Raw genomic sequence first — 102,742 nt, 5'->3', positions numbered from 1 at the left:
CTCATTTCCACCACCCCCTCCATCCCCCCCCTCTCCCTCGCCTCCCTCCTACCCCCCATAGCAACAACCCCTGAAGAACTAATTTAGTCAGTGACGCAGTGCTTTTCTCCCAGCATGAGCAGCGCGTCCAATTATGAATTCATTTATTAGCGATTTATTTTATGTCAAACATGCGAGCCACCTCTGAAATGTAATGGCGTACAACAGTATTGTGTGGTGAGCTTCTCGCCGGGTGATTTAACAGGGGGAGAACTATTATGGGATTGGGCTAGTCTTCTAATGAGGGATGGATAGGCATTGGTGGGTGAGTTATCTATGGTAACATGTCCCAGGAAAAATGGGGGAAAAAACATACACAATCACACACACACACACACACACACACACACACACACACACACACTTATACTTATTCGGTGAACCAACCATGGAAAATCGTTCCACATTTCCTGCCTGATGCGATTTCATTTCAATGCACAAACCCAAGCGTAGCGTATGTAACCCTAGCTAATAAGACGCTTGGTTAATGTAATGTATAATCTTTTAAATTAATATGTCTGACACAATTGGCTGGTAATTAATTCCAGTGAGCACAACCAAATGAGAAGATTTATTCCAAACTGTCAATCACCGCCTGTAAAATTTGCAAGCTGGTGGGATTACCCCTACGCGACGATAATTATTATTATATGGTTATGTCGAATATATGGCTACATTGGCCATATATAGCATGTATATACAGTATAAACACCCATTACCTGGGCTGTAAAAGGGGCTGCCTGCTGACAAGGGCTGATTATGAAAAGGAAGGTCAATCTAATGGATGAACAGTCTGGCCATAGCCTTTCTCTTTATGACTTCATAAAGAAGGTGTCTCAACGGGGTCGTCAACCAACCAGCAAGCCTCTTTCTGTCACTCAGTATGTCCCCACTTGTTATACCACAATGCCTTAGTATGTCCTCCTCCTCTGTCTCTTGATCTCTCTTTCTGTATGTTGCCTTCTCCTTCCTTCCTTCCTTCCTTCCTTCCTTCCTTCCTTCCTTCCTTCCTTCCTTCCTTCCTTCCTTCCTTCCTTCCTTCCTTCCTTCCTTCCTTCCTTCCTTCCCTCCCTCCCTCCCTGTCTCTCTCTCTTTCTCTCTACCTCCCTCTCTCTGCCAGTCTGTCCTGTGATAGTAGCCTGGCGTCCGATCCGCCGTGTGCCAGCCCAGCCAGACGAGGGGGGCAGGAGTCAAGGTTGGAGGGACAGAGGGAGATAGAGGAGGGAGAGAGGGAGAGGGGGGAATGAAAAGGAGGGTAGGGGGTGAGCCAGGCGGGCCACAGGGGGGAGGTGGTAGAGGCTTTGATCAGAGGGCAGATGTAAGTGGGAGTGACAGTCCACCAGCACACAGCTTAGCTCTGGCCCAGGCTCAAACAACAGCATGCTGCAGGCAGGGGACACCACTGCAGGGTGTGTGTCACAGAGACCAGCACACTGTGACTGACCTGGCTGCCCACACACACATACACACGTGCATGCACTCACAGAAAGACACATATGTGCACACCCACACACAAGTTTCAAGTTGTATTAGTCGAATGTACGGGATACACATCAGAGGAGGCTGGTGGGAGTAGCTATAGGAGGACGTGCTCATTGTAATGGCTGGAATGGAATCAATTGAATGGTACCAAACACATGGAAACAACCTGTTTGACTTCCATTGATTCCATTTTGGCCATTACAATGAGCCCGTCCTCCTATGGCTCCTCCCACCAGCCTCCTCTGATACGCAGGTTCCTTCTCGACAATGCAACAACAATAAGAAATAGTCCAAATTACGAATACAAACAGTAAATGGCAGTAGAATAAAATAAACATTTTAGCATAAGTATAATACAGGAAGGCACAATTTATAGTACAATATTTATACATGTATTGGGGAAGGGGGGATGGGGTGCAAGTGTATATATTGAGCAGTATAATAAGAGTCTGGTAGCAGCAGTTGTGATGTGTGCTAAGGTGCGGGAATCAGAGCAGGTGGTCAGTCCAGTTCAAGTGTTCAGCAGTCTGATAGCTTGTAGATAGAAACTGTCTCTGAGCCTGTTGGTATCAGGCTGGGGTGTGTGGTGTCCTTGATGATGCTGCGTGCCTTCCTCAGGCACCGTTTAGAGTAGATGTCCTGGATGGGTTGAAGCACGGTCCCAGTGATGTACTGGGCCATCTTCACCACCAGCTGGAGGGCTTTGCGGTCCTGGATGGAGCAATACCCGTACCAGGCCATGATGCAACCGGTCAGGACCAGGAGCGGCATGCTGAATTTCTTCAGCCACCTTAGGAAGTAGAGATGCTGTTACGCCCTCTTGACAAAAGTGGTGGTGTTGTTGGTCCACGACAAGTCGGTGATGTGGACGCAGAGGAACTTAAAACTCATGACTCTCTCTAGTACAGTCCCATTGATGTGGATCGGAGCATGTTCCCTCCTCTGCTTCCTGAAGTCAACAGTCAACTCATGTGTTTTGCCGACGTTGAAGGACGTCCACATGCACACCTACACATTCATAAACTTCATACAATGTATTATATATGACTGTAGAAAAATGCATAACATGTGTGGAATTCCTCACATAACCAACAAAGAAGCTGACAATCTCTTTTATGTATCTCTGTTGAAGAATAGTACACACACGTACACACAAACACAAAATCAAGCATGGAGACCCATTACATGCTTTCTGGTATATCGGAGTGCACACTTTCTAGGACAAATGAAGGCAGACTCATATCCCTTGGACACTTGCCATCCATTTTAATACTATGTAAATACCACCGGTAACTGTTACTATTATTATTAGTTTTCAGCCAAAGGGCTTTGCCTTCTTTGCCTTTGCCTTCACTACAGATGTAGGATCTTCATTTGATCACTCTTTTGTTGCTGAGAATTTTCCTGCACAACAGGAAATGCAAACTTGTAGGGTATTTGAGTTTTAAAAAGGCTTATAAAGTTTGTAATTTCCCCTTTGAAAATTCAGACTTGATTTGCCCTAACGAAAAATTTATCAACCCCTACAAAAATGTCCATTAATTATAATTCACATAATAATTCACATTTCCTGTTGCTGCAATATTATTTTCCTGCTGTAGCAAATGGCTCAAATTCAGATTCTACATCTGTATTTGCTTGGCTGGTGCCTCTTTGACACAAGCTCACACATTTGTCTTTATTAAAATCAGAATGCACAATTAGCTTTAGAATATGCTTAACCTCCTATACCTCCCACAGCACTAGGACATATTGCTTCCCTTACATCCATTATTAATAATATAGGTTGCAGAGGGGGTTGGGGAGAGCAATATCACTGTTACATATTAAGGAGCTACCGCGGCTTTGGGGGATGTGCTGCACTTTATTTGGGGATGGTGAGTGTGTGTGTGCAAGGTTAAGAGTTGTAGGTTATGTGTGTGTGTGTGTGTGTGTGTGTGTGTGTGTGTGTGTGTGTGTGTGTGTGTGTGTGTGTGTGTGTGTGTGTGTGTGTGTGTGTGTGTGTGTGTGTGTGTGTGTGTGTGTGTGTGTGAGCTCCAATATCGAAGCTCTCCGACTGGTGCAACTGGATCTGGGAACAGTGATAAAGGGAGTTCGGAATTTGACGCAGTTAGGACCGGCTTTGAAGAAGCCTGTACCCCTTCCGCCCCCCTCGCCAAGTCTTCTTCTGTACCCATTTAACACAGCAAGGGGTCGTCATGATTGGGTCCTTTCCCTATATTGCCTGTGGTAACCGCGAGTCTCAGAGTGGAGGGGACGTGGAGGGGGGGCAGAGGAGGAGGGAGGGGGGCAGAGGGGGAGGTCTTCCGAGACGCCACAAGCACCACCCACGGCCCTCTTTTTAAATATTTACACTTGGCTCAGCCATGTGGAGATAAGGCAAGGGAAGGCCAGGGGAAGCCTGGACAGGGACAGCGGACGCAGAGCCGTTCTGTGCTACTTTATCTTGGTTTGGGATTTTGGGTTTGTGCATGAGTGTGTGCTTGGCGTTCCCTCGCTCTCGTTCCTTGTGCCCTACTGAACTTATCTAGATCCGCACACGACCACAGGAGAGGAGATGGAACGCAGCAGAGGAGGAGAGAACAAGTGCAAGCCAGAGAGAGAAAAAAAGAAAGCAAAAGCAAGAGAGAGAGAGGGGAGGGGAAGACAGAGTCCAGGGATGTGTCAAATGGATTGATGTTTGCAGGGCCCTGCGTCTGTGTATGGCCAGTTGGCTCAGCCTCCTCCTCCTACTTGTCCATGTAGAGAGGGAGAGAGGGAGAGAGGGAGAAAGAAAGAGAGAGAGTGAGGGGAGGGCTGTCCTCCAGCCTCCCACAGCAGGATAATAAGATTACAGCTCTGTGTGCCAAAGGAGAGGAGAGGAGGAGGACAAGAGAGGAGAAGAGGAAGACCAATTTCAAACAGGCTTACTACAGAAGGGAGTCATTCCCATGTGCTTCCCCCATAAATGGCTAGGCAAGGTTTTATATATGGGATAGGATAACCTGTGTCTTCTCTCTTATCCTGTTTGCTGTGTTTTTGGCGGAGACAAGGCTAACACGGAATTGCCCAACAGATCCACTTTATAGTGTGAAATCTCCTCTCTCTTTCTCCCACTCTCTCAATCTCTCTATCCCTCCCTCTTTCTCTCTCTCTCCGAGTGTGGAAATGCTAGTAGTAAATGCATGGGGAAGGCCAGGGAATAACAAGGTTTTTCCAGCACCCAGAGAGAGAGAGAGCGAGAGAGAGCGAGAGAGAGAGAGCGAGAGAGAGAGAGAGAGAGAGAGAGAGAGAGAGAGAGAGAGAGAGAGAGAGAGCGAGAGAGAGAGAGAGAGAGAGTGGAGTAATGTGAGGAGCTGGTGGTACAGTAAAGGAAGCCTGATTGAATTCATGAGATCCACACTATCGCTGGTTCCTGACTCTTTCATACAGTGGGAGATGCCAGATGAAAGAGAGGAGATAAATGTATTCCCTTTATCATTCAAAGTATCATTCCTCGCGCTAAATTAATAATTCTGTTCTTTTGAGGTCTCCCAACCCAAAACCCTTTTGCTCAAAGGCCTTTTACACTTTATTGGGGAGAGAGAGTAAAAGTGTATAATAAAATAGATGGTGGTGGGCTGAATGGTAGGGCAGTGATCCCTCTCTCCATCGCTCTCTCTTTCTCCCTGTCCCTCCTTGTCCAGTTAAAGGTGTCCTGTCATCCAAATGCTTCTAGAGGTCAGGGTCATTCCTCACTCCGAAGCTGGGGATGACTGGAGGGGTGCCAAAGAAAGAGGAATAAAGGGAGAGAGAGAGAGAAAGAGAGAGAGAGAGAGAGAGAGAGAGAGAGAGAGAGAGAGAGAGAGAGAGAGAGAGAGAGAGAGAGAGAGAGAGAGAGAGAGAGAGCGAGAGAGAGAGAAATAGGAAGCGAACGAGAGGGATTGAGGGAGATATGGGGTAGAAGCAAATAGGGAGGGATGTGGGAGGAGTGAGGGATTGAGGGAGATATGGGAGAAAGGGATAAAGGGAAAAACGGAAAGTGGGAGCGAGGGAGCGCATCTCAGCATATCAGAATGTGGAGATGCATCTGGCCTGTTACAGTATATAATCATCAGCAGCGATACTCAGTAGATGTTGATATCTGTGTCAAAATTCCCAGTAGTGACTACATTGAGGTGCATGTGCCTTTTAGTCACAGAGAGAGTGACATATGATGAGGGTGTTTTTGGGAAGGCAGTCCCTTGGTCCAGGTAGGTAGCATACATCTGGGGACAGAGCTAGACTTTAGAGAGATGAGTGTAGCAGTGAGAAATTAGTATACTCACACTCCTCCTGCTCCTTAGTGTCAAGCTGTGTGTTTGTACATGGCTGTGTGTGTGCCATGCGTACATGCAGCGTGTGTGTGTGTGTGTGTGTGTGTGTACAGGGCTGGCCCTACCACTCTCTCCCTGGGGTATACTGCCTCACCAGGGGACATGGCCCATGGGGGAGGGTTCATATGGATGGAGAGATGGAAGGATGGAGTGGGGAGGAATGAAGCCCCATGTGTTTAACCCGTGGGTCAGTTACCATGACTATCCATGCACAGCCAAGTCCACATGATGTCAACCACAACCATAACAGCTTACGCAGCCAATTACAACTAACGGAGCACTGGATTATCCTCTCCACTGAAAGAGATGGAGTTGTCATCTTTGTTTGCACCTGCCGCTGTCTTTGTGACCCGACTTCAACAATTAGCCAGATATTCTTCCCATAAAGGCTTTGGAAGCGTTACTTTTTCCCAGGCCCAGAAGTTTTTCTTAACCACATCATCTGGCCAGGATAGTCATAGGCTACAACTAAGAACAACTAAGAAGCTTTATGCAGGACAAAATCCTAGCAGTATTGACCACTATTGTCTATCTTATTGTGTGCAGAGTTACTACTATAGAACTAGTATTTCTGCTGTGGATGTGTGGCTGCTGCAGTGTGTTGTGCTGCTCTGGGCTGCGTTGGCCTAGGAGGCAGGTTGGCAGTGCTGCGGGTGTCTGTGTGTCTGTGTGTACTGCAGTTTGGTGCTCTGGGTTGTGTTAGGCCTAGGAGGCAGGTTGGCAGTGCTGCGGGTGTCTTTGTGTCTGTGTGTACTGCAGTTTGGTGCTCTGGGTTGTGTTAGGCCTAGGAGGCAGGTTGGCAGTGCTGCGGGTGTCTGTGTGTCTGTGTGTACTGCAGTTTGGTGCTCTGGGTTGTGTTAGGCCTAGGAGGCAGGTTGGCAGTGCTGCGGTTGTCTGTGTGTCTGTGTGTACTGCAGTTTGGTGCTCTGGGATGTGTTGGGCCTGGGAGGCTGTGAGGCTCAGGCTGGCTGAGAAGCAGCTGTTCCAGACATGGTGGGCAGAGGGTTACCAGCAGGGAGAGGAGCGTACCCACCATCAAGGGTAAGAGGGTCCAGCTGTGTCCCACAGCCCGGCTGAATCTCACACACACCACACACACACACACTAACACACACCTGCCCTTAACACACCCTCCCTCCTCTACACCCCCATCCTCCACTCCTTTCCCCATCCTTGCCCTCTGGCCAATCCCAGCGAGAAGCGTTGCTATGTGGGTACGTACACGCCACAGCCGGAAGCAGCGACATCTGACCCCCCTCAGGCGGGTGTAGCAGCGCTAATTTTTTGGAAAGGCCTGGAGCGACCAGGCGCCCAGCTGCAAACAACTGGTATCATCTCCTGTGTGTTTCAGTTGCAGTCAAAGACCGAGAGGGCTCATTCACCACACAAACACAAACACACGCACTCATACTCGTACGCGCACGCACGCACACACACACTCGCAGACATACACAGTACACACACACTCTCATCCCTTATCCTACCCCCACCCACCTCTGCAGCCCTCAGTCATCCTCCTCCCTTTGCTCTAGCTAATTCCCTATGGCAGAGAGACCTGTAAAAATCAATAGGGAAAATGTCCTGAAACAGCCAATCTAGCAACCATCTGCCCCCGTACTCCACTGAGACCAAGCTCCCAGTCCCCGGGGGGAGGAGAGGGAGCAGGAGAAAGCACAACACATGGTACAAACTCAATTACTCACTAACACTAAAATACTCTATAAATTACTACTGTAAAGATAGACACTAAATGCAGGTTGGAAACATATTGGCTATTTATTTCCTATTCACTATTATATTGTTACTACATAGTAATTACATAATTTTCATTTCAATTTTCAAGGCCTCCAAATAAAGAGTATAACCAATTATTACTATGTCATTGTGAGAGGACTAAATAACAATACAGGCTATTTACAACAAAAGTCACTGGAGACAAAAGATGGAGCAACATACTAACTTCTAGAGCATTGCTCAGTATCCTCAGTGCAACACATGTAATCCTCATCATATGTAACCACTGGGTGTGCAACTTCACAATGTGTCACAATACATCATGGTTATTGCATGGAACCTTTTCCTATGCCCACTGAAATAGTGATTAAATCCCGCTGTCTTGGTTTGCTGTGCTGACTGGGTCGTCCCCTCCACCCATATCCTATTTTACCATATTGATGGCTTTGGACTACATTGTAAATGGTTACTAAGCGGATGTTGTCTGATTATCAATATAATGATGGATCAGGATGCTGTAAACACAGCAGTAGGTTTAATCCTAAATAGCACCCTATTCCCTTTATAGTGCACTACTTTTGACCAGAGGCTCTCTTCGAAAGTAGTGCACTTGAGAATAGGGTGCCATTTGGGACGCAGTCACAGCCAGGCCATGTCATGGCACAATATGTGTCACAATAATTGTCATGATTACTATTATATACTATGGTGAATCTGATTGCATGGTTTGTACACGTGTTTGCAGGATGAATTGGCTAGTTTGTCAGATTACAATATCAAGTCAGAGATGGACTGTAGCCTAACGATGGCCTCAATGCACATTGTTTATACTGTATATGAGTGGTGTACATAGGCATGCAGGCGTACATATCATAGATACAGATATGTTGTGAAAGGTTCACAGTGAAAGGAGAAAAGCAGTGAGCCATACATTCATTGGAAACCTGTATGTTTACAAATGTCATTGTGTAGCTTACTAACCAAGGAGAGACTTAATGTTTCTTAGGTTATTTACATTAGGTAGCCTATTAAACCTTTATATTTAAATTATACACATAGGCACAGTGTTATTACTGTCCAGGTAAGCATTGTTAAATATATAACAGGTACAGTACTTACAACTGTCAAACTTAAAATAATGTCTGATTGATTAGTTATGTTCTACCAGACAGTAAATGTGATACATGCTGTTATTATTCTATTGTAAGGGTTATATAATTGCACATGAATGTAATGTTTTTATTTGATATCTTTATTAGGCTAGAGTTAATGCATGCCTTAATATGGCCACATTATCAATTTACAACCCCAATCAACAGTTAACACTTTTGATATTCATAGTGAAAGTATTCACAATCCATATGACCAAGAAGTACTGTATAATAATAAAAACGTTTTGATAAGGTTTAGTGTGCATTTTAAGGGGCAGAAAAACGTGTAGGCTATGGGTCTTGTATTAGTTTCTCCTTCAAGCTACAGATAGATAGTCCACACGCTGAGTTCAGTATTACACAGCGGGTTTCCAGTAAAAGCCTGCAACCTCAAACCACAAGAGAAGTCGCCTAGGAGCGGTTTTGTGTTGGGAAAGCTGTTACATCACAACCTCACAGTCCCTGTTGGTCTTCTCTCTGGACGCTTCTTCCACTAAAACCGTCTTTTAAGATTAAAGTTTCGGGAAAAAATATGAATTAGGCTACACTGAAAACATGCTTTAGGAGTATTAAATGTGTTTAAGATAAGGTATTTTGACGTCTGGAAGGTTCGTATGTGCTTCCTCTTCAGCCACGGACTTATACTGAGTGAAAGAAAAATGCTGCTGCATTTATATAGACATCTAAAAATAGCTCACCTTTCACTGTCATGTATGGCCAGAGTGACAGCTTCACAGAGCCAATAACGGCTCTCCATTCGTTCTAACTCCTCCTTTTTACCTATTTTAGCGCCGCCTTAATTGGACGCCAGTGAGGTCCGTCAACCCTATTTACCTTACATGGTCACGCACGGAATTGACTGACAACAAACCACTCCCCCCTTCGAGTCCCTTGGCTCGCTCCACTCACTAGACAGCTAGCCCGAGCTAGTCGCCTGCTGAAGCCACAGCAGCCAGGGGAAAAAAGCAACCTGGAATTTATAGAGCGAAGATTGCAATCTGGTAATGCGGAAATAGATGGACTTTTCAAGTCACCGAGTTGGCATCCCGCTCCTGGACTGAAGACCTGATAGTTAGCACCAGAGAAAAAGGATTGCAATTCAGTGACACAGTATTCAACTATTATTTTATATTTCTTTATAGTGGTTATTGTGCGTATTATTTGGTTCCAGTGGCATATAGAGCGATACTTTCTGGTGCACGGACAGACGCACGAGGAGTATCTGAATAATATTTTTTTGTTAACCGTTTAGACCTACCATACACAAGTAGGATTGTCTTTTTTTTCCTCCAGTGGATCAAAGTAAATTGTTTTCAAATCGCGCATCAACATGGACGTGTTGGCGAATTACAGTATTTTTCAGGAACTCCAACTCGTGCATGACACTGGCTATTTCTCTGCGATGCCTTCGCTGGAGGAGAACTGGCAGCAGGTGACTTACTGCTTTTCCTTCACTGTATAACTGTCTTTACTTTTACTGTAGCAGCCTAGTATTTGTAAATCATCACTTGTATGCTGTGGTTACGCTCCGGAGCTATAGAGCTGCGGAGTTGCGGCGCTCACATGCCAGCCCAGCGCATGCTGCCTGTCACGAAAACAATCTCAACTTGATCACATCCGCAGGCAGCATGGTGTAGAGAGGACTGCTATGGACGGCTCTGTGTCCATCATTCCACCAAAGTACGCAATTTTCCAAGCCCCTAATATACTATCTAGTTTGTCTAGCTGTGCTCTGTCTTTTTCTGACGGCTCTAGATTGCATCTCGCCTGCCGATTGTGATAGTGTTATTCTGCAATGAATGACAAGCAATGGGCTTGTTGCGGACAAGTCTGCATTCTGCATGTTATTTGCATAGTAATACTGCTATAATTTTTAAGCACAAGACACTATTTGAATAACATTGTGATGATTTCTAATTACCATGGTTTTTAGTGTAGGCTATTGATTAGATAATGCAGAGGGAGGATCTATATGACCATCTGTCAGTTCTATTTGTTTTATTCATAAATAATGGAAACCAACCTGAGCGAGAGAGAGAGAGCTCGTGGCACACACACACTAATTACACGTCTGTCAGATGCGATTTGGGAAGGCACAGGGCAATTTGGGCATCGAAGATTAACACTTGACTAATAACAAGAGACTTGTTCTTAAATAATGCATCCGCATCTGTCAGATTACTTGTTTTTTTCAGTCCGTTGGTACGAGAACCGGCTCCCTATAGTGATACATAATATATTATAACCACCGAGACGCAAGAATGTGCGCGTGAGGGAGATAAGCAACTAGGCTGCATGGGGGGAATTGTGTGTGTGTGTGTGTGTGTGTGTGTGCGCGCGCAGGTGCAGCGCGCGCAATGTGTGTGTGTGTGTGTGTGTGTGTAGTAGTAGCCTATACGGAAAGCACGGGGTTTTTAGTTTGGAAAAAAACTGTACATCAAATCTCACCAATGAGCCGAGTGAAGCCTGTAATGTTGCTGGGAAGAAGTAAACGAAGATCCACCTGTATTTGTCTCTATGGCGTTGTGACATGTCTCGCTCCACATAGGCTAACCACTCATTTATTAGAATGAAGTCAACCGAAGGGCTGGCAGTGGCACAGTGAGCACACAGGGCATGCACATGGCCAAGCAGGCACCCGTGCCAACGCTACTACCAGTCACCACTTATATTTGGGTGACTTAGGCTACTGACACGGATTCACGACTTGATACGATATTTCATAGAATGAGCTCAGGTATCTGTCTTTTTTAAAGATGGAAACTGGTGAGCTTTTGAGTGCTCAGCCGGTTTTACTTATGAGTCTGCACTAGAGGTCCATACTGCTGTGTGAAAGGCTGCACTTACCGGCTGACTGGCTGTGTCCACCAATTCATTGCCATTCCATGTGCTCAGCTGCAGGAAATGCATCGGCTGGTTATTTATCAGTGATGTTTGAGCGTGAAAATGATTCAGCATACCCCCTGAGTCTCTCTCTCTCTCTGGCTTTATTGGCATGGGAAACATATGTTTACATTGCCAAAGCAAGTGAAATAGATAATACAAAATGAACAGTAAACATTACACTCACAAAAGTTCCAAAATAATAAAGACATTTCAAATGTCATATTATGTCAATATACAGTGGTATAATGATGTGCAAATAGTTAAAGTACAAAAAGGAAAATACATAAACATAAATATAGGTTCTATTTACAATGGTGTTTGTTCTTCACTGGTTGCCCTTTTCTTGTGGCAACAGGTCACAAATCTTGCTGCTGTGATTGCAGACTGTGATATTTTACCCAATAGATATGGGAGTTTATCAAAATTGGATTTGTTTTCAAATTCTTTGTGGGTCTGTGTAATCTGAGGGAAGTATGTGTCTCTAATATGGTCTTACATTTAGCAGGAAGTTAGGAAGTGCAGCTCAGTCTCCACCTCATTTTGTGTGCAGTGTGCACATAGCCTGTCTTCTCTTTTAGAGCCAGCTCTGCCTACGGCGGCCTTTCTCAATAGCAAGGCTATGCTCACTGAGTCTGTACAAAGATTTCCTTAATTTTTGGTCAGTCACAGTGGTCATGTATTCTGCCACTGTGTACTCTCTGTTTAGGGCCAAATAGCATTCTAGTGTATCGTTTTCTTGTTAATTCTTTCCAATGTGTCAAGTAATTCTCTTTTTGTTTTCTCATGATTTGGTTGGGTCTAATTGTGTTGCTGTCCTGGGGCTCTGTGGGGTCTGTTTGTGTTTGTGAACAGAGCCGCAGGACCAGCTTGCTTAGGGGACTCTTCTCCATGTAATTCTGCTCTGCATGCATTATTTGGTGTTTTACGTTGTACACAGAGGATATTTTTGCAGAATACTACATGCAGAGTCTCAATTTGGTGTTTGTCCCATTTTGTGAATTCTTGGTTGGTGAGCAGACCCCAGACCTCACAACCATAAAGGGCAGTGGGTTCTATAACTGATTCAAGTATTTTTAGCCAGATCCTAATTGGTATGTCGAATTTTATGTTCCTTTTGATGGCATAGAAGGCCCTTCTTGCCTTGTCTCTCAGATATTTCACAGCTTTGTGGAAGTTACCTGTGGCGCTGATGTTTAGGCCGAGGTATGTATCGTTTTTTGTGTGCTCTAGGGCAACGGTGTCTAGATGGAATTTGTATTTGTGGTCCTGGCAACTGGACCTTTTTTGGAACACCATTATTTTTGTCTTACTGAGATTTACTGTCAGGGCCCAGGTCTGACAGAATCTGTGCAGAAGATCTAGGTGCTGCTGTAGGCCCTCCTTGGTTGGGGACAGAAGCACCAGATCATCAGCAGACAGTAGACATTTGACTTCAGATTCTAGTAGGGTGAGGCTGGGTGCTGCAGACTGTTCTAGTGCCCTTGCCAATTCATTGATATACAGTGGGGAGAACAAGTATTTGATACACTGCCGGTATTGCAGGTTTTCCTACTTACAAAGCATGTAGAGGTCTGTAATTTTTATCATAGGTACACTTCAACTGTGAGAGACGGAATCTAAAAAAATCCAGAAAATCACATCGTATGATTTTTAAGTAATTAATTTGCATTTTATTGCATGACATAAGTATTTGATCACCTACCAACCAGTAAGAATTCCGGCTCTCACAGACCTGTTCGTTTTTCTTTAAGAAGCCCTCCTGTTCTCCACTCATTACCTGTATTAACTGCACCTGTTTGAACTCGTTACCTGTATAAAAGACACCTGTCCACACACTCAATCAAACAGACTCCAACTTCTCCACAATGGCCAAGACCAGAGAGCTGTGTAAGGACATCAGGGATAAAATTGTAGACCTGCACAAGGCTGGGATGGGCTACAGGACAATAGGCAAGCAGCTTGGTGAGAAGGCAACAACTGTTGGCGCAATTATTAAAAAATGGAAGAAGTTCAAGATGACGGTCAATCACCCTCGGTCTGGGGCTCCATGCAAGATCTCACCTCGTGGGGCATCAATGATCATGAGGAAGGTGAGGGATCAGCCCAGAACTACATGGCAGGACCTGGTCAATGACCTGAAGAGAGCTGGGACCACAGTCTCAAAGAAAACCATTAGTAACACACTAAGCCGTCATGGATTATAATCCTGCAGCGCACGCAAGGTCCCCCTGCTCAAGCCAGCGCATGTCCAGGCCCGTCTGAAGTTTGCCAATGACCATCTGGATGATCCAGAGGAGGAATGGGAGAAGGTCATGTAGTCTGATGAGACAAAAATAGAGCTTTTTGGACTAAACTCCACTCGCCGTGTTTGGAGGAAGAAGAAGGATGAGTACAACCCCAAGAACACCATCCCAACCGTGAAGCATGGAGGTGGAAACATCATTCTTTGGGGATGCTTTTCTGCAAAGGGGACAGGACAACTGCACCGTATTGAGGGGAGGAAGGATGGGGCCATGTATCGCGAGATCTTGGCCAACAACCTCCTTCCCTCAGTAAGAGCATTGAAGATGGGTCGTGGCTGGGTCTTCCAGCATGACAACGACCCGAAACACACAGCCAGGGCAACTAAGGAGTGGCTCCGTAAGAAGCATCTCAAGGTCCTGGAGTGGCCTATCCAGTCTCCAGACGTAAACCCAATAGAAAATCTTTGGAGGGAGCTGAAAGTCCGTATTGCCCAGTGACAGCCCCGAAACCTGAAGGATCTGGAGAAGGTCTGTATGGAGGAGTGGGCCAAAATCCCTGCTGCAGTGTGTGCAAACCTGGTCAAAACCTACAGGAAACGTATGATCTTTGTAATTGCAAACAAAGGTTTCTGTACCAAATATTAAGTTCTGCTTTTCTGATGTATCAAATACGTATGTCATGCAATAAAATGCAAATTAATTACTTAAAAATCATACAATGTGATTTTCTAGATTTTTGTTTTAGATTCCGTCTCTCACAGTTGAAGTGTACCTATGATAAAAATTACAGACCTCAACATGCTTTGTAAGTAGGAAAACCTGCAAAATCGGCAGTGTATCAAATACTTGTTCTCCCCACTGTATATGTTGAAGAGAGTGGGGCTTAAGATGCATCCCTGTCTCACCCCATGGCCCTGTGGAAAGAAAGGTGTGTGTTTTTTGCCAATTTTAACCACACATTTGTTGTTTGTGTGCATGGATTTTATAATGTTGTATGTTTTTCCCCCAACACCACTTTCCATCAATTTGTTTAGCAGACCCTCATGCCTAATTGAGTCAAGCTTTTTTTAAATCAATAGAGCATGAGAAGACTTTGCCTTTGTTTTGGTTTGTTTGTTTGTCAGTTAGGGTGTGCAGGGTGAATATGTGGTCTGTCATGCGGTAATTTGGTAAAAAGACAATTTTACATTTGCTCAGTACATTGTTTTCACTGAGGAAATGAACGAGTCTGCTGTTAATGATAATGCAGAGGATTTTCCCAAGGTTACTGTTGACGCATATCCCACGGTAGTTATTTGGGTCAAATATGTCTCCACTTTTGTGGATCGGGGTGATCAGTCCTTGGTTCCAAATATTGGGGAAGATACCAGAGCTAAGGATGATGTTAAAGAGTTTAAGTATAGCCAATTGGAATTTGTGGGCTGTATATTTTATCATTTCATTGAGGATACCATCAACACCACAGGCCTTTTTGGGTTGGAGGGTTTGTATTTTGTCCTGTAGTTCATTCAATGTAATTGGAGAATCCAGTGGGTTCTGGTAGGCTTTAATAGTTGATTCTAATATTTGTATTTGATCATGTATATGTTTTTGCTGTTTGTTCTTTGTTATAGGGCCAAAAAGATTGGAGAAGTGGTTTACCCATACATCTCCGTTTTGGATAGATAACTCTTCGTGTTGTTGTTTGTTTAGTGTTTTCCAATTTTCCCAGAAGTGGTTAGAGTCTATGGATTCTTCAATTACATTGAGCTGATTTCTGACGTGCTGTTCCTTCTTTTTCCGTAGTGTATTTCTGTATTGTTTTAGTGATTCACCATAGTGAAGGCGTAGGCTCAGGTTTTCTGGGTCTCTATGTTTTTGGTTGGATAGGTTTCTCAATTTCTTTCTTAGGTTTTTGCATTGTTCATCAAACCATTTGTTATTGTTGTTAATTTTCTTTGGTTTTCTGTTAAAACATTTGAGATTTGACAGGGAACCTGAGAGGTCAAATATACAGTTTAGGTTTTCTACTGCCAAGTTTACACCTTCACTATTACAGTGAAACGTTTTGTCCAGGAAGTTGTCTAAAAGGGATTTAATTTGTTGTTGCATAATTGTTTTTTGGTAGGTTTCTACACTACTTTCTTTCCATCTATAGCATATCTTAATATAATTCCGTTTCTTTGGCTTTGATGCCTCATGATTGAGTATTGCTCTGTTCAAGTAGAGTGTGATTTTGCTGTGATATGATAGGAGTGTCAGTGGGCTGACTGTGAGAGACTGTGGGTTCAGGTCAGTGATAAAGTAGTCTACAGTACTACTGCCAAGAGATGAGCTATAGGTGTACCTACCATAGGAGTCTCCTCGAATCCTACCATTGACTATGTACATACCCAGCGTGAGACAGAGCTGCAGGAGTTGTGACCCGTTTTTGTTGGTTATGTTGTCATAGTTGTGCCTAGGGGGGCATAAGGGGGAGGGAATGCTGTCACCTCCAGGTGTGTGTTTGTCCCCCTGTGTGCTGAGGGTGTCAGGTTCTTGTCCAGTTCTGGCATTTAGGTCGCCACAGACTAGTACATGTCCCTGGGCCTGGAAGTGATTGATTTCCCCCTCCAGGATGGAGAAGCTGTCTTCATTAAAGTATGGGGATTCTAGTGGCGGGATATAGGTAGCACACAGGAGGACATTTTTCTCTGTTGAGATGATTTCCTTTTGAATTTCTAAGCTGTCTTCATTAAAGTATGGGGATTCTAGTGGCAGGATATAGGTAGCACACAGGAGGACATTTTTCTCTGTTGGGATCATTTCCTTTTGAATTTCTAGCCAAATGTAATATGTTCCTGTTTTGATTAATTTAATAGAGTGAGTTAGGTCTGCTCTTTACCAAATTAGCATACCCCCTGAGTCCCTTCCCTGTTTCACACCTGGTAGTTTGGTGGATGTGACTACCAGCTCTCTGTAACCTAGAGGGCAACCAGTGGGTCCATCTCCTCTATACCGTGTTTCTTGTATGATGACAATATTTGTATTTCTGATTTCTTTGGTGAAGTCCAGGTTCCTGCTCTTTAGGCCAAAGGCAGATGACCTCAGGCCTTGGATATTCCAGGATGAGATAGTGAAGGCTTTGTGCTCCATAAAGTGTCCAGTGTTGTTAGTTGTATGGTTTGGCCTCAGACCAGTAAGTGTGAGCAGAGCCTGCTGGTCTGGGAGAGTGTCTCGCTGGTCTGGGCGGGGTGTCTGTTGATCTGTTTCTCCTGTGTGAGGTTTTGGGGCTGCGGTTGAGGGCGATGTCCTTTATGGTCCGGGCGAAGGTGGGCACTGCTGCCTTGTATAGGTGGATCTGGTCGTAAAGGCTGTTCAAGTCCAGGGTGGAGTGGTGGGCCAGGTAGACATTTGGTTTTGAGGCACAGTCACGGGAAATACTTGCGTTTACCCGCTGTATGGTAGCAGGGTGGGTCTTTTCGTGGTAGCTGGGTGGAGATAACCACTTGTGCATTGGGGAAAGTAGAATAAGCTTTTTCAATCACTCCCTTGAGTGCTGTGGCCACCCTTTCCTGCTGTGTTTGTGCCTGTGTGTATTATTATGTGGCTAGGTGATCTTAGTTGGTCCTCAGACAAAAGGTCTAGGGCGCGCTGGGTGTTCGGACACCAGAGTTTAGACACTGTGTGTTTGGGAAAAAGTAATTTTCTTGTATGTATTTCCCGTTTGAGTCCATAAGGAGTACAGTCTGTGGCTTGTGTATGTCCTTAGTGGGTGTGGGGGGGTCATCAGGAGGGCTATCAGGGTGGCTGACAGGGGGGGGGGGGTGCTCAGAGGGGGTGGGATCCCCTGGGCTTGGGGTTCTTCATTTGTTTGTCTGGCTGTGATGTCGAGGCTATGGTCAGGATCTGAGGTGGGCTGTTCTACTGGCTTCTCTGCGGGGGTGGCCAGCTCTCTAATGGATTGTTCTCTGTCACCCATCATTGTTCTCACCTTCTCCTCCAGCACTCTGATCCTCTCCTCTAGTACTCTGTTCTTCTCCTGCTCCTGCTCTTTCTCCTGTTGATGTTGTCTCACCACAGTCCAGAGTGCAGATATGTCTCTCTCCACCACCAACTCTCCAGGTCTGGTTAAGGGGGTGTGTTAAGGGACTGTTGTCTGGGTCTGTGCTGACTGGAGTGTGTTCACCTGCTGTTCCAGCTCCACCTGCCTTACCTCCAGCTGGGTGAATTTATCCTTCATTTCATTTTTCTTTAGTGATCCAATTGACATTTTAGTCATTTAGCAGACGCTCTTATCCAGAGCGACTTACAATTAGTGAGTGCATACATTTTTCATACTGGCCCCCCGTAGGGTTATCTGTGGGGTTATATAATGAAGAGGTCTGGTCTGACCGGCTCGGGGTGGGGTTATCTTTCTCAAGGGAGAGCTTCTCCTGCTGAGCTATTTATTTGATTAGACGAAAGTCCAGCTGAAACTGTTTGGGGTTGCGCTATACCAATACTGTTCCAGACTTGTAGAGATGTATATTGGCTGACTAGAGTCCTCATTGTCTAGTATCCTGAGTTTCCAACCATCGCTAACACCCCCACTCTTAACAGTGGGGTAGTGTGTTAATATAGCACTGTGCCATGCCAGGGGATGGTGTGGAAGATTAAGTTGCTTATGTTCCCATTTTTATAATAGTCAGCAAAAAGTGTTTCTTGATTTTCCATAAGGAGGTTATTTTTGTACTCTTTTCGTGCCTTATAATTTTTTACATCCAGTGGGTACTGTATGCTAATAACCTCTGAGCAGCAGGAAGGGGCTTCAAAGGCCTCTGCATTTGGGTGGGATAGGCTGTGGAACTCTCCTGTCATTGTTGGGCTAAAGGACTTCGACACCTCTCGCTTCACACCTCAGTGCCAATTGAAGTTGCAGTCAGATATACTGTCCTAGCAAGCTTGGTAGCCTTAACCTAGCCTTCAGTCCTTATTGCTTTTTTGTCACAAGGCTGTTGTTGTACATCATATATGTCCATGTGGTAACGTGTGTTTGTCATCTGTGTGTCATGTGTGTTTGCCTTGCTGGCTCTGACAACATGGTGCCATGTTGTTAGGAATGGCTGCCAGGCTGGCCTCCTGATAGGTTTGTGAGGACCAGGGGTCTGTAGGAACAGTACAGGGAGCCCAGACACATACTGTAGCCTTCTCCAAACCTAGCTGTGACCTGCTCCAAGTCTTTCTTCCATTACACTGCAGAACCATGCTCAAAGAGAGAGAGGAATACGCTGTAAAAAATATTGTGCTAGTTCCACTTTTAAAAAATGTAGGTAACTATTTGCATCAACTTTTTGAGTATTTCCAATATGATGTATTTTTTCGTATAATATACTTAACTTTTAGTGTTCCACAAACACTCATATATTAAGTTCAGCATTAAAAAAATGGCTAAGATCCAACTTAATTTTATCAAATCCAGAATGTTATTGTACATTTCTCGTCCTAATATTTATATATTTCTTGTATGGGGTTGATACATATTTCTTTAGGGCAAATCAAGTCTGAAATTACAGACATTAGAAGCCTTGTTAAACCTTTAATACACTACAAGTTTGCATTTCCTGCTGTGCATGAACATTCTCAGCAACATCTGTAGAGGAAGATGACTAGAGAGAGAGGAAAAGTAAATAAAGAGACGGTTGGGGGGAAGGGTGGCTCTGACCCGGTGGACCTCTTTTCTGCTAGATGTGTTTACTCATTGTTGGCTGGAGGAAATGGAGCCACTAGACCACCGCCAGCAGCAAGAGAGAGAGAGGCTGCTCGCAAATGGAACTATATTCCCTATAAAATGTACTACTTTTGACCAGACCCATAAGTAGTGCACTATGTAGGGAATATGGTGCCATTTAAAACTGCCTGATGTTTTTACTGGTGCAGTAGGATGGCTTGATAGGATAGGATAATGTCTACTCTGTCTAGCGTGGCCCTAGATCTGCCAGGCAGGCAGGAGAAGGTTAACGATAGGCACCCTTCCTTCCTTCCCTTGCTTCGACAGTAGACAAGATGGATGGCCGTTGCAGGCCCCCTGGTGAGCAGAGCATGAATCAGGCCTTAATGGACACGATATGGGTGAATTGAGTTTCAGTGCTCTTAGGCTGGGGATGGGGCTCCCGCTCTCCTCTTTCTTTTCTGAGTCCCTGTGGAGACAACACACTGCTACTGCTGGCTGGGCTGGCTGTCTCTCACACCTGGCTTGAACAAAGACAGACAGACAGACAGACAGACAGACAGACAGACAGACAGACAGACAGACAGACAGACAGACAGACAGACAGACAGACAGAGACAGCATCATCGCTATTCTGTTCGTCCTCTGTAGAAAGGGAGGGATTATTTCGGCAGTGACCATGAGGGGGGTTCATTCAAAGAGCGGCTGTTTGTGCACCAAGAGGGCCCCTGTTGTCTCTGTCTCCCACCACTAACCAACCTCACACAGACAGACACATTTTCGTCTTGACTGCTGAGTAGGTTGTGATGGGTAGGGGAGGTTGGAGAGCAGGTGTGTCTCCCTGGGGATTGAGACAGGAGGAGAAGTAAACAACAGGTGAGACACCTCGTCCAATTAACCAGCCTCACCTGAGACACAGCGTGGAGACAGACAGAGAGAGAGAGGGAGGCATGATGTCTGCCTGTGTGTCTATCTGTCTGGCTCTCAGTCTGTATGAGTGTGTCTGTCTGGCTGGCTGGCTGGCTGGCTGTTTTTCTGCTTCCTGCTCAGGCGGTATGTGTCCTCTCCTTCTCAGACAGTACCCATATATTTGTGGGCTGCAGTGAAAATGGGTCACCCTGTGCCTCTCTCTCTTTCTCTCTCCGCCATGCCTTGCAGTCCCGTCTCTCACATTTTGGGCTGCAGCGTCTTTTATAAATCCTCCTTTTTGTTTTCAGAACGTCTCTTTCAGTACCTTCAGGAATTTGAAGCATGCTCTCTAATTGATTTGTTTTCACTGGGCCGTATTTTTAGATCACAGGCTGTGTGTGTTTGATTAAAATGCACATACAGATATAGGATCTTACTTTGATCACCCTGTTGTTGCAGGAAATGTCCTTCATAGCAGGAAATGCAAAGTTGTAGCTAGTGTATTCTAGGTTTAAAAATGTTAGACTTGATTTGCCCTAACTAAAAATGTATAAAGGCCTACAAAAATGTAGATTAATTATAATACACACAATAATTCAAATGTCCTGTTGCTGCAGGATTATTTTCCTTCTGTGAGAAACTGGTCAAATTAAGATCCTACACATGTAGCTAGTCCTGCACTGTCAGTAAAACCCTTTGAGCAATGGCAGAAATACAGGTTTCGCCTGAGAAATTGCAGGAAAAGATGAGTAAATGTACCTAAAATAATCATAAATGACTCTATAATGATCTGACTGTGTGACAGGCTGGTCTTGGTATTGTAAGCCCCCCATTCCCTAGTACAGGTACTGCTGGTATTGTCCTTGTGAAGATTTGGAGTGACAGTGGAATTTGACCCAGGCTGGTTCCTGTCCTCTGTTAGGTCATCACAGAGTGACGCTGAGACCACTGTTTTTGAGCCTCACTGTAACCGCATCCATCCCCTCTATCCATCTTTCCCTTCATCCGTCCTCTGCTTCTCTGCATTCTGCCTCCACCCTGCCTCTCCCTGCATCTCTCTCCCTCCTCTCTGCCCTCTCCCTCCATTCCTCTCCCTCCTCTCTGCCCTCTCCATCCCTCCATCTCTCTCCCTCCTCTCTGCCCTCTCCCTCCATTCCTCTCCCTCCTCTCTGCCCTCTCCCTCCATCCCTCTCCCTCCTCTCTGCCCTCTCCATCCCTCCATCTCTCTCCCTCCTCTCTGCCCTCTCCCTCCATCCCTCTCCCTCCTCTCTGCCCTCTCCCTCCATCCATCTCCCTCCTCTCTGCCCTCTCCATCCCTCCATCTCTCTCCCTCCTCTCTGCCATCTCCATCCCTCCATCTCTCTCCCTCCTCTCTGCCCTCTCCCTCCATCCATCCCCCTCCTCTCTGCCCTCTCCATCCCTCCATCCCTCTCCCTCCTCTCTGCCCTCTCCATCCCTCCATCCCTCCATCCTTCCCACCCTGCCTCTCCTTCCATCTCTCTCCCTCCTCTCTGCCCTCTCCATCCCTCCATCCCTCCATCCTTCCCACCCTGCCTCTCCTTCCATCTCTCTCCCTCCTCTCTGCCCTCTCCCTCCACCCCTCTCCCTCCTCTCTGCCCTCTCCATCCCTCCATCTCTCTCCCTTCTCTCTGCCCTCTCCCTCCATCCCTCTCCCTCCTCTCTGCCCTCTCCCTCCATCCATCTCCCTCCTCTCTGCCCTCTCCATCCCTCCATCTCTCTCCCTCCTCTCTGCCCTCTCCCTCCATCCCCTCTCCCTCCTCTCTGCCCTCTCCATCCCTCCATCTCTCTCCCTCCTCTCTGCCATCTCCATCCCTCCATCTCTCTCCCTCCTCTCTGCCCTCTCCCTCCATCCCTCTCCCTCCTCTCTGCCCTCTCCCTCCATCCATCTCCCTCCTCTCTGCCCTCTCCATCCCTCCATCCCTCCATCCTTCCCACCCTGCCTCTCCTTCCATCTCTCTCCCTCCTCTCTGCCCTCTCTCTCCATCTCTCTCCCTCCTCTTTGCCCTCTCTCTCCATTCCTCTCCCCCCTCTTTGCCCTCTCCCTCCATCCCTATTCCTCCTCTCTGCCCTCTCTCTCCATTCCTCTCCCTCCTCTCTGCCCTCTCCCTCTATCCCTCTCCCTCCTCTCTGCCCTCTCCATCCCTCCATCTCTTTCCCTCCTCTTTGCCCTCTCTCTCCATTCCTCTCCCTCCTCTTTGCCCTATCCTTCCATTCCTCTCCCTCCTCTTTGCCCTATCCTTCCATTCCTCTCCCTCCTCTTTGCCCTCTCTCTCCCAGGCAGCTGGCTGACCTACAGACTAGATCCCAGCAGCTTTGTGAACTCGGCCGTCTGAGAGAAGACTCTCTCTCCTCCTCCCCCTTATTCTCCCCCAGTCCTGTCCTCCAGAGTAAAGGCTGCAGGCAGCCAGCTAGCCATCCACAGCACAGCCGGTGCAGCATGCTTGACTCTCTCTTCCCTAACACAGGGATTTGAGCCCGGCCCGGCCGCCCGGGGAAGCAAAGTTTGACAAGATAATGAATTGCTATGCATGCATATTCGCCGCTGCAGTTTTTTGCATTTCCCAGCCCAGTAACTCTCAGAACAGTGGCAGTGGTGGAGTGTAGAGAGAGAAAGGGAGGGTTAGGGTAATGGAGTAGAGAAAGCACAATACCATTCAAAATAGATTCAGTTGGATTTGGGCTACGTAAGTGTATCAGAGGCCTATTTGGAAGTGTATCAGAGCCCCCCCCCCTCTCCCCCAGACTTAGAGAATCCTTCCCCCCACTACTACCTCCCAGTGACCCTGTGAACAGTGAACTATGCGAGCAGCCTGCTTTAAATTTCAGCTTTTATTGCCGGCCCTGCCTGCCTGTCCGGTCCAGTCTGTGGTGTGTTGAGCCCTCCTCCCCTCCCCTCATCTTCCCTCCTCTCCCCTTCTCTCCTCTCCTCTGGGCTTGGTCTGCCAGAACTACAGTTACAGTTATGTAATCCACAGTGGAGTGCAGCTGGTTTCTAACAGCAGAGAGGCCAAGCACTGGGGAGGGAAGGAGCCCTCAGGAGCCCAGGGAGAGGCAGGGGGAGGTGGGGCGGTGGGGTGGGAATCCCCCAGCGTAAGGGACGGAGGCGGGGAGAGAGTGGAAACACCTGGATGGCTTAAGTGCTGGAGCCATATTGTGCTGTGGTTCTGTTTTTATACTGTTTTTATATTTCCACAGCTGTGTGTGAAGGGGCTAGACATGCATGTGTGCTCGGATGCATGCACGCACACACACACGCATACACACTGCTTTTTTACCCTGTTGTAACCACTTAGCGTACTTCCTCTACTACTCTTCTCTTCCCTGTGAAACTGCACTCTTATGGCTCAATCAACACTTCCACACGCAAACTCCACACTCCACTCCAGCTCTCCACTGAGTAGCTCTCTGAGGACCATGCAGGAGGCTAGTTTACCACAAAACCAGTCAGACAAGTTCTATCTCTTTCTAAAACATGATAACGCCTCTTTGAAAAAGAGCCCTCTCATTACTGCACTGCTGATAAGTGGTCAGAAAGTGAGGGCCAAGCTCAGCGCTCCTCTGTGGAATGTTACCGCAACAACCCAGCTGTCATTGAGTCATCATCAGTGCCCTGTAATTCACATGTCACAGTGTCTGTGGGAGTGGATTAAGGTCTGCATTACTCAACTTAACCTACACAGTCAGAACTACAGTAATACCACCACCTCTTTTCCCACAGACTGATTCCAGTCAAATTACTGTCTGGTAAGCATCTTTGGGTTTGAATAAATGGCTATAAACATGCTATGCATTATTATTATCTATCACTGATGCACTTTATGGCCCAGCCCCAAACAGACAGGAGTTATATGGGCCACTTCTGATCTGATTAAAGAACCTTACAATTGATTCCTCCTCAGCTAGTTGGTTTTCTTTGGGCTGTCTCATTTATATGGAGTTGTTGAGCAATGCCAGGCTTTACAAGGGACATGGGCCCAGCCAGGCCTGGACAGGGCAGGGTAGGGCAGACAGTATTGAGTCATCCTTCTATCCATCCCACTAGCTTCTTGTTGTTATCAGCTGGGGCTGGGAGGGAGCTGTGTAATGCCATAATAATGCCATAAAGCCAGGCCTATTGTACTGGGTATTTCCTGTGTGAGCAAGCTCCTCTCCCCTGCTGCTTCCCTATAAAAGATCAGCACTATTACAGACACACACACGCCATAGGGGATCTCCTCACTTCCTGTGACTAGGGATGAATCAATGGCAGCGTCCTAAAAGGGTGCCATTTGGGATACATACAATGAACTGGGTACATGTGGGTGTGTGGTACGCTTTCGCACAGTACACTTTGGCCCTGTGTTATCCTTCTGTGGTGTAATGGCTTTTTGTGCTGGCTGGGCGTTTCTGTATTGGGTGTGCATACTAGGTGTGCATCCGTAATGGCACCCTATTCCCTTTATAGTGCACTACATTTGATCAGGGCCCTATGACCAAAGCCCAAAAGCAGTGCACTACTGTATATAGGGAATAGGGTGCCATTTGGGACTCATCCTAAGCCTGGATGTATCCACCCATCATCCACAAACACACACCCGTCTCTCTCAGCAGAACACAGCCAACACACCATCAGCAGCTGACTGCAATTAGGCTCTAGTCTGGGGGAGAGAGGTAGGTTTCCCTTTGAAGTGGGGACCCTTTTTACTGAAGCACCGCTGTGTGTGTGTGTGGTTAAGTTCATGTTGCGCTGGTTAGATTGCATATCTCACCTGACTCCACCACTCCACCGGTGCGATGAAATGTGACACTCACGCCATAACATCTGTTTGAAGATTTTTGAGAGAGAGAGAGAGAGAGAGAATTGTAAAACAAACAATACTCTGCATTAAAATGATAATTACTCAGTAAGATCGATTAAAATCAATTCTCATACAGTGGAGATATATCCTCCTCCAATAGCTGATGTTGTAATACTGTTAGTTATTTTAATCAATGTATTCATGTTTTTCTTATTTCCTTTTTCCTTTGAATTCATTCATATTAGCTTCTTAATTAGAAACCATTCAAATCAGACACAAGCTCATGGGAGCACGTAATTCAGCAGGCAGGTTAGCCCAGCCCACAGACAGAGGTTATGTCCCAAATGGCACACTATTCCCTACATAGTGCACTACTTTTGACCAGGGCCTGCCATTTGGGACAGCCATTTGGGACGCACACATACTGAATAAGCCATTTACTGAAATGGAGCATATATTAGATATGAAACAGCACAATAAGTACACTGGCTCTCGGAAAATGAAACAAATGAACTTGATATAAATGGGTAGTCTGACTCTGGTCTCCCAGAGCCACAGCTTAGTATATAAAGCTATAGGCTTGATCTTCAAGGATGAATGGTGTGCCGTATAGAGGTGAAGGACTGGAGAGCTCGCTGCTCGCTCTGCAGGATTAGATTACACACTTTAGAGGGAATTTTCATTTCATCTTTACGTTTCTTTATATCAAATGGATGTTTGGATGGTTGGTTCACTCTGCTAGCTCTGCATATAGGATTGTCTTTCAAGATATAGTATCTGTCTGAAGAAGCCCTCAAACTGCTGATGTACTGTATATGGATCTGATGACCCCAAACAGTACTTTTGTGTCTGAAATCCATTTTGTTCGCTGACAGACAGGACAGGGAAGGTCATTGAACTTCCCAAACAGTGCAGGGGTGAGAGGGAGGCTAGCCCTGGCCTGGCCTGTATGTGTCAGGCTCAGGGGCTATACAGGGGCCATATTGAATCAGTAGCACATTGGAGAGGGAGAGAGAGCACACAGATCAATTTGCAATCCAAACAAGCCATGTGAGCCTGGCTGGATCCTCTGTAAGGACTGAGAGGACAGCGTCAGCGTCCCAAATGGTCGCTATTCCCTTTTGACCAGGGCCCATGAAGCTCTGGTCAAAGTAGTGCACCATTTAGGGGATAGGGTGCCATTTGGGGACGCAGCCAGCATCACTGCCAGGAAGCTACGGTAATGGCTGGCTGACTGCTGAGGTTTTGTTTTAGGGCAAACAATACAATGTTGTGGTGTTGAAACTACTTCACTCAGTAAGTGCAAAGTCACTTTAAAAAACAGGGTTTAGCCAGGGTTGAGGTCAATTCATTTTTCAATTCAGTCAACGGCAATTCTTGAATTGAAAGTGCCATTTATGTAATGAGTTGGAATCTCAAATCCTGAATGGAAGTGGAATCGACCCTAATCCTGCGATCGACTGAATTGAAATAGAATGGACCCTAGCCCTACTTGGAGCAGCAAGATGGAGCTAAAGGTGTTCAGTGTAACTGTAATAGATGGTCTTATGTAAGTAGTATGTGAAGGGGGAGTGAAGCTACACAGTATCTACCCCTGACATGACAACATCACACATACAGTGCCTTGCAAAAGTATTCATCCCCCTTGGCGTTTTTCCTATTTTGTTGCATTACAACCTGTAATTTAAATGGATTTTTATTTGGATTTCATGTAATGGACATACACAAAATATTCAAAATTGGTGAAGTGAAATGAAAAAAATGACTTGTTTCAAAAAAATAAAAATAAAAATAACGAAAAGTGGTGCGTGCATATGTATTCACCCCCTTTGCTATGAAGCCCCTAAATAAGATCTGGTGCAACCAATTACCTTCAGAAGTCACATGATCTCAGTATATATACACCTGTTCTGAAAGGCCCCAGAGTCTGCAACACTACTAAGCAAGGGGCACCACCAAGCAAGCGGCACCATGAAGACCAAGGAGCTCTCCAAACAGGTCAGGGACAAAGTTGTGGAGAAGTAGGAGATTAGTCCCGTGTAGCTGTGAAAAAATGTATGCAATTACTAACTGTAAGTCGCTCTGGATAAGAGCGTCTGCTAAATGCTTAAATTCTAAAATGTAAAAGTACAGATCAGGGTTGGGTTAAAAATATCCGGAACTTTGAACATCCCATGGAGCACCATTAAATCCATTATTAAAAATGGAAAGAATATGGCACCACAACAAACCTGCCAAGAGAGGGCCGCCCACCAAAACTCACGGACCAGGCAAGGAGGGCATTAATCAGAGGCAACAAAGAGACCAAAGATAACCCTGAAGGAGCTGCAAAGCTCCACAGCGGAGATTGGAGTATCTGTCCATAGGACCACTTTAAGCCGTATACTCCACAGAGCCGGGCTTTACGGAAGAGTGGCCAGAAAAAAGCCATTGCTTAAAGAAAAAAATAAGCAAACACGTTTGGCGTTCGCCAAAAGACATGTGGGAGACTCCCCAAACATATGGAAGAAGGTACTCTGGTCAGATGAGACTAAAATTGAGCTTTTTGGCCATCAAGGAAAACGCTATGTCTGGAGTAAACCCAACACCTCTCATTACCCCGAGAACACCACCCCCACAGTAAAGCATGGTGGTGGCAGCAACATGCTGTGGGGATGTTTTTCATTGGCAGGGACTGGGAAACTGGTCAGAATTGAAGGAATGATGGATGGCACTAAATACAGGGAAATTCTTGAGGGAAACCTGTTTCAGTCTTCCAGAGATTTGAGACTGGAATGGAGGTTCACCTTCCAGCAGGACAATGACCCTAAGCATACTGCTAAAGCAACGCTCGAGTGGTTTAAGGGGAAACATTTAAATGTCTTGGAATGGCCTAGTCAAAGCCCAGACCTCAATCCAATTGAGAATCTGGGGTATGACTTAAAGATTGCTGTACACCACCGAAACCCATCCAACTTGAAGGAGCTGGAGCAGTTTTGCCTTGGAAGAATGGGCAAAAATCCCAGTGGCTAGATGTGCCAAGCTTATAGAGACATACCCCAAGAGACTTGCAGCTGTAATTGCTGCAAAAGGTGGCTCTACAAAGTATTGACTTTGGGTGTGGTGAATAGTTATGTACGCTATGTAAGTTTTCCGTTTTTTTGTCTTATTTCTATTTTGTTTCACAATAATAAATATTTTTTATCTTCAAAGTGGTAGGTATGTTGTGTAAATCAAATGATACAAACCCCCAAAAAATCCATTTTAATTCCAGGTTGTAAGGCAACAAAATAGGAAAAATGCCAAGGGGGGTGAATACTTTCGCAAGCCACTGTACAGGACCAAGGACAGTCCAGGGCTACAGCCTGCTGCTCACTGGGAGAGAACTGGTCACAGAGCTAGGAACACAGACTCCCACACACACTACAGACACACAAATTCTCATGCACACTTGACACACACACCTACACTCTAAAAAGTAAAGGTTCCTGGAGGATCCTTTAGGTGTTCTTCAAATTGAAACTGTGGGGGAACCCCTATAAGTTCTTCAAATAACTATTTAAAAGGGTTCTTCAACTAACCCCTTTTAATGGATCCTCAAAGAACCTTTTGAATAACCCTTTGGGGTTAATTTTGAACCCCCCCCCCCCCTATTATTAGTAGTAGTAGTAATACGCCTAACAATAACACAATATTTTAGTTGTCAGTGTTTATTATGATTTTAGTGGCAAAGCAGAATTAAAAAATCTAAAATATAAGGTAAACTCCCAGCAGAGCCCCAAGTCCAATGGTAATATCCTCTGGCATGTTGATGTTGGCATGTTGATGTTAATGTGCTGATGTTCTTCGTATCCATAGTCATAATGATTTTGCAGTATATGGTGATCGAACAGGTTTCCTGTTATATTCATCAGAGGTGTAGGGAGGGTGAAGTCTGTGAATCCAAAAAATAGTAATTATACAGATGATTAACAAAACATGCACACGACAGTATTCATACCTTAATTTTTGTGGTAAATGTGAATGAAAATAATTATTTTGATAATGGTTTTCATACACATACCAAGTCCATAATGAAGAGGCCTATGGGATTTTTATTGAAGAGGCAAGGGAGGAGGATAGTACATGTGATCTGCATAACATACCAATACCAATTGACATACCTTTGTATGCCTCCGCGTCTGTAAACCTGCAGACACAGACACAAAAGTGAGCAGTTCAGTCATCTGCACCCAATACAGATAGCCTTCAACATATTCTTATAGCATACATATTCTTACCTCTTTGTTGATTGATATCCATTGACTTGTATCCATTTTCTGTTTTGCGCAAATATGAAAACATAGACGGTATCATCATAAAATAATATGAATTTAGATCAAAGGGACAAACCTTACCTTAAATTGAGGAGATCTTTAAATTTTTCAGTTAAGTGCCTGCACCTGCTGTCCTTTCAAATTCAAATCCAAATGTTTCAGTTGGGCAGTTAGGTTCCTGCAAGAACCCCCACCAACTAATGAGGTTCCTCAATGAACCCCACCTCCAATGGGGTTCTTGGAAGAACCTTTTGGGTGCAATTTTCAGTGCCAAGAACCCTACGGTTCTTCAAAGAACTTTGAGGATCTTAGAAGAACCCTTGTTGAACCCCTAATTTTTAGAGTGTACACCCCCACACACATGCACATAACTTGACTCATACACCGGCACACGCACGCACGCACACACACAGACGCACACACTGAGCTGTTATAATTCAGGGAGTAGCAGGTACCCTGTTCCCTCTACGTATGATTGCATATGGACGTCAGCACACTGATGGGAGATCAAGATGTTTTCACAGCCTCAGATGGAGAGAGAGTGGGAGAGCGGGTGAGGAGGAGGAGAGTAGAGAGGAATGAGGGGAGAGGTGATGCTGGAGATGAGGGGGTTTCATTTGTCTGGGAGCTTCTCAAGTGAATGTCAGCCCTCCGGGCGCATTGAGAGGAGGAGTGGAGATGGAGAGGGGGAATAGAGGAGCGTGGGTGTGAGGAGTGGAGAGTGAGAGAGAGACAAGAAGGCAGAGAGAGAGAGAGGAGGTGAAAGACAGAGGGAAAGATGAGCATGGCGGCTGCTACATCTTTATGCATGAGGCTGTGAGGCTGTGCGTCTCTCCTCAGTCGATGGAGAGAGAGGTAGCTCTGCTGCTCCACTCAAGGGTTTGATTAACAACCACAGAGGAGCCAGTCATTTTTCCTTCCTCCACACTGGCAGACAGACACACACACACACACACACACATATTTTCTTCGCTCTCTTCCTCCAACACCCAACCCACAAACTCACACACACACATACACCCAACCCACACACACACATACACCCAACCCACAAACTCACACACGCATACACCCAACCCACAAACTCACACACACACACATACACCCAACCCACAAACTCACACACACACCCAACCCACAAACTCACACATACACCCAACCCACAAACTCACACACACACCCAACCCATACACTCAGACACCCAACCCACAAACTCACACACACATACACCCAACCCACAAACTCACACACACATACACCCAACCCACAAACTCATAGAAATAAATAGAAAACAATCCACCCCCAGTGAGTGCCATTTGGAGAAACCAAGGAAAGTCACGGCATTACTCTCCCTTTCGTCATTTCCAGAATCACTCTACCTCCCTCTCCTCGGGTATGCTTTATGTAGTGTAACAGAATGCACAACTCTGTATTCCACACCTGAGCACCATGTACATAAAGAGCAGGCGAGCGTTAGCGTTGCAACTCATAAATAATAGATAATGGTGTCCTTGTTGTTTTTAAACAGCTCTAAGCTGAGCTTCAGAGGTGTCTTAGAGAGCTGAGAGAGTGGGAGAGACAAAGAACTGAAGGGCATTTCTGCATAGAGAGAGAGAGAGAAGTCTCATGTTTATTCAACAGCTCATGGGGTTGGGAGGGGTGCTTTGGACTCCCACGCTGCTTTCTGTCTTTCGCCATCTGCATCTCTCTCTTTTTCTCTTTCTTTCTCTCTCTCTCGCTCTTTAACTCACTCTCTCCGTCTCCCTCTATTTTCACACTCTCTCTTGCATGCTCTCTCTTTCTCTCTCCTTTTCTATAATTCTCTCCCTTTCCCTTTCATTCACTCTGAACTTGACTTTCTGGAGTTTCCCTCTCTATAAAGGCCATTCTTGACAACCTCCATATGGAAATATAAACATAGAAATGTCCATGTAGATCTGCCTCCACACACACTAATGCTCTCCTCAGACTATGTTGTGATAGTCAATGTTGACAGCAGACATTTTCACCAAAAGATATTGTCCTTGCTCTGTCCTGAAGTACTCTTTAGATTCTATAGAGGTCAGGATGTATTTTTTCTCTCTATTCACTCTGTAGCAACAGTACACAGACAAACACACACACACACACACACACACACACACACACACACACACACACACACACACACACACAGTGTTTCCAGTCAGTGCAGAGTCAGATGGGTTAAAGCTGATTATGCTAATTCACAACAGACTGTTGCTAGGCTGCGGGGCGGGCAGGGCTGAGCTCATTTGTTTGTTTTCATATCAGGTGGATGATGAAAAGGGCCCGCTGGACACACACAAACACATAAGAACACATACACTGGTTGTTTGAGCTGGTTGAAATGGACACATTCTGCGGTAAGGAGGTGTTGATTAGTAACAGTATTTGAAGAGGTTTAAATGGCCTTGAAAATAGGTCACTTTAAAAGCATAATGGGTGTATGTGCAATGATTGCTTGTGCATGTGTTCGAGAGAGAGAGCGAGAGAGCGAGAGAGCGAGAGAGCGAGGAGAGAGAGAGAGAGAGAGAGAGAGAGAGACTCTGATGGCCTTGTGACCACCTGGCTGAGCTCCAGACACCCATTGTGTCAGAACCTGCTTTGTTTCTGGCTGCTCGCTTCCTCTCTCTTTTTTCTCTCTCGTCTTCTTTTTCTCTCTCTCCATCTACCCCCCCTCTCTTTCTCCTTCTCCACAAAGGTTGGCACAGTTTGCCCTCACAGCCCTGTGCCCGAGTTTAGCTGCTCTACCCAGCAAATGGATGGCGAGAAAATAAAAAGGGCAGATGCCCCTCTGGCAGGCAGTCAAGGGACTGGTGCTTTTTGTGAAACTCCCGACCCGTGGAGCCTGTCGTTGTTCATTTTGGCACGGCTCACTGTAGTGGGGAGAAACAGAGCTGTTCCACTGCCATTTCCCACTACCGCTAACTCACATTAGAAAGAAGGGTGGGACTAAAAACAACAAGATAACTCATTTAAAATATACTGTCTGTAAAATCTATATAGGTTCAGAACTTTTGGGAAACAGCAGAGTTAAAAATATATGGCAAATAGAAATCAAACTGTATGGTGTTCAGAGATAGATGGGAGGGGTTGAGTGGAGCTGAAGGGTGGAACTAAACACAAACAAAAGATAACTATTGTAAAATACACTGTGTCCATAAAATGTATATAGTATGTATAAGCTGGAAGTAGAAGCCTAAGTGTTGTTGTCCATTAGTTTACTCCAATTAGGGGAGGGGGGGTAGGGTTAGGGGAAAATAATAAAGGAAAATATATGTTTAACAGATATCTATTAAAAGATATACAGTACCAGTCAAAAGTTTGTACACACCTATTCATTAAAGGGTTTTTCTTCTAAAATATATTTTGATTTGTTTAACTATTTTTTTGTTACTACATGATTCCATATGCGTTATTTCATAGTTTTGATGTCTTCACTATTATTCTACAATGTAAAAATATAGAAAAACCATTGAATGAGTAGGTGTGTCCAAACTTTTGACTGGTAGTGTAAATATGGGGGATTGGAAATGATGCAGACAATTACATTGATGGAAGCTACAATCTATCTGCAATATTAAAGCTGATCTACCCCCAAACTTTTTTGGTAAAACTGTTTTTTTAATCACATTAGAAAAATTAGTCTCAAGGATGGACTCGAGATTCATATGACATCATCTGCAGAGTGATGTTAGTGTCTACGTGCACAGTCATGCATGAGTTTTAGTGTGTGTGTGTGTGCATGAGTTTTAGTGTGTGTGTGTGCATGAGTTATGGTGTGTCTGTATGACATCATCTGCAGAGTAGAGGATGTTGACTGAGCTACAGGAAGTATGTGTGCTGTGCGGGCTCACAAGGTTATGAGCGTGACATTGAGGGTATCCACATTGTTTCCTGTGATACCTACTGACCCCCCTTCACCCTCCTCCCAACCCCCTCCCTCCTCTCTCACCATCTGGCATTGCGCCAACTTCCCCTCTCATTCATCAACCCCCTGGACGCTGCTGCTTTTACAGTTGCTGTGGTTACGGCGCCATGGCGACGGTTGCCGAGTCGTCAGGGAGCGCCATATTGTTTTTGGGGCACTATTTTAAGCCCTTCGTCCTGGCATTGTGTGTTTGCTGTTGTGGCAGACTGTACTGTACTCCATATATACAGTGAGGGAAAAAGTATTTGATCCCCTGCTGATTTTGTACGTTTGCCCACTGACAAAGACGTGATCAGTCTATATAGTTTATTTGAACAGTGAGAGACAGAATAAATCCCCCCCCAAAAAAAGCATGTCAAATCCAATTTTTTTAAAAAAGCATGTCAAAAATGTTATAAATTGATTTGCATTTTAATTAGGGAAAAAAGTATTTGACCCCTCTGCAAAACATGACTTAGTACTTGGTGGCAAAACCCTTGTTGGCAATCACAGAGGTCAGACGTTTCTTGTAGTTGGCCACGAGGTTTGCACACATCTCAGGAGGGATTTTGTCCCACTCCTCTTTGCAGATCTTCTCCAAGTCATTAAGGTTTCGAGGCTGACGTTTGGCAACTCGAACCTTCAGCTCCCTCCACAGATTTTCTATGGGATTAAGGTCTGGAGACTGGCTAGGCCACTCCAGGACCTTAATGTGCTTCTTCTTGAGCCACTCCTTTGTTGCCTTGGCTGTGTGTTTTGGGTCATTGTCATGCTGGAATACCCATCCACAACCCATTTTCAATGCCTTGGCTGAGGGAAGGAGGTTCTCACCCAAGATTTGACGGTACATGGCCCCGTCCATCGTCCCTTTGATGCGGTGAAGTTGTCCTGTCCCCTTAGCAGAAAAACACCCCCAAAGCATAATGTTTCCACCTCCATGTTTGACGGTGGGGATGGTGTTCTTGGGGTCATAGGCAGCATTCCTCCTCCTCCAAACACGGCGAGTTGAGCTGATGCCAAAGAGCTCGATTTTGGTCTAGTCTGACCACAACACTTTCGCCCAGTTCTCCTCTGAATCATTCAGATGTTCATTGGCAAACTTCAGACGGCCCTGTATATGTGCTTTCTTGAGCAGGGGGACCTTGCGGGCGCTGCAGGATTTCAGTCCTTCACGGCGTAGTGTGTTACCAATTGTTTTCTTGGTGACTATGGTCCCAGCTGCCTTGGGACCATTGACAAGATCCTCGCGTGTAGCTCTGGGCTGATTCCTCACCGTTCTCATGATCATTGCAACTCCACGAGGTGAGATCTTGCATGGAGCCCCAGGCCGAGGGAGATTGACAGTTATTTTGTGTTTCTTCCATTTGTGAATAATCGCACCAACTGTTGTCACCTTCTCACCAAGCTGCTTGGCGATGGTCTTGTAGCCCATTCCAGCCTTGTGTAGGTCTACAATCTGGTCCCTGACATCCTTGGAGAGCTATTTGGTCTTGGCCATGGTGGAGAGTTTGGAATCTGATTGATTGATTGCTTCTGTGGACAGGTGTCTTTTATACAGGTAACAAGCTGAGATTAGGAGCACTCCCTTTAAGAGTTTGCTCCTAATCTCAGTTCGTTACCTGTATAAAAGACACCTGGGAGCAAGAAATCTTTCTGATTGAGAGGGGGTCAAATACTTATTTCCCTCATTAAAATGCAAATCAATTTATAACATTTTTGACATGCGTTATTCTGGATTTTTTTGTTGTTATTCTGTCTCTCACTGTTCAAATAAACCTACCATTAAAATCATAGACTGATCATTTCTTTGTCAGTGGGCAAACTTACAAAATCAGCAGGGGATCAAATACTTTTTTCCCTCACTGTAGATCTCTCTCTCTCTCTGTCTCTCTCTCTCTCTCTCTCTCTCTCTCTCTCTCTCTCTCTCTCTCTCTCTCTCTCTCTCTCTCTCTCTCTCTCTCTCTCTCTCTCTCTCTCTCTCTCTCTCTCTCTCTCTCTCTCTCTCTCTCTCTCTCTCTCTCTCTCTCTCTCTCTCTCTCTCTCTCTCTCTCTCTCTCTCTCTCTCTCTCTCTCTCTCTCTCTCTCTCTCTCTCTCTCTCTCTCTCCTGTTCTAATGAGATGTAAGCATGATCCACCTTTACCTGAGACTAATGACAAATAGTGTGTGTTTATGTGTGCGTGCGTGCACGCTTCAGAGACTTCCTGACACGGTGAGTGGATCCCATGCGGTCTGTGAGGAGGAGCAGCCAGCCCAGTAAATGGGTCACATGCAGAGCAGGACGACCTTGGAAATGTGTCCTGTACTCATCGAGACGCAGAGAGAGAATGTTCCTTTGTCAGAGACTAGATTGTAGGGAGACAGCTAGTGGGAGAGAGAAAGAGAGAGTTGTTTTCAATCTTGTGCTCTTTTTCCTATCATGTCACCTCTTGAGAAGTGATGAGGAATCATGGGAAGCTGCTAATGCTGTGAGAAGTGTGATGTTCTCTTGATGTTCCTGGTTTTGTACTTGTGAATTCAACACCTGCACCATTTCAGTAGAAAATCAGGGCCTTGTTGGAATATTTCATATAGGAATACTGTTTGACTAGTCATCCTTCCCTTCTCTCTCCCTTGAAGTAATCACTGATCTAACATGGTTATTTAGGTGAACCCAAGGATTCCACTACAATGCTTAGCCTGCACCAACCCATTTCTGTCAAGTAAAATCAGTGGTAACGCTGAAGGAAGGATTGAAGGATGGAAGGGGGAATTTTTTATACTATTAGAATAGCGCCAAAGTGACCAGAGGTTGTGGTAGTTTTGGCACGGTGGCATCAGCGTCATGACGTGGAATGGAGGGGTAGTTGGAGTTGTCAGACAGGAGAGCTTGAGCCATTGTCGAGCTATGTGGGTCGGAAGCTATTTTAATCTTTGATGTTGCCGGGAATACCTGGGGGAATAGCCAAGTGCTGCAGGAATGGGGGTCGTCGGTGTGTGTGTGTGCCATAGCTATATAAAGTATTGTTCTAAAGAATGTGTCAGCCTGTGTTTTGTGTTTGTGTGTGTGTGTGTGTGTGTGTGTGTGTTGGTTTAGTACAGCACTCCGTGTGCACTCACTCACTGACTCTCCACCCATCTGAATTATTTAAGTGTGAGCTGCAGCACACAGATTTAACAGAATGGGTGGATGGAGGGAGGGAGAGTGTTCTCTTCTCTCTCCTGGGGACTTCCCGGCACAGAGCAGTCTTGCCACTTGCCTGACTGTCCATCCCACACACACACACACACACACAAGGCAGGGTGTATCAGTGTATCTCCCGTAGAGGTGACTGACTGCTCTGCTCACCCAGAGCACTTTACATTTTCAAGAAGCTGTCAGTGATCTCACTGGTCTGGTGATGCTGCTGGAAAGTAGAGGGGAATGGACTGATGAGTCACAGGTGCTGAGCACAGAGTGTGAAGAGGAGCACTGTGTGTGTGTGTGTGTGTGCTAACCCACAGATGAGGTCAGGTAGATATTTCCCTACCAGGCAGAGTTCCTGGCAACGAGGCCAGAGCCACGTTCTGTGACCTTGTCAGATAGACAGGAGTCTGGAGGTAGAGGGTAGGAGAAGGGAGAGCGAGAGAAGAGGGGCAGGATGGGTAGAGGAGAGAGGGAATGGGGTTTGAGGTGGAAAGGTATGACCGTCTGGGCCACCCGTGATGCAGACAGGTGTGGTGCCAGCAGGGGTTCCTGTCGTCTCATGCCAACAGACGGTGGGGAAGTTGAGATGGATTCAGAAAACTCCCTATTTGAGAGCTACTGTACTGTAGCTGGTACCTCTGTACTAACAGGCTGGTCTAACTCGGGTGACCAGCTCCACACACCAGCCCACAGAAGAGGTGATATTAACACCTGCGTCACCTGGTGCGCCACAAAACTATCAGGAACTATCACAACTTGCCGGGCTGGCTCTCCACAGAGGCAGAGAGAAGTACTGTCTGTCCTTTCCATCTCATGCTGGTACCTGTCTAAAAGGTTGGGCCGCCTTGGGTGAACACACCAGCCCATTTTTAACACCTGTGTCACATGGTGCACTACAGAACCATCACGCCACCGGCAGAGGTACAGTATTACCCCCTCAGCCCCGTCGGCAACCTCCACTGTAGTCAGGAATTAATGGAGTGCAGCGGCATTCATCAGATCCCTGTTAGGCTGTTAGAGGCTTGGCGAGTGTGCCGTTGTCTGTTTAAGGCCTGCCTGGCTGGAGATGGTAATTGGGTTCAAAGTGCCTTCACTGGAAGAGCTGGAAAAGCCTGTGTGGGAGGGAGGTAGGAGGGCGGAGGGAAAGGGTGTGGGGTAGGAAGGGGTATTGAGGGAGTTAGGGGGAGGGGGTTGTAAGGGGGACCCCCGCCCCGCTCCACTTCTTTCTCAGGTGGCCTCACTCTCTCTGGGCAAGCTGTTGAGGGGAAGGACAGGGAGGAGAGGGGTAGAGGAGGGGGAAATGGGGAGAGGAGGGGGAGAGCGGGATGGATGAGATCATTGTTATGATGTGAGGTGGAGCACATGGATGTGTCTTTGTGTGTGGGTGTGTGAGTGTGGGTGGAAATGACAGCCAGAGCTCACAAATAAAGTATTACGTAGATCATTATACAGTAGAAGTCACAATGGTGCGTTTGGGCCAATAAGCCTTCGTTATAGTGGAGTCTGTTTTCTGTCCAATGTCCCTAACTTCACTACTATGTGATCTATTTTTCCCCTGTGTATGTTCGGCTGCTTTGATTACTGTAGCAATCCTGTTATTTAGAAAGTAGAGGCCAGTGAACTGACATGTCTTATAGCTGAGAATGAACCAAGCTCTTCGCACATGAGCACTCTCTGTCTTGAAAACATCTGCATGTTTCTCTTTGGTTGAATCAGACCTACGCTTCATACCCTAGTAGTGCAACACTAGGAGACTAGATCACTGTCAGAGGTAGAAGAAATGTACGGTTAAGTGATTCCCTATCAGAGCAGAACATTTACAACACATACCAGGGTAGAGAAATATGTGGGAAAATACTGAGATATTTCTTAGTGAATGCCAGGTAGAAAATTGCCTCAGGTGGCGGATTGTGAATGCCTCTCTCTCTCTCTCTCTCTCTCTCTCTCTCTCTCTCTCTCTCTCTCTCTCTCTCTCTCTCTCTCTCTCTCTCTCTCTCTCTCTCTCTCTCTCTCTCTCTCTCTCTCTCTCTCTCTCTCTCTCTCTCTCTCTCTCTCTCTCTCTCTCTCTCTCTCTCTCTCTCTCTCTCTCTCTCTCTCTCTCTCTCTCTCTCTCTCTCTCTCTCTCTCTCTCTCTCTCTCTCTCTCTCTCTCTCCAACAGTGTGCGAAAAAGGAGTGTTCTGTTGTCATCAGCCTGTTAAAGTGCAGCTGTGCTCTGCATGTGTAATCACCCTGCACCTCGCTGGAAGACAATTATAACAGTCAGCCGGCCCCCAAAAAACAATTTCACTTAAGTTAGCCGCCGCAATTAACTGGGACAGCTAACCTGGTGCTGTGAAATTGGGTCGGATCAGCCTCGGTGTGCGTGCCGTGCAGTTATCACACCAAACAGAGATGGCAGGGGCCCTCGTTATCTTTCTCTTTGGCGGTGAGCCCTCGGAACGCCAAACACAAGTTGTTCAATATTTTAAGCTGCTTTGCTAATCTGCGTTCTTCATTTTGTTTTGGAGGGCTTTCGGCATTAAAAATCCCTGCTGCACAAATACTTTTGATAGTGAGGGTCTGGAGAAAATAGGATAGGGGTATGGAGGGATTGAGGGGGGAGCATTGAAGGGTTGAGATGGGAGGAATTTTTGTTATCCCTGGTACCTTTTGTTCGTCAGAATAGCCGTATCTGGACATGCAAGATGGAGATTGTATAGAGTCAGGTTGATCCAACCTCCCCCGCCTTCTCACTCCTCCTGACTCCCCCCTCAGGCTGGCTGGCATGCCCACACTCGCCCATGGTGACCCCAGTCTGGAATCTACAGAGGCAGGTCTACGTGAATGTTTTGGTGTGTGTGTGTGTGTGTGCACCTGTATGTGTGTGTTTTCCCTTTTCTGCAGGCTGCTAGCCAGAGCGTGGAGGCCAGGACAGACCAGGGGGTGGTGTATGTTGGTCTGAATCAGGGCCCAGGCATGGCATCCACCACCTAACACACACACACACACACACACACACACACACACACATACACACACACACACACACACAGACACCCACACACAGGGGCCTACGCATCCTGTCCTGTCCCGTCCAAGCTTGACCATCATACCTGGATAATTTCCTGTCCCATTTCCTGTCAGTCCGCCTAGCGAATAGCTACGTCCGCCACAACACGCATGCATCCCAGAGACAGGAAAACAACTCAGAGGAGAGCAATGCATTTCCCATTTCTACTCCTTGGCCTGGTCGTTGTCGCGCCTGTCACACTCTCCCAGCCTGGTGCATCCTGCGTCAGGGGGACAAAGGAACGCCAGATTGTATTTATAGATGAGCTAAGCAGCACTGAGTGAGTGGGCCTCACGATGGACCTGTGTCACTGAGCTGGGCCCCACGATGGACCTGTGTCACTGAGCTGGGCCCCACGAAATAAGGAGCTGCGTCATTGCATCACGTCAGGGCCCCAGTACTTTTGTATTCTATGTCATCGCTGAGGTTATTACAACTGAATCCATTTTAGTACTCCATTTACAGGAAAATGTGTTTTGTTCTAAAACGATCTCCAAACAAATCACTCAACATCCATGCTTTGCTGTGAACAAATAGGATCTGGCCTGATACAGATCAGCAATATTCAGTGGAAAATGACTTTGTTCCTCTCACTGTCACTGACTGCTGAGCTTTTTGGCAGGCCCACATGGATGTGTTCAGAAATGTGTAATCTAAACCTCTCCGAACACACACACACACACATAGGACTGCGACATAACAGACAGAGCACAGGGGAAAGCTGACTCCCTCGTCAACCTCTGGCTATCCAGTACTGCAGTCAGGCAGTCAGTGACACAGTAAAGAAAGAGAGCGGTGTAATGATAGTAGCTAGCTCTCATGTAACTTCCTGCTCACAGCCTCACAGCATTACTCAGAGACACACTGTAACAGGCTGGACTCTCATTCATTGGTCCTGGGCCCTGAACCTAAAGAAAGGACACTCATGGTTCCTGGACCTGGTCCTCCAATGAACTCAGTGAGTCAGTGATATTTTAGAACTGACAGGGGCTGTACTGCAGTAATGCTGTGAATCATGTTTTACCGCCATCATTATTACTCAGCATTTAGATCTAAATAAAGACCATTGAATTTAGATTTGTTCTTATTACGGTTACTCAGGTTACTGGGACTACAGTATGTTAAGCTGTCAACTCCTATAGAGGTAATGGGAGGTAACTAACCATGCTGTCTGTCCTGTATGTATAGCTGAGGTTTTACCCAGAGTAATTCATCCAAGGCCCGGGCTGTGGCCCAGTGCCAGCAGGCTGATAATACTGCTGTCAGGGAAATGGACTCGGTGATTGGTTGAACAAGGCTGAACAGGGCCTATCAGTCACACGCCCACTGACTGGAACAGAACAGTGTTGTAACCTGAGATCTCAATAAAACCAGAGCCCAGAGGACAAAACGACACCGACCGACCCACCTCTTGTCCCGTGAAACAAAACGCTTCCCTCTCTTCACTTCTCTCCTCTCCCTATCTATCTTCCTCCCCTCTCCTCTCCCTCTCTCCCCCTCCTATCCTCTCCCCTGCTCTCCCTTTCCTCCTCTCCCTCTCTCACCCTTTGTCTCTACCTCAGTCCTCCCTGCTCTTTGTTTGTTTAAGCCACTCCCCCCTCTTGTTTGTCTTTGTCGGAGTGTTGTATCCCCTGCCTGGCCCCTTTCTCTGCTCCTCTCATAGCAGTGACTAATGAAGATTAGCCTGGCACGTGGCACAATAGGAATTGTGGACCCCCCACACCACACCACTACCACACACACACACACACCAACACCACCACACACTCACACACACCATCACAACAGCCACACTATTAGCTAACTTAGCATCCCTCACTCAGCTCAGTGTCCCCCCCACACCCCAATCTTATAACAAGCTGTTAACCCTGGGTCCCCTTTCAATCGGCTTGTGAGGGGGAGTAATCCCGGCTGGGCGGTTTAATGAAAATGGCTGTATCCTGATTAGATTACCCCAGAGCTGCCAGGCTGGCCCACATTAGAACATTAGCTGCTACCATAAAAAGATAAACAGAGGCTGAAGCTCCCCGCACCCCCACTAAATCCCTTTAAAGGAAGACAGGGATCTGACTCTCAGGGATCCGACTTTCACTCTCTCTCTCGTTCTTGGTCTTTCTCTCTCTTTCTCTCAATCGCTCAATCTCTCTCTCTCCTTCTCTCTCTCCCCCTCTCAGAGTCCCAGCTGACTGACTGGGCTCAGATCACTACCAGCGTGGATTACCCTATGTTTGAGGTGCTCTCCAGTAATGCTTCCCCCCCACCCCATACAATCCCCTGTCTTTAGTTCCACTACAACACCACCACCCTGACTCTTCAGTCCTGTGGATGGATCAGTCAGCTCAGTGAGTCAGTGGAGTTCTATGTGGACGCACAGCGAGAGTAGTTATCACAAAGCCATTAATTCAGCCTGTGTAAGGAGAACCTTACAAGATGTCCCAACACAATACAGTAATACTGGGTTGTTGTGAGTGTGCTTGCTTACTGTTCCGTCAATGAAAGGTTGCTTACTTTTTTATCCACTACTCCCATTATGTCGAGGGACCTCTGTTGTGCCCTTACCTGCCAGCAGAACGAAAGCATTTACCCAAACATTACGACAAAGAAAAGAGGATATACTGTGGAGGCGGCTGTAAACAGTCTCAGAGAAAAGAGTGATTCAAATTCTCGTTTATGTTGAGCAGTGAATGCTGTTTTGACAGGCTCAATCCATCGCTTGTTTGGTGCAAAATATGACATGGCACAAAGGCTTTGCCGCTGTCAATGGGCCATTTACTACTCTCTGTCTCTTTCTCTCTGTATCTTTCTCTCTGTCTCTTTCTCTCTCTATATAGTGAGGTCGTCTGTAGTCTCAGCCCCCTGTCAAGTGTGTGTGTGCGTGCCTGCGTTTGTGTGTGTGTATAGTTTTATGAGTGTGTTTGTGAGTGACTGCTGTATTGACGGGGGGAGGAGGGGGGATGATGGCTGTGATGGCTGGCTGTGTGGGTGGGGGGCAGCCAGGATCAAGAGGTCATTGTTGGATTGACACGTGTTTGCTGATAAAGCGTCTGAGTGGGCTTAACTCTCCCCTGCTTTGTCCCTGCTCTGACCGCCAACCATGGATCTGGTGACCCCAGCACAACTGAGTGGGTGTTTGTGTGTTTTGTGTGTACACACACAGAAATAGCTCTCTGTCGGCTAGCCCACACAAACATAGGCAAAGGTTGATTGAAACACACAGTCACAGCCCCCCTTCCATTAACTGAATGTATTCATTAGTTGCAGCTGCACGCTGTCAGGGCTTAGAAGTCACTCACTGTGTGTGTGTCTTAGGGCCGCAGATGGAAGGGTCACACACACTGTCCTTCAGTGTTACCATTCAAACACCCACACATCTCACACACACACACACACCCCCCCTCCCCTCATACACACATACTCATTTAAAAACCCACCCTCCATGACCCACTAATCTACTTTCCTTTACTCAGTCGAGTCAACTTGGAAAGGAAAGCTAATCCTGTCTGGACTCAGACATTGTCGTCCAGCACAATACTCAGACTCACAGTTCAGTTCTTTGAAGTGTTCCGCTGTGCTGTGCTGGCCCACCTTCCGATGACACAGTGTCACACACACCTCCGGGCAGTTCATTAACGATGCGTCAGGCAGCGAGCGTTGAGCGAGGAGCTCCCCCACCGGTTGGTGGACTCTGGGTGACCCTGTGGTCACTTGGGCCCTGGAGGCGAGGGGCGAGGAGGGCACACCCCACTTCATGGTCCAGAGCGGCTCTTCCCTGTCCTGCTGGGCTTAATTGGGTGGTAGCAGGCTGACCCCTGACCCTTGGCTGGACAGACCGGCTGAGACCGGTAGAAGAGAAGAGGCTATGGATCAGGATCAGAGAACAGTGTGGCTGGCAGGCTGTCGCCTCTGGCCTATTTTACCTCAGCATTGGAAACCCTCTCTCTCTCTCAGACACACTCTATTATCGCCAATAAATATGTGTGTGTGGGGAAGGGGGGGTGTATGTTGTGTAGTGACTGAGGTACATTATTAAAATTATGCTTCCTCTGTCTAAAATCAGGAAGCTCAACAAGGCTGTTGATAACAATGTCTTAGATATACAGTTAAAGTTGTTTTATAATAGAATCCCTTTGTATGACAACACAAGTTGTTGTCCCACTGATCAAAGAGCCTTCAGTCCAGTCACATTACAGACTGCAGAGCAGGCTGTTGTGTCCCCAGCACCACCTCCATTCTGATGGAGCTGTAGCCCTGGCCTGGCCTCTCTTGGCTGGATCTGCCTCAGAGATCTGAGAGACTAGCTGGCCCCTAGCAGCAATGCTGCCTCATATCTCACTATTAACTACATAATGCACTGCTTCACACACACACACACACACACACACACACACCTCATTATTGACTGTACATAAATGTTCTCCTTCAGCTCCCCATCAGAGGCCAGAGCAGAGGGTTATCATTAGGCCTCATTCAGGAGTGGAACAGGGATACATGAGGCTTTTTATTGAGTTTGGCGTGTTCCTGTGGGAAGTTAGAAAATACGATTTTCACGGCTGGGGTTATGGTTATGTCAGACAGAATAGAATCAGCCTGGTTCTGTTCCTCTGCCCTGGGAGGGAAGGACGTTTATAGAAGCACAATATTGAAAATAATAATCCTTATTATCCTTTTCCTCCATGGGGTAGAATTATTATAGACTACAGATGGTGTCTTGTAATAATTAATATGGAAATAGAATAGGTTTGACTGTGGGGTTATAAAGGAGGATTTAATATCTAGGAATTACTTTTATGGCAGCGCTATCTCTATTAATGTTTGTCTGTGTGTGTGCATGCGTGTGTGCGTGCGTGCGTGTGTGTGTGTGTCCTGTGCTGTGTCATTAACATTTAGGTTGAGGTGTGTGTTTCAGTCCTGCTCTCCCCCTTGGCTTCGTAAGTGCTGATGTCATAATAAACCTGTCTGGTTTAGTTCATGAACCTGAACGCTGCAACCCTTATGTCCTGCCAAGAGGTGTCACAAGACATCAGCTCAGCCACAACTAACTTCACCACCACCCTCACTAACACTGGATCCCACCACCACTTCTAACAACTCAGTGTGTTAAAAGAACGAAAAAAGTAGCCTTTTACACCTGGTTATTCTAATATTTGAAGTATTGTACAACAAGGATAATGTACCATTTTCTCATTCACCCCTATGTCAACCCTTTCCACACCCACAACTGTTTCACTTTACCCTGCAGCCATTTTGGATATCAACGCATCCCCTCAGTTTCCTCTAAAACAAAGGCTGATAGAACACCCACATTCACACCGACACAAAGTCAAGACGTTGTCTCTTGTTTCTCTTAAAAATGTGAATGGCTTTAACCAACATGCTGCCATGGTGACACTGTTTTCCTCGTCGCTGTGTGAGCTGTTGTCCGTCTGTTTCCTCCCCGCTCCCAGAGGAGCTAGCCTGGTGGTGTGTGCGCGGGTGCGCGTGTGCACATGGTCTGGTCTGGTGTGCAGCAGCCAGGGGACAAAGACAAGAGAGGAGAGGAAGAGGAGGAGGAGGAGGAGGGGAGAGCAGACAGAAGCCTGGTGGCAATGTGCAGGAAGGAGACAAGGAAAGACATATGACGGGAGAGGATAGGAGGAGAAGAGAGGAGGAAAGGAGGAATGGAGGAGGGCCCATGAGGGACTAAAATAGTATCTCCCTCTTGGTGTTGATAGGTAGCAAGAAAGAAAAAGTAAATATTGAAGCACAGTAATGAATGAGTTGCTGTCCTCCCTAATCTTCAACCCCAGAGCTGAGCTTAACTCTCTGCCTACGAGTAAAGTATTGAGCCAGATTACATTAACACCAACTGTGTATTTATTGGGTACTTTCATGGTCAATTAATGCAGATAGTGAGTTACTAAATAAGGGCCTAGTGCGTAGTGCATAGTCTTCAGCCTGTCACTCAGATAAAGGATGGAATACGGGGATTCCCATTCAGACCTACAGCTGTCTCATCCGGCCAGCCATCCTCCTACTGAGACAGGATACAGATGTAGAGCAGACCTGACCCTTAGCCACCCCTCACCACATCCACATCCAGGCTGAGGAGGGATCAGCACCCTGTGTGTAGACTGAACTCTGGTCCACTGACTGTACAGAGAAACTCAATCTCATACACACACACCTCACATCTAAGGAGGGATGAAGCCCTGTTTGTAGACTGAACTCTGGTCCACTGACTGTACTGGCCATCCACACACAACATCACTGATGTGGGAAACAGACATGTGGCTTGCAGAGCTGATCTGGATGGCAGATATTAGACCATAGACAATATATCTATGTATCAGACAGTTTTTCTGAATATGTATGTACTATGGGTGGACAGCAATGAATGGAGAATGATCTGAAGTTGATCATTTTAATGATAGAATATAATTAATCTGCTTGATCATGTTTTGCATGTTTGCCAGACAGAAGAGAAATCTGGAGAGATGAAACAGATCAGACATAATTGATGTCTCAGCAGATGAGACCAGTTCCTACTCTGTGGTAGTGATGGGGGAAAAATCGATTCAGTTACATTTTTGGATAATATTCTATTGATATTTGAATCCGCAAGTATCGATTTGTAAAATAAATAAATAATCCTAGCCCTACTCTGTGGCGTCTCAAATTACAACCGTTGTCCTCATACATACCTACAACACTTGTATCACATCACTCACACACACACACTACACCAGATACTCCTTACTCGGAATCACAACCCAAGCATGGCTGCCACTGCCAGACAATGCACAATAAACTACAACCACTCTCACCACCATTTAGATAACTAGCGAATCCAAGAAAAATGAACCCCATCCGTAGTGAATTGGGGGGATAATAGTGATGTATTGATTCCTGATTCCCCCTCTAAGCATGGCCACACTGAGCCCACTAGCTAAGCCAATATGGCTGAAGCACACCCACACACACACACACACACACACACTGGACTGACCTGGGGGTTATTTGCTGCTCGGCCATAATTCACCCAGAGCTCAAGCTAGCCCGCTAATAGGGCCAAGTCCTCTGAGTGCAATCGCTCTTCCTTATTTCTCCTGTGTCCCCCACAACCATCTACTCTCTCAGTGGCTGGGCCATTTGACTTCCCTTCTTCTGCACTGGCTGCAGGGCAGGCAATAGGTAATAACACACACATGCAATAACACACACAATTACACACATGCACACACACACACACACACACAGAAAACGCATGCATGCACACACACACGCAAAAACAAACATTTTCACACGTAATCATGCACACGCACGCACACACGCACGCACAGAGTTGAAGTCGGAAGTTTACATACACCTTAGCCAAATACATTTAAACTCAGTTTTTCACTATTCCTGACATTTAATCTTACTAAAAATTCCCTGTCTTAAGTCAATTAGGATCACCACTTTATTTTAAGAATGTGAAATGTCAGAATAAACGTTTCGGGTAGCCTTCCACAAGCTTCCCACAATAAGTTGGGTGAATTTTGGCCCATTCCTCCTGACAGAGCTGGTGTAACTGAGTCAGGTTTGTAGGCCTCCTTGCTCGCACACTCTTTTTAAGTTCTGACCACACATTTTCTATAGGATTGAGGTCAGGGCTTTGTGATGGCCACTCCAATACCTTGACTTTGTTGTCCTTAAGCCATTTTGCCACAACTTTGGAAGTATGCTTGGGGTCATTGTCCATTTGGAAGACCCATTTGCGACCAAGCTTTAACTTCCTGATTGATGTCTTGAGATGTTGCTTCAATATATCCACATCATTTTCCTTCCTCATGATGCCATCTATTTTGTGAAGTGCACCAGTCCCTCCTGCAGCAAAGCACCCCCACAGCATGATGCTGCCACCCACGTGCTTCACGGTTGGGATGGTGTTCTTCGGCTTGCAAGCGGCCCCCTTTTTCCTCCAAACATAACGATGGTCATTATGGCCAAACAGTTCTATTTTTGTTTCATCAGACCAGAGGACATTTCTCCAAAAAGTACGATCTTTGTCCCCATGTGCAGTTGCAAACCGTAGTCTGGCTTTTTTATGGCGGTTTTGGAGCAGTGGCTTCTTCCTTGCTGAACAGCCTTTCAGGTTATGTCGATATAGGACTCGTTTTACTGTGGATATAGATACTTTTGTACCTGTTTCCTCCAGCATCTTCACAAGGTCCTTTGCTGTTGTTCTGGGATTGATTTGCACTTTTCGCACCAAAGTACGTTCATCTCTAGGAGACACAACGCTTCTCCTTCCTGAGCGGTATGACAGCTGCATGGTCCCATGGTGTTTATACTTGCGTACAATTTTTTGTACAGATGAACGTGGTACCTTCAGGCGTTTGGAAATTGCTCCCAAGGATGAACCAGACTTGTGGAGGTCTACAATATTTTTTATGAGTTCTTGGCTGATTTCTTTTGATTTTCCCATGATGTCAAGCAAAGAGGCACTGAGTTTGAAGGTAGGCCTTGAAATGCATCCACAGGTACACCTCCAATTGACTCAAATGATGTCAATTAGCCTATCAGAAGCTTCTAAAGCAATGACATCATTTTCTGGAATTTTCCAAGCTGTTTAAAGGCACAGTCAACTTAGTGTATGTAAACTTCTGACCCACTGGAATTGTGATACAGTGAATTATAAGTGAAATAATCTGTCTGTAAACAATTGTTGGAAAAATTACTTGTGTCATGCACAAAGTAGATGTCCTAACCGACTTGCCAAAACTATAGTTTGTTAACAAGAAATTTGTGGAGTGGTTGAAAAACAAGTTTTAACTTCCGACTTCAACTGTACACACACACCTCTGTGTACAGTGAGGGAAAAAACTATTTGATCCTCTACTGATTTTGTACGTTTGCCCACTGACAAAGACATGATCAGTCTATAATTTTAATGGTAGGTTTATTTGAACAGTGAGAAACAGAATAACAACAAAGAAATCCAGAAAAACGCATGTCAAAAATGTTATAAATTGATTTGCATTTTAATGAGGGAAATAAGTATTTGACCCCTCTGCAAAACATGACTTAGTACCTCTTTGCAGATCTTCTCCAAGTCATTAAGGTTTCGAGGCTGACGTTTGTTAACTTGGACCTTCAGCTCCCTCCACAGATTTTCTATGGGATTAAGGTTTGGAGACTGGCTAGGCCACTCCAGGACCTTAATGTGCTTCTTCTTGAGCCACTCCTTAGTTGCCTTGGCCGTGTGTTTTTGGTCATTGTCATGCTGGAATTCCCATCCACGACCCATTTTCAATGCCCTGGCTGAGGGAAGGAGGTTCTCACCCAAGATTTGACGGTACATGGCCCTGTCCATCGTCCCTTTGATGTGGTGAAGTTGTCCTGTCCCCTTAGCAGAAAAACACCCCAAAAGCATAATGTTTCCACCTCCATGTTTGACGGTGGGGGTGGTGTTCTAGGGGTCATAGGCAGCATTCCTCCTCCTCCAAACACGGCGAGTTGAGTTGATGCCAAAGAGCTCGATTTTGGTCTCATCTGACCACAACACTTTCACCCAGTTCTCCTCTGAATCATTCAGATGTTCATTGGCAAACTTCAGACGGCCCTGTATATGTGCTTCAGTCCTTCACAGCGTAGTGTGTTACCAATTGTTTTCTTGGTGACTATGGTCCCAGCTGCCTTGAGATCATTGACAAGATCCTCCCGTGTAGTTCTGGGCTGATTCCTCACCGTTCTCATGATCATTGCAACTCCACAAGGTGAGATCTTGCATGGAGCCCCAGGCCGAGGGTGATTGACAGTTATTTTGTGTTTCTTCCATTTGCGAATAATTGCACCAACTGTTGTCACCTTCTCACCAAGCTGCTTGGCGATGGTCTTGTAGACCATTCCAGCCTTGTGTAGGTCTACAATATTGTCCCTAACATCCTTGGAGAGCTCTTTGGTCTTGGCCATGGTGGAGAGTTTGGAATCTGATTGATTGCTTCTGTGGACAGGTGTCTTTTATACAGGTAACAAGCTGAGATGAGGAGCACTCCCTTTAAGAGTGTGCTCCTAATCTCAGCTCGTTGCTTGTATAAAAGACACCTGAGAGCCAGAAATCTTTCTGATTGAGAGGGGGTCAAATACAAATTTCCCTCATTAAAATGCAGATCAATTTATAACATTTTTTACATGCGTTTTTCTGGATTTTTTTGTTGTTATTCTGTCTCTCACTGTTCAAATAAACCTACCATTAAAATTATAGACTGATCATTTCTTTGTCAGTGGGCAAACGTACAAAATCAGCAGGGGATCAAATACTTTTTTTCCTCACTGTATTTCCCTGAGAGAGGCCTTGCTTGCAGCAGGTGGTGTCAGCAGTGGGATATTTTTAGGTGTTGCCAAATGTGTCTGTGAATTCCTGATTTTCACTCACAGCCAGATGCTTTCCTCCTCTCTCCCCAACCTCATCTTAGAGCATTTCATATTATTCTGTAGGTAAATCTGAGACACTCCATTTAGTATGATGTGTAGCGTTTCGTATGGTACTGTATGTATTAATTTGTGGATTCTATCACCAATTTCGTATTATATGTTATGAATTCTAGCTAGGTGGCTAACGTTAGCTAGGCTAGGAGTTAGGGTTAAGGTTAGGGTTAAGTTTAGGAGTTAGGTTAAAGGGTTAAGGTTAGGGTTAGGGGAAGGGTTAGCTTAAAGTGTTAAGGTTAGGGGAAGGGTTCGTTAAAAGGGTTACATTTAGGGTTAGGGGAAGGTTTAGCTAACAAGCTAAGTAGATGCAAAGTAGCTAAAGAGTAGTAAGTAGTTGAAATGTTGCTAATTAGCTAAAGTTGTCCGTGATGAGATTCGAGCTCGCAACCTTTGGGTTGCTAAATGTTCACGTTATACGCCCACCCATCAACCCCGACCAATCACCCTACTTTTGTTTTTTGCCTTAAGTAACCAGCTGTTTTATGTAACCATACCAAACATAACATATCATACTAATTTGAGTGTCCCGGATTTACATTTACTATGTTACCTCTAGTCTATGAGACCAGGCTGCTCTCCCTCCCCTCTTCCTCTCTCCTCCTGGTAACTGGGACCACACCTCTTTTTTCTCCCTCTCTTTCTTCCTCCCTCCTTCTTTCTCTCTTCCTCCTATTGATTTGGCTGGGGCCATGCATGATGGTGTGATTGTCTTACAGGACACTGTGCAGGCCAGGCAGTATGGTATAATATATCAGGAGGCAAGACCTTGACAGGTGGTTGTTTGTTTGTCACTTGATCAAGATGTTGATCTTTTCAAAATATTGCTGTGTGTAAATTATATATAATTTAGGGTTAGGATTAGAAATGATATCTGCTGCCTGTGCATTGATGTAATGCTGATATGCCATGCAATCCTACATCTGAGTGTTCTCTGTGTATATTAGAGTAATGCTAAATAGCTTTTATTAAACCTCTGCCATAAGTGCTGTAGCCACTTATGGCAGAGATGTCATATTCAAATCTGAAATATGTATTGTAAAAGTCAACAACATTCAAAAAGTCAAGTGTTCATCATTTTTTCTGTTAGGGCACTCAGAACACTCCAATGCGGAGGTAGTGAATGTGTGGTTGGTGGGTTGAATGAGGCCTTGCTCTCTGGTCTTAACCCAGAAACACACTCACACAGGAGTTGGACCCCTCATCTGCACCCCAAATGATGCACTACTTTTGACCTATGGCACTATTGTGAATGGGGGTCCATTTGGGAGTGGTAGTAGTGAGTGCTCTGCTCTGGCTCTGCAGCCAATTCTGCTGTCAGTGGGAATTGCAGCAATGGATTGTGGAGAGTAAGCACATAATTTTTACACCCTCGACAAATGCCGCATGTTGGAGGACAAGCTCATGACTTGACAAATGACCCGGGCGAAGGGCCGTCTGGCGCGTGACGGCAGAGGAGACGTTCATTTCCAACCAGCCATCGTATCACCCCGTATCCCACCCCATCCCCGCTCCCCGCACACCCACCAACCACGCGCCAGTGGCCAGGGGCCAAGAGAAACGGGATTAAATTATCCCCCAAATTAAAAGGGCATATCTGCCTTGTCTCTGCTAACAGCTGTTTGCATTTTTCTTCTTCTGCACTATGCTGTTTCTATCTGCTGCTGCCTGCGCTATTCATTAATTTTATAACCTATGTTTATTAGTCTGCCCAGGTGGCAGTGGATCAGGGCGGGGGTAGAGGTGGGGGGTGAGGGCAGAGTAAGGGGGGCGGTGGCGTTCGCGTGCTAATTGCTTTGCTGTGAGAGAATGTGTCGGAGACATGTGCTTTCTGGGGTGCGAAAGGGGAGGCAGGGTGGGCCAGGGTGTGCTTTTTTTTTTGGGGGGAATGAGGGGCTACTGTAAGTATTGTAAGGAGGGAGGGAGAGAAGGAGAAGGAGTCGGGGAGGGGGTTGACACAGGTGCAGAGATGATGGAGGGGTGGGGGGTGGGGGAGCAGAGCAATCACACAGCGGGAGTGTCTGAGTGGCCCCACTCCATCATAGACTGTTGATTAAAATTTCATTGGAGGAGGCCAGTGGGGTAGGGGGATTGGGGATAGTGGAGGGTTGTGGACTGGGCAGACAGGGGGGCCGTTTCAGGGACATATCCCAGGCAATAAAATCTAGCTGTGCCTCAGGACATTCCGAAGGCTTGGGTTTTGTCTTCTAAATGTAATATTTTCTGTATTAACCGCTTTATATGAAGAATGTTCCTCAACCATCCGAGGGCTGTTTCAGTTGAACAGTAGCTGCGTAGAGAAAGGGCTCTAAAACCTCTGTGTATAAAATGAGAAAGGTAACAGACATTGACAAGGTCTGGGGAGTAGTGTACGTCCTGTTCAGATGCTTATCTCTTGTTTTGTCTACTCTCTCGACCCTCCTGAACACAGAACCAAATCTTTGTTGAAATTGATGTTCTGACAGAACAAGCTGTTCCATTGCCAGGCCTTGAACTCCTCTGAAATAAGTTTGTCATCCCAAATAGCACCCTATTCCCTTCATAGTGCACTACTTTTGACCCTATGGGCTGTGGAAAAAAGTAGTGTACTATAGGGAATAGGGTGCCATTCGGGACGCAGTCAGGGAGTCTTGTTTCAGATCAAAGGGAATCTATTTTGCCACTCAGCATTGTACAGAGCTGATGTGTGTTGACTTTTCACACACATATCTTTCCATTTGCCATTCACCTCTTTATTGAGCTCCTTCTACTCTTTTGTTGTCTTGTGTAAGAAATCAGCCTCCAAGAGCCTCCAGTTCACTGGTTTTACGACCAGCTTTTCAATTAAAGCAGCAAAAGTACACACACTCAAACACACACACACACACACAACACACACTAAAGCACTGTATCTACTGCCTCGCTCTATAACTGTATCTTCTAAATGTCAGGAACCCTGGGGCTTTGATAAGGGGGATGGGGAGACCGTGTGTGTGTATGTGTGTTTCAGCTGTCGTCTCCCCTTTGGCCTCCTTGACTGACATAGCATCCCAGCTTCACCACAACCTCGATGGCCCCTCCACTGTCACTCTCTCCATCATCACAGACACGCACACATCACATCTCACACACACACACACACACTCACACACACACACAGCTACATCACAGCCCTCTGTTGGCCCCTGCCCTGTCACTCTTCCCACCATCAAACAGCAGGCAAGAGCCACACCGCTGGTCGGCAGCCAGGGCCATGACAAGCTACTCACACACACAGGTGCTCCATAGTAAACCGATCCCCTGTTAGAGAAGGAGAGGGGAGGGAGGGTAACAAATCCGTGAAATCCTTTCAGAGACAGTGTGGGCTCCAGACCAGATGACTGTGATGTTAGTCTGCTGCGATGATGCTCTAAATGTCATTGGGACAGATAGCATCTACCTCTTACTGGGAGAGTGAAGCGCTTTCCCTCCCTCTACCCTTACTCTGTATCTCTCTCTATCCTTCCACCCTCTATTCTCACTCTCTTCATCTCTCTCTATCCACCCTTTCTCTGTCCCATTTCTCTCCCTCCCTCTTTCTATATCTCCCTCTCTCTCAATAAAGATGGACAGAAGTCTGTGATGAGGTTAGGTTATGTGGGGAATAGAGGATGGGAGAAGGTGAAGTGATAGAGATTTGAAACGTCTCCCATTGTTGATGGCAAGCGTCTCTCACTCCTCCCATCCTCCCGTCCTGATAGCGCTCCTCTCCTCTGACAGGCAGGGCTGCCTCAGCCTCAGTAATTGTGGTGTCGTTACAGAGCTAATGGTGCAGCAGGTACCGCAGGCTCCTCAGCGCTTCCACAGAAACACTCAAACCTCTCCTAACGCTTTTCCTAACGCTCCCGACAAAATAAACAGCAATGAATCAAGGGTGCAGTCCCAATTTTACAGAGGAATGGTTATGATGTTCAGAGTGTGTGTGTGGGGGGGGGGGGGTAATAGCCAAGGCGGAGTTACAGCACCCTGGGTTATTGTTATGAACACCAGAGGGGAGGGGAGGGGAGATGGCCCGTTACGGACAGACTCCATTCCGGCTCATTGAGAACGGCCAGTTGCACTGAAGGCTGTATGATACAGTACAGGCTAAATAGAAGAAGGGGGTTGAGGGGGGAAACTGTATTCTCTGAAATGGCACCTCTCTAAGATATACAACAGAGCCCCTCAAGGCACAATGAGGAGGTTTTCTGCAGTGAAATCAAAACTCTTGGCACGTAGGCGACCAGTCTCTGCACACACTCTCTCGCTTATACATACACAGATGAAAATACACACACAGGCTTCCCATCAGCAAATTAGCTGAATAAAGAGTATCTCTTCGCTGGGTCGTTTGAGTGGCTAATTACGAGAGAGAGAGAGAGAGAGAGAGAGAGAGAGAGAGAGAGAGAGAGAGAGAGAGAGAGAGAGAGAGAGAGAGAGAGAGAGAGAGAGAGAGAGAGAGAGAGAGAGAGAGAGAGAGAGCGCTTCAAACAGCATCTGATGAAAGCAAAAGAGCTTTAATTAAAACCTATTTGTATGAGATTGATTTGAACCCCAAAATGGAGGGGAGAGAGAACATAAATACACACTTTCCTAGATGCAGGAATGAGATCATATGAAGCCATTAGTTTAGATAATGTGCTGACTTTATAATGCCAGAGCAGGGTGCCAAGCACTGGCATAGCGCACCCGCAAGGCAGGGGGCCCACAAGCTACGCCACTGGTGCCAAGACATTGAGAGTAACCAAGTCAGATATTGCTGGGATGTGTCCCAAATGGCACCCTATTCCCTACATACTGCACTACTTTTGACCAGAGCCCTATGGATAGCCTTCAGAGTAATGCACTATAAAGGGAATAGGGTGCCATTTGGAACAGACTGGTGATAATTTCCCCTTTGTGTCTAGTTGGAGTCCAGCTGGATGGTGTAATAACAGTTAGCTGTAGATGTAGCGATGGCTGTGGTCCTCTCTGGTCTCTTTGTCTGACAGACAGAGGCTGTTAGCTGGGTATGAACCCCTTCGGCTCAACATCTATTATTGATAGACACACTCACTCACACACACACAGTGACACACATACATTGTGGCACACACACACACACAATAATATATGCCATTTAGCAGACGCTTTTATCCAAAGCGGCTTACAAATCTAAGCCTAGCATCAAGGCTCTCTCTCTGGTGGAGTCCAGGCCAGAGAGGCTCACAGAGGGAGAATGGAGAATATGGAGCAGTTTGTTTTCTTCTTTATTGTAGCTGTGGGAGCTATGGCCCAGTCACAGTGTGAGAGGGGAGAAAACATAGACCTACTTACACATTCAATAGACTTTTAACAGGTGCTTGATATCAAAGTAATGTTTATCAGTAGAATTGTAGTCCCCGCACTGCTATGCTCCTGTAGTGTATTTAACTGTTAACATTTCAACCCCCATATCAGTGAAACCAGATAAAACCTCCAACTATATTGTTGGGTCAATGTGTATTGTATTGTAGTGTATTGTATGTGCTTAAGGTGGTAGCTTCATCTTTTATGGGGTGGTTACTCACACACACAACCTCTGGTCATTGTATTTCCTCTGACTGGTGTTTTATGTTAATACTGTATGTGACTAATGGAGCCTTGTAAAACATGGCACACCTATTTAACATGACCTTGTTCACTGTTAAAGGGAGAGTGTGACATTTTGGCAATTAAGCCTCTGCGTGCAGGTTGTCTGAAGTTGAAGGTAGTTTCTGGAGCCATTGCTAACTAGCATTAGAGCAATGACTGGAAGTCTATAGGAACAGTTAGCGTACTTCTCAGCAATTTCTATAACAATGTAGCCTATACCTAACCACCCATGTTTGTGGCTTTATTCTCCCAATAAATAGTCTTATAATGATTGATCCAGTTCCATATAGATCCTATAATATTACATCCATACATTGTAACACTCTGTGAAAAAAAAGGTGCTATCTAGAACCTAAAAGGGTTCTTCAACTGTTCCCATAGGAGAACCCTTTGAAGAACCCTTTTTGGTTCCAGGTAGAACCCTTTTGGTTCCAAGTAGAACCATTTTGGGTTCCATGTAGAAGCCTTTCCACAGAGGGTTCTACATGGAACCCAAAATGGTTCTACCTGGAACCAAAAAAGGTTACACCAGGGACAGCTGAAGAACCTTTTTGGTACCCTATTTTTTAAGAGTGTGTAGTCCTATGAATGCTCAGCCTGGTTTAATGCATGGCCATGCAGGCTTTAATGTCCGTTGAGCAGCAGCACAGTGAGAGCAGTACAGTATGATATGACCTTTATCCGTATGTTGTGGGACGGAGCGGGGGAATGGAGGTGACTGAGCCCCCTCTACTCACACTAGCTGCCAAAGCCATGAGCCAGCAGGCTCCCACACTGCTCTGATCTATCCCCCTGCAGAGGGGGTGTATTCTCCTACTGGACATGCGTGTGATATCTCCAGCCCCTGAGGTGTGTGTCGCTGACCATACTGTGGGCCTAGTCACAGTTGAGTATAATATGTACTCAGAAGGTAGCACAATGTTTAAAGAGCTATTCCAACTAGCTCAATGGTCATTTGGCAAGCAGGGACATGGCTAGGCCTACCCCCAGTGTTGCTTTTACCATGCATTAGTGATGATTGATCCAATTTAAAGGGGAATAAATACAATGTCCCTCCTTGGCCATGCTTGACTGCAGATTGTATTACACTAGAATTACTAAGAAAGGATAGAAGTGTTCACAAATCATAGCAAGGAGCTGGACAAAGGAATCACCCAAAGCCTTGTCAGGCAGCGTTTACAAAGGACTTTTTTTGTACGTCGTCGCACTATATCTACACAATGCTTATCAGCCAAAATTAGTTTGAAACACTCACACCCCCAAAGAAATCTCTTTGATATATGCTCATATGCAAATGTAGCTCCGTAGGAAAAAAGAAGACCTTTTAAACAGAAGTAAAACTAGCATAGCAAAGCTTATCAGCCTGCAACAGACGCCCAACAAAAATGTGTGGTGCTGGTTTTGTCACAGGGGGGGCAGCCTGACTATAAGCACATGGGAACAGAGCAGCCTACAAGTGCTGCATGCCTTTAGATACATTGTGTCACAGTGTTTCTGAAGTTAAGATAATAGAGGTAAGGCAGCTATAATTTGCACTGATAACATAGATTAAAGTGCTGGAATGTTTGACTCCATTCCGCTGCTCCCCCCTCCCTCTGCCAAAGTGTTTTAGCTGTGACATGCCAAACAGAACATGCTAATATCTAAACTGGTCACTGTGATTGCACAACAATATTGTAGAACCATTATGAAGAATGTGCTGAGTGGACAGTTAGTGAGCCGTGCTCTACTCTACTCTCTCTCTCTCTCTTCCCCTCATGGCAAGGCATTGCTCATTCTAATGAAGCCCTAGCAGAAAATAAACACGAGAGAGTGTGTGTGTGTGTGTGTTTATTTGTATGTGTGTGAATTTTAAAGATTAGATTTTCTGGGTTTCTTTTCTGGTAGGGTATGGTTTAAGCGAGAGGTGAGGGAACAGCCTAAATAGAATAACCTTTCTGCTGATTGTTTGGTAAACACTGTGCCCTCTCTGCACGTATCCCTCTCTCTCTCTCTCTCTCTCTACCCCTCTCTCTGCATGTATCCCCCTCCCTCCTTTCCCTCACTCCCTTCCCTCCCTCTCTCTTTCACATAATAAAAAGTCCATGGCTGGTTTATTTCTCTCCCCTGTAAAGCGGAGCGGAGGGAAACAGTGAGGCCAGCACAGTTCACAGCTCAATCACAGAATATCCCCCCTTCTCTGGGCCCAGCTAGGGGCAGGTGACGTGGTCAACATGGCCTCTCTCTGGAGAGGCTGGACCACTGGACCATACTGGGTGGAGGGGATGATAGGATGCTCAGATTATGATGATGTGTGATGGTGGTTAGATTAGCAGAGCTGGATGTGTATCTAGTCAGTAGTCATATGATATAGAGTGTGGCTGTGTCAGATTGTTTGAGTTCTGCTGAATCACTGACAGGTTATCATACACTCTTAGAAAAAGTGGTGCTATCTAGAACCAAAAAGGGTGTTCGGCTGTTCCCATAGGAGAACCCTTTGAAGAACCCCTTTTGGTTCCAGGTACAACCCTTTTTGGTTCCATGTAGAACCCTTTCTACAGAGGGTTCTACATGGAACCTAAAATAGTTCTACCTGGAACCAAAAAGGGTTATCCTATGGGGACAGCCACAGAACCCTTTTGGAACCCTTTTTTCTAAGAGTGTATATGGTTGATATGATCAGTTGTTTCATACGAGGCTAATCTAATTGGTAGTTTGGTATGGGGTCTGATACAGTATGTGTTGATTAGGGATGAGTGTGGTGGGGCTGGTGTGCCCGTGCTGACCGTGTGTCTCTGTCTCTGACCGAGTGTCTGGAGTTGGAGCGGTACCAGCAGAAAGAGCCCAAGCGTCTCTGAATAATATGTGTAGATTAGGGATGAGTGTTTTCTCCTGTACTGTTCCTGTTTCTGACCGTGTCTCTCTCACCCTTACAGACTTGTCTGGAGTTGGAGCGGTACCTGCAGACAGAGCCCAAGCGTCTATCAGAGCTGTTTGACGAGGAGCTTGACTGTCTCCTGACGCCCACCTTCATGCAGGGTACTGACAGTGACGAGGACCTGATGGACCCACTGGACCCCCTCCTCCCCAACCTCCCCGACCAGCCCAGCCCCCCTCCCCTCCTTGTCTCCCTCCCCAAGGTCCTACAGGCCCCACAGCCCCACAACACCAAGGCCTCCGGAAAAGAGTCTGGAGCAAAGACCACCAAGGAGGGGGTCAACGCTGCCCAGCTGAGTGCCGTCACCTCTCTCACACCGCCCTCCTCGCCGGAGCTGGGCCGCCACCTGGTCAAGCCCATGCAGACGCTCACTGCCACGGCCGACGGCACGCTCACGCTCAAATTGGTGGCCAAGAAGGTTGGTCTGAACGCAGCCAAGCTGGTGGCCACACATGCCACTCTACCCTCGCCGCCCAGTAGGGGGGGGCACAGCGACAGCGAGCAGGGGGCTGGGTCGCTGGGGGGAGATATCCCAGAGAACAAGAAGAGGGTCCATCGCTGTCAGTTCAACGGCTGCAGGAAGGTTTACACCAAGAGTTCCCATCTGAAGGCACACCAGAGGACACACACAGGTGAGACAGAACCTAGGCCTGACCCATGGGAATGGGCCTAAAAAGGCAGGAACCTAGGAAGAAACCTAGAGAGGAACCAGGCTCTGAGAGGTGGCCAGTCCTCTTCTGGCTGAGATTATAAGGGTACATAGCCATTAAGGCCAGGCCATGCACCAAACACACTGCCTGAAAACACACTGTCTAGCCTGACCAAGGACCATGCACCTAACACAAGACCCTGGGAGAATATAGGTTTAGGTTTCAACTCTCTGCCTGAAAACATATTCTGTTTCAGTATCAGTGCTCAGCTTGATATGTGTAAGTGCAAGGATTGCAATCCAATGTTATGAAGTAGAAACACAGAGGCAGTCTTGATATATCCCTCTATCTCCCAGTTTGAGGTCCTTCCTATGGGCTAAAAATACATTGGTCTTAGCTCTGCAGTGCAGCCTCTCTCTCTTTCTCTCATTCACCTCAGTGACTCTGAGTCTCTTACTGAAACCATTCCAATCTCTCCATTCACAAGCTGCTAGCGGAGGGAGTGGTACGGTAATTGCCAGTGGATTGATAGACTGACAGGTCTAAATGGCTAATTCAGCCATGTCTACTGCAGCCTGGAGTATCTAACCACCGCTGCCCTCCCAGTGAACCTCAGAGAGAGAGAGAGAGAGAGAGGGAGAGAAGTCTTGGCATCAGGTTAGCGTTAGCGCTAGCCGTAGCGTTAGCATCAGTGTTAGCGACGCTAATCCTTTCCTGAGGCCTGCTGTTGACTCGGCAGGTTTCACCGCTGCCACTAGAGCGCTAGCGATGCTAATCACCAGCGAGCTGATGCAAGCCATTCGTTCGCCCCCTCCTCCTCCATCACCCAAAAAATAAGAGGAGGGAAAGGGGGAAAAAAAAGAAGGATCGAAGAGAAAACAACACCCTTAAGACATGCTGCAGCATGCTGCTCTGTAGCTGTGCAGCCCCAGCCCCGATATGTTCATTACAAGACAAGAGCAGCACAGTACAGTAATTAGCCTAATCCTCCTTTTTGGTTATTATGTCCATACATCAGTGACACACAGGGAGGGAGATTAAGATTAGTGCAGGATTTAAGGGGGGCTTTTCTTCATGAGGATGACATGCTCCTGGAGGGCCCCATCAATAACAGTCGGTAAGGAAACACACAGCCGTTCACTGAGGTTTAATAACCATAGAATTAGAATGACTAGAATAACTATAGAATTAGAATGACTAAAACGAATGTCCATTCTAGTGATTCTAATTCTATAGGTTGAACATTGTTCTAGAATGTGGGCAGTCAGAACAGAAACCCACCCACCATTTTCCTATCTTCACTCCTCTGGTGTTGGGATGGGATTCTTTGTTTTAGTTAGACGGGAGCTGCTGCATGGATGAAACTCTAGCAAATGTGAAATGGGCCATAATTGTCTCAGTCAGTTTGTGTGTCTGTCTGCTGTAACTTAATCTGAGAGCTGAGAGATCATAATAGGCTCTACGCTCTATCTCCAGTTGACTAAGGAAATGTAATTAACTGGAGCACACAGGCACCTGTGATGCTGGTGGGAGGGAGAGGGGGGTGATGAGGCGGGGGGTGCGTTGCTAGGAGACCATATCAGAACTGGCAAGAGGAGAGTTCGTAAATGGCTGATTATTTGTGGCTCCTGGTATCAGTCTCAGCCTGTTTTAACACAGTGCTGCCCATTCCAACTACCCAAGCCCCTAACACCACCCAACCCCCAAATCCACTCTCCCCCCACCCCCCAAAAAAGCACCCACCCACCCCAACCTGCTCCCTTTTTTGGGGTTTTGGTTGCCAGGCAACTGTATTACACTGATCCAGAGCAGAGCCATAATTGGCTGGTGGCGCTGAGTGTCCATGACTGGCGGATTCAGGCGGCTGCACGCCTCTCTCTCTCGCTCTCTGTCTTTCTCTCTCTCTTTCTGTCTCTCTCTCACACAAACTCTCTCGCTCTCGGCCGGTTGCTAGGCGACTCCATCATGCATCCTCGCCTCGGCGAGTTATAATTGGCTGGCGTAGCGGTTGCCGTGGTGGTGGGTCCAAGCCGGCCCTGCTTCATTCTGTCAAGTCTGGAGAGGTGGAGGGAGGTATAGTGAGGAGGGGGGTTAATGCAAAGAGGAGGAGCTGATGGTAGTGGAGAGGAGGAGAGGAGGGGGACCTTTAGCCAATTACTGGGGAAGGGGTGTGAAATGTTTGCTGTCTTGCACCTGTGGCCCCAAGACTCCAAAATGACAGAGAGTGGTCCTTGAAGCCAGCCTGCCTGCCTCCATCCCTGCCAGCCTGCCTGTCTTCCTGCCTGTCTGCCTCCCTGTCTGCCTGCCTTCATCCCTGCCTGCCTGCCTAACAGGCTCTTATGACAAGGCAACACTGTCTGGGGATATCATCTGCTACAGGTTTTACACAGTGGGGGAGAATGAGCAGATAAAAAAGCCTCAGGTCTTTTGGCAAAATGTTTATGAGTGTATCAAGGGGCAGAGGCAGGCAGATGTTCAGAATGTGTTACATTCATGTGTTCACCCCAGAGGTAGAGGAGTGTTATATGGAGTGTGTGGAATGGAATCTGTCTGTAAAGTGGTATGTTGCCGATACATTGCTGAGGTGTTGCCGTCTCCCTGGCTATGTCCGAAATGGCACCCTTTCCCCTATATAGTGCACTATGCATAGGGCTCTGATCAAAAGTAATGCACTATATAGGGAATAGGGTGCCATTCCGGATGCACCCTCTCTCTCTAACAGCAGCCATTACCGGGTCATTGCCCAGTACCCAGAATGCCCTCTGCTGATTTGAATCATATTCAAAACACGGAAAGAAATGCACAGCAAGTGATCCTGAGGTGTTTCTGCCCTGCAATCTGTCACATTACCACAATCTCACCACAGACAATGGATCAAACAATGGAGAAAAGAATAAAAAGGAAACGTAATAAGAAAAGGTAATGTGAAATAAAACGGGATTGGAGGTATCATTTACAGACCACTTGCCTTTTCTCTTCCCTCTCATCTTACGACATGGAGGATGGGGGGAGTGGGGAGTGGGGGGTGAAGGGGAAATGAGGGGAGATGAGGGAGGTGCGTTGCATCATCTCACATCACTCAGTCCTCTCCTCTCGTCCTCCGCCACGTCATCCTTTACTTTCTGTTGCATCATCGTGCTCTCAGCAGATTCCACAGCGCTCTTAGATTATGTAAAACAAAACCGCATCATCCTTTACCGTCTACTGCTGGGGTTGCCTCCAATTTACTTTCGGCAATGAAATCACTGACATTCTTCTGCTAATCAACACTTTTTGTAGCAGGTGTTTTGTAGCAGAATGAATTACTTTAATCAACATATGCAGTACTCTACACAGTACATTGCTGCAAAACAGCATAATGTGTTTTACCATGCACATTTTCAAGCATAAGGACATGTTCCCTAAGTTTATTATTTATAGTAGAGGATATAAGAAAACATGCTTCTCCATTCACATTCGGGATTAAAAAGAAAAGCTTGTCAGTGTGATTCTGAGCATCACCAGAGCTGTGTCCTGTATAGTACCATCCCCACCTCCATTCACCCCTCCACACACAGCCTCCCTGACACTATGGGTACCCTCCGCTATCCTCACCCTCTGTCTCCCACTGTCTGTGATTTGGACGTACCGCTGCTCTCCCGTTTGAGCCGCTTAGATTTCACTCTAATGGCACTTTAGTCTAGTTAGGAAGATTGGTGGACACGGTGATCTGGGAAGACGGTCGCAGCTGGCTGACTGGAAGTACGGTATTACTTCCCATTAAGCGTCATTAAGACTCCAATTATCATTACCACTCCCAGATCTGAATCAACCACGGCAGCAGCGCTCAGCAGCACCGGGGCGGGTGGCACCCCCTCTACCCACCCCAAAACCCTTCCCGGATTCAGCCCCCTCCTACCCCCCACCAGCCAGGTCCAGGCCCATCCGAACACAGCCTGGTCCTCAGGGTCCGGACACCCCCTCCGCAACCCGCTACACCCCCCTTTCCCATCCCAAAAAGTAAAAGAACCTCCTGCCGGAGGGCCTTTCTATCAGGGAGATAAAACTACAGCTTGTGAACAATAGATATCTCCCTCTCCCATCTGTTCAACTGGAGAGAAACTTCATTTGAATTTCAGATCTCTCCGCAGGGGGTCCAAGGGGGAAGAGGAGAGGCGAGGCGGGGAGGGGGGGGGGGGGTGTAAAAGGAAAAAACTGTTTCATTTTTCAGGGTGATTTTAGTTTTAGGATTATGAATTAACACGGCTTCGCTGAAAGACTTCGTTTAGCGATCTCTGGGAGTCCTATGATTGGTTGATATAAAACCCTTTGTGTGTAATCCTGGGTTGGGTTACATAGGTACATTAACTAGTTAGTTGGATCTCACACTGGGTAACACCAGCAAATGAAATGGGAGGATCTCATCTCACACTGGTGATGATGTAATACACTCAGGTGTGTCAATCATACACCGCTTTACTTATCAGTAGCCTACATGTAATTGAGAAAACTACAAAATTATGTTCCATTATAGTGTAACTACACAGGTATTGTATAAGACCAACTTAATGGTATCCACTATTGCTACCACAAAAACAGGGTCAATATAACTGCAAAAGTAATAATATTTTCTTTCCTCTCTGTCTGTCTGTCTTGTCAGGTGAGAAACCGTACAAGTGCTCCTGGGAGGGCTGTGAGTGGCGTTTTGCCCGGAGCGATGAGCTGACGAGGCACTACCGCAAACACACCGGGGCCAAGCCTTTCAAGTGTAACCACTGCGACAGGTAAATACCACATCCATTACATACATACACAAGCACACACATGTCACTGACCCAGTAGAGAAGATATGACAGCGTGGCTCTCACATGATCCATCACATGCACACGTGTATGTTCAAACAAATTATCTCTCAAGTTGTGAGTTGTGCACATTGAACAGTATTGATGGTGGAAGGAAAGACGAGGTGAATTACTCCCATAGAATGTAAAGTACTTTGAGTTGAAGAAAAATAACTAGCTACATAAATGAAAGTCATTACTGTAATGTCGCCTTGGACAGCCCCAGTCCCAGTAGCAGCGCTCCCTCTCTCTCTGTCTTCATCATGTGTATAGCAGCACTCTAGTCTACAGACTGGCTCTCCTTTCCTCCCTGGCAGCTAGCAATTAGCACAGGCTCTACTCCAGTCTCTGCTGAAGTCACAGGCCAGTCCTGTGATGCCCATTACCAAATGACTACTGTGAATAGGCCATTCTCACACGCTGCTCTCCCCTGCTCCCCCCAGCCAGGCTACTGATGGCACTCACATTCAAATCATAAATAAAACATAGTGGGTGTCTGAAAGTGAGATGGTTATGTAATAGAATAAAAAAGTAACTTAGGAGAGAGCGAGAAAGAGAGAGAGAGAGCAACAGCGACCAAACATGAACCAGCTTGGGCATACAGAGGCAGTCTTTCATTTTCAAACAGCAGCCACAGTGTGACACTCATCAGACCTCTCTGTCCTGCTGGAGACACAAAGGCAGCCCTTTGTCTGAAGACAGCAGTCTGTCTGTGTGTGTGTGTGTGTGTGTGTGTGTGTGTGTGTGTGTGTGTGTGTGTGTGTGTGTGTGTGTGTGTGAGACAGAGAGGACACATTTACATTAGCTTGGAGCTCTGAGTGATAAGCTGTCAGGTGACAATAGCAGGAAGCCGTCACCCTGGCTGAATCCCAAATGGCACCCTATTCCTTTATAGTGCACTACTTTTGAACAGAGTCCTAGTCAAAGGTAGTGCACTATATAGGGAACAGGGTGCTATTTGGGACGTGTCCCCTGTTTTTCACACACAGGCTGCAATTACACACTGGGACCAAAGCACCCACAATTACCCAGCTCCCCCTCCATCCCCCTACAGAAGGGGACTGCTTTACAAAACCCACCACCTCCATCCCTCCTCCACACAAACACATACACACACACACACACTCCACAAATCCACACCACTATGAGCCTAAACACTGATCCCAGACCAGCCATAGCCACTGTGCATAATGCACCATAGCCCCAATCAAGCTCACAACACTGACTAACCAGGGGGAGTGCATCATCAAATCTGTGTTCCAACACTCATTACCAGAATGTATACTGGCTATTGGCTAACAATGGGGCTATTTGGAGCAGGCCTGCTATTGTTACGATAATAGACAAGTCCAGATGCCAGGCCTACTTTAGACACACACAGCCTCCAGGACTTGGATGTGAGCTAAGCCAGCCATTCAGGCAGGCAACCAGTTCACACACACACACACACACTGCAAACACACACACACACACTCAATCGTGCCTCCTCAGGTCCTAGGGGACTCTAATTGGACCCTCCTGGTTCCTCTAGTTTGGGTTTTAAACCTAAGTCTACTAATCCTACTGGAGTGTATTATGCATGTTCTGCTGGCACACACACATACTGTATACACACACACACTCACAAATACTCCCATACACACGGCTCTGCCACAGAGATGAAAATACATAAATTAAAGCAGGGAAGGAAGGAAATGCAAGGAGCAGCACTGCTGTGTGTGTGTGTGTGTGTGTGTGTGTGTGTGTGTGTGTGTGTGTGTGTGTGTGTGTGTGTGTGTGTGTGTGTGTGTGTGTGTGAGTGAGTGATCAATACCTATAACTCATCTGCTGATTATGTCTTAGTAGTATTTCACACACTGGGACACTCCTGTAAAATGGCTGCCAAAACATTGAGAGTGAATGAGATGACAGTGGGTGCATCCCAAATGGCACCCTATTCCCAATATAGTGCATTACTTTTGATCAGGGCCTATAACGATATAGGAAATATGGTGTCATTTTGGACACATCCAGTGTTTGAGACTGACCCATCAAGGGAAACATTCATTGGATTTGGAACACTAACTGTGAAGTCTTTATGATTGATAAAGCCCTGATCTTAAAAGCCCATCCAAAGGATTTCCTTGTTTCCATTGTACTCTGAAACAGAATAGATAAATATGGATGATAATGAATTAAGCATCTCTCCCTCTCTTCTGTCTGTCAACAGTCAAATTCAAACTGTAGACTGGGGCTACATCGCAAATGGCACCCTATCCCCTACATAGTGCACTATAAAGGCAATAGGGTGCCATTTGGGATGCAGCCTGGCACAGAGGTTAACTCAACCCAGTCTTCTGCTAGGCCTTTGAAGCGTTTTGTGAGTGACACGACCATCAAACAGGCGTGCTGATCTCCCCTCTGTGAGGCAGCCTGTTCAGGCACCTTAGGGAACGCCTGGCTAGATGGGCCAGGAGGAACTCACTGCTGTGTTACCACATTACCATCAGAATGGGAGGAAGTTTAACAGTAAATACAGTCAGTGTGTTGAGCTCTCAGCCTCTCAGCCTTTCCGATACACACACACGCGCATACACACACATGATCGTGTGCGCACACATACACGCACACACACTCAGACAGGCACGTCATTAATCCTGCCTAATCAAGCTGGGACTCCCTGCAGGGCGAGGCAGAGGGGTAGAGGGGCGGAGGGGTACGGCAGGGGGGGGGACAGGGGCGTACCAGCTGGTGTGGCGGCCTCTGACAGTGACTCGGAGGGCCATCTGTCCTGCGGACCCTACTCAGCCCCCACTGGCCCTCTCTAGCAGACACACACCAGACAGGTACAACATGGACGGTTCAAAGGGAAGAGGGGAGCGCTAATACAGGGAGGTGTGAGGGAAGGAGAGAGAGAGGGAGAGTAAGAAAAGACAGTAAATGAAAGAGATTTTGTCAAAAGTCTTGAAAATGAAACCTGCATCTGGTCTGCCCTATGATTCAAAAGTGTCAGTTATAATGGTTGATGGAAAGGTATAGACGAGGTGGACAGATAAGAGAGAGAGAGCGAGGAGGACTAAAGTGCAGCTTTCTCTTTCATAACTGAGTCCTGTTTTGTGTTCTCCCACCACCTGTATACACCATGTCTAGCTGGAGAAATAGCCCGTCTTAGTTATGGCGGTCTGGAGAGAGAGAAACCTCCTCTGGATTTACATTGTAGAGCTGTCTGTGGACAAATTAATAATGGATACAGCCGTCGGCAAATTGAATTTTTCATTCCTCATTTCACTCTCCCACATTTTGTTTTCCAGCTTGCTTTATTCACATCTGATGTGATTCATTTTATTGCTTTGCATGAGTGTAATAGGATAATCCACCCTTACAGCCCCGTAAAAGTCAAGTACATGTGGCATATATTCTCCCTGTCTGCTGTTATGTATTACCCTCAACAGTATCAGTAACAAGTGAGCTTAATCGATTAGTAGCGAAACAGGCCTACGGGACGTTGCTCCCCTCCGCCCTACCCTGACTCAAACGCTGCATAACTAAGAAGGGCTTGGGTTTCTGCGATAGTATTTCACCTCTAGCTGTGGTACAAGTCGCAGAACCGCAGAAGTCAGGGATCTTGATTTGTGGCTGCGTTTCTGAGAATTATCGCTCGTGCTCTTTAATAAACGAAAGAGAAGGAACAATCCTGTTGCTGAATTGGCATGTCCTCATTTTTATAGAGTTCAGTCGCTAATGTGAGAAAAATGAAGCGAGATGTCATGTATTATTTGTTTTTTTTAAGGGACGAATGTAGTTTTTTGTCCTTGTGTGTCTGGTCTTCACTCCGTCTGTGTTCCACAGCGCCTTGTTTTCTCACACATACACTAGCTGCTGATCTAGACTCACTTAACACTGATTATTAAACACATTTATTTAGGTTTCATATACATCTCTGCCAGTGTTTGTCATTTTGGATCAGTAGCAGGAGAGCACAGTCTGTTCTAGCATGTAATTTATCACTGATTTCTACCAAGATTATCTGAATGTCCATTCAAACCTCAACAGTTATCCAGCTTACATCTGGATGTCCTGTACTGTTTAGAATATGGGCAGCCATCTTGCTAAAGGCACAGATCAGTCATGCAGAAATGTAACTTTCAGCCTTGCGATTACCTTTCTGAATGCGTAACCATTTGTACCTACGGTCTATTGATACCTACTGTTATTGACTAGAGTATTTTTTTCCTCTCCAGGTGTTTCTCCAGGTCAGACCACTTGGCCCTGCACATGAAGAGGCACATCTAAGGGAGGAGGAGAGCGAGGAAGAAGAGAGGGAGAAGGAGAGATAGGAGAGAATAAGTAGGCAGGATGGAAGACGAACCACACAGCAGCTTCGGCTCTCACCATCCAGAGGCTGCCCCTGCCCGCAGAGACCCACCTGAGACCTGACACCAGGAGCAAAGCACTATGGGAGATGACACGCTGGATGGACGGACGCCACGACTCCAGACGGACGGATGGTCGGCGAGTACGGATGGAGTGATGGAGTGAAAGAGTCGAGGAGGAGCTTGTTTTTAATTCACACTTCCATGATTCACACTTCTACTCAACAGTCTACAACAAACTCTCTTTTATTGCATCATCCGATTAGCCATGCCTTGGGAACTCACACACTGCCAAACCAATACGCTGATCGAGTTACGACCCATTTACACTCCACTGTTTCTTTTCTGTACATTTAAACTACGGAGCGACTTGGGAAAGGAGAATTATTAACTGCTATACTTTGACACGCCAAACGTCAGTGACTTGCAGAAGTAACAATTGGCATTCCAAACCAACAACAACTATTGGCCATTTTATTCAGGTGTGCTGTTTCCCAATCCCATCCCAATTTGTGTCTCTTGTATAAGAACCCACAAACTGCAGCTATATGTCAAGCCTCAGCAAGCTATACCGTGTGAAATAACAACAATGCCAAAATAGCGAGACGAGGGAGACCAATGGAACTAATGGCCAATCCGCCAGTGGCTCCCGCTGTCTGTGGGAGTAGGGTCTGACACTTCCAGAGCGTGAGCTCTGTGCTGTGGACCTCTCAGGCTCTCCTGTAGGAGGCGCTCTGCTCTTCTCTCTCAGCTTCACGCCTGCCATCTCAGAGGCAACAACTAACAAATGCGCAGCGACACTTTCTTGCCTTTGTTTTTTAAAGACAATTAATTATTATTATTATTATTATTATTAGGAATGATGGTCTGTTTTCTTTCAGCTGACATTTCTTAAAAATTCACTGAATGAAAAAAACTACAACATTTTAGTACAAACGAGAAAGAATGTGTACATATGGCAGGAAGGGAGGAACATCGAACGAACCCACCCTGGCCCGTATACACAGGCTAAACTCAGTACCTGCTATTTAGCACTGACAGCTAAGGAGATAAAAATTAAATTAAAATAAATCACAAGAAACTCTGAAAGAAAAATGATTTGAATTGTTGGCCTGAAATGAATGAGAAGGACCTCTGTTTTCCACTCTGTTTTCCAATCTGTGTTTTTCTCCTGTGCGATCCTAAAAACAAACCTTGACGTGACCTTCGAGGCATCAGCACCAAGCCATGGCCAAAACAGAACAGAACAGAAAACTGGAAATGGTATTTTTGCTTTGTTTGTGTGGATTCTGGAACTACACCATTGAACCGTAGAACCCCCTATCTCCTCCAGTATGGTGGGGGAGGGGCCTGGGAGGCTGGTCTACTGTGACCACACCCCCTATTTGGGAGACTAGGAACCTGATAGGCTACTGGACATGAACCTGGGACTAAAGACACCCAACTCTCTGGGTAGTAGAAAGGACAACATGGCCTCATCAGCCCAGAGAGACTTGCCTGTTTCGTATCCACTGACTTTTTCAATGTTATCTGTGATTTTTTTTCATACAGTACACAAAAAAACGTTAAAAAAAAGAATATAAAAGGGAAAAAAACGGATAAAAAAAACGGAATAAAAAAATACAAATAATCTGTCTCTCACACACATACACCGTACAGACACACACTAACACCGTACAGACACACACTAACACCGTACAGACACACACTAACACCGTACAGACACACACATACACCGTACAGACACACACTAACACCGTACAGACACACACATACACCGTACAGACACACACATACACCGTACAGACACACACTAACACCGTACAGACACACACATACACCGACACGCAGAACAGTTTCTTTGCTCATGGCTCCTCTTTGAGATAAGACTCAAATAATTATTTAGTTCATGAAGAGAGTTGGAAAACAAAACACTGCATGGCAGCCTCTCACACACACACTCAGATCGCTTCCCGGAATTATTTGTTCTGCTCCAATTTTTTTTGTTGCAATTGTTGTTTTGTAGAAGAAGATCTTATTCCGCTGGAGGTAATGGCTTTGAAGTGAGAAAATGAGCTTGTTCTCATGTTCAATCAATCACCACAAATTAGGCCTAGGTCTCAGTCTCTGTATGTTAACAATCAGCTTCTACACCATGGGACCAGATTTCTCACCTGTATGCCCCAGATCGATGAAGTCCTACATAGCCTTGCAATCAGGGCATTAATACCAACACCACTATCACTAATACTGTCACTATTACTATACCACTTTCTTCCCCTCTCGCATACACACCCACCCTGGCCTCCTCACATCAGTTGTAATGGCTGCTTTATCAGAGTAGATGCCATTACTGTCTCTATAGTAACGTTTATGTATCAGCCATGCCAGACTCTCATAGACGATCCCAGAGCTGCCCTCAGGGGGGCCGGTGGAGCTCCGAACAATCGATACCAAAAACTTCCAGCATGGAACTACCCTCGAGCCAGGGGCAGGGTCTGGAACAGAACACACCGGTATCTGGGAAGCTGACCGCCTCCATACCAGGCCTATTGCCACCACTGGCGCCGCAGCAGCTTTTTCTCTTCAAAAAACAGTCTGTCGACAACAAAAAGATGAAGTGAAACAAGAGATTAAGATGATCTTTGTGTTTTGCTTCCACTTTTTAGTTGGAACTTTTCTTCTTGTTTTGTTTTAACGCTACAATGATTATTTTTTTATTGCTATGGTGGATGATGCAAGGTAATGCCAAAATTTGAGAAATGCAGGGGGATTTTATTAATTTTTTATGCCCCCCCCCTTCAACGTACAATCATATGGGGTTTGTTTGTGGCACTTTTTGCAATGGTATGTCTGTGTGTGTCCCAATGCGAGCTATAGCACGGCACATCCTTAGGGGACATTGTGAATCTAATCTGCATTATGAGAAAGAATACTACTACCAGTAGACTGGTGGCCAAGTGTGAAACTAACAGTGTGGGAGACTGGGATTGTACTGTATGTTGGTTGATTCATTCACTTTAGGGGAGCTTACAATTTATCTAGCAATAGCTGACAATAATGCTTTTGTTTTTGTTTGTTTCTGACATTTCATTTTCTCTACAACCCACTCAAATCACATTAATTTGGGATCATAGAGCTGAATGATGTAAAAACAAACATTCAAACTCAAACCATACGCCATGCACTTCACTGGCACTACAAATAGGTACAAAAAAAAGAAAACTCTTCAAGCGCTCTTATGTTCTAGTAGACGTTCGCTTCTGGTTGTAGCCGTTTCTACGGCTTCCACTGCAGCAAAGCCTGCTGGGTAACAGGAAATGGATACAATTGTCATGGTAATTTAGCCCGTAACAGGCCTGCATGCTAAAAAGATAGCAGCACACAGTTTAAATCCAAATTAGCCTAACTTTAGTCCTCTTGCGTACACACTGACAGATCTAAAACCATACATCAAATGAAAAGTCCTATTCTATTTCAATCCTGTGGCATTCTCACCAGAAGAAGCTAGCTAGGCCCCTTTCCCTTTCCCTCGCCTGTTAAAACACTGCTTGCTGTCATGGAGATGCTCTTCTGTATAGTTTCCTGGGCACTAGTATCCCACAGCTCTGATTAGCATTAGCACTGCAGGCTGCTCTGTGGAGGCTCCTTTAGTCTCTCCAGTTGCACTCCACTAATGAGAAAGGCTTTTGGTCACAGGGAAACAGAGATCTGGGGGGAAAAAACATCAGGGACCGCGAGCCAAAATGGTTTCATATCAACGGTCCACAGTACTGTTACGAACCCAGTGTGGAATCTGCCACAGAACAAACAAAAGTACATTAGCAGCAGCTTATCGTAAAGCCAGAGAGATATATATTTATTTGAGAAAGTGATTGAAATTGAAGAGATATTTTTTGACAAAGAGAAAAAAAATGTTTACCCCAGGGATTAACCAAATGATGATGAAATTAGCCCTGCTTTTTATCTCATGGATTAGCGATTAAAATGAGATTATGATGAATCCTACAGGCCCTTATAGCTATTAACAACACAGATCCCCCTGAACCACCCACGCCCCCTCCTTCTGCACTCTACAAGTGCCATTCTAATAGCCCTATATCCCTCTTTCCATCTCTCCATCTCTCGCTCTCTCTACAACCCCACAGAAGTGATCCATGCACAATCAACTGCAGGAACTCTGAATGCACACGTATACACTTTCGCCCAAAGATTTGCAGATTCACAAGTAAACTGCTGTAAATGAAAATAGAGAGAGCGTAAGAGAGAGCGAGAGAAAGAATGAACTCGTTTTACTGTCCACTACTATTCCACCATTATTCTCAACCTTCCCCAACCCTGACCCAACTTCTTCCTGCATTACAATCTCTTGTCTGATGTTCAGTGTGGCCAAACTCATGGTCCGTTCATGGTTGTAAAATATGGTTGTGTAGTCTCTTTAGGGTGCCCAATTCAAGGGCGACTAAACTAGCAGCCTACCAATTCTAATGTAGACTTAGTTCAATTAGCTTCTTAGTACAGTGCAAAATAGTACAGTGGAGTGTAATATTTCAAACTGTCATGTCTGAGGTGGACCGTCGAGTCTATGTTAGGTTAACTGTTGCCTGCGAGAACCATCCCAAGAACGATTGCATCATACACCTACCTTAAGCATTCCCAAAACTTGAAGCCTCACATTCGGTCCCCATGAGGTAGGGTTGTCACTTTGGTGAGGCTTCTGGCAGCTTTGTAGATAGATACAGTAGTAGCTCTCCAACTCGATGAGCTCGTATGGGTAATGACAGGTTTACAGTAGATCTGACTGTTCTGTTGACCACTAGAATGTCCATAGACATTAGACATTAGTCGTTAGACCTACTGTAAACCCATTTTAACAACAACACTTTAGGTGGAACTTAAGGGGGGTATTGTGCACTATTAGGCAACAGTGCTTCAGCATTTCGACTTATACATACATCTCACACACTCTTTTAATGTTCCTGTTGTTCTAACTTCTCAAGCATACCATTTCACTACATGAACTTACTGTGCACACTCCATAGTGTACCTACTTACTTACTGCTAGCATAGTCTGTTGGAGCACTCAAATGTCAAATATCCACATAACATGTTGTAACACTTCCTGATGCATTTAACCACAAAAACCAATAAGGGAGCTCCTTTTTCGTTTTTTGCCAATCAAACTGTTATTAGCATGTTATAGGCCCTCTACTGTCATCAAACAGCCAATAGCAACTGGGCACGGTAAGATAATGTTGGACTGTTGTTTTGATGGTCCAGGTGGTTCTGTTCTTCTTGTGGTACATTTGCATCAGGGAGTGAGTCTGTATCTGCTGTGTTTAACCATATTTGATGTGTCAGTATATAAGGGATTGACAAATCTCTTCCCCCGTCTCTGTATCCCCCACCTCACCCATTCTTTCCCTTCGTTCCCCAATCCTTATCCATCCAACTCTGGGGCCCAGGCATCACACTGAGATGTGCTATTTGCGGGAGATACAGCTTGATAAATGTTGATTTATCTCTATGGCTTTGTCTTCCTGAGGTGTTGGACATGTGTCTAGTTCAGGAGGTGAGTAAGAGTACTTTACTTTATATTCTATTCACCCTCTGCTAAGTGGAGAGTCTCATGGCCAGAAAGACAGAACCAATATGTGCAACTGTAATAACTATCCTCAGTCAAAGGGCCACCCATAGAAATAGAATTACTCAAATTCAAATCAAATAGGGGCCACCCACCCAGCCAACAACACACCTCGGCCTGTAGAGCAGAGCTAAACCCACCAGTGCTTTTCTCAGACTGTCTACAGTACGGCTGAGCCTCCACAAGGTAGTCTAGTCCCAGTCCCAGTCCAGCCTCTACACCTGGTCAGTCTCTGGCAGCCCAGTGACACAGTGGGAACACCTTTTCCATCGTCACCTCTCTGTCATTCAGTCCTTCTGCAGGGGCCCTATAATACCAACAACACCAACAACACCATCACCTCCTACCAGACCCCTCACCCTCTGCTCCTCCACTTCTCCCTCCCTCCCTACCCCCTCCTCACCCCTCCACCTTCCTTCCTTCCTTCCCTCCCTCCTCAACCCCCCACTGTCCTCCCTCCCTCCCTCCTCACCCCTCATCCCTCATTCCTCACCCCTCCACCTTCCTTCCCTCCCTCCCTCCTCACCCCTCCACCTTCCTTCCTTCCTTCCCTCCCTCCCTCCTCACCCCTCTCTCACTCATCACCCCCTCCACCTTCCCTCCCTCCTCACCCCTCCACCTTCCCTCCCTCCTCACCCCTCCCTCCCTCTCTCCCTCCTCACCCCTCCACTTTCCCTCCCCCCCTCCTCACCCCCTCCTCCCTCCTCAACCCTCCACCTTCCCGCCCTCCCTCCTCACCCCTCCTCCCTCCTCACCCCTCCCTCCCTCCTCACCCCTCCTCCCTCCTCACCCTCCCTCCCTCCTCACCCCTCCTTCCCTCCCTCCCGTCATTGTCATTTCCTTATCAGTTTTCTCTTGGGTTCTTTTTCTCCTTGTTTTTATTTTTGCTGTACAAAATGTTAAAAAATATTATTATTTGTATTATATGATGTTAGTATGGTAATGTTCTTTATTAAGGAAGAAGAAAACTTTATTTTTGTTACTGGTCTGTTTCATAATTCTTTTTTAACTTGGTATTGTAAGATATCTATGCAAGAACTGTTCAGTGGAGCATTTTTATTTAAGAATGTAATACAGTATGTGTAATAAATGGTAGAATCTGGCTCTGGCTGGCATTTTGTGTTTCTGCTGAATGCTTTTACGACCGACAACAAATAACCATTGACAAGACACATACTTTAGTGTAGAAACACCTCACTGCTCCCATACAGTAGAACTTCTAACCTTTGTCCAATATCTTCTCTGAGAGCGGAGTCTCATTATAAAGCCCTCTGACTCCATCTAAGAATGAGTAATACAACCTAACAATGGCTCCTTGCACCGGCGCTCAAACCACTTCCGTTGTGCAGAGCAGCACATTATTCTGACTAGATAATGGCTGACTGAAAAATAAGGTTTAGTCGTTAGAGAGAGAGCGTGCAGGCACAATGAGACGACCGCCATAACCATAGAACCATTTCCCCCACTTTGGTGGCAATTCCGAGATTTATTATTACGAATCAGAGAATCTCATGAATATCTATGGCCCACCAACATGTAAAGTGTCTCTCAGGGGTTCAGTGTGTGAGTAGCATATTCCTTAATTAGGGCAGTTACTAACTCGTCAATGACTGAGCCTGAGCCGCCATTTACAGAGCAAGCCCATCCCGCGCCCATGACTTACAGATTAAAAGGGGTAATCGAATAACTAATGGCTAATTAGGGAGCAATTATGTAGAAGAAAAGGGGCCTTATACAGCATATCAATTCAGTAAATGTCCCTTGGTGAGAGAGGAGATTTTGCTGTCAGATTTCTCAGTCATTGCTAATGTCCCTAATTGAAATGGACACCGTCATCAAGCCGGCGGCTTCAACAGTAGGTCTGCATCCCAAATAGGCCTATGGGCCCTGGTCAAAATAAGTGCACTATATAGGGAATAGGGTGCCATTTGGGAGGCATCCTAGGTGAGGTATTCACGTCTCTGACATTCTAGCTACGTCGTTGTCTTCCTGTTAAGTGCCATGACCACATGGTGTGTCGGATGTTGCTTACGCATCAACCGCCTACTTGACATTCTTTTACAGCCAGCCATTAAAAAAACATCTTCCAATGCCACTTTCCTTCACCTATGGAGGGGAAATATGTGCATATGAAGACATCCTGCAAGCATTTAACTCTGATCCAAAACAAGTAATTGTTATCACTGATCTGGTGTGACATTTCCGAGAATACTAATCCAAACTTGTCCAGCTCCAGTGAGCGATAAAATAAGTGTTCTAATCTTATTTAGCACTGCTCAACACAGCTGCTGTGTTGTGTCAGTGACTGTGTAATACAGAAACCTATAGCTACTGACTCATCATCTCTCCCACCAGGAATAAACAGAAATGTGATGAATTGGCTGGCTGCATATTCCCAGATATCTCTCTGGAGGTCCATGTCAGCTACTTCCTGTGACCCCTGACCCACAAAACCTAATTGTCCAGGAACAAGCCTGTAGTGTCCACTATACAGGCATAATAAACTGTAATGTCTGGCAATATTATACACCAATGGCGTGTCCAGGGGGTTGCTCCCACAGTTGATTTCTTCAAACCAAGCTGCTTACCTATTGCAGATTCAGTCTTCCCAGCCTGGTGCAGGTCTACAATTTTGTTTCTGGTGTCCTTTGACAGCTCTTTGGTCTTGGCCATAGTGGAGTTTGGAGTGTGACTGTTTGAGGTTGTGGACAGGTGTCTTTTATACTGATAACAAGTTCAAACAGGTGCCATTAATACAGGTAACGAGTGGAGGACAGAGGAGCCTCTTAAAGAAGAAGTTACAGGTCTGTGAGAGCCAGAAATCTTGCTTGTTTGTAGGTGACCAAATACTTATTTCCCACCATAATTTGCAAATAAATTCATAAAAAATCCTACAATGTGATTTTTTGGATTTTTTTTTCTCAATTTGTCTGTCATAGTTGACGTGTACCTATGATGAAATTTACAGGCCTCTCTCATCTTTTTAAGTGGGAGAACTTGCACAATTGGTGGCTGACTAAATACTTTTTCCCCCACTGTATCTGATGCTGTCTGGATATGTCAGATACTTTGCCTCGTTCGGATGCTTTCTCTAGTGAAATAGATTCAGCCTCTTGCGAATTGAAGGAAACACAGATAGACCTGAATAAGTTTGTTTATTTTTTTATTGTAAAGAAATTTGAGGAAGCCTGGCTGTCTTCCCTTGGTATCCATGAATACACGTCACTTTGTAGGTTGAACGCCATTACACTTATGGTGTTGTAATAGAGTGTGTGCACACATAGGAGGTCCCATAAAAAAACATTTGAGCCCCCAGAATGTTACGATATAATTCACACTCTGGATGACACTTTCCTTATATCAAATCCTGACCTTGAATGCAAACACTGTAACAAGACTTTTTGAATTGATTAATTATTTATTTGAACTGGGAAATGTACCAAACCACTTCATTCGTTGAATCATCATCATTTTATTTTAAAAATACACCTTGCAACCGATTAAGGTTCAACATGTTATGACCCCCCTAACACAACAATGGAAATGGATGGCAGTATGATGATGACCACAGCTAAATATGTTACCCACATATGTTCCCAATGACTTTTTACAGCATAATAATAGTACTAAAACTAGTGTGTTGATTCAAGCGAAATTACGACACAGCGGTTAGTGTTTTAATATGCCTAAGCCCTGCAGCGGATGGCTGATTAAAAAACAGGTAATTTAATTAAGCAAGATGATAGAAGGAGATCATCCATAATTCGCAGTAAAGAGACCTCCTAGGCCTTTATGTGTTAGACTGATGTGTGTGTGTGTGTGTGTGTGTGTGTACAACTCCCAGAGCTATCTGCGTCTGCTGCTGGAGGTTGTAAACATTTCCAGGCCCTCCTCCCACAGGACTTCATCCAGAGAATGGAGGAAATAAAACACAAAACAGTGAAGATGGGAGTCAGAAAATTCCCCATGAGAAACCGTAGAATATATGAGGTCTGCAAACATTTCTGCGAAAGGGGGAATAGAGCTAGGAAAGAGAGAATAGAGCTAGGAAAGGGGGAATAGAGCTAGGAAAGAGAGAATAGAGCTAGGAAAGAGAGAATAGAGCTAGGAAAGGGGGAATAGAGCTAGGAAAGGGGGAATAGAGCTAGGAAAGGGGGAATAGAGATAGGAAAGAGAGAACAGAGCTAGGAAAGAGAGAATAGATTTAGGAAGGGGGGAATAGAGCTAGGAAGGGGGGAATAGAGCTAGGAAGGGGGGAATAGAGCTAGAAAAGGGGGAATAGAGCTAGGAAAGGGGGAATAGAGCTAGGAAAGGAGAAATAGAGCTAGGAAATGGCAGGGATTGAAAACTATTACAGACTACAAAGGGAAGCACAGCAGCGAGCTGCCCAGTGACACAAGACTTCCAGACGAGCTAAACCACTTCTATGCTCGCTTCGAGGCAAGCAACACTGAAGCATGCATGAGAGCACCAGCTGTTCCGGATGACTATGTGATCACGCTCTCCGTAGCCAATGTGAGTAAGACTTTTAAGCAGGTCAACATTCACAAGGCCGCATGGCCAGACGGATTACCAGGACGTGTACTCCGAGCATGTGCTGACCAACTGGCAAGTGTCTTCACTGAGCACGCCCCCATTCTCATCGACGGGGCTGTAGTGGAACAGGTTGAGAGCTTCAAGTTCCTTGGTGTCCACATCACCAACAAACTATCATGGTCCAAACACACCAAGACAGTCGTGAAGAGGGCACGACAAAGCCTATTCAAGCATCACCGCCTGGTATGGCAACTGCTCGGTCTCCGACCGCAAGGCACTACAGAGGGTAGTGCGTACGGCCCAGTACATCACTGGGGCCAAGCTTCCTGCCATCCAGGACCTCTATACCAGGCGGTGTCAGAGGAAGGCCCTCAAAATTGTCAAAGACTCCAGCCACCCTAGTCATAGACTGTTCTCTCTGCTACCGCACGGCAAGCGGTACCGGAGTGCCAAGTCTAGGTCCAAAAGACTTCTCAACAGCTTCTACCCCCAAGCTATAAGACTCCTGAACAGCTTATCATGGCTACCCAGACTATTTGCACTGCCCCCCCCCCCCCACCCCATATTTTTACGCTGCTGCTACTCTGTTAATTATTTATGCATAGTCACTTTAACTCTACCCACATGTACATATTACCTCAACTACCTCAACTAGCCGGTGCCCCCGCACATTGACTCTGCACCGGTACCCTCTGTATATATAGCCTCCCTACTGTTATTTTATTTTACTTCTGCTCTTTTTTTCTCAACACTTTTTTGCTGTTTTATTTTACTTTTTATTTAAAAAATAAATGCATTGTTGGTTAAGGGCTGTAAGTAAGCATTTCACTGTAATGTCTACACCTGTTGTATTCGGCGCATGTGGCCAATAACATTTTATTTTATTTTAATTGAAAGGGGGAATAGAAGGAAAAAGGAATCATAGTAGGTGGAGAGGCATTCATATAGGTCTATTTACAGAGACTACTTAACATGTAGTTATGGGAGGTTGTTTTTGATACAGACACAGCTATATTATCTTTTTGGTTCTAATATAAAATATGAAATTCCCTACTGATATCTTCCTGGCATTTTGATTCCATAGTAGAACTTCCATGTGCTCTATATTATACTCCACTGTACTGTAAAATTCCAATTCCATTTGAGAAAAATGAACACTACCACAATCCATACAGTAGTCTTCCTGCTGCTACGTGCAGTCCCACTCCCAGTCCCAGTCCCAGCAAGATAGATCGTTGTATTTTGCTGACCTTCCCCCTTCTGCTTTCTCTAAATATTACAGCAAGCTGGGTAAAAACAGCGACACAATAAGGAGGAGGCAGATATATTAAACACAGGAAGAGAATATTTACTACACAGGGAGCAAGCTGGAGGGGGGAACGGGACGCGAGGAGGGGTATGGGGGGTGAGAGGGCCATGTGTCATATGTGGCTTGACACAGGAAGTGGCCCCTCTGGCAACAGGAAATGAGTGTAAATGTGTTATTTTAATTACTGTTTGCTCTAACAACACTCCACATCCCACTGCCTTCCATTGAGGAGGATGCCTGGTGTGCTCATCCACCATTCCCATTGCCATTCACTAGTGAATGAGAGGGAAACTAAATACATCCTGAACTTTACTTCCCCTGTAGTGCTGTGGGATGTGCTCCTGCACCAGTCTCTTTGATTCTGGAGATGAGGACAGCAAATCAACCAACACAACAAAAAAAACGAACATTTCGGTAGATGCAGACGCACATTTCTCACTCAAAATATTGATGTTTCAGAATGACAATGTACTATCTCTGATTCAAGCCAACAGGCATGGATGGCACCAGGTGTGGATTACTCATAGTTAGTCGCTACACACACACACACACACACACACACACACACACACACACACACAGGCCCCCTGTCCCTTCCACTGTGACTTCCCCTGACCCTCCTAAGAATGGCAGGATGTAATGTCCTGATACCACTACAGCCAGGAGCATACTGCCTCGTAAACATTTAAACATCTGGTCATCCCACACGCATAGAACAGCTCACACAAACCTATAAACACATACCGTATGCACTCTCGTCCTGCATACACACAAAATGTTGAACACACACACACACACACAGCTCTTTACAAAGGGATGGTTACAATCCACTGTGGCTATATGGTTATGTTTTCATACCCCAGAGTAGTGGTAAACTGGATAAGACTGTGTCTCCTTTAATCTGAGTCCCTCTGTACAAACCCTTGGCTGCGGAGTCCATGTTGAGTTTGGCAGCAGCCTGTAACAAGCCAACGTAAAGCTGAAGCCCACAGGCAGGGAGACAAAGGGAGAGACTGTGCTGAACACATTCAAATGGCTGTTTAGCTGCTGAGCTATTCAACAAATGCATGTTCTGTCTGAGAGGGACTCAGAGCCGGTTCCAGCAGTGACCCTCCTAAATGACCAAACAGCCTCCTTAGTGAGGTGGTCAGGGCTCATTCTCATATTCATAGGTTGAATCATTGTCTCAAGTCTCTACTCCTCAGCCTGCTTATATAGTAAGTGGTCTGTAGTAGATATCAGAATCACGTTTATTGCCCTACAAGAGGAAAATCTTGGCAAATCTATGTAGTCGGGCAAGCTCAGCTTGTTTTGTCGTGTACATACAGTAAACTACACTGGCATATATATATAGCACGGTTTGTGTAAAATGATTGCTGGAAATGTTGGACATTATAGCAAAGAATCTGTTCTGGAAAGAGTAGTGTAAGATCACACAACATGGTACAGCTTGGCTTGGCTAGATAGTGCGGAAAGGGTATTATCTGTAGAGGTCTGTTCGCTCTAAAGACTGGCCTGTTTATCCAGGGGTTAGAGATCAGACCTCCAGAGGAACAAGGGTCAGTGAAGGGATACACTAAGCTTGAGAGCATTGGAAAAAGGTTCCCTGTGTAAATCCAGTCTAACTCACACAGATAAATGAGGCAATTACAGTGGCTATCTACAGGGCCGAAGACAATGACTATTTACCTTATCTCCCTGTTACAGGTACTCAAAAGGGTCAAATGGTCAAATACAAACACTCTGGCACACTCTGCATGGCTATCTCTACCTCTGTGTTTCTACTCTCTCTCTACCAATCCTATCTCTCTATCCTCCCTCTCCAACGGTATCTCCCTCCCTCCCTCCCTCTCACACACACACATCCTACCCTCTATCCCACATATGCTTCCTGCCTCTTCCCTCCAGGAACCTTTTTACCAAACCAGCTGAGCTCAATCTTCCATTTCCTAACCTGCTGGAGTGGTAACAATATGGCTGTGGGATGTGGGCTGCGGAGGATCACTGGACACTGGCTGAAAAGTATGAAGTATGTACAGGCTTCCCACACTGAGCTAGGGATGGACTATAGCTACACTCTGACCTTTCCCTCTTAAAAAAAAAAAAAATTCAAATAAAATTTTCATTTGTCACATGCGCCGAATACAACAGGTGTAGACCTTACAGTGAAATGCTTACTTACAAGCCCTTAACCAACAATGCAGTTTTAAGAAAGAATACCTAAAAAATAAAAGTAACAAATAATTAAAGAGCAGCAGTAAAATAACAATAGTGAGGCTATATACAGGGGGTACCGGTACCGAGTCAATGTGTGGGGGCACCGGTTAGTCGAGGTAATATGTACATGTAGGTAGAGTTATTAAAGTGACTATGCATAGATAATAAACAGAGAGTAGCAGCAGTGTAGAATATAAGATAGAGCACTAGCAGGAATGGTTGCAATATTCTGTAATGGCCATTGTCTTGTTTATGTTCAACCCATACTCTTTAGTGGTTTAGTGATACCCCATCAACAACAACAATAAGGAAATGTATTTTATTAAAAGTCAGTGAAAAGACAAAATTACCACAGGCTCCATGAAGCGAATTTCAATATTCAAAGTTTAAGAATCTTAACGGTGAAAGGCAGTTCAACCATTTATTCAGCTCCTCTCCATTCTCTCTCCCTGACTATACAGTATAGGCTACTCACAACCCACACATATTGTTATCACAATCCTCTTACCAAACAAAGAAGCCCTCAAGCAACACACCACGGCCTCTCATTTTAAAACAACATCTTCTTCGGACTGAGATCTAATCCGGTACATTGCAACATTATCATCAACGCAATCTATGAAATAGCCAATCTGTGATTTTGCTGACGAGCACTATAGCGCTATCAATGAGATTCAAAAAGCCAATAGTGGTGCTTACTGTACATGGCTCTCTCTTTGTGGCTGGTCCACATTCACATGATTTGGCTGCTGTTATAGCAGCTGGCTGTACTGTATGCCTTAAATAATTCAGTGTAAACATACAGAGGTCTGAGTAGGAACTCAGTGGCTTATCTCGAATGGCAGCCTCTTGTTTTTCTCCTCTTCCATCTCACTGAACATCAATTCAGACTCACTGTTTACTGGAATCAGCCTCTTTCTGCCTGCCTCTCTCTTTGTGTCACAGTGTCTCTCTCTATCTCTCTGCTTCTTTGGCTTTTGCTCTCGCTCTCTGTCTCTCTCTTTCTCTCTTGCTCTCCCCTATCCCCCCTCTCTCACTCTCTCTCTGTCCTCAACCCGTACTCACTATCTCTGTCCTCCCCTCTCTCTTACTCTCCCTCACTCTATCCATCCCTCTCTCCCTCCTGTGTTTCCTCATGGATAACATCAGGTGCCTTCACCTAGTTATAATCTGCAACTACATACAGGATCAAAAGGTTTTGTGTAAATATATTTGACCTGAATTTAAACACATTTTAATTTGAGGGAGTTTTCAGTCTGTATTATTGCACCACATCACTTCCGAGTTTAACTGGAATTGTTCTTATCTGGGTCCCTTATATTGTATAGTCAAACAGAGAGTGGTTCTGGGTCTATCAACTTGACTCAAAGGCAAGTTTCAAATGTTCCACACTCCTTTGATGCAGCACTTGAAAGGGCATCTTGTGTGCCCCTGTCCCATGCAAATAATTGCAGAAGGCTGAGACTCTCTCTCTCCCTCTATTCCCATGCCTCAAGCTCGTAATCATAAAACATAAAACACCAATAAAACTGCACAGGCACTCTACCTCCACCTAGGGCCCCGTTTCTCCTCAGCTAAGAAAATGTCCTGACAAAATCACAAAAGCAGCTTCCTTTGAGTTTCTGAAGAGAACAATATGCCTTTGTGCTCCATAGAGCTTGTAGAACACGTGTCTGGAAACAGTGTGCAGGAGGAAAACCTTGCATCCCCATGGCTGGCTGCCTTGTCTTTCATCCTGTGTTTTTCCTCTCTCTCTTATCAGGCCCTGAGCCGAGAGGAAGAGGAAGGGGAAGAGGAAGAAGGGGAACACACGTGGGGATGACTACACACAGACGTGGGGATGACTGCACGTGTTTCCTCTGACTCAAGGTCTCTGGCTCAAATGGGCATTGTTCAAGGTCCTGATTGGGGTCTCCTTAAAACAGGTGTGCAGCAGGGGGAAGGAGTTCTACACATTAGCTAATCACAACAACACCACTCCATGTTTTGAGCCCAGTGTAACATACTGTATATTTGAGCAGTTTGGGATTATTTGTGTGGAAAGGAGTGCGCCGAATACAACAGGTGTAGACATGACCGTGAAATGCTTACTTACAGCCCTTAACCAACAATGCATTTATTTTTTAAATAAAAAGTAAAATAAAACAACAACAAAAAAGTGTTGAGAAAAAAAGAGCAGAAGTAAAATAAAATAACAGTAGGGAGGCTATATTCAGGGGGGTACCGGTGCAGAGTCAATGTGCGGGGGCACCGGCTAGTTGAGGTAGTTGAGGTAATATGTACATGTGGGTGGAGTTAAAGTGACTATGCATAAATAATTAACAGAGTAGCAGCAGCGTAAAAAGACTGGGTGGGGGTGGGGGGGGCAGTGCAAGTAGTCCGGGTAGCCATGATTATATGGGCAGAAAGCTTAAATTCTTGTTAAAGCATAAGAAAGCAGATTGGAATGCATACCCATTATGTTTCTCAACAGATTTAATTGCAATTTGCATTTGAGGACTGTATTGTAGGTGATCTAGAGACACATGACATTTTATTTTCATTCATAGGACATTTTAACAGCATTTAATCATACAAAGACAACCATATTTTTTACTCTTCATATGTTGACAATCTGCACATGTGGGGTTTGGACCTGCAATGTTTGATTCCCAGCCAGATCATTAAACCGCTGCGCTACCAGCCTTGTGGGGGCTTTTTTTGTCAGTTAAATATGCTCAATCAGGACACAGAACACAATTTCTGAGTTACTCAAATGTTCCCATCCTCTTCATATGCTGTGTACTGGTAACACTGTATTTTAGGATTGTCTTTCTTCATCGCGTGTTGAAAGTCTAATGAAATTGTTTTTCATCCGCACAACTGGACAGTTTTTGTGTTTTGGGAACATATATTTAGTGATTTTCCCACAATGTTCCCACCAGACTTTTCCCACAACCTAATGAAACATTCTGGGAACCTTTTAAAGAACGGATTAAATGTGTTATAGAAACGCTTTTGCAACATCAGGTGAATGTTTAATACAAACATTACATAATTATCACCACAAATGGACAGTTTTTGTGTTATGAGAACATTTGCTGCGACCTAACGAATGTTCTGGGAACTTTCACAGAACCAATTTTGGTTTGCTGGGAAACATTACTGGTACGTTTTTATTACATGACCTGGAAACCTAATGACAACTTTGGGGGAATGTTATGTGGTGGTTGTTACAGATGTTTTGCACAACATTTTAGTGAATGTAAGCAGAACATTCCAACTTTTTTGATAAATAAATAGACTTTGTTATCAAAAACATGGGATGTTATCATCCTAATGTTAGAAAAAACCCTAACTAGAACTTAATGGGAATGTTAGCTAATGTTCTGGGAAAGTTCCCGGTTTGCTGGGTAGGAGCTTGAAAAGGCTTATAATCCAATGTAATGAGAAAAATACTATCCTTGCCTTTTAACTCTGCATTTGGAGTGATGTCATAGTAATGACTGAATATGAAACCAAAACAACAAGGCTGGACAAGTACTATAAGGTCAAAATATAAATATTTTGTAAACACCTTTAAAGGGCAAGTCTATCTAAATCATGCCCTGCAAACATTATTCTTTCACCTGCACTGTGAAACCACACAGATGACAGAAAAGCATTGGTTCTGATGTGGCTCGCTTGTGGCAGTTATTTCCCCCCCTGTGTTTAGAGGTTGTCCCGATTTTTAGGAAAGCTTACTGGGCTGTCGACATGGTCATTGGCCTCATAGGGATGGATGACACACACACACAAAATGTCCATGTTGTGGGTTTATAACCAGACGAGCTGCAGTCAACTGTAGGCTGTAGTCAGTGACCAAAGCAGACGTGGCAGTGTGGTAGCCTCAGAGTGGCCTGGGAGGGGCATGTGTCTGTTATCATCCAGCCCAGGAGATGAGGAGGAGGGAGGGAGTGGGGAGAGAGAGAGAAAGAGCAAGAGCGAGCGAGTTACACTGACAGAACGTCAAGTCTGACCGCCAGCTCTCCCTGGTTCGTTGTGACATCCCCTCACCAACACTTATACATGCGCATAGACGCGAGTGGGCATGCAGACACAAGAAGACACACAAACACACACACACTCACATACACACAGAGAGAGAAACAGACACACTCTGTGACACACACAAACACACACACATATTCCCCAGTTGCTCTCTCTGGAGAGTCCAGTGCGTCCCAGAATGACTCATCCTCTGACTTTCCATTCACCACAAAAGCAAAGCAGGACAATTTTAGGATGTCGGCCTACGAGCAGAATGTGAACCTAAATAAAGGAAAAGGCTGTTGCCCATTGAGGAAATTTCCAAAGCTGGGGGAGTGAGAGGAGAGCATTAGAGCAGAGTGCAAGGGAGAGGCCAGAGCAAACAGACTCTTTCCATGATTCCATTGTCAGACTATGTGTTGATTCAGACAGGGAATGGGAAGGCCAGGAATACAGACCAACCTTCAGGGACGTTGTAACACCCATTCAAAACCAGGGTCACATCAGGACCCGCAGAACAGTTTCAGGACACCCAGTCTGCATCCAAAATCACGACGTGCACTTCATAGTGCACTTGTCCATCCGGGCTCTGGTCAAAAGTATTGCACTATATAGGGAATCGGACATAGACCCATTATCATCCAAACACTAATCAACAGGTCCCACCCTTTACTAAAGAAGTAAAACCCCAAGCAGTGACTGAGCACTGAGCAGCCTTCTGAGATCTGTTTTTGGCCAAACATTAATCTCCCACACTTATCTTCCCTGCCTCTCCCCTTCTTCTCGTCTCTTTAGAGACAATGGTCCAATTAGTGGTTGGCTGGCTGCTGATCCGGTTCCAGTTGCCTGGAGATGTGAGCCGGCCTAATTGCCTCCATAATTCCCAGGCAGGCAGGCTGATACACCTGGAGCTCCATCCATGGAAGCTAGGCAGATAGGCCCAGGAGTCTCTCTCTCTCCTCGCCTCCCCAACTCTCCCCTGCCGGACTATCCACTCTCTGGCTCCCTAGTACAGTATGGAGCCGGGGTACGTAGCAGACGCACACACAAACAGCAATACGGAGTGTAACACACACACACACAGCAATACGGAGTGTAACACACACACACACAGCAATACGGAGTGTAACACACACACACACTGCAGTACGGAGTGTAACACACACACACACACTGCAGTACGGAGTGTAACACACACACACACAGCAATACAGAGTGTAACACACACACACACTGCAGTACGGAGTGTAACACACACACACACACTGCAGTACGGAGTGTAACACACACACACACAGCAATACAGAGTGTAACACACACACACACTGCAGTACAGAGTGTAACACACACACACACACTGCAGTACAGAGTGTAACACACACACACACACACTGCAGTACAGAGTGTAACACACACACACTGCAGTATGGAGCTGGAGCACTAATGAAGCTGCAGTCATGATCTATGCCCATCGCCAACCTTCCATCCTGAGGGATGTTGGGTAATCCAGGTCCAGGAGGAGTTAAGAGGTTCCAGGGGGTATTAATGTGTTCCCTACAGAACTCTTTCTCTTTTACTTGTTCTCTCTGTTATTTGTTCTCTCTCTCCATCTTATTATTCTTATTCTTCTCTCTTTCTAAGGATTGTGGAAGGCATGGATTGGTGATTGGTTGTCTGAAGGGCAGGTGTGAACCTGCTTGTTGAATACACTGACCTCTCTGCTAGCCTGCTGCTGACCAAAGTTACCATTGGTTTATTGTGAGTTAATTACAGACAGGATATTTCAGGATCAAGAAGCATGCATTCAAATTCATTGGTTGAAGGGTTTCTACAGACAAATAAATCAGTCCCACCCTTTTGTGAGTCATTTATGGTTTTGAAAGACTTTACTGCATCCAATTTACATTCATGTTGGTTCAGATTCAACCCTAGAGAGGTCCAAATTAGTGAGCACGGTTACATGCACACAATAATACGATTATTGTGGACAGTCAGATTAATATAATAGTTCATGTAAAAAGTTTACATGCTTTGCAAGAAGAACGGTGTCCCTAATAATACTGTTTACATGGACACATCTGAAATCAGGCTACCTGATCGGACTTTTGATAAATGCCAATTAAAATAAACGTTCTACCGCAGTGACCATGTTATTTTTGCAAAGCATATTTGATTCTGAGTTCAGACAAAGTTTGTATGTGAAAACTATTTCTAAGATGCATACTTTCAGTTTTTCACAACTTCACTCGCACATAGGAGGGAGGCTTGCACTACCGGTGCTGGTACATGCACAGATCAAATACACAGCTGGAACGCCGATTAAGCTGTTTACATGTCCTAATCATTCTAAAGATTTCTCAGAAAACCGTATGCTTGCATCGATTTTAACCTTACGCCGATTAAGATAAGCAGAGTAAGGTGTTTACATGACTATTGCCATACTCGGCCTACTGCCATAATCAGTTTAATATTGAATTATTAGTGTGCATTTAAAAGTACTCATAGAAATATACAATTTCTATGGTCCAAATGAATGTTGCAACCACTATGACAGTGTGGCTGGCTATGGAATCAATGGAATGGAATGTGTTTATGAGGGGACAGCCTTCCCTTCCCATAGTCCTCTAGGCTGAACCCTGGTAAAACAAAATTATGTGACCCCTGACCTCAGATTCCACACTGGATTGGGTGGAGGAAGGAAGGGAGGGAGGAAGGGTTTATGTAGCTCCAGCCCATGGGATGACAACATCCTGTGAAATACATGACCATGAGGAGTAGACATTTAGATAATGCTCATCACTTTCCAAGTATGCATGCCTTTTCTCCATGAATTGGTGAAAACATATTATAGCATTACATCACATCTGATGACAACATTTGATTGTTATCAACACAATCCATGCAGGAGCCAAATTCCCAGAATATATTTGTATGTTTTTCGCTCTCTGGTAGAGATGGAATACTATTAGGCGTGAAAAGGCCTGTGTGCCCAGAGAGTGGAAGTGGAGGCCTCATACTTATGCAGGAAATGGGACTGACTGCTAGCTAAAGGACTGGTTGTGGCTCCCTGAGCCCCTCTCCTCTACGTTTGCACCCCCCCCCCCCCACCTCTCCTCTCCTCCCCCTCCTCTCTTATCCTCTCCTTTCCTGCCCCCACCTCCTATCCTGTCCTCTCCTCTCCTTTCCTCCTCCTCCTCTCCTTTCCTCCCCCCGCCTCCTCTCCTGTCCTCTCTTCTACACCCCCCCCCCTTCTCTCCTTTCCTCCCCCGCTTCCTCTCCTCTCCAGTCCACACGATCTCCATTATCATGCAGACTGGGTGCCTGTCCATCCCACCCCAGTGTACAACACGCCCCATGTCTGGTTCCATGTCTATCGCCCAGCCAGCCAGACAGACAGTCAGTAATATGCAAGACCTCACTTTCCTCCCGTCCTCTGTGTCCTCTGCCCTTGCCTTCTGCTGATTGTGTATGCGTGGGACACGGCGTGTCACTAATAACAAACGATTACGGCCCATGCCAAACGCTGGGACCCTGGGACGTCTACAAGCAATGGGAGACTGGAGACTCTTCTGTGTGCACTCAGCAAGAGTGATGGGACTGAGTGGGAACTCTTCAAAAGGCATCCAGGCATTCAAGTGATTTGGGCTAGGGTCCAACGTTGGTGTGCCTTCAAAGGTGGCTCCCAGCCCAGCCAGCATCTGGAGGAGAGGAGCCCCAGGTGTGGATCATTGGCCTTTTCTCAATTAGATTTGCTTAACTCCTGTGTCCTCTTTCCTCTGTCCTCTCTCGCCTCCTTTTGAAAAAGGTCAAAGGTAATCGAGGAGAGGTGGCGAGGAGAGTGAACTTGGACGAAAATACGCTTGTATGGAATGAAGCTCTTTCTCCACTCGCGCATCATCAGGCAAACTACGTTTTTTTTTAGGGGGGTAGATCAGCTTTAATATTGCAGATAGATTGTAACTTCCATCAATGTAATTGTCTACATCACTTCCAATCCCCCATATGTTTTTTTCCTCTCGCAAATATATATATATATATATACACACACATATACATATCCTTTTCTAAAATATATTTCCCTTTATTACTTTCCAACCCACCACCCCTTCCCTAATTGGAGTAAACTAGTGAACAGCAATGCTTAGGCCTCTACTTCCAGCTTATACATGGGCTTCCGAGTGGCGCAGCGGTCTAAGGCACTGCATCTCAGTGCTTGAGGTGTCACTACTGACCCCCTGGTTCGATTCCAGGCTGCATCACAACCGGCCGTGATTGGGAGTCCCATAGGGCGGTGCACAATTGGCCCAGCATCGTCCAGGTTTGGCCGGTGTAGGCCGTCATTGTAAATAAGAATTAGTTCTTAACTGACTTGCCTAGTAATAAAATAAAAAAATACATTTTATGGACACAGTCAATTTTACAATAATTATATTTTGTTTGTTTTTACTCCTGAACTTCCTCTACCCTCAACCTCTCCGATCATTTCCATGATGTCCATCCGGTTTGCTTCTATATGCCATATCTTTCTAACTGTGCTCTTTCACAAAAGCTCTCAACCTATAACCTATATACTTATTATGGACACAGTATGCTTACATTATTAGTTATCTTGTTGTTATTAGTTGTTGTTAGTTGTTATTAGTCCCATCCTTCAGCTCCATTCAACACCTCCCATCTATCTCGTAACACCATCCATATTGGATTTCTGTTTGCCATATATTTTTCAACTGTACTGTGATGTTTTACAAAAGTTCTGAACCTTTCTATTCTCATTGTTTCTACAGATTGTAAATTGAAAATAAACATTTTTGCTAAAAGTATTATTATATTATTGATCGATTGACTATGACTTTTCAGATCACCCAGTAATGCTATCTGCAGGGTTAGCTCCAGGTAAACATTGTAATCATTTAGCCATTCCTGGACCTGTGTCCAAAAACAAGCTACAAATGGACAGTACCAAAACAAATGATCTAATGATTCTGTCTCTTCGCAGCAAAATCTGCAGAGCTGGGAAGATTGTATCCCCATTTAAATAACGTTCTATTGGTAGCAAGAATTTTATATAATAATATAAATTGAAAAATTCTAAGTTTTGAATCTGCCGTTGTTTTGCGTATCAGTTCATAAACACTATGCCATGGAATCGATACGTCAAAAACCTCTTCCCAACTATTTTGCAATCTATATGGGACGGCTGTCAATCCTTTGGTCCTTAAATTTTACATTTACATTTTAGTCATTTAGCAGACGCTCTTATCCAGAGCGACTTACAGTTAGTGAGTGCATACATTATGTAAAAAAAAAAAAATCATACTGGCCCCCCGTGGGAATGAAACTGGTATACTTTTTTATTTATCACAGTTTTCTTTAACTAATTAGGTTCTTTAATGCAAGGCTGACAGACAAGTTCCTTACTTTTTCCCCCTTCCACTTTCCTCTTCCATTTTTGCGGTAATGCTGCAATTATTTGGTTGTAATTTTGGGTAGAGCAGACATTTCCATATGTTTTTGTTAGCTGCGACATAACTCCACCAGTCCTACATCATCAGGCAAACTACGTTAACATGGGTGGATCCCAAAATAAATGTGTAAAGTGATAAAAACGAATTAAGTTAGTTGTGCAAGACATCATATGGATAAAAGGATAAGTAGAATATAGTTTTGAAATGTGTGCATGCTTTTCTACTCTGACAACACAACATCTGATTCAAAGGTGGTGTGGCAGATATCAAAACTCTTCCGCGGCAGGATACACTTGTGCTTCCTCGCCAAAAGGAGGCTATCGAGGAGGGGAGGACCATCTTCTGAAATTGCACATTCCTCTACCACTTATTGGTTTCCGGGTCACGGAGGAGAGAGGACGGAGCAGAGAAGATGGAGGACAGGCTTTTGCCCAAGAGAGAAAAGGCCATAGACACACACAAACACACCTTGTGTGCACGCAAGTGTGCACGCACACACACACACACACACACGTACATGCACACACACACTGCTCACCACATATACCCCCCAGAGGCAAGAGTCAAGTCCCCTTTCATCAAAACGTGGATTTGTCTTAATCCCCACAAGGTGATCAGATCCCTGACCCAACACCCTCACTGGAGGATATGGATGAAACCAGGGGATCACCTCTGTCACTCCTGGATCACCCCTGCTGGCCAGGCCCCACCGTGACCTTCATCTACGACTCTGATTGGCTCTTCCTTTTTTGCTTATTAAGAGCCAGTGATTAACATGTCTTATGCCTCTCTGACACTGCGTCGAATCTGAGGCGTAGAGAGAGAAGGGAGGGGAGGCAGAGGAGTGAGAAATCTGTTAATTAACGTGACCTCCCTTTGATCCGGGGAGAATACACACATGACATCTGAATTGGGCTGAGCAGAGGAGGAATGAGGAGACGCAGGGGGAGGCGCAGAGGAGGGTAGTAGCAGGGGGGCCCAGCACCGCCCAGCCCAGGCTTGCAGGGACTTGGCAAGTGGGTTTAACCCTGAGACTCCTGACTGCCAAGACAGAGAGGGGCTTAGGCTACGGCTTCACTAGGCTGAGCAAAAACAAACACCCCTCCCTTACTCATTTGCTCCATCACTGCAGTCGAGCTTGCCCGCTTTGCAACATGGTAGTATAATGTAGGTCTGCCATGCGGTGCCATGTGGTGTGTTATATGTAGCTCTGTGTCCGATAACAAACACACCATTTCCTCTTTTCTGTGCACTTATACTTTCCAGCTCTGCAGTTTCCATTTGATCCTCTCAAAAAAGAATTATACAATGTCTCCAAATGATTCTATTCTTTATGATCTGAAGCCTCCACTCTCACTCCTATTTCTACATATTAAATTCAGGCTTCTTCCTCCAAACCTCTCCTCATCCCTCCTAGCCCTACCTCTCTCTGTCTCTCTCTGTTTATCCCTCGCTCTCTCTCTTTCTGTTTAGCCCTCCTCCTCGCTCTCTTCTCAGTCACCTCTCGGGCCACGCCAGTGGGACAGGTGGGGACCAGGCCGTCCCCTGCCACCATGCAGCGTGTCTGTGTCAGGACTTGAACGGGCACCCCCGTCCCCCCTCCCGCTCCCCTCCCGCTCCCTTCCCAGTCCCACAGATGGCCCACACGGGCCCCTGCCTGCCTGCCTGCAGAGTGGATGTTGTTGTCGTGTGTGCTCAGGCACACTTGATTAGGGGAAAAGGACACATCTCTTCCTCTCAAAGTCCCACATATGGGGCTCAACCAAAACAACCCACCTGCTATTCTTTCAAGTCAGACACCCAGGACAGATTGGGTGGTGAAGGGTAGTGGGGGGGATGGGGGGGGTGGATTGTCAGTTGCAATTATGCTTAATTTCTTGTGTGTGTGTGTGTGTGTGTGTGTATATGTGTGTGTATATGTGTGTGTGTATATGTATGTGTGATGGTAAAAGCCTTCAGAGTCCAGCTTGGGCTTTATCCCCCCTTCCCTGTCTTCTTCCCCCTTTCTCCTTTCTCCGTATGCCCCATGTGTCCCTCGTGCCAGCTCTTCCTCACCCAGTGTGCCAGGAAGACGGTTCCCTGCACTGCAGTGGGTTGTAATGCACCAGAGAGCATCACATGCAATAATAATGTGTGTTTACCTGGCCTGTCTACAACCCTAACCCCCACCTCTCTTTCTTTTCCACCCGGCTTGTTGTATGTGATGCAGGAGATGGTGTGGGAGGATAAATATCACACATGCACAGGATCAGTTCCCAACGCCCTCACCTTATTACAACATTTATCAGCCTGTCACGTGACTCCACATGAATATCACTACTCCACTGATGACACTAGTGGTGTACCTACATACAATAGCATACAGGACACCAAGCATCTCCCTGGCCTGTGGCTTTGGTGATGCAGCTGTGAGATTGTTGCAGCTCAATTCCACCATGGGTCAAACAGAGTCAGTGTTGAATCGTTTGATTGGAGAAACTGCTGCCTTAGCCAAGGTTATGAGTGCGAGAGAGAGAGAGAGAGAGAGAGAGAGAGAGAGAGAGAGAGAGAGAGAGAGAGAGAGAGAGAGAGAGAGAGAGAGAGAGAGAGAGAGAGAGAGAGAGAGAGAGAGAGAGAGAGAGAGAGAGAGAGAGAGAGAGCAAACGAGATGGGAGAAGAGCTAGTCGATGGCGGATGGGAAAAAACTGTGTTGTAACTCAACGTAGGTAGCTGGACTGGACAGCCCTATTTATTGCCTTTTAGGTAACACAAAAATCAGTGTGTGCTGTCAGATCTGTGGCAGGTTGTCTTGGCCAGATTAACAGCAGTGTGTGTGTGTGTGTGTGTGTGTGTGATTAAGGACAGTATCTCTACATCTAGCCGTGTCTACATGCCAAGCATCACCCAGTGGAAACACATTACAGACCTACTCTCATTTATCTCCTCCAGATCCAGTCCTCCTGTCCTGCTCTGTCTGTAATAGACTGATCTGGTGATCTTGTCTGATACAGGATGTATGGAGCAGTGTGAGGAAAGAGAGAGAGACCCAGGCTGGCCCTAAATGGCACCCCCCAGACTAGGGTTGAATATTTTCCCGGTATTTTACAAATGTTCCATCCAGAGAATAAATCACTTTTCTTCCGGGTAACCCAGTATTTCCCACCAAAACCGGAAGTGTCATTCAAAAGCATATAAAGCATATAAGTAGGCCTATGTCTGAATTTGGTTAGAGATTTGATCGAAAATTCAAGCCTGATGGTACCTGAGCCTGATTAGTCATACATTAAATACATTTTATAAGCCCTACATTAAAGACATTTAATGAACCCAAGCCCAAAAAAAACTAAATTATTGTGCCGTTATCCAAAACATATATGATATAGGCTACTGCACATAAAAGCCCATGGATGTAGCTAGCTACAGTGGCTTGCGAAAGTCTTCACCCCCTTGGCATTTTTCCTATTTTGTTGCCTTACAACCTGGAATTAAAATGGATTTTGGGGGGGTTTGTATCATTTGATTTACACAACATGCCTACCACTTTGAAAATGCAAAATATTTTTTATTGTGAAACAAACAAGAAATAAGATAAAAAACTGAAAACTTGAGCGTGCATAACTATTCACCCCCCCAAAGTCAATACTTTGTAGAGACACCTTTTGCAGCAATTACAGCAGCAAGTCTCCTGGGGTAGGTCTCTATAAGCTTGGCACATCTAGCCACTGGGATTTTTGCCCATTCTTCAAGGCAAAACTGCTCCAGCTCCTTCAAGTTGGATGGGTTCCGCTGGTGTACAGCAATCTTTAAGTCATACAACAGATTCTCAATTGGATTGAGGTCTGGGCTTTGACTAGGCCATTCCAAGACATTTAAATGTTTCCCCTTAAACCACTCGAGTGTTGCTTTAGCAGTATGCTTAGGGTCATTGTCCTGCTGGAAGGTGAACCTCCGTCCCAGTCTCAAATCTCTGGAAGACTGAAACAGGTTTCCCGCAAGAATTGCCCTGTATTTAGTGCCAGCCATCATACCTTCAATTCTGACCAGTTTCCCAGTCCCTGCCGATGAAAAACATCCCCATAGCATGATGCTGCCACCACCATACTTCACTGTGGGGATGGTGTTCTCGGGTGATGAGAGGTGTTGGGTTTGCGCCAGACATAGCGTTTTCCTTGATGGCCAAAAAGCTCAATTTTAGTCTCATCTGACCAGAGTACCTTCTTCCATATGTTTGGGGAGTCTCCCACATGGCTTTTTTGCGAACACCAAACGTGTTTGATTATTTATTTTTTCATTAAGCAATGGCTTTTTTCTGGCCACTCTTCTGTAAAGCCCAGCTCTGTGGAGTGTATGGCTTAAAGTGGTCATATGGACAGATACTCCAATCTCCACTGTGAAGCTTTGAAGCTCCTTCAGGGTTATCTTTAGTATCTTTGTTGCTTCTCTGATTAATGCCCTCTTTGCCTGGTCCGTGAGTTTTGGTGGGCGGCCCTCTCTTGGCAGGTTTGTTGTGGTGCCATATTCTTTCCATTTTTTAATAATGGATTTAATGGTACTCCGTGGGATGTTCAAAGTTTCTGATATTATTTTATAACCCAACCCTGATCTGTACTTCTCCACAACTTTGTTCCTGACCTGTTTGGAGAGCTCCTTGGTCTTCATGGTGCCGCTTGCTTGGTGGTGCCCCTTGCTTAGTAGTGTTGCAGACTCTGGGGTCTTTCAGAACAGGTGTATATATACTGAGATCATGTGACCGATCATGTGACACTTAGATTGCACACAGGTGGACTTTATTTAACTAATTATGTGACTTCTGAAGGTAATTGGTTGCACCAGATCTTATTTAGGGGCTTCATAGCAAAGGGGGTGAATACATATGCATGCACCACTTTTCAGTAATTTATTTTTTAGAATTTTTTTGAAACAAGTTATTTTTTTCATTTCACTTCACCAATTTTGAATATTTTGTGTATGTCCATTACATGAAATCCAAATAAAAATCCATTTAAATTACAGGTTGTAATGCAACAAAATAGGAAAAACGCCGAGGGGGATGAAAATTATTGTGAAGCACTGTATATGCTCTCTTGGGTAAATAAATGAAACTAGATCCAGTAGGCTCATTTTCTTGAGTGTGAATTGTATTACTGTACTGTATTTGTCACGGTTCAGACAGACGACAAGAGGACCACAATTGCGTCACACCAGAAAGTTTATTAAAACTTAAGGGAAAAGGGAAGTAGGGAGTGAGTGAAGGCTCCAGGGGTTATCCCGTCCAATGTGCTGGGTCTGTGCCCCTCCCCCAGTGGCAGCGATGCGTCCGATGACGCCGGTGGTTGGTGGTCCAGAAGTCCTGGGGGGGGAGGAAACACAGACACAACGGGGCGGATGAAACAAGGCAGAAGTACAGTTCAAGGGAAATCCAAATACGTTATAGCAAGGCAGAAGGCTGGTCAGAGTTACCGGGGTCGAAGAGTAGTCAGGAGTCGTAATGGCAGAAAGCAGGTCTGGTTTTCCTGGGGCAGAAGAGTATCCAAGAATCAGGCAGGTCCGGGGTCACAAAACAAGGGTGAGCCAGAAGCGCGAGCACACAGGTTCCGGGTGTGAGCTTTGCAGACGATCTGACAAAGGATAGCTGAAAGACGGGACTTAAAATACTGGGAGAGGTTAGTGGGTAATGCAGCGCAGCTGGCAGAGTAATTAGAGCCGAGCAGAGCAGGGACAGGTGGAGCTCGTTAGGCTGAGTAGAGAGAGAGAGATGAGCAGAGTGGAAGATAGTGGAAACACATAAAGGTGGTAACCCGGTGGAGTGAGAGGGCTCATGACAGAACCCCCCAAGGGACGGCCCCAGAAGTCCCAAGAGCAACACCACGCCGGGCGGGAGGAGGGGAGCCGGAGGAGGGCTAGAACTCCTCCGAACGGTCCCGAGCGAACGCCCTCATCCTCGGAGGAAGCCGGAGGGCCGTGGTCGGGAGATGGGACAGGTCCCGAGACAGGATCAGGCACAGGACAGGAAGCCGAGCGGGCAGGACGGTTAGGGATCCCTCTGGGGCGGCCCCCTACGGATTGCAGGTTGATCAGGATGCCGTTGGTGGAAGGCGGTGATGAGAGTCCTATCCACAATCCGACTAGCTGGCACCCAGGTCCTTTCCTCAGGTCCATAGCCCTCCCAGTCAATGAGGTACTGGAGACCCCCTACCCCTCCGTCTGGACCGAAGCAGGCGGCGGACGGTGTAAACCAGACCACCATCGACGAGCCGTGGAGGAGGAGGACAAGGCGCAGCAGGGACCAGCGGACTCTCATGAATGGGCTTAATCTTAGACACATGGAAAGTGGGGTGCACCCTCATGGAATTAGGCAGTTGGAGCCGGACAGCAGTTGGGCTAATCACTCTTATGATAGGGAATGGGCCAATGAACCGAGGTGCCAACTTCTGCGACTCCACCCTGAGTGGCAGGTTCCTTGACGACAACCACACCCTTTGACCAACATGGTAGGTGGGAGCAGGGATTCTCCGACGGTTGGCCCCGGTAGTGTAGCTGGCAACGGATCTGAGAAGTGTGGCTCGGGCCTGTGACCAGGTGCGGCGACATCGACGGGCAAACGCAAGTGCAGATGGGCAAGTAACCTCCCCTTCCTGACTGGCAAATAGAGGAGGCTGGTATCCATAAACACATTGGAAAGGGGACATACCGATGGCAGAGCAGGTCAGAGAATTGTGTGCGTACTCCACCCATGTCAATTGCTGCGACCAGGAGTGGGGGTTGCGTGAAGTCATGCATCGCAGTGCCTTCTCGAGCTCCTGATTTGCCCGCTCTGACTGCCCATTGGATTGGGGATGGAATCCGGAAGTCAGACTGACTGTGGCTCCCAGCAGGTGACAGAACTCCTTCCAAAAAGCGGAGGAGAATTGTGGACCACGGTCAGAAACTACATCCTTTGGCAGTCCGTGGATCCGGAAGACGTGTTCCAGGACCACCTGGGCGGTCTCCTTGGCGGTTGGGAGCTTGGGGAGGGGAATGAAGTGTGCCATCTTGCTGAATCGGTCAACTATGGTGAGAATGACGGTCTTGCCCCTTGAAGGGGGCAGCCCCGTGACAAAGTCAAGGGCGATGTGAGACCAGGGACGTCTGGGCACAGGCAGGGGCTGCAGCAATCCGGCTGGGGGGCTGGCAGGACGACTTGTGTTGGTTGCAGATGGGGCAGGCTTGGACGAATTCCCGTACATCCTTTCTCAGAGCGGGCCACCAGAACCTCTGGGCGAGCAGGTTGTAAGTGCGGGTGGAGCCAGGGTGACAAGCTAGGCGGGAGTCATGTCCCCACTGAACGACCTGGGACCTTAGGTTTTCGGGGGACAAAAGGCGGTCAGCTGGGCAAGTGCTGGGACCGGGCTGGTTACGGAGAGCTTCCAGCACCTGTTCCTCAACAGCCCAGGTCAGAGCTGCTACGATGCAGGGACTTGGCAGAATCGACACAGGATCCTTGGAGGGGTTGTCATCCTTCTGGAATTGACGGGAGAGGGCGTCTGGCTTGGTGTTGCGTGATCCAGGCCGGTATGACAGAGTGAAATTAAACCTGGTGAAGAACAGGGCCCAGCGGGACTGCCTGGAGTTCAACCGTTTGGCCGTGCGGATGTACTCCAAGTTCTTATGATCGGTCCAAACGAGAAATGGAATGGTGGACCCCTCCAGCCAGTGACGCCACTCCTCCAAGGCAAGCTTCACAGCCAGCAGCTCTCGGTTCCCTATGTCGTAATTGCACTCAGAGGGGGGACAACCGACGTGAGAAAAAGGCACAGGGATGGAGCTTCCTATCCTCCGCAGCCCACTGAGAAATCACAGCACCAACTCCCCACATCCGAGGCGTCCACCTCCACAATGAATTGCCGGTCCACGTCAGGCATCTGGAGGATGGGAGCGGAGGTGAACCTTACCTTGAGGGTACTGAAGGCCTTGTCGGCTGCTGGGGTCCAGGTGAAGGGTTGCTTGGTGCTGGTTAGAGCAGTGAGAGGGGCAGCAACGGTACTGTAGTTCCGGATAAACTTTCTATAGAAGTTAGCAAACCCCAGAAACTGTTGCAGCTTCTTTCTGTTCTCCGGAACTGGCCATGACGTGACTGCTGATACTTTGGCAGGATCCATTTGGATACTTCCCTCTGCCACTATGTACCCCAGGAAGGCCACTGTCTTGACGTGAAACTCACATTTCTCTGCCTTGGCGTAGAGGGAATTCTCCAGAAGACGATGAAGGACTTGCTGGACATGGCGGGTGTGTTCAGACAGGTTTCTGGAGTAGATTAAGATGTCATCCAGGTAAACGAAGACAAACTTGTTTAACATGTCCCGCAGTACATCATTCACTAGAGCCTGGAACACAGCAGGAGCATTGGTGAGGCCAAAAGGCATAACCAGATACTCGTAGTGGCCTGTTGGTGTATTGAATGCGGTCTTCCATTCATCTCCCTCCCGGATCCGCACTAGGTGGTAAGCGTTTCTGAGATCCAACTTGGTAAAAACAGTGGCTCCCTGGAGCAACTCAAAAGCAGAGGTGAGCAGAGGGAGAGGGTAACGGTTTTTCACTGTGATGTCGTTGAGTCCCCTGTAGTCGATGCAGGGGCGAAGAGATCCGTCCCTCTTCCCCACAAAGAAGAAGCCAGCACCAGCCGGAGATGAAGATGAACGGATCAATCCTGTGGACAGAGAGTCATTGATGTAGTCCTCCATGGACCTTCTTTCAGGAGCAGACAACGAATAAAGACGGCCCCTTGGAGGGGCTGTTCCAGGGGAGGAGGTCGATGGCACAGTCGTGACGGTCGGTGAGGGGGGCAGAGATGTGGCTCTTGCTTTGTTAAACACTTCTCTGAGACCATGGTAGCATTCTGGGACATGGGGAGAGGTCAGGGGGCGGAGTTAGTAGGTACTGGCCGAGGGGGTAGTGCGGCAGCAAGCAGGCAGGTTCGGTGGCAGTCCTCTCCCCACTCCCTGATCACCCCGGTCACCCAGTCGAGCTGAGGGTTGTGCCGGGCGGAGCCATGGGTAACCCAGGATGAGGGGTTGGCCTGGAGAGGGGAGCAGGTGAAACTGGATAGTTTCTTGATGGTTTCCGGACAGACCCATCAAGACCGGGGGCCGTGACATGAGTGACCGATCCGAGTAAGTGTCCGTCCAGTGCCCGGGCAGGAATAGGAGGTGTCAAACGGAGGTTCTCCAGTCCCAGTTGGCGTGCCAGCTTGATGTCCATTATGTTGGCTTCGGCGCCAGAATCCACCAGAGCAGCCAGGGTGTGAGTAGAGTCAGAGAGGCGGAGGTGAACTTGCAGCAAGGGGTTTGCGGTCGGAGGACTGGATGGTCATAGAGCTCAACCGGACTCCCCCTATGCCCGGTGAGCTTCGGCCTTTAAAAGGGCAGGTTACCACACGATGTCCATCACCTCCACAATAGAGGCAGAGGTTTGAGGTGAAGCGGCGCTGGCGCTCTGCAGGAGTGAGAGAGGCTCGCCCAATCTCCATAGGCTCAGACTGATCAAGCTGACTTGGGTGAGTGGCAGTAGCTGACAGGAGCCCAGTCGGATCTCTCCGAATGCCGGTAGTAGGTGGACCTTGGCGCCCCCTCTCACGACGACGGGTCTGTATCCTTCTGTCGATCCGGACAGTCAGTGCGATGGCTTCATCAAGAGTGGAAGGCAGTTCATGGGAGACCAACTCGTCCTCTGATATAGTCAGCCAAGCTATGGAAGAACGCGTCCACCAACGATGGTGTGTTCCAAGAACTTCGTCTTGCCAGGGTTCGGAAGTCGATGGAATGGTCTGCGACTGTACGTCTGCCTTGTCGAATCCTGAACAGTTCACGAGACGCCTCTGCGGTTGGTGAATCCAGGTCAAACACCTTCAGCATCTCCTCAGCAAACAGGTCGAAGGTTGCACATGCGGGGGTTTGACGTTCGAACTCTGCTGTTCCCCAGAGTCGAGCTCGGCCCGTCAGGTGAGTGATGGCATACCCGACCCTAGCCCCCTCCGTGGCGAAGGTCCTTGGCTGCAAGGAGAACTGAAGTCGGCAGCTAGTCAGGAATGGCCGGACCTGGGTAGAATCGCCGTTGAACCGCTCGGGGTTTCCAATCTTGGGTTCCGGGCAGCGGCTGAAATGACCGGGGCAGGTAACTCGGAGGCAGGGCTGGTGGGCAGACTGGCTGGGGTAAGGTTGGTGAGGAGTTGGATGATCCTGGCGAGTTGTTGTTGCTGCTGCTGGGACTGCTGCTGGTGCTGCTGGAACTGCTGATGCTGTTGGTGGCCGACCTGAAGCAGAGAGGTGATGTCGCCGCTCATGCGGCCTAGCTCTCTCTCAGTGTGTTCCAGGCGTAGCATGGCGGTGGGTTGCTCAGGTTCTTCGGTTTCCATGTCGGGGGAAGTGTGCGCTGAGTCCATGATGGTCAGATCGTACTGTCACGGTTCAGACAGACGACAAGAGGACCACAATTGCGTCACACCAGAAAGTTTATTAAAACTTAAGGGAAAAGGGAAGTAGGGAGTGAGTGAAGGCTCCAGGGGTTATCCCGTCCAATGTGCTGGGTCTGTGCCCCCCCCCAGTGGCAGCGATGCGTCCGATGACGCCGGTGGTTGGTGGTCCAGAAGTCCTGGGGGGGGAGGAAACACAGACACAACGGGGCGGATGAAACAAGGCAGAAGTACAGTTCAAGGGAAATCCAAATACGTTATAGCAAGGCAGAAGGCTGGTCAGAGTTACCGGGGTCGAAGAGTAGTCAGGAGTCGTAATGGCAGAAAGCAGGTCTGGTTTTCCTGGGGCAGAAGAGTATCCAAGAATCAGGCAGGTCCGGGGTCACAAAACAAGGGTGAGCCAGAAGCGCGAGCACACAGGTTCCGGGTGTGAGCTTTGCAGACGATCTGACAAAGGAGAGCTGAAAGACGGGACTTAAAATACTGGGAGAGGTTAGTGGGTAATGCAGCGCAGCTGGCAGAGTAATTAGAGCCGAGCAGAGCAGGGACAGGTGGAGCTCGTTAGGCTGAGTAGAGAGAGAGAGATGAGCAGAGTGGAAGATAGTGGAAACACATAAAGGTGGTAACCCGGTGGAGTGAGAGGGCTCATGACAGTAT

General features: G+C 46.3%; 1 protein-coding gene across 1 annotated transcript; it reads left to right on the top strand.

Moving 5' to 3' along the window:
* The first annotated feature begins 9,649 nt into the window (after nucleotides 1-9,649).
* On the top strand, nucleotides 9,650-70,086 carry LOC121537065 (Krueppel-like factor 7). Its single transcript, XM_041844821.2, has 4 exons — nucleotides 9,650-10,172; nucleotides 58,657-59,290; nucleotides 63,948-64,071; nucleotides 68,349-70,086. The coding sequence occupies exons 1-4, from the start codon at nucleotides 10,071-10,073 to the stop codon at nucleotides 68,398-68,400; spliced, it is 912 nt and encodes a 303-aa protein (XP_041700755.1). The 5' UTR covers nucleotides 9,650-10,070; the 3' UTR covers nucleotides 68,401-70,086.
* Nucleotides 70,087-102,742: the final 32,656 nt, after the last annotated feature.

This window comes from Coregonus clupeaformis, chromosome 23 (genome assembly GCF_020615455.1).
Source record: "Coregonus clupeaformis isolate EN_2021a chromosome 23, ASM2061545v1, whole genome shotgun sequence".
NCBI lineage: Eukaryota > Metazoa > Chordata > Actinopteri > Salmoniformes > Salmonidae > Coregonus > Coregonus clupeaformis.
Note: the sequence above shows the minus strand (reverse complement) of the source record. Positions and strands in the feature narration are given on the sequence as shown.

Excerpts from the sequence above, each read along its gene's own strand:
- LOC121537065 (XM_041844821.2), top strand. The coding sequence starts at position 10,071 with ATGGACGTGTTGGCGAATTACAGTATTTTTCAGGAACTCCAACTCGTG. Across the intron at positions 10,173-58,656 it reads TGGAGGAGAACTGGCAGCAG|ACTTGTCTGGAGTTGGAGCG; the intron begins GTGACTTACTGC and ends TCACCCTTACAG. Across the intron at positions 64,072-68,348 it reads AAGTGTAACCACTGCGACAG|GTGTTTCTCCAGGTCAGACC; the intron begins GTAAATACCACA and ends TTTCCTCTCCAG.